At 36.1% G+C, this 144179-nt stretch overlaps 2 protein-coding genes and 1 pseudogene across 4 annotated transcripts in view; 1 reads left to right on the top strand and 2 right to left on the bottom strand.

Moving 5' to 3' along the window:
• Positions 1 to 43539: 43539 nt before the first annotated feature.
• On the bottom strand, positions 43540 to 104188 carry LOC126816390 (nuclear hormone receptor HR96). Of its 3 annotated transcripts, none has more exons than XM_050542864.1 (4): positions 104079 to 104188; positions 66246 to 66473; positions 61928 to 62045; positions 43540 to 55417 (listed from the first exon to the last, which is right to left on the bottom strand). In XM_050542864.1, exons 1-4 carry the CDS (start codon positions 104100 to 104102, stop codon positions 54477 to 54479), a joined length of 1311 nt encoding a protein of 436 aa, XP_050398821.1. In that variant the 5' UTR covers positions 104103 to 104188; the 3' UTR covers positions 43540 to 54476. The 3 variants fall into 3 exon arrangements, with proteins under 3 accessions (XP_050398821.1, XP_050398823.1, XP_050398824.1); XM_050542866.2 differs by lacking the exon at positions 104079 to 104188 and adding an exon at positions 87965 to 88268; XM_050542867.2 differs by lacking the exon at positions 104079 to 104188 and adding an exon at positions 80928 to 81037.
• A 15637-nt stretch (positions 104189 to 119825) lies between these two features.
• Positions 119826 to 139542, bottom strand: LOC126815117 (F-box/LRR-repeat protein 14-like; annotated as a pseudogene).
• Positions 139543 to 144045: 4503 nt separating this feature from the next.
• The window catches only part of LOC126815118 (acetylcholine receptor subunit alpha-like), a 1492-nt gene continuing 1358 nt past the window's right edge, over positions 144046 to 144179 (top strand). Inside the window, exon 1 of the mRNA XM_056099319.1 lies at positions 144046 to 144060. Within this exon, the coding sequence (XP_055955294.1) occupies positions 144046 to 144060 (15 nt within the window). The remainder of the gene's footprint in view (positions 144061 to 144179) is intronic.

Raw genomic sequence — 144179 nt, 5'->3', positions numbered from 1 at the left:
TAAATAAAGATTAAGTCCAGTTGAAACAATTAACCACTCTTGAGAAATCCTAAATATGGTTTGTACTTTTTTTTATTTTAAAAAGCTACCCTCTTTGATGCCTGTTCCCTTCTAGAAACAATATAACAGTTGATGACGAAATCAAACCGTGAACCGAATCTAAGGGCATTATACCAAACCAGGGTGATTTTTGCTCAAAGAGAAGGTATCCCAGTTTTGATGTCAGATTGTAATCTTAATATATTTTTTATGAAATAATCTCTTAATTTTAAAAGTTAGCGTCACGATAGATGATCGAGTATAATCTTATATCCGAAGAATATACTAGACACGAAATGAAATGGGGTTTAACGTCCTACTGTTTTGCTCCTAAACTGGGCTAATGAAGACGGGCATACGCCATACAGTGTGCTATGAGGGAAATTTTGCCCGGGCAGCGGCGCTACGGCCTACTCTTATATCGAATTCCAACTGCCAAGGGATCTTTTACGTGCACGCCAATTTGTACACGGGACCTCGGTTTTTCGTCCCATCCGAACGACTAGATCACTGTCCTTGTCAGGCCCTCCGTCCTGCATCACTGACAAGGGGAAACCACGACGGAAAATCTGGATGAACTTTCTCGGCCAATGCAGGGATCGAACACCCGACCTCCAGGCCAGCGAGCCAGCGTCTTACCCACTTAGCCTCGTGATCCCCTATACTAGACACAAGCGATAGGATACTTCTCAGAGGGAGAAGTATATGTTAACTAAGTAAACAGTCGAGAACTGAAATGAAATGAAATGGGGTTTAATGTTCTATTTTGTTCTTCACGGATTGAACTAATGATACGCCATGCAGTGTGCTATGGGGGAAATTCAGCCCGGACAGCGGCGCTACGGCCTACTTTTATTTATAATTCCAAATCTCAAGGGTTCTTTCACGCGCACGCCAAGGTGTATACGGGGCCTCCGTTTTTCGTCACATCCGAACGACTAGACACTATCCTTACCAGGTCCTCCCTCCACTGGCAAGGAGAAACAGTCCACAATTTGAAAATCTGCGAAAAAACATTCTTGTCAAGTTACCAACTTTTAGTTCACAGTATCCGTCTATGTGTAATTAAGTTGTACGAAATTGTAAATAACAAAATTTATTTGTCGATGTATTAAAGATAGGCGGTCCACCTTTTCCATCACTAAATACACCATGGTTGGGCCTATAATACACACTTGATTTTTTTAAACACATGTTACAAATTTTGTCGGTGTTGAATGAGTTTTAAATTGGCTCTCTCTACCGATTTCTTTTAGAGTATATAGCGTACATTTGATGTAAATATGCTTTGAAATAAAATATTCCAAGTGCTGTAAACTTGAATAACATATTGTAATAATAAAAGGACCCACATCATGATGGGATAAAAACTCAACATGGCGAATTCATAGAAAACATGCAAACATGTGTTCTCACTTTTTTTCAACAATGCGTCGTAGATAATTCTTTTGTGTCTGAAGCTGGGAACTAATTTTTAAAACTATAGAAGATGCAGAAGAAGAAGAAACTGTATTACATCCAAATTTTTCCAAGGTTATGTGCATACATGGATGATAAAAATTACTGGAAACAAACATAGTTATATGGACCGAGTTTGGATGAAGAGGAACCTTAGGCTATTTCACTTATGGGTCCCCTCCCAATCCTCCACCGTCACGATTGGGCAAGATGAAAGTGTATTGTAAACAAGTGAGCAAAGCTCCATATGACGACGGATGGGTGTAGGAAAGGATTATGTCAAAGTATTTTACATCTTGAGGCCCCAGCCTTCAGTCTGCTAATCCTGCATTGCAGGTGAGAGAGAGAGGAATGGGGTTTAACGTCCACTCGACACAAACTAGGTCATTTCGGGCACTAACATATGGTTTAATTTTATTTCAATAATTCGCATGCGCGTAGGGGTCTTTAGCATTGGGAGGAAACCGGAGGACCCGGAGAAAATCCACGAGGTTGGAAAGGCGACCCTACTCCTTGTCACGTACAACCGGGGAATCGAAATCACGCCAGTTGACTCAATGACAGACTTTATGATACAGCGAGCACGTGCTTACCATTCATCCATCCCCCCATCCCCCAAGGAATTGTAGGTACCCAGAGATATAGTTATTATAATATTAAAATGGTGGATATACAAAAGCTCCCAAACAGTTTAATTATTTTACATTTTTGTTCAATATCAATATTTTATATTGTTGGTAAACGTTTAGATCATTGAAAATTAGTACTTCCTACAAAAGTAGTCTATAAAGAGCTTTTTCTGCTTTCTGGTTGTTTTTTGGGGTTTTTTTTTTGCAGGATGTTAGAAAATGAATTTCATACTCTACCTCTTGACATTTATTACATAATCGATTATAACAAACAATAATAATTATATAGCGCCAAATACACAAAACGGTGCTCAAGAAAATGTCCGATTAAAATACTTATATTGACAGCCCTGTTAGCAGATTAACAGGGGATTCAACATCATTAATATATACATGTATTAAGGATCACAAACAGACGGGTTGGATATAGGGCTCAGGGACACAAAACAATTAATTGTTACATCTGCTAACCGAAGAATGTAGTGCACAATTTATAAATAGTCCCCCTCCCCTTTGTATAGTGATTTATGTTGACGTTTTGGTGTAGAATCGAAGATAAGGTTTGAATATTCATGATCTTGAGCCGGAAGGATAAGAGAGAGAGAGAGAGAGAGAGAGAGAGAGAGAGAGAGAGAGATAACGTCCACTTGACAGGTCATTTCGGGACTAACATATGGCTCAATTTTATTTCAATGATTCGCTTGCGCGTGGGAAGAAACCGGAAGACCTGGAGAAAACCCACGCGGTTGGCAAGGCTACCCTACTCCTTGTCAAGGTCAAAGAGACGGATTAACATTAGATACGAAAGAGACGCATGGGGAGTTGTACGCCCACTTGATCTGAGATATTTAATTTGCCGTCTGTATTGTCGTCAGTAATGAACATTTTTCAACATGTTCCAATGGTTGGGTGGAAGGTGACGATTGGTCTCACGCCATCAGTTCGATGTGTGTCCCGAACATCTGCTTTCTGAGTCCGATAGAAATTTCGGCCAAACTGTTGGATTACGAAATGATGTCACCCAAGAAATTAGTACTGGTGGCCAAGGACTCGTCAGATGAAACTGTGCTGGGTCTAAAAGTTGTAGATGCTGCAAGATGGAGGACAAATGTCCCATTCCGTGCCATAGCAGTCTATGTTGTAAATATAAGTAGCTATTATTAATGCAATTTAATAAATAAGTGAAAAAATATGAAGGATCTCTGTTACGTAAAAATCGTTCAGGGGTTTCGCGTAGTAATCGCTGGGTGCCAAATCCGAGAAATCCGTGATATGTCAGAGATTTCGCGACATCCATGGTGGCCACGGGGTTTCACGGATTGCCCCCTTTTACGGTAAACTTATTATACCAGAAAATAATTCTGATAACTCCTTTTTGTAATACTTTTGCAAGTCTCAAAATAATCCCAAAGGAGACCGAGGGGGATATAAAGTATGTAAAAATAGAGCGATAGAAAAAAAAAAAAAAAAATTGGGCTTTTGTTTCTCTTATATCATCGTCTGATATTATTATTATTATTCCAACATACTCATACCACATGTTCAGGGGCACTTTACAAAGTGACAACAATTATTAATGACGTGTTAACATACTGAGTCATATAAAAGCTTGTTAAAATAAATGTGTTTTAAGTTGTTTTTTTTAAAAAGAATATAGAGATGTGCTGCAATATCTTAAACTAAATGGTAGATTATTCTATAAAACTCTCCCAATTTTTATCTGATAAAAAATAAATAGCGTGCCTCAATAAAATCGTCAAAAATCGCAATATATGAGGAATCAAAAACGCACATGGTTTCTGCTTCACTAGCCATAAGCGATAATTTTACAGGAACAATTCTATTTCCGTTTTAAAACTATTTGCCAAATGCACTGATTACTTTGTTTTAACTTTGATGACTTTTTAGATAATTTTCTTTAGTAGATAATAATTTAAGTGTACATGAGATTAATACTAAGATTTGATAATCTTCCATGCTATTAATGTACATGTAAGGCGAGTGTCATTCAAAACGTTTCACGATAACATTTTTTATCATACCATTTTATTGTCTTTATCGTAGACGCGTTTTTTAAAAGACAAACATAAGAAAAAATTTTGTTAAGTGCTGTTCTTTATACCCATAACCTCGCCTCGCCTCCTACAAAGAATCTATGGATATATCTGATTCCGAGATAATTTGACCAAGTCAAACGACCTAAGAGTATATTCCTATTAACTAATCAGATATCCTGCCCTTACTAAACTGAAATAAATCTACGGTATTGGTATGTATAATTTCAAATTATAAAGAATTAGAGTCTGATGATTAGTTATTGTTCCACCGCAAACCCAGTTTCATGGCTTAGGTATCAGGTCTAGGTGTCAGGGGTCAGCAAAATGTTCGTTCCATTTTGCTGGCTGCCTTCTATTAGTGACCCGGAGTTGGTAACTTCAAGTATAATCGATACTGACCCAGGCATTGTAAAAACAATGCCCTTAAATTTAGGATATTCCTTTTTTATGGATGTAGAGGCGGGGTGTGGTGCACGTTTCATTCCACGCGAACTATTGATACAGCACAGTTATATTTTAGACAATTTAGATTAAATTCAACATTATTTAAAAATAAAACCGAACCTACCAGCCATCTGGCATTTTAAAATTTCTATAAAATACCACGCCCACCGAACAAGTTACCGTTTTGACAATAAGCTAAAATTGTGAATATTGGGTATCTTTCCCTTTGAATAGATTCCACGATTTTTAATAACCTTTACCGTATGGGTTATGAGTAAAATTAATTATAATATTTCATTAATAAAGATCATTTGGCGAGGACTTCATAAAAAAAAATATACCAGTATATGAGATGATACTTGGTTTGGTTCATGATCATTTTTTTTAACAATATGATTTTGAAGCCTCCTACGTTTTTGAGGCTTTTTGATGTTTTGAAAATCGGTTCGTGGTTTGGATATTCGGGTTTTAGTTGACATACTCTGACAATATTATTTTACACCCCGTGTTTTTCAGACGAGAGATAAAAGTCAGTTGCATAAATGTAAGCACTATCTACTTCAGTCAGTAACAAAAACTGATCTTTTGTGTTACATCCGAAACATAGAGCTTAAGATGGGTGGTGACGAGCACACAGAGTTTAAGGTAATTGGTGAGCAGCACACAAAGTTTAAGGTGAGTGTTGGGCAGCACACATTAAAGGGAAAATCCCGATTAGAAAAGAGTCTCAGAAATTAAAGTCCGAGTACGTATGAAATTTAAGCACCAAAATATTGACTTTGTCTCAAAATTTCAGCTCAAAATATTGAGTCGTTTGGACGTGAACGTCAAAACTGCTTAGACGGACACGTAACCCTTTTAAGATTTCGGGTCAATTTTTTCGTTGGGTGACCTGATAATCGCTTCCCGTTTCTTGAGAGGTCTATACAGTGAATGACCCACGTGCTGTACTTGATAGCGGATGGTAAATTTCACCTACACATTATTTTTATAAACAGAAGGTATGGTTTTATCCAGACACCGTATAATACAGTTTGGGACACAGGTCTCCATTTCCAGATGACTACTGACGGGTTTAAGTTGTTTGCAAACGTATCACAAATATTGATTTAGTTGCTCGGCCCGTAGGTAGAGGGTTTTAAGGCATTTTAACACAAAATTAAGCGGTTTTATTATCCAAAAAAATATCGGGATTGGCCCTTTTAAGGTAAGTAATGAGCAGCATACAAAGTTTAAGGTAAGTGGTGAGCAGCACACAAAGTTTAAGGTGATTGGTGATACAGCATACAAAGTTTAATTTGAGTGGTGAGCGGTACACAAAGTTTAAGGCGAGTGGGTAGAAGCATACAAAGTTTAAGGAGAGTGGTGAGCAGCACACAAAGTTCAAGGAGACTGGTGAGCAGCACACACAGTTTAAGGTAAGTGGTCAGCAGCACACAAAGCTTAAGGTGAGTAGTGAGCAGCACTCAGAAATATTTGATTTGCCAACCTTCTGGTACAGACTATATACTAATATATTCACATTTTCCATTAAATAAACACATAATGTAAAATTGTTTTAGGGAAGGACAGTAGATTCCTCAGATATCCTCTTTGCACTGAATGGTCAAACCTGAGGTGTACCCACAAGGGCAATTCCTGCAACGACCCATTCCATCAAGCCCAAAGGAAAGAATAGAATCGTGACCGAGTTGGGGCTCAATACATTGTTTCCTATACTATTTAATCTAAATCTATTTTTATTAATAAAACCAATTACATAAAATACCCAAATAGGAAGAAACATATTTCTACATGAAATATTAAAATATTATTAGATTAAAAACAACAAGTAGGTCCGGTAGAGGGACCTTGCTTTGTGTGTACCAGATTTGTGGCCGCAAAGGGACAACGATTTTGTTATACTCCCGTTTCTCTATGAAAAGCAAGGTTCATTTTGATTGGATAGAGCTGCCGCGTTGCCAAGGCTATAATGCTGTAATAACGCATTTATTTAATCATCTTATTAATAAAATGTTTCACCAATTCCATTAACTCAGCAGTGAATTAGACAGAAAAAATTGACAGGAAAATGCATGTAATTATCTTGCCATCCTTCGAACTCATTACATGAAGGTTAACTGTAATAACTTCTATCAAAGAATTTTAAAATATGGCCGTTTTTTGCTCCAAAATTCGCATTACTCGCTTAATTCAGACCGTTAATTTTTTTGTAGACATTAATTTAGTAATTATATATTATTTCATAATAACCATTAATTACATATAGTACATTGTATAATATTTAATTCGTATTAAGATCTAATGTGTCAGAATCTAATGTTTCAGAAGGTTTATATTAAGCAGATTAATGATAGTTATTCTATACCCAGTTGTAATTATATAACCATGTGGCTGATATATATATATATACCCATAAAATACGTAAAAATAAACTTCCTTATTAATAGCACCATATAATTTTTATGAAGTTCTCATTTATTAATTCTATTATATAAAATCATTAAAATATCTAATGTAGGTGAAATTAATAAAAAAATAATTAAAATGGTTGTCTCCCCGTCCAAAATTGTCACAAAAGTATACGATTCCTGTAATTAATATATAACAATATATATATATATATATATGGCAAGGAAGAAAGTTGATTGATAAAATTGACTTTTCTAGACTTATTTTACATACATTTACCTTTATTATCTTCACGAACATTGGATTTGTGTCTTTGTCTTAAACACATTCTATAGTCGTTCGGGTGGGACGAAAAACCGAGGCCCCGTGTACACATTGGTGTGCACATAAAAGAACCCTTGACAGTTGGAATTAAAAATAAGATAGGCCGTAGTGCCGCTGTCCGCGCAAAATTTCCCTCGTAGCACACTGTATGGCATGTCCGTCTTCTTCATTAGCCAAGTCGGTGTAGAACAGTAGGACGTTAAACCCCATTTCATTTCATTTATGCACATTTAGAATTGACTAGGAAAATACTTAAAATAAACTGGTAGAGTTGGACGTGTTCTTTTAAAGAATTATCGCTTAAAGGAGCTAAATCGCTAATATTTGGGACCTAGAAATTGACACAAATGGGTCGCAACGCATATAGTAATGTAATATGAATGTATATAAACTGATTTACATTTAATCGTTTCCGTTTTTAATCTAATTTCAAACCAGTTATGTTTGGCGAAACACGCCAGAAGTGTCAATTGCGTATGCTCTCTCCAGATAAGAATATGGCCTCACCGTTTGACATGACTTGTGGAATATGTCTAGCCTCGTTCTTCGACTACCTGATTACAAATGGCGCTGTACGATTCGTGTACCAATGGTAAAATGTTTATTTTGTCTTAAATATTGGATATTAGAAGTCCATCTTTTCACGATACGATAACATCACCAATGTTGATTTAAATTGACAAATAATTCGTGTTTTCAATATCGAAGAGTTTGGATGATATTGAGTTAGAGACTTAGCTACTTTAAACACTAATTAATGTACACTTTATTTACGTCTTTTTTGTAAAGCATCATTTTTTTTATATTTTGAGTGAAGCATGCATCATTACAGACCGGGACTGTACAGCGCAGTGGACGCTTACGGCTGGCCCACAGACCCATTCACTTGATTTGATATTTGTTTATGTTTTGCAATGTCTATATTCTATCTTGTCCGCAGGTTTATCTTGTAGATTTTTGTTTTGTGTGTGGTGCAGTCCTCCTGCACTTACTATTACTGATTATGTACATTAATGTACCTGCGCATTATCTGCATTTTTCGGAAAATAATACATTTACCATGCTAAAATGCATAAGTTACTCAGATTGATTATTTAACATTTAATTAAGAAATCAAAATAGAAGTATTGCTTTTGAGATTGAATGTTTTGAATATTGAAGTTTGCAAGGGATTCGGCAACAGCTCAAATGATGTTGCTGTTGTTTATTACCGATTTAACATCCAATACATTAAATATGATAGTATGGACAGGTTGATTTAATTAAATTATTTACACTTAAAGAGTTGAAAATGATGCCAAAGGAAAATACAAGAAAAGAATAAACAACCCACATTTAAAGTTGATAATAGTATATAATAACAATAGTTTCTTGAATCAAAATTTTTCTATTCAATTTATGTCTATTTAAGTTTTTTTTTTAATGTCCTTGAGGTATATCGTGTAATAAACAAATCCCATTGTATATATATTTAATACATAGGGAAATATACTTCTAAATTTTTGTTCTAAAACGACAATAGGTAGGTTTTTTTAAATGGAGTTTAAACAATACCATAATAGTAATTAGTCTAAAACCGAGTTAAAGTAGGAGGTTAGGTGAGAATTCATCAACTCCTAAGGTTAAAAAACGCCATAAACTAAAAAAAAATGATGCGTCTTATCATAGCCGTTAATACTACAAGCTCTTATGTTTTACCTAAATGAACTCTTACTTTCATTAAACCATCGCATGTTTTTAACACTTTTACGCTTTGATCAATTATCATTCATTCGCCGCAAATCAACCCTCTTTAAACTTTTAACAAATAAAGTAACAAACCTTTATGAAACTTATAAAAAGGCACACATTAATTCTTCTTGACCCAAAACATTACACGAATAAAGCCGGTGTGGGATAATAGCATCGTGTTGAAACGTGTCTGAAATACGATGAGCTGTTTTGTGTAGTTCGTTTCTTTTCCCGGTCAGTAAGTACAGCAACCCTCTAAAACGAAACGAAATAGCAAAAGCTCAGCGGTGTACATTACACTCGGTTTAATAAAGTCGGGTGAATTGCGTACAGTTATATGAACGTACATATTTATATTATTTAATGTCGAGAATAATAAGATATGCCTGATATGCAAATCGTGTCATTTGCAGCTACGGTTTTATTAGCACCGATGACATAAAACGCTTATCATAGACGAAAATGCAAGGCTAGATTTTGAAGTAATTATTTTTGATGCGATTAATTTGTTTATATGTAAAATAAAGAGTGTGCGGAGTGGAATTGTTAATATGACACTTCCTGTTGGAACAGATGTGATTATTTTCTCCATTTTGAATAAGATTTCAGCTGTTTTGATTTTCTGAAATCAACAAACGATATTGATAGAAGGTAGTATTTTATTGACAGGTTACAATATCATTGATGGGGCACGATTCCTTGGTAAGCTACAGCGCCAATGATACTGATAGGGTACGATTTCTTGATAGACTACAGCGCTATTGATAGGGTATAATTTCTTGATAAGTCACAGTGCCATTGGTAGGGTACGATTTCTTTATAGACTACAGTGCCAATGACAGGGTACGATTTCTTGATAAGCTACAGAACGGTGGGTTACGGTTCCTTTACTAGCAAGTAAATGAAATGGGGTTTAACGTCCTACTATTCTGCTCCTAAACTTGGCTAATGAAGACAGGTTACTGGCAAGTACTGTTCCGACTAGTAATAAAACTCCGGATAATTGCATGAAAAACCCTATTTATAATAGACATAGAACTAGGGATAATAGCCTGGTATTAATAGCATTAACACCAGGGGTACACTAGCCATAGAACTACGGATGGGATTAAGATAGCATAAGTTAACGTTTCTCGAAAATTATGGTCTGCGTAAGCATTATTATGATGTAAACTGAATTTCATCCACCAAACTGAATTTCGTCCACTTTCTCTGGGAAATTGTTTTGAAGAAATACCTTGCCAACCGAAAACTGCAAAAATAAATTTATCGATTCAACCATAATTTTAAAAGTTAAAATAATTTATTTCTTGCAATGCTAAAAAAATTATAAATGAGCTAAAATGTATCGATTTTATCTTTTCCTGTTTCATTATCTTAAAATATAGCTTAATAAGGAAAATGGTGAACTGCTGTTCAACCAACAACTTTACTTTTGACACTTAACTCTGTGTTCTACCGACTGGTCGAACATCCAGTATTTCCTTTGGAAATCAACAATTGTTAGCAGTGAAAAAAAAGCAGTGGAAACGTAACAGTCTATTTCTGACGTTGTTTAGTTCAGTCAGAATGAACAGAATGAATAATTTGTGTTTAACGAATTTTAAATGACTAATTGCGCCATCAATTAATTTTAAGTCTCTTATTTAGTTTCTGATTAAAATAAGGTTTCTGATTAAAACAAAGAGATCTCGTGGAGAAATGTAATTATTTCTAATTCCAACAAAAAAGAAGAAAAATCTCTGATTGAAAAAAGAACTAACCTTTATCATGGACCTTATAACATAGGTTAGTACTTAAGCTAATCACAAACTTATAATGTCTCACGCAAAAATCTGAGTGAACACGGTGTTCCTTATTTCTTATGTATATTAAAATACAATATATATATATATATATATATATATATATATATATATATATATATATATATATATATATATATATATATATAGGCTTATCATTTATCTTCCTGAATTGAAATAATTTTGTAAAACATTTTAAAACATTCGATAAGTTTTCATATACGAATCATTCCATAAAACTACACCCACTCAACTAAAACACAAAACAGATCTTATCAACGCTACAAACCAGCCCAAAACCAAGAAAACCAAAATCAAGCACTTTTGTTATTAAGGAATAGTCTTGGTTGATGGCAGAAAAGTACAACGTTGACACCTGTTTCATTTTCTTGCATGTTTCCGTCTTCGTTAGACAGGTTGGAGCAGAATAGTAGGACGCAAAGCCCGGCCTAGGCGTAGGCCTATGGGGCCCAGGCCCGCGGTTCATGACAAAAAGAGAACAACTTCAAATTCCAGATGAAAATCTCACGGTAATCGATAGACTGAGCTATCCCTTAACCTTCAAAAGGATATGAAATAATTTTTTCGTCGCGTTAGGGGCCTCGCGATTCTAGTCATGTCCAGAGCCCCGCTCCGGTTAAGCTGGGCTTTGGTAGGACGTTAAACCCCATTCCATTCATTCGTTCATTAATTAATTCATTTATTCATTGCTCGCTAGTGATCAAGGCTCTCCAAATTTAAAAGATCATGCAACCGAATTATGAAACAAATTGCTCTGTTGAGTATTTCATCTGTAATACATTACCTAAAAATACTGAATTATTTTGATATTCGTTGATCTACACAATTGCTCTACCATAATTCGCTATTATTTAAACTGCCAAGTATCTTGATCTAGAAACCCCCATGCCTAATTATTATGTAATTATTAAAATATTTTGCCAATTCCATACCAACATAAATGCCATACCCCGGTAAATATATGCCACCATTATAGGATACCACCACGTGAAATTTACATTATGTCAGCAATTAAACAGTTCATAAACATTACTCTACATTAATTTTAAGTACATGTAATTAGATAATGTAATATTTTTAATATGGAGATATTTTAAATATGGAGCTATTGTAATATTTTTAATATGGAGATATTATAATATTTTAAATTTGAAGATAATATAATATTTTAAATTTGGGGATATTGTAATATTTTAAATTTGAAGATAATATAATATTTTAAATTTGGGATATTATAAAATTTTAAATTTGGAGATACTGTAATATTTTAAATTTGAAGATAATATAATATTTTAAATTTGGAAATATTATATTTTTTTTCAGTTTGGAGATATTGTAATGTTTTAAATATGGAGATATTGTAATATTTTAAATATGGAGTTATTGTAATATACTAAATATGGAGATATTGTAATATATTAAATATGGAGATATTGTAATACTATAATATCAAATTTGGAGATTTTAAATATGTAGATAATTAACTATTTTAAATATGGAGATATTCTAATATTTGAAATATAGATAATTGAACTATTTCAAATATGGAGATATTCTAATATTTGAAATATGGAGATATTCTAATATTTCCTAATATTTTTAATAAGAAATGGCGGAGATTTATATTACACCATTAGAATAGAAAAATAACAGATGTTTTTACTGTGTGAAAAGGAAATGGCCATTCTCTTTTTGAGTTGTTATAACCCAGTATTTAGAAATAGCCGGTGTGTGGAAGTAGCAACCAAAAACCCAACAGACACCTATCGTTTCATAGATTTACAAAAGGCGATTCGTTATGAAAAGAGCACTTGAAGATCAGCTCAAATTCGCGGCTTATATGTATCATGCGAGTGAATAAAATTTTAACAGAGCCATAAAATAGACCTGAAGGGTGTGTTATATATATACGTTGGCTTTGCGAAATGTTGGCGGGAAAGATCGAAGTGGAAAACTGTATTCCCCAACCCGGCTACATTACGCCGAATGATAAATATAATGCGAATGATAAATGCAATGCGAATTATAAATATACCGAAGCAAATTAAATTACATCCCATACAGATATAAGTAACTTTACACAATATTAAGTTTATTAAATAAAACGTAAGTCCTATAGTAAAACAACGTACCCCTTTCACCCTAATTTCAGCGATTTATATTATGTAAATATGTCTAAAAATATTTATTCGGGAAATCCTACCTTAAAATTGTATAAATTCTGATAAAAGATAATAATTCTACATCTCGAATGTAGACCGACTACATTATCCTATAGAAATATAAATCCGACATTATGTCACAAAGTTAATAGTTCATTATTAATATTTTAAAACATGGTTTCAACCTAAATTAAAATTTATCATTCATCTAGAGCCAGACAATGTCTGCAACAAAACTGACAAAATTCTAAATTTCTATTAAAGGAATATTTCATCTCTTAAAAAGCAGCGATGGTTTAAATCAACAATGACTGTTTTGTTATAACCCATGGGAGGTATAAAATAAATAACTAAGTTATTTTTTAAGTTAAATATGAAAATTATGGTGGTTTTACCGTTGACTGATCACAGACAATACAGAAGCAATTTTCGCCATTGTCAAATTGGCGTCTGCACAACATGGAGTATTTTCAAAATGGCGACATAACAACGGGAGATACGGGATAATCAGCATTTTCTAACCTAATGTTGTCAAATATCTAAATTAACATATGCTGAAATACATAATTAGGTTTTTTTTGTTTTGTTTATAAGACATGTGAAGTAATAATGGCGCATTTAACAAATATTCAAACTTTTCAAAGCAAAATAAAACAAAAGATTAAATACATAAAAAAGAAAGAACAAATAAGATAGACGGTTAAATATAGAAAGAAAGAACAACAAAATAAAACACAGGGTTAAATACAGAAAGGAAGAACAACAAAATAAAACACAGGGTTAAATACAGAAAGAAAGAACAGCAAAATAAAACAAAGGCTTAAATACCGAATGAAAGAACAAAAAACTAAAATACGGAAAGAAAGAACAACAAAATAAACACAGGGTTAAATACAGAAAAAAGGAGGAACAACAAACTGAACACAGAGTTAAATACAGAAAGAAAGAAAAACAAAATAAAATACAGAAAGAAAGAACAACAAAATAAAACACAGGGTTAAATTCAGAAAGAAAGAACAACAAAATAAAACAAAGGCTTAAATACAGAAAGAAAGAACAATAAAATAAAACACAGGGTTAAATACAGAAAAAAAGAGCAACAAACTTAAAACACACGGCTAAAACAGAACGAAAAAACAACAAAATAAAACGCAGGGTTAAATACAGAAAGAAAGAACAACTTAAAACACACAGCTGAAACAGAACGAAAGAACAACAAATTAAAACACAGAGTTTAACCAGGAAAGAGAAAAAAAATAAAACACAGGGTTAAATACAGAAAGAAAGAACAACAAAATAAAACATAAGCTTAAATACAGAAAGAAAGAACAATACACTACAACACAGCGTTAAATACAGAGAAAAAGAACAACAAAATTAAACACAGGGTTAAATAAGGAAAGAAAGAACAACAAAATAAAACACACGGCTAAAATAGAACAAAATTACAACAAACTAAAACACAGAGTTTAACCAGAAAGAAAGAACAAAATAGAACACACAGAGAGAAAGAAAGAAATACCATAAACCAAGACGGTTAAGTACAGAATATACAATAATCATATAGGAACTTTTTTCTGTAGCATTTTCCAAGAAGTTCAACAATTTATTCATTTATCAGTATGATTTAAATCTGTATAAAGTAATTCCAAGGTCATTTTTAGCCCAGCACACCGGACACTTAGGTCTCTATATAATTAAGAAAAATAGAAAATGTCGGCATCGGGCTAACTACCACTAGCCATGATAAAATATAGAGCCTGCTACCGCAATGTCTGAACAACACGTGAAGTCTGACTCCCCGGCAATTTATTCCAATCTTGGTGCAAAGCTTGGCCCAATTCATCAAGGTCCTAAAAATGTTCAATAAAATTGAGGTTATCTTGGGAAGTGCAGTAATATCCCCTCCACTGCTTCGTTATGTCTTTTGCAGTACATGTAGTGAGAAAGGTTGTGCGTCCATTTGAGGCGTGGACAGCAGAATAACAGAACTCAGACAGAAATAGGGTTTAACGTCGTGCGGTTCTGCTTCGACAGGGCAACTCAGATAAAAGCCATGACACTACTATACTTTAATAATCACGTGACTTAACTGTTGCCACACAGCTGCTGCAGAAAATAATAACGTAACACCCATTCTCCTTTGAGAAAGAAATAGATCTCATATCAAAATACTCTAAATGACGGATTAGAATAAAATAAGCAATGAAACACAGTCCTGTGTGTATAACATAACAAAGTCACTAGACTAAATACCAGCATTATAGAGCAAGCATTATGTCACATAGTCATTCAAATAATGAGGTTTTACAGTTCAATGACCCGATCAAGCGAGGTTGACCAGGTTCTTCTTGGTAAGGGATATAAGCAAAATTAACCAGAATTATCCTAACTTTTATTAGATCTACGAAGAAATTGACAATTACGTCAAAAAATTCCTTCAAGTGTTTGAACATCCAACACAAATTAACCACAAAAACAGATGCACGATGTGGTTAGACACAAAGATTGGCTTTGTCAAAGCCAGAAACAATAGCCCTGCTGAAGATGTCTCTCGGATAATGTTGCCCATTGAGGTTAGCGAGCGCCGTGATGTTAGCTGAAGCTACAGCTGTGTAGGCTATTATGTTCCAGAAGACAGTGCACCCAGATTTGAAACTGAAATATAATTATATACAGTTCGGTGGACACGTGCCCAATTTGAAACAAAAATATAATTATATAATATTTCTGTGCATACGTGTCCAATTTGAAACAAAAATATAGTTATTTAATTTTTTTGTACGATCTTTTAATGCTCTTATAGTATACACACATGTACCCCGGCATTTCTTGCGATTAAGCTTGCTAAACGGTGGATCTGCAAGGAAGATGGAAGGGTCGAAATGAAATGAGAGAGAGAGAGAGAGAGAGGGTGTAACGTCCACTCGACACAAGCTAGGTCATTCCGGGACTAACATATGGTTCAACTTTATTTTAATAATTCGCCTGCGCGTAGGGGTCTTTAGCAGTGGAAGGAAACCGGAGGACTCAGAGAAAACCCACGAGGTTGGACAAGCGACCCTAATCATTGTCAGGGACAACCATGGAATCGAAACTACGCCAGCTGACACAATGACACACCTTATGATACAACTCACACGCGCTTAACCATTCGGCCATCCAACACCCCTCGGAATGAAATGAAATTGGAGTTAACAACCCACTATTATTATGTATGATAGTAATTTATTATATATCATACAATATCATCCTAGGTCGGGGAATTTATTATATATCATACAATATCATCCTAGGTCGGGGAATTTATTATATATCATACAATACCATCCTAGGTCGGGGAATTTATTATATATCATACAATATCATCCTAGCTCGGGGAATTTATTATATATCATACACTATCATCCTAGGTCGGGGATTTATTATATATCATACAATATCATCTTAGGTCGGGGAATTTATTATATATCATACAATATCATCCTAGGTCGGGGATTTATTATATATCATACACTCTCATCCTAGGTCGGGGATTTATTATATATCATCTTAGGTCGGGGAATTTATTATATATCATACAATATCATCCTAGGTCGGGGAATTTATTATATATCATACAATGCCATCCTAGGTCGGGGAATTTTAGGAAGTTGCCTCTCGCGCCTGATATATTCCACTATTTGTAATGCATGTAATGATAGGAATACCAAACACAGCATGACGAATAACGATCAACAGTTGTTAATCCCATGTCGCAAGACGTCTACAGCACCTTCAAAGAAAAAAAACCTTTTTCAATGCCAAAACAGAAACGTTTCCCGTGAATAACCGGGCATTTTTTTTTGGTATAGAAAGTAACTGATGCCAAAAATTGCCCCACTGCTTAGTAAAGAAATAAAGAAGTAGTGGCGCAGTACCGACGATGCAAAGTGAACATTAGGCACTTTTGGTACTTTTTTGAGCGGGAAAGTACCATATTAAGGTAAACATCACACTTGTAGCACAAAACACAAGGTGCTCACATCCCAAAACTCTATGGTATGCCGGATAATAAAACTTTCTCGCACGTGGGGATAGACAACCTCCAATGACCCCTATATCCCAGTGCCTTTAGAAACAACTGATGATTAGGAGAAATGCAAAATATCCTTAAATGTCAGATTTTAATGAAATATGAATAATTATGAATATTATTTTTATGATTTTTTCCAGAGGATCGTTATAACTTTTAACATGTTAGGCATTAACCAATATTTGGTAAAATTATTATCTTTACAATCAGCTAGATTTAGGCATTAATATCATCATCCATTTTTCATCACTTTGTTTTAAAAAACAATTGTTTATTGCTTACGTTTGAATCAAATACAGTGTGCACAGCAAGAGATAACCCAGTTCTGTTCTTTTCACAAAACAGATTTAAGGGAGGTAAGTCGCTAACTCAAACACGGCTTATTGGTCAATTTAAATCAACATTGATGTTGTTATCTTACCTTGAAAAGATGGGCTCATGATATCCAATATTTAAGACAATATGAAAATTTTAAAATTGGCACACGAATCGCGTGCCAGAATGCTTTCGAGCGCCATTTGTAATGAAGCGACTCGATGCGCGAGACTAAACATACCCCACTGGAGAATACTACCGGTATAGATTGGAATAACCAGACGTCATTCAATTTGAACTCTTCACGTATTTCGCCGAAAATAACTGATTATAAATTACAATAAAAACAGAAACGATTGAATGTAAATCGGTTTATATACATTCATATTACATTATTATATGCGTTTCGGCCCATTTGTGTCCATTTCTAGATGCCAAAGAATAGCGATTTACCTCCTTTAATTTTCTAGTACACAGCTAACAAATAAACATGATGAGCCTATACAACAGTTCTGGGCCTTTTTATGCCGATCACTTCAACACTAAATTAGCTTAATAAAATGTAAACAGTTTGCACAAACCTGAAACAAGAAAAAAGGTTTGAAGAAAACGAAAAGTTTGTCATTTAAATTGGCAGTGAAGTACTGGGCGTACAGTTTTGTGTACGTACACCGGTTGAACTGGCCTTCAAATCAAGGTTGGTTATTGCAGTTGATCCGATAGCCAACTCAACAAAGTAAATGTTTTGAATTGCCAATTTAAGAAAATACAGTTGATATCAAACTCGTTAATTTGTGACCAAATTCACCGAATAGACACGAAGCTGATTGACCGATATTTTAATTCTTAAATCCACGATTTTAGTCGAAATCACTAACTTTTGAGGAATTACTCTGCTTCCACTCTGAAAATGTTCATTAAATTTTTGTGGATATGAAAGGTGTAAAACGCATTAAAATCGCCTTGCAAAATAGTTTTACTAATTTTTTAAATATACCGACCGCGAATTTTTTTTCCTAACTGACATTTTTTCCAACCATTGCACTCCCTTTCGACCTCTGATTGGTCAACCGTTTCCATGGAGCTAAGATTACTTGTTGGCAGTTTGAGCGAGTTGACGAGTGGAATTACATAGGTAATGACATTTATTTACACCTCAACTAACAAAGGTTAGCGTTGGATTAGGGTTAGGTTTAACCATTAAAAGTATTTAAATCGATCCGATTTGATGAGAAGGGAATCTGATTAAGATCTGGAATTTGCAAACAGACCCGATGTTTCCAAACAAGATGTATTTTCGTGTATTCATGCTTTACTTGTGCTTTGTCCAAGATGGTTCAGATAGTCAAAAAAAAAAAAAAAAAAAAAAAAAAAAATTCCGAGTAAAATGATAGATCCACATATTATAAAATAACGTACGTATTTGGCCTTAAAATAATCTAAATAAATAACAAATATCACACACCAAATGAAATAAAATGAAATGGGGTTTAACATCCTACTTTTCGTCATTAATCGAGCTAATGAAGACAGCCATACGCTATGATGCAATTTTCTCGGACAGTGTTGTTTTGACCACCCTTCCTCGAACTCTGTCAATATACCAACATACTCGGTCAATTTATATTAAAAATAGACAATTAATAGACAATTGAGAAAGCTCTGACATAATGAGGTAAACCGATTCCCTTCTGTACCATATAAAAACGCATCTTCAAGAGAGAGAGAGAGAGAGAGAGAGAGAGAGAGAGAGAGAGAGAGAAAATGGGGTTTACCGTCCAGTCGACACAAACTACGTCATTTCGGAACAAACATATGGTTCAGTGGGGGGAAACCGGAGGACCCGGAGAAAATCCACGAGGTTGGACAGGCGACCCTACTCCCTGTCATGTACAACCGGGGAATCGAAACCACGCTAGTCAATGACAGACCTTATGATGCAGCGCGCACTAACCATTCGGCCACCCAAACCCCATCTTCAATAGAAGGCTTAATCTCATCTTAACTTTAGATGTTGTAAAACTCGTAGTCGTTGCTTCTGGAAAATGATGAAAACGGGGAACCAAATAGTTACGGAACCGACGCGGTTTCATGCGAGTCTCATGCACAAAGAACTGAGCCAAACTGAGCTGCACCGCTATTGAAAAGTAAGTCACGGGAGTGCCTTTACTCTTGTGTAGATATCTAACAAATATTGATGGACAAGCGAGGGCTATCTTCACCAAAAAGGAGAGCACCAATCTCGACCAAGTTTTTCTTTTAACTAGCTTTTGTGTTAGCATAGTCAACACTAATATCATTAATAACAATAAAATAACACACGTAGAAAATTATTTCTAAGACCAATAGACCCGTAGTTTTGTTATTTTTACTGAAATAATGTAAATATGTATGTATATTCTGGCCCCCATAAAGTGTTTTCATAGAACCATAAGTGTTTGATGTTAAACTTCTTTTTATATATGATTCAGAAAATTTCAAGACGTGTGATTAATTCTTTCTTTCACGAATACGTGAAATGAAATCCACCAAACTGATACATGTGTAGATAATTTAAATTCGTTTTTCGTTTAATTTCTGTTTGGTTGAAATTTTTGTTTGATACTCCCTTGATTTCACCTTTAATTAAAATACTGACCCATACATGTGCAGACCGTTGAGTAGCTATATGAATGAAATGCGTATACGCGACGGGCATCTTGATTTTGCATTTCTTAATGCAGTACATAACAATTTCTTATCACCAATTTAATATTTCTAACAATAGGGTTGTGGTATTTGCACGCAGAATTATTGTGTTTAAAAGGGTGGATTTTATCAAATAAATTGAATTCCTTTAAATCTTCTGCAGAATAGGTTTATTTTTTTCTGTGGCTCTTGCACTTAGAATAAGTCGTCCCCCATTACCGGAAGCTTTAAATTTAAAGGTAGAACGCCGCGAAAATCTAGATTCACCAAAATATATTCAATCCAATTTACCTGACGTTTTTACTTCTGGGCTTCAACCAAACCCCGCGAACTATACTATTCAAAAAAAGTAGGGGATATTTGATTTTTAAGTGTTATTAAAGTCACCTAATGAAACTGACGAAGAAACAAATGACAAAATGAAATGAAGTTCACATTCATCGATTTATTCCAAATGATCGTTAGACTAAGTAAGGCACAGACTGACCATTATAAGGGTAAAATGATACCCGGGGTCAAACAGCAAAGTTACCACAGCATCACAACCAAGTCAGTAACGGGTAAATCCTCCTCTGTTTGCCAAACAAGCATTGATCCGACGTGGCATACTCCTAATGAGACGTCTAAGGTCATTTTGGTCCAGATTGTCCCATTCCTGTTGCAACGCAGCAGCAAGTTCTTGGACATTGGCAGGCCGTTGTTGACGTTGACGTAACCTCTGTCCAAGCATGTCCCAGACATGCTCGATGGGGGAGAGGTCGGGACTCAGTGCTGGCCAAGGTAATGTTGTGATGTTCTGTTGTTGGAGGTAACCTGTAACGATCCTGGCCCTGTGACATCTTGCGTTGTCATCCTGGAAGATGAAACGGCGGCCATGACGTCGTGCGAACGGCACAACATGGACTGCCAAGATGTTGTCCCGGTAGTACTGGCCTGTAACACGCCCTGCAACAACATGTAAAGCCGTTCTTCCAGCAACAGTGATGCCTCCCCACACCATAACAAAACCACCCCCAAATCGATCATGTCTGATGACGTTAACGTCTTGGAAGCGCTCGTTTCGACGACGCCACACCCTCCTACGTCTGTCCAAAAAATCAACAGTGAACCTTGACTCATCTGAAAACATCACATTGCTCCAGCGTCGATTATCCCAGTGTTGACGATCCCTACACCAACGACGTCTTGCCTGAATGTGATGATCTCTCAAACAAGGGATCACGCGAGGACGTCGGGCGCGAAGGTGACCCCTATGCAGTCGATTCCGAATCGTCTGGCCACTCACTCTCACACCAGTGTCTGTTTGAAGACGAGCGCTGATCTGATTTGCTGTGATGACACGATTTCTCAAGGCCAAGGTACGGATAAATCGATCCTGGGCTTGAGTTGTCGCCCTTGGTCGACCTGAGCGTGGTCTGTCCTGTACAGTTTGTGTATCACGGTATCTGGACCATAGCCTGCTTATGACAGACTGAGAAACATTCATCGTCCGCGCCACAACCGCCTGTGTTGTGCCGATCTGTAGCATGCCAAGGGCACGTAACCTTTCATTTTGGGTAAGCCGACGCATATCAAAATTTGTTTTCTGGTCACTAAAACAATTAAACTGATGTTTCCACCCTGGAATTCAATGCCACAATGACTGTAACATTCAAAGTCAGAGTCGTGCAAATCTTGGTGCATTCCATGCGGTAGCTATTGGTGCGTTTGGGCGTCACATGTAACTGGAAATGTTTCTTCTGTTAGGTTCTATAGTGACTTTTTTCGTAGTCATTTGCATATTTTAGTATTATGCCCCCAAAATCAAATATCCCCTACTTTTTTTGAATAGTATATATTCATGGCGGATTAAGATAGGTGATTACAGTCGTCAAGAACCATACAGACATTGTTAATATACTCAAGTAATTGTTTCTGAATATGTATACGGATGAAACTAGTGATATTCCTCAGGCAATTCGAGAAGTTCTAGTTTGGGAAGTATATATTTAGGTATCAGGAGTAACGCAGAGATTAGACGTAAAGTGATATGAAAAAGAAGTCCAAGTATTTACACTTTGGCGTGCACGCGAAAGAACCTTTCACATTTGGAATTCGGTATGCTAGTCTCAAAATGACTTCAGGTGAAAGTTTCAACTAAAAATTAAGTTCCAACCCATTCTTATTTGGTCTTTGTAAGTGTAAATGTTTTTTGCCAAATGACCCAGGTGAAATATATCCCAAGGTTTTTCAGTATATTGTTCAGCTTAGTAGGAGCGACGGTGTTGTCTTGGGGGGGGGGGGGGGCGTAGGTTTCGATTCCCCGGTTGTACATGACAAGGAGTAGGGTCGCCTGTCCAACGTCGTGGGTTTTCTCTGGGTGCTCCGGTTTCCTCCCACTGCTAAAGACCCCTACGAATTATTGAAATAAAATTGAACCATATGTTGGTCCGAAATGACCAAGTTTGTGTCGAGTGGACGTTAAACTCCATTTCCCCCTCTTGCAATTTAAAAACCAATCCCCGATGCTGGTTTCCCGCAAATCGTTCGGATAAGAGTAGGCCGTAGTGGCGATATCTGGGCAAAATTTCCCTCAGAGCACACTACATGGCATGTGTCCGTCCTCTTTAACCCAGTTGGTGCATAAAATTATAACGTTAAACTGTTAAACCCCATTCCATGTCAAGCTAAGGCATAATTTTCTCTCATTGCCTAATCTATGAATAAATGGTCCAATTTCCACGCAGTTTATAATTATGTATTTATTTTGCATAACGTTCCAGGGCTTTTTTTAAGGTTTTATTGGCGATTCACGGTTTCCGGTGTTTTGGGGATCTGTGAAAATTTCCAGAATTTGACTTCCAATAACACGCTTACACTTTTATAACCAACATATAACAGAATTAACATATGTTATTAACAGTCAAAAGAAACATCCAAAGTTGATCCAAAGGCAAACGAACCTTCACTGTCACATGGCGATTTTCTTTAGCAGAAATTGAAAGTGGTCGATGATCATAATGATAGCTAGATTTCCCCATACAATTTTGCCAGATTCACAAAGTTACATAGCATTTTTTCAAAGTACGGATTACAGATTTTCAAAGCTCGCATTTTTTTTTATCCAGAGGCCCAGTAACGTTCAAAAAAAGTACATTCTGCACATAGAAAACTATCTAGAATGGCCGCCATATCGAAAAGTATAGTATTTTGTAATGTCGTTCTACTCCGTTTCACATGTCAGACACACAAAGACTAAATAAATCTGTTCAATTTTATAAAATTAAAACGGAATAAACACTTCACAATATACCCGAAGTATACTCTGTGTTTTCGACTAAAATCATTGATTTAGGAATTAAAATGTGGGTCAACTAGCTTAGTGTCTGTTCTGGTAACTGGACACAGCGCATTTAACAGCACCGAATTTTGCGTTCAAAGGGAGACAACTCTATCCTCTTACAGCTAAATGGAGGCAGACCACCATTAAATTTCGTCTATTTTTTGCAATTCTCTCTTTTTTTCTCTCCCCTTTTGCATGCTCAATTGTGTTGATTTTGTGGTCTAGAATGGACGAAGAGGGTTTGAATTAACATTTTCTGCCAGGTTTTGGTAAATATTCATGATTTTGAGGCGGAAGGATAACGGGGTTTATCAGGTTGGCTACGGGGATATGTACGGCAACTAGTTACATGTTTTCAGTATGCTTCTTCAAGTTTGTGTATCTCAAAATTTTGGTGGTCAACCTCATACAAATTTTAGTGCAAAGACATGACCATTTGTTCCTCTGTCTGTAGTGAAAAGCATTCAGCCCAACGAAAATTTGGGGAAAAGTTGGAGGTGGGCAAAGAGGCCAGAATTAACATTGAAGTCAATGGGAAAATTAATGGTGGTCTGCCTCCAAATGGAGGCACTCCACTAATGTGATACTCAGTTATTTATAGATGTGTCCATTTTCCATTTTCACCCTTTTGGTACGCTGTTTAGGCCAGTCATTTGGGAGCAATCGAAGGTCCTAAGTTTATATTAAGAATATACACATTTCCGGGCATACATTACTATAAATACCGTGTAGATCAATCGAAGGTCCTAAGTTTATATTAAGAATATACACATTTCCGGGCATACATTACTATAAATACCGTGACAATTCTAAAAAGTTAAAGGGGCATCAGGTAAGATTAGATAAAGAGCTGGCAGTTCTCGCTATAATAGTTAAAAAAATAGATAATGAAAAGAGAATATGTTGAAAATTTCATTTTAATTACTTCACTTTAAACCTAAATATTATTGATTAAATTTTAGACTAGCCTCGGTCGTCATTACTACCGTTGTTACGATAATGAACAACGTCCCATTATCCATTTTAACGGTTATTTCATCCACCACAAAACGTATTCAAACCCACTAAATATTGCAGCCATCGAGAGTTGATTAGGGTCTTGGTAAGTTAGTTAATGTCTAATTAATAATTTAGATAACATTTAAGGCCTAAAGAAAACCCTGCAATAGGCGGATTTAGCTCTTGCATAATGCATGTTTAAATGACTTGTGAAGCAGCTTTATAGAAGTAAATGATTTGAATCATTATCATAACAACGATACGTGTTATTCGAGATTTAGCACCGCTTCGCCATTTTCAAATTAAATTATTAATTAATGCCAACCGTGTTTTAATCCGTTTAAATCTCCGCCACCCGCTCGTCTAGGGTGTTGATTAGGATTTGACCATTCAATGTGCGTTTTATAAGGATATATATTGTATTGTGTATGGTATGAAAGTCTATATAATCCGCTCGTCTAGGGTGTTGATTAGGATTTGACCATTCAATGTGCGTTTTATAAGGATATATATTGTATTGTGTATGGTATGAAAGTCTATATCATCCGTTTTTCGCCCCCACCGCCCCACCACCCCACCACCCCACCAAAAATAAACCCTGCAAAAAACCCCAATACTCAACAAAGTAGCTTAGTTTGTGTCGAGTGGACGTTAAACCCCGCATCTCTCTCTCTCTCTCTCTCTCTCTCTCTCTCCGTTTACGATAAAAGAGAGAGAACTCTGTTTTTAAAAATTAAATGTTATCTCCCTTTGTCTATAGTCAAACTGGGCGGACGAAATTTTTTATAAACTTTTACGTGCGTTATAACTTGTACATAAAAAAACCGTTGTCTGTTCGCTATAGAATAAAATTCTGGTAGTCTAAATATTAAACTCTAGCGTGAGACAAACATATCAATATTCCCATCAATACCGTTTAACAATGACGTCTCCAATCGTACCCATAGATACATTTACATGCCCGTATGCTTAATGCTGGTCCCAGTGGAGTCTTTATAAGCAATGTAATTTCGCTTATCTTAAAAATCGTCTAGCTGGAAATAAACTTATTTATCAACGTCTAAAATAGGAGAAGGTATCTTGTTGATGATATTATGGCATATAAAAAATACCCTAAAACTTGCATATTTTCTTTACTTGTAATAAAGTCATTTGTCAACTGGCATTCCTATTAAAGCAGGTTACAGTTTTAATGGATTCCAACAAGTCGGCCAACAACATCACAATTACCGCCACTGATCGAATTCTTAGATAGATTAAGACAATGGGTCCCTTACCAGGGGGTCTCGGGTTCAATTCCGGTGTCTAGTCGTTCGTATGGGGCGAAAACCCGAGGTCCGAGGTATACGTTGGCGTGCATGTAAAAGAGCCACTTTCAGTTGAAATTCGACATTAATGTATGCCGTACCGCGGATGTCCGGGCAATATTTTCCTCATATCACACTGAACGGTGTAGATGGGGTGGTCTGGGGTGGGACCTACGAACTTTAGGACACAAAATAGGGTCCCGGGAAAACCTTTAAACGAATAAACACATATTCTGACGGCCATGACAACATAGTAATAATTTAATACTAAATTATAGGTCCAGACCCTAAGACTGATAACATACATAATAGTTTAATACTAAATTATAGGCTACCGGGAAAAACTTTAAATGGATAAACACATATTCCGATGGCCATGAAAACATACATAATAATTTAATACTAGATTTTTTGTCTAGACTCTAAGACTGATAATGGCAATACGTTTTCATTTCTTTCTTCATGTGAAAGCTTATTGGAATACCATGGAGGTATAATATAATGATACGGGCGTTATTAGTATTTGACGATCAATAATAAACTATAATATACATGTATATTGTTACCGATATCCCTTTAAATTGTACTCCACCTTATTCTGTATTTCCAGTTCAATTACTAAATGTGATTGAAACGATTATTGATATACGTTATTCCTATTAACTTCTTCATTTTTAACAGTATCTTCATTTGTTAGATTTATTTCATAAGGCCAACTTCAAGTTTGGTCAAATTTAATCCAAACCCTAACCCTAACCCTAGACCTAGCACTAACGCTTACCCGAACCCTAACCTACAATCTCGCCAACAGTCACGTGCTAACCTTGACGAAATCTTGAGTTGGCCTTAACAATTAGATCTAACCATCTTAATTTTAGCTATTAACCTTTACTTCTGGAAATGAGAAATGGAATGAAATGGGGTTTAGCTCACTGTTGTTCTGCACAGGCTGGGCTAATGAAGGGAGGCATACGCCATCCAATGTGATAGGAGGGGAATTTTGCCCGGACGGCGACACTACGGCCTATTCTTATTTCGAATTCCAACTTTCAAGGGTTCTTTTACACCCACGCCAATGTTTTACGTCCCATCCGAAAGACTATACTTTGTCCCTTACCAGGGTCTCCGTCCTGCACCACTGACAGGCGGGAAACACGCCGGAAAATCCGAAAAACTTTCTCAGCTAGCACCAAGATCAAACACGGGACATCCAGGCTAACGAGCCAACGTCTTATACTCACTTTATTTCCAACACTGATCTAAGTTTTATAAGTATTTAGCCATTAACGTATTTATGTCCACTACTAATCTAAGATTTATTTTTTAAATCTATATGGACCGACCATATCTCTTTGGATCGCACAATTATATAGACCTATAGAAGTTGCGTGGTGCCACATCTGGATTGTAGGGGGTGGTGGTTAAGTTGCTCAAAGCCACATTGTTGAAGTGCAGCCTGTGCAATACGACTCTTGTACACTGGAGCGTTGTCATGCGTGAAGAAGCATAACCCCAGCAGTCAAAATGCAGCGCCACTTCTTCCTGATCGCCGCTCTCAATTGCTTCAACAAGTCAGCATAGTAGGCTCCTGTTATTGTAGTTTTAGGTGGTTTATAGTCGATCTTGTGCATTTAAGTTTCGTGGCACCCATCTTGCAGACACCTTGAAAAATGCCACACTCTGAAGATATCTCGTCCACCTTTATTCTACGATCGGACATGATTAAGCCCTGACCCGCGCAACCATATCATCTGTAATGGCTTCAACAGGCCTTACTGACCGTCGGTCATCGTCCAAGGAGCTGCGACCCCGCTTAAACTCAGCTGACCATTTTGCAACAGTAAAATATTGAGGGGTTCCTTCCCATACACATTGGTCCTACGTTTATGTATTCGTGAGAAACTTGATAACCGCACGATGCTCAGTTTTAGAACTTTCCATGATTACAGGAGAGTACCTGTGTTCAACAGGCTTTAAATCTCACGTAAATGATCGGGAAGGGTTGTTTATGATGGCCTATCTCAATAATGACATCAATGATGATGTCTTCAGGGGTGTATCAATACTCACTTCTATGAACTTCGTATATATAACTAAATATAGCAAGAAATCGATTTTTAAGTGTTTGAATGGACAGTGTTATTTATAAAGTTGTTTACTGTGGTCTACTTTTATTCTGTTATCATAATGCTTGACTTATGTTTAACATTATCCAGCTATTGATTTGTATTAAAAAGAAAATGTAATGGTTTGTCGACGAAATGGAATAGGGTTTACAGGAGCTATATCGCTATTCTTTGGCATTATAGAAATGGACACAAATGGGTCGCAACGCGTATAATAATGTAATATAAATGTATATAAACTGATTTACATTCAATCATTCCTGTTTTTAGTAATCAACTGATGTTGGCGAAATACACGAACAGTCCAAATTGAATGGCAGTCTTTGGCGTCTGGTTATTCTGTTCTACGCCGGTAGTATTCTCCCACATGGAATATATTTAGCACCGTTCATCGAGTCGCTTCATTACAAATGGCACCCGAATGCATTTTGGCACGCGATTCCTGTGCCAATTTTAAAATTTTCATTTTGTCTTAAATATTGGATATCAAAAGCCTAACTTTTCACGGTAAAATAACAACATCAATGTTGATTTAAACTGATCAATAAGTCTTGTTTGCAATGTCGAAGACTTTGGATGATATTGAGTTAAAGATTTACCCTCTTTAACGTCCCATTGTTCTGCCCCGGCTAGGTTAATGAAGACGGGCATACGCCATACAGTGTGCTACGAGGGAAACTTTACCCGGACAGTGACACTACAGCCTCCTCTTATATCGAATTCTAACTGCCAAGGGTTCTTTAAGACGTACGTTAATGTGTACACAGGACCTCGTAGTAAACTGGTCTCGGCAGAATGTTGCCTTTTACTCATGTTATATACCTATTTACACTGAATAGGAAATATTTTTTATCCAGATATACTTCTAACACCTTTATCTATTTTTCTTATACTTCAAAAAAATGTCCCAGAATTTAATTTGCAGAAGGAGTAAAATGTCAATATTGTCAACCCCCTCAGTCAATAAAGCCGCCTAGCGAACATTCACTGCTGATCAGATTTTAAAAAATAAATCTAACGTAAGACATTCTTAATTGTTCTCGTTGAACGGAGTTTCCGCTCACTTTTCATCGATTTCAAACGCCAAGTGTCTTTCTTTACTTACATACCGATACACGGATGGATCTAGTTTTTTTTGTGCCATCAGAATGACAAGACACACGTCCTTGTCAGTTGCACAGACGTTGCCGGGCTTGCAAAAACTCCAACCCGGGGCGTTCTATTCGATAATGGATATCTTGGATAGGGGTAATAGTAATAAAATGAAATTGGAAATGAAAAGAGATTTAACGTCCTACATTTTCAACCCAGCCGGGCTAATGAGATATAGAGAGAGAATGGGGTTTTACGTCCACTCTACTCAAACTAGGTCATTTCGGGACTAACACATGGTTCAATTTTATTTCAATAATTTGCTTGCGCGTAGGGTTTTTTAGCAGTGGGGGGAAACCGGAAGACCCGGAGAAAACTCACGAGGTTGAGCAGGCGACCCTACTCCTTGTCACGCCCAACCGGGGATTCGAAACCACGCCAGTTGACTCAATGACAGACTTTATGATAAAGCACGCATGTGCTAACCATTCCCCCCCCGCCCCCCCCGGGCTAATGAAGACGGGTTGATAAAATGGTACTTGGACTATCAAAAGTCAGGTGTTTAATAAAATATTTGTCCTTTTACCAGTGTCCAGTTGAAAACGACAGCATGTTTTCAATAATTGATGTAAGATGGAATCCTATAAGGAATTTTTGGATCAATGTACCTCGGTGACTGTGACACACATCAGATGTGAACTCGAATCTTTCGCATTGTAAAGAAATTTATTCTATTCTCCTACACGATGTCTCTTTGATCAAATAAATAAATATATAATTCAAGAGCACACACAACGACGACATAAAAATGATATATCTGAATACAGTCAGTTTGAATATATACATAATACATTACTTACACACATCCACATGGGATTGAATTTATTTATGCTATATACTGTATTGTTATGATTGTTCAAAGATACATTATGTAAGATTTAGATAAAGAGCCGACCGTTCTGGCTATAACGATTCCGAAATAAATAATGAAAAACTAAATATGTTGAAATTTCATTCAAATTACTTTATTCTGGGCAAAGTTGTCAGTGTTTGAAGTTTTGACAAGATGTAGCAATCAAGGCTAAATCTCGATTATCCATTTTAAATCAAATTATTAAATGGCAGTCATGCTTTAATCCATTGCAATCTCGGTCATCCGGTGATCTAGAGAGTTGATTATAGGCTTGTCATGGGAATAAATGTCTAAATAATAATTTATGTAACATTTGAGGCAAAAAGGGGGATAGGCAGATTTAGCTTTTCCATAATGCATATTTAATTGTCGCACGCTGAAAAACATAGCTTCATTGGATGCAGCTATGGCGGGTGTGGCGCCAGGCAGGGTAAGCTTACTCTTCCGGACACCTGTTACCACTGTTTGTCGTGTATTTTGTACACGAGGAGCAGTCCATTTGCTGATTACACTATTTTGCTTTAATACACTACATGTATTTTGCCTATAACGTTTTTTAGGACTTCTGTCTTATGGTTTGGATTGTTCGTACTTGGTTTTATTTTATTTCATAAAGACTAGAGAAGTTTTCTGTAGTGGAAACCTTGCTCAGAACTGTTGTCACATATTACCATTTGTTTTACAGGGTTTTAGAATAGGTGAACATAAGATGATCTAAGGGTGATTGGTCACCACATATAATTCTTAAAGTTCACTTCAATAATATGATGCCATGATGTTATCTTTATTCTTCAGTCGATAATCTTTGTATTGGGTTTCTTTAAATTTGTGACCGTTTAACCTTTAGAATCAACCCCCAGCGAACACGGTTTTCCATCTGAAAAAATCAAAACAAAAAAATTGGTTCACCTTTCACCATGACAATGACCTGGGGCCTGTTTCACGAAATTTTAACTAAGATAAAAACCAAATTTTAGTAATTTGATTGGATAATATTAGATTGATTTTAATGCTTAACCAATCACAATTGAAGTATCTACTAAAATTTGGATTTTATCTTTAGTTAAGATTTCGAGAAACAGGGCCCAGGCAACTAAAATATCGGTGGATTTTTGCACGTGCGGTTCTAACATACCTGGTGTGCATCGGCGCACAGAAGAGGTCACTTGGTATATGTGAAATTCGGAACACCCCAGTCGGTGCCGGATTTAGGTGACGAGAGACACCATACTATTCTACTTGTTGAGCCCCCCCCCCCACCCCACGCCTAATGACTATGGTAAAAATTGAAGAGTGTTTTAAAGCGGGTGGTTAAGACTACGGCGTGTGTAAGAAAAGGATGTGATACCAGGACCGGCGACCCGTAAAGTTTGAGTACCTAGCCCCCAGACTGCCAAACCAATAGGTAAATCCGGTACAGGCCGCGGTTCGGCCAAAATTCACCCCACTCATTGCATATGTTATTCTAACCATGTAAGAACAGTAACGTATGTTAGTCTAAAGTATAACACGCTAGCAGGGCCAGATTAAGCTTTTGTGGGGCATATGAAATTATACTTTGCTCTAATATAAGCAAAATCGGATATAAGCAATTTTAAGCTGTCACCCGACCGGTTGCTTATATCAGGACTCTACTGTACCAGCAGATTATTGAGAAGATTTATTGAACAAAGCGATGGCTCATGGAAACACAAAAACACAGTCGGACTCTGAATTAAAGGACAATATTGGTGCCAGTCATTATCACATATGTGATAGAGCTGGTTAAACACATTCCAAATATAATTTTAACACAGAGATCATTGCTTATACGATAGCTGAGTAATACAGGTTTCCTGTAAGAGGATACCTGACAATTCAATAAAGTAATTGAATTTTGTCCGGTGGCGTTCGTTTCCTTCTACTCATCGTGGACTTACAAATGGCAATGGTTCTTTTACGTGCATGCCAATGTTTACACGGGACCTCCGTTTTTTGTTCCATCCGAACAACTAGTTAGTGCTGTAGGACTTTGTGGCATGTCAAAGCAAAGCCTCTAGTCGTTCGAAGGGGTCGAAAATCTGACGGCACATTAAGATCCCCCGAAAGTTAGAAATAATGCAAAAGTGTCACGTGGTCGTTGCTATTTATACCGGTCTACATCCTCTACAATACATGTTTTGAATTTAGTTTAAAGATGCAGGATGTCAGAGCTAAATCTGCCTATTGCGGGTCTTTTTGCTGGCTTGAAATCGTACATACATTTTAGTTAGACATCTCTGTAGCACGTAGGATAGTCGAGATTTAGATAGATTGACCACACGCTAGACCATCGGATTGCTTAGATATTGGATGGATTAGAGAATACCCGCCATATCTGCGTTAAACTGTAATATCACCGTAGACTGCATATGAAAGGGTCGACAATCGACTGAAATTTTAAATATTTTCGTCTTCCAATATTTATTTTTGCACTATTATATATACAAGCGTGACCAGTCTTTTTTTCTAAATCTTGCATAATGTATCTTTAATTATAATAACGAGGGATTGTCAAGGTTTATTTGCACATTAATGAAGTAACGAATATTTGTCGATGTTTTATTTTTTTCATCTCTGCACTCTATGATGTAGATTTAAACTGCAGCCCTACCAGATCAACACTGTACGGGTAAAAACATAAACTTGTAATAGTATTAAACTTAAGTTTGTTTTTTTTTCCAACCTATATCTGCCGCTTCCCGTCTTCATTAGCCCACTCGGAACAGAACAGTAAGACGTTAAACCCCATTTCATTTCATATCTGTCGCTCAAATAAAATATATAGTCGCAAAAACAATGGCCTACGTAATCCCAAGACAACTATATTACGTAAAACTTACGTTAGATGATCAATAACACGCTTTGACATAGACCGACCTAGAATTTTTATTAGTTTTTCTTTTTTCTTTGATTTTTAAAAAAAGTTGTTTTGATGTATAAATTTGTTTGTCTATTTGGTCCATTGATTATTGTCCATTGATGTGTCTCCTAGTGTGCTTGTTTGTCGCTGCTGATCGCTTATGGTTAATGTATATATATATATATAGGCATAAGAGTCGGGGGGGGGGGGCGGATGTGCAGCCCCCTCTGCCCCCCTGATTCGGCGCACCGTCCATTTTTCGGGCAGTATATTTCCATTTTTCGCGCACAAACACTGGGGAACATATTAAGTTGATTTTTGTTTAACATAAATTGCATATTTATATTGTTGAGTAATTGTGTAATTAGTTAAAAATAAACAACCATCACAGCTTAGTGGAAAATTCAGGTAACAGTGAAAATTTTCCAGCAAATAGCCTTAGCCCCACCAACTGAGATTGGTCCCCTATGCCTATGAATGTATAATATACATTAATTGTAAATTCCACAACAACTATCAATACACGTCCTTTTTTAGAATTGTTTTTTTGATAAAACATGATGTTTCACTTGGCTTTCTACTCTACTCTTATTCATTGCTAACAAATCGGGTTATTTTTTTATAAAGCAGACACGGCACGTTGACTCCTTTGTTTACTGAAGAAAAGCCTTGGGTTAAAACCACTTTAATTTCTGTATGTATCCTATGTTAATGTCACAATATGATTATATGCATGTATGTAATACGATTCCAGATAACTCGGTACATACGCTTCAAAAGTCACACTTGAGTTATTTTACATATTAATGTTGAGAATGAACAATTTTACTTAATCTGATAAATGATATCAAGAGGGTGGATATATGATTGACAGTCTTTTAAAGACATGTTCTAATTATTTTCAAACACCCAAATATGGACGTATACAGTATTGTCATCACCTCGGTACGCCGAACACTATCTAGATCGGAGTTCATAAGTTTCCACAACCAAATTGCACAGATGTCGTCCCCCATTTTGAAGTTCATGCTTATACGATATTTGTGAACGCGATACGGGACAAATTTCTTGATAAATGAGATTCGTCATTAGGGTACAATAATTTTGAATACCACCAGTCATGTTTTGATTTTGGTACAAGACAAAGCTCTCTGTGGAATTACTTAAAACTTGCGCGATTGGTCATTTTGGCAGCATATACTGTGGGGGAATCCTGTCGATACTCAGAATATTTTGAATTAATAAAATAAAACCAAGTACGAACAATCCAAACCATTAGACAAAATTCGAAGTCATAAAAAAACGGTATAGGCAAAATAGTGTAATAAGGCAAAATAGTGTAATCAGCATATGGACTGTTCACCGTGTACAAATTACACGACATACAGTGGTAACAGGTGTCCGGAAGAGTAAGCTTACCCTGCCTGGCGCCACACCCGCCATAGTTATTTTCCATTTTACTTTCCAATTTATGAAACCTTGTAAATACAGAGAGTACGGCGATCTATGATTGCCCGAAAAAGACAAGTCGCAGATTCAAGACAAGTTATCAGATTCGAGAACAAGTACGGCGAATGCTATTCGTCCGAAAAAGGAAATACACTAGCACAGTACGGTGAACGCTATTCACCCGAAAATGGACAGTTGACAGAAATAAACGTATTGGAACTGTAAATACTGATATATACATTTTGAGTTTTTGTTACATAAAGGTTTGAAAACTGAATTAATCTTATTTTATTCCTACGGTGAAACTTATCTTAGTTTAAGTAAAATCACCGTTAATGGCCACGTTTTAGCTGGTCCTTACACACTCTTCTGAAGTTCCGTTTACCGGTGACTCGTGATCAGCCAGGAATTGATCACTGGTGGCAGAGATACCAAGCTCACTTTTCCCAAACCGTGGTTATCCCTTCAAGGAAAGCCTTCTAAAGGGCTTATCACTCTCTCCGTGGGAACCATAAAACAGACGAAAATGGGGCTAAAAGCACATATTAATATAATTTCTAATCAATTAGGTTCGGGGAAATACGTGAACAGTCCAAACCAAACGACAGCCGTTTACATCTGATTAGTCTATTATACATATTTTTAAAATTATTATTTTTTTACGTGTGTCAATTGCTAAATGCCACATGAAATGGACCAATATTGAATTTTGTTTCCTTTCTTTAATTTCGAATATTATGGAAAACATTAGCCGCTTTAACTCTTGACTTTATTTTCCAGTAAGCATCTGATTATCAACTAACTTCATTTCATTTTTTTATTAGATACTCCTTCTAACAGTTCATAATATTTGTTAGAAATGTGACCGATACTCGACGTCATAATGAGATAATAAATCATATTATATTTTACATGACTGATATAAATATTTATCTGAAATAGTACTTGTTTGACCCGTGATATATCAGGATTCAATTTACGTCAATCATACTGATATTACCGATAGAGTAGAGAAAAGAAAAATTAATACACCCGTATACAATTTATTCTGAACCGACTCAATACGAATTGCTAGAAAAAAGAACTCGACTTCAAATAGTGTTGATAGAGAATTTAATATAGACGTACTCTTTTAAACAGCATATTATATTCATAGTAACCTTAGGCCTACATGTATAAACTCGCCTGATAAATCAAACGCACGATGGTGACGCGTGTCTAGAGACGAGAGAGAGGGGGGGGGAAGTGGTACAATTTATTTCGATTGCACGTGTAAGGATCATTAGCAGTAGGGAGAAAACAGAGGACCCGGAGAAAACCTATGGGGTTAGGCAGGTGACCTTATAATGTTATGTGCACGCGTTAGACCACTCGACCACCATTAATTCTCCTCACATGGCTTACCTACGAATGTAGTCCCTATACCTTTCTCCATTATCCAGCTGAGCTTTGCATGGCGGTTTTTGTTGCCTTCTAGAAATCTTAGAACAGGGTTAGAATTTACATTTGCTGCCAGGTTTTGGTCAATTTCCATAGGCGTAGGAGCCCCCATCCCCTCGCCCAAGGTTCGGCGAACCGTCCATTTCATAGGCGTAGGAGCCTGAAAGAAGATTCGGTGAACCGTTCATTTTTCGGGCGATGTATTGCCGTTTTTCGGGCACAAACACCAGAGACCATATATCACAGAAATATAATTGTATAATTCCGGTGACTAAAAAAATTTCGGGCAAATAACCTCGCCCCCCACAACCAACCTCCAGGTTAGCGAGCCAACGTCTTCCTTACCGAGTAACCGTAGCTTTTCTAATTGATATGATTTGTTCCTTGCTTATTGCAGTTTGAATTCGTTTGAATTACCTTCTAATGGACCCCCGTTGTTATAATACCCACCTGCTACTGGAGACACACGTCTTATCTTATATATCATGTCACTGTAAACAACATTAATTTTCTAAATATAAGTTAAACATTATTTAACAAGTTGCGTCATTCCAGTCCACGTGGCTCCTAGTCATTCAATACAGAGTGAATTTTGTCAACTCAAAAGTATTTATCAAATCACACGATTGTATTTGAAGAGTCCAGGGGAAGAACGATCTAAGTCACATTTTTGTCTTTTCGCATAAAAGGCAAACAGACTTTTGGACGCGAACTGAACAACGAGTGGGTAATTACTTCCAACGAATATAACTCATCTTGAATAGCAATATTTTTTGGTCCGTGAATTTTGAAAATTGCGTACGGAATAGACGTCATAACCTATATATTCATTTAACCGGGGTAACAGTAAATCTATGGAAACCTATAACTACCATTCATAATTGCTACTTTTCGCCCCTTCAAAACACGAAAGTCGAAAAGTAGAAGTTACGACAAAATCGACTCGAAAATAGGAAATTAAGAAATAATACACTGCGATAATAGCGCCCTTCGTTTTTTCCTAATTTCTTATTTTCGACTTGCATTTTGGCTTGTATAGCATGCTGTCGCATCACATTTTGTCATAACTTCTACTTTTCGACTTTCGTGTTTTGAAGGGGCGAAAAGTCAGCTCTGAATGGTAAAATACCATTACTGAGCTCAACACATACAGATTCAGATCCGATGAGTCCTTTAATGTTAAGTTATCCGTAAATATCTCAGGCTCATATTCCAGTATATTGTCCTCACCTCACAGCGGAAAGGAAACCCCTCACGGATAAAGTGAGCTCCCTTAACACGACTCTCAGTGTTCCGAACTTACTGTATCCCAGTGTAAGTAAACACGAGATCTATGAGCTAATCTACGAATTCGTGTGTGAGATTGATGTCCTAGATATTATGATGTGACCCCAGAGGGACAAAAAGAGTGTTCTGCTCTTTGTAGACTTGAGATTTTACCCCAAGACCCTACGGACGGGATCCATAAGTGATCATCCCGAGGGATACTGGTAGTCGGACGTCCCTACATGAAGGGATGTCTGGTACCCTGTGAGGGGCATTTTTTGTTTTGGTGGATCGGGCCAAAGGTACGACAACGCCTAGCCCGGAAAATATTGCTTGCATACCCAAACCTAGGTCGGACAGGCGGCGGGCCCTGGGGCCTAACTGACAGTTACACGTAAATCTACCTACCACACCCCCGAACCTAGGTCGGACAGGCGGCGGGCCCTAGGGCCAGGCTGACAGTCAAACCTAAATTTACCTTATCACATCCTTGAACCTAGGTCAGACAGGCGGCGGGCCCTAGGGTCCAGTTGACAGTCAAACCTAACTCTACCTACCACACCTAAGATATCAGTATTATGGCAAAGCGGGCCAGACTGCGCACGCTCGCCATTCTTTCTTTTCTTACACCCGGAGCCTCTCCCTTCGATGAAACATACCTTTGGTGCTACAAAGACACTGTGTCTTACCCAAATATGCTGGATCAAGCCTATTTTATGGCTTCTTTTGGCAAGTTTCTTAGGAACACTTGTCTACTTGGTGGAAGTGGACGTTAAACGCCAGGACCGACCGACCGATGAAATTTCATTCTGCTCTCGATGGCCAGTCAAACTTGTTTCGTCTGTAACAATGTCGGACACTGGTATAGAGCTGCTCGTTCCCAACAACGGAAACCACAACAGAAACAAGACAGACCAGCTTATGGCTCCTATGGAAGTTGTTACCTCTGTCGAAAAACGAGAAACTGGGAACGCCAGTGTGGAAGAAAACGAATCGAACGCAAAAAAGCGAAGAGCGATGAAGAAAGAAAAGAAACTGTCAAAAGAAAATGTTACGGAGTCAAGAGACCCACCGACGAAAATCACAAGTGCCTCAACCGTGGACAGCTCGGCGGCCTGCTCTAGTACCAAGAAGAAATCCAAACCGAAGACAGTTTTGAAGCCAGTGCCAGTCGCATGTTCGACAACAACATCGATATGCCTAGAGACAACACCTGTAGTCAGCGATACTGGTTCGAACTCTAAAGACGGTACAAGGAGAAAAAGATAACAGCCGACGAGGCTTTTCATCTCACCAACTTCTACTATTCTCCCGACCAACAGTGAAACCCCAAACAGCGAAACCCCGAAGCCGACTGTCGTCTGGTTTGCGGAGAAGGAAGCGGAAAGTTTATCCCGAGCACTCTTCTAAAATGCGGGTCCGAGAGATATGACCGAAGTCTTGTCGTATCCCCCATCTTTCGATACGAATGAATGCATACCCGTCGTCGTAACATTTGCGTACTTGGAAGACTGGAACCCACAGGATACGATGCAGAAGCCTTTGGGACAAGTGTATTGGATTCCTCGCGCCCTAAGAAATGTACCCTGGTTGAGACAAGAGATCCCGAAGAGAGACCGAGATAACTAACATTCTTGTTTTTTTCTTTTCTTTGGTATTATATGCCATGTTTTTTTTGTATTGTATGCTATGTTTGTTTTGTATTGAATGCCATGCTATTTTTGTATTTTTTGTCAAATAAATTCATTCTGTTCTTATTTACTCCATGTCTGTTTTTATGTGGTGGGCTCGAAAGTATAAAAGGCAGGGGGAAAAAGAGGGTATTGTATAATGTGGGGAGACAGTACGAGATGAATTTGGCGTTCAATCACTCCTTTACCATGTTAGTCAGCGTTGGAAAGACGGTCTTTGTACAGACTTTTCTCCAAGCGTTCCTGTTCGATGTCCCTCACCAGCGCACCGTGTGGGAATGGCAAGAGAATTACGATAGCTTGACAGACATTGACGACGAGATGGATCAAGACAAAGGTCCACTTACCTTGGGCGTGAACGATTTGATGAGAGATATTGAAAAGGTGGTTCACGAAAAAAGTCATCTCTACGACACGAGTGTCATTTACATTGTGCAAAACTTGTTCGACAAGTCACGGCATACCATCAGCCTGAATGCCCATTACTTGGTCTTGTTTAAAAATCCCCGAGACGCCTCACAAATTGGTGTATTTTCCCGTCGGATGTACCCCTCCCGCTCCAAGTATATACAGGAAGATTATGCCGATGCGACGAGTACCTCTCGCAGTTACTTTACTCAATGATTTCCACGCGTGGCTGCCCAAATTCTATCGACCAACGCCAAGTATCCCCTGAAGCGCGTGGTGGTCCGATACATAGTCATTCCCGACAATCGCACCAGTCACATCCTAGACAATCTGTTCGTCAACGAAAGCCTGTCGAAGAGATTGGTCGTGGGCATGGTACTCAACACGGCCTACGACGGAAGAAAAAACAAAAAACAAACCAGAAATCCATTCCAATTCGAACACAATCAATTGAAAAATATCAAACTGACCAAGAACGGGGAAATGGTAGACGAATACGATGTGAACTTTCCCAGCGACAAGCCATCGAACCACACCTGGACCTCCCTTTCAACGACTATATTAATGGGTTTACTGTGTATTGTTTCGATTTGACCAACGACCAAGCGGGGGTAACCTGTCTTTGGAACTCAAGTTCGGTGCGGCCCCGACGAATCACCTCAATCTTGTTCTGTTTGCCGAACACGACAATGTCTTGGAAATCGACGCCAGCCAACAAGTCATCACGAGATTTAGAAAAACATCTCCCCTCTAGCGTTGTCGGAGGCGTGTGGGCACGTAATCACCAGGATATACTGCGCCAACAAGTCATCACGAGATTTAGAAAAACATCTCCCCTCTAGCGTTGTCGGAGGCGTGTGGGCACGTAATCACCAGGATATACTGCGCCCGACCCCGTACCTATGCAGAGGCGTAGCCGTGAAATATATATTGGGTGGGGGGGGGGTGTCCGCAAATGAAATTATATAAAATGTTACCAATCTGTGACGCCGGAGGCACGAGGGTGTGCTGCAGCCGATGTAGCGCGATAGGGAGAGAGAGAGAGAGAGAGAGAGAGAGAGTAGAGACTTTTGGCAAGAGTAAATTCCTGGTCCGTGTCGCGTGATTTTAACCATGGCAAAAACTGGAATTTAATCATTACTTTTGATGCGCTTTTCGCGGAATTTTCATATTTTTCCTGTCTGTCTGCACGCTGGTTGATCTACGTGCTAAATTTAGGGAGGTGGGACCTTGCAAATCTGTAAAAGGGGTATATTTTTAATAAGATTCGACATTAATTTTTTTTTTTAAATAACTCAGCGACTGTCGAACGACTTCACTCCCTTTAGGAATTTGTAGGCTACGTTAACTAGTACGGATGTTGATCTTGGTAGATAACTGCCATCATGCTGTAATAGAACTACCCTCACATCAGCTACCCATACGTAGACGGCGCGAAAATCTACCAAAACGATACGGATACGTTATACGGATAGGGAAAATTCCACTTGCCAAAAGTCTCTAATGTGTGTGTGTGTGTGTCTTCTGTAAACACTTTTTTGGCATATTTTACGGGCTTAAACTAAAATATCACACCAATACAATGTTTATCATGTTTAAGTCAGGGGGTGCCGTATTCATATTTTTTTCATGACTTTTACATATTGAATGTTACGCTTGAGTTATGAACAACACGACAAAGAGAGTTTAGTAGGAGAATTTTTATAAGAAGGATCCAAATGAAACAAACCTTGATTGTTAACTACAATACTATATACATATACACATTGACATTTACAAGAAAATTGTATAGATATTTAAAGTATTTTGTACATTTTGTGTATTATAAATGGATTTCAAAAAGTAAACATAAATATTTGTGTTTTAATTTGTACATTGTTTTATACATATAGAATCTTAACTAATCCTAATAATTGTTGTAAATAAATAGGAGTTAGGGCCTTATATGTAAATTTGTGGGGGGGGGGTCCAAGTATATTCAGACCCCCCCCCCCCCCCCCAGAAAAACATAGTTACATGTGACGCCCATGTACCTATGTCATCAACACGGACGACGAAGACAAACCGGGTAGACACTGGACCGTGTTTGTGTGCGAAGGATCAGATCACGTTGTCTTTTTCGATTCCTACGGCTATCCCCCTGATGTTTACGGAAAAGCCTTTCGACGTTTCGTCCGAGATCTACAGCTCCACTACCAATCCTGATGGATTCAAGGACTCGACAGTGTCGTCTGCGTACATTATTGTTTATATTATCTGTGTCACCGATTTCATGTCACCTGTCCGCACGCCCTTTCTGTTTCGGTCACATGTATGGAGTTAACGATATACGCGTCGAACAATGAGCTAGGGATCATTTTCCCGACTTCCACAAGAAGGACAAACAGGTCGATGCTTTTTCGCTCTGTAAATTCGTTTTGTACCGTCCCAACAGAAGTATCAAAGCAAAGATGTCACAAAAAAAAAAAAAAAAAATAGATCAACCACAAAAAGATTATAGGTTTTTCAAGACTTGTGGGGTAATCGACCGGATGCCGGATGCCGACCACTAGTGCGAAGTCGATGTTTCAAACACCTACCATAGAGGAAGCAAACATCTGCTCAAAATGCCAGAAGCGACAACGGTATTAGGAGCATTCGAAGTGTTCCTGTTAGGAACCCTCTCATTGGGAGGACAACGCCCCTTTTCAGGGCCATCATGTTCAATGCAAAAAGAGTTGTTTCCCTCCTGTCCGGATCATGTGGCTAAGTGGGTAAGAAGCTGGCTCGCTAGCCTGGGGGTCGAGTGTTCGATCCCTGCATTTATCCGAGAAAGTTCATCCCGATTTTCCGGCGTGATACAGGACGGAGGGCCTGACAAGGACAGCTGTCTAGTCGTTCGGATGGGACGAAAAACCGGGGTCCCGTGTACACATTGGCGTGCACGTAAAAGGTCCCTTGGAAGTTGGAATTCGATATAAGAGTAGGCCGTACTCTAGTGCAAGATCAGGTCACCACGAACTTGGTCACAGGATAGGCCAGGTCACGACGAACTAGGTTACTAGGTCAGCGCAAGGTCACTCAATGCAAGATCACGGGGTCAAAGGTCAAGGTCAGTGGGACATACAAGCGCCCTACACTACTACCAGGTAGTGAACACTAAGTTTCATCACTCTCCATGAGTTAGAATTCAAGTTATCTTGTCCCAAAGCATCGACCAATGAAAGGCGGAAGACAAGAAGATATTAAATACCAAGGAATGGCATGGAATTTACAATAAAGTCAATAAAATCGCTAGAGGATGACAAGGCTATCATAATGATGTTATTGTCGTATTACGATACCTGATAAAATGACTCCTTTGAGACTAAACTTTACAATCTGTGATTTTTTTGTTCGATTTATACATGAATATCTTCGCGTTATGTGTGATTTCACCATCAATTTAATGTTCTCGGTATAGTCTGGAGTCCAATTACGTAAAACATAAAATTTGCAACTACAGACACGGTTTAATTAAATCCGAGCGTACAATATCATTCACCACGCAGGTCTTAATTGTTATCCAGCATTCGTTTGACCCGGGGGTACAGAGTGTGTGTGCGTGTGTAATAGCTTTATTTAACGCCCGCTTCCACCGAGCTGATATCGCAGACAATGGGGGTACATAGATCATAATGATTAACTAAATGATAAACATGGCGATACACAAATAAACAAGTATTTGCAAATTATTTGCTGAGTGTGTGTGTGGCTGTGTGTGTGTGTGTGGATGTGTGTGTGTGTTGGGGGGGGGGGGGGAGGGGCACATAAATATTTTGTTATTTTCAGGTTGTTTATTTAATCCCTTTAGGTCGTTCGATGTAAGTTTCCTACTTTTCACAGATATAATTTTTTAGCTTGTTCCGGACTGTGACCGAGGGTGTCACCCACATTGCTCTTTTCCCTTGCACGCCACCGCATGACAATTAACTATTTATTTGATGATGACCCTGCTATATGCAATACGCTAACCAACTACTTGGGGTGGCCGTGAACTAAGGAATCGCCTGATCCTTGGCTAAGGACTATCACATATTTAGGCGCCATGGTCTGTTCGATGGATTACATTTTTTATTAGCCCTTCAAGCCATGGTTCCAAATTGTTTATATCACAGACCGGTTCAGTCATCCACCAGTTAACGTTTTCAGCTTGGATGGAGAATTTTCAAAAAGAGTACACTGAGGAAGGAAAATTACGGACATACTTAATTTCTTCTTCTTCGAAGACTCTTGAATAATTTCAACGAAATATGGTAGGGTGCCCCGAACATCCCCAAATGATTCTGATCAACAGCCTTCATATCTATATAATCTTGTTTTAACACAATTCTTTGTTCAGATTGGTATTTACCCGAAAGTTAACCCCATACGTCACAACAAAGTCCCAGGATAAATTCAACCTCCAGAATTAATCAAGGAATGATTTGACCACCCAAGGTGAGACAATAAATAGGAAAGGGAAAATATCATAAAGAATTTTATTTCTACATCATATGTTTTTGTAAATCACAAACAGTAAACCAACAAACATTTGAATTATACACATTGTTTTCCCCATTATTTCTCATCATCAGAAACAATACATCGCAAAAAAAAATTGTTTCATTTGCTAAAAACAAAACAAAGGACATTACTATAAGGAGAAAAACAAAGGACATTAATATAAGGACAAAAACCAAAATGTGTTAATTTCTTCCGAAGGTTCATAGCATTTAAATTCCAGACACATCAACAATTTAAACGGTATTTAAAATAAATATAAACATTATACAAGTAACATCAGTTAATTAAATATATTCCGTTACTCTCTGGGTGGGTGATATGATATCTATATATACTCATAAACTATTTATCAGTACAGTAACAGGCAATAACCATTATTATTACATAAGATAATTCAACATTTTCCCAACATCAAGAGAAAATATCCCTTAAATCTGTGAACAACTATGTACAGATGTTAATAATAAGATAAACAATTAAAATCACAAGAGAGCAGTATATTCATATGCACCAAAGGCATTTATAATAATAATGAGGTTTTGATAACCGGAATCATACGGTATTAAAAATTACCGGGATAAATCGATATAAGAACAATTATTCTTGTTCATTTTCCATAACCGGGTTTAAATCATATTGTAAGTCAGAGAGCTAAAATCACGAATCGTTTACAGTTCTTAACAATACATTATATCTATTTAAACGGTATGAAAGACTGCAGCAGAATTTTAACATTCTGGTTTACTCGAATCTTGTTTTTCAGGAAATAATATACGCCCTCGAAATTCGACATATTAATGGAACGATGACTAGGGAGCTGGGTCCGTGGTTCAATCACAGTTTCAAGCTTTTTGGGCAAAATTCCCATCATAGCACACTGTATGGCGTACGTTCGTCTTCATTAACCCAGTCGATGAGAAAATATAGGTCGTTAAAGCTTTTTGGTTTATACAATATGTGCGTGACAACTAACAATGCAACATACATGTAGTAAAATCCAAATTAAAACAGCTGGATATAATGAATATGTAATGTCAGATATGATGATATATCTATACTATTATTTGTGACTATCAATGTTATCTTGCCGTAAAAACATAGGATCCTTATTTCCAATCTTGATGATACAAAGAACATTTTATAATCACTTTTATACACCGTATACTCCAACCCAAAAGACAATGCGGAAGTAATTAGTAATGGCTGATTAAAAAACTACAAAATAATAATAAAACAAACCAACAGTGAGGCTGATGTCCCCCGCCGAAATCCCAAAATAAATAGATGACACATATTAATTAATCGAACATTTATTTTTTTCAAAAGTTTCGAGCAATCAAACTACACACTAAAGTTCATCACTCTCTATCAGATAGAATCAAGATTATCTTGTCCCAAAGCATCGACCAATGAAATTGATTAGCTCTGCTTAGCTTTAGCTTGAAATGTTAATCATTGAAATCAGTCAAGACATTCACCTAATGAACATCTACATCAGGTTTAAACATTCTACCTCAATTAAAAGCAGAGTTTTTATGTTCCAAAGTCTTGACCAATCAAAATGCTTCTCGCTCCCTGCTTTGTTCGAAAGGCGGGGGACAAAAACCGTGTAGAATGGACTGTGCAGGCGAAAACAACTTCTGTTCAATTTAGACTGTTCAAGTATTTCACCAAACATAAATGATTAGAAATTACAATTGTTTTTTTTTTAAATGGAACATAAATCACTTTATATACATTCATATTACATGTGCTTTCAGACCCATTTCGTCTATTTTAAGATTATAAAGAATAGAGCTATACGCCATTTAATTACTTTAACATTCATCTAATATTACTTAGATAAATCTATTCCGTTTCTTCCTGAAAAGATAACCACTGACATCTAAATAGAGTTTATAATGGTATTAATGCCAGTCAGCTGTATTCAGATTACACGAGCTTAAATTAAAGTGCAGTATTCTACCATTGGACATAATGAATGACTTATAAAATATGGTTAGGTTTAACTAACATTAGCTATGTATGTCTGTAGAGCTCAAGATAAATCTGTCCATTGAAAATATGAGACATATAACTTTTCATCTATATAGGTAGCTCAGCAGCAAATGTCTACGCAACGGATCAATTTACAATGATCCGATGAGTAATTATTTGCAAACAATGCTTTATACTGATTGTAAATATTAGTCTCCATCACGCAGACTACAACTGACACGCTTCTCTTTCGACGCATATAAATTGCTGACATTTGGAAGCGTGTCTCTCAATTATAGGAGCACCGCCCATCACTATTTTATTAGTAATAGTTAATTATAAAAAAAATTGTCGCATATCTGAACAAATATACAAAATTCTTAAAAAACAATATAGATCAAGGTTGTATTTAATAATTATTCACCAACCCCCACCCCTGAAAACATATGATACAAAATTTGATTCAGACCAATGAAATGCCACTCTGGTTGACGCACGAGCTCCCAAACTCTTATTTCAAATAATCAACCGGTATCTTGTAAAGGAGCGGAGTCCATTAGTTTGATCGGGGAGTCGAGTTTATGTAAATTTAAGATGTTGGTTTTGAAAGTATTCAAATTTCGAATAACAGTGTAATCAACAAGCAATAGGGCATGTTGGAAAATGTCACCAGTAAAAATTAAAAACAAAACGGGAGGATGAGGATTCCAGCACCCGCCCACTGCTCTAAGTAACAGACAAAAACGGGAGGATGAACATCCCAGCATCTACCCATGCTTCTACCTCTTGGTAACCCAGTAGTTACAGACAAAACAGGAGGATGTGCATCCCAGCACCCGCTCATTGATCTACCTCTTGATAACACGGTAAAAGTAACAGACAAAACGGGAGGATGAACATCCCAGCATCTACCCATGCTTCTACCTCTTGATAACCCAGTAGTTACAGACAAAACAGGAGGATGAACATCTCTCCTCCCGCCCATGGATCCAGCTCTTAGTGACCCAACAGCACTTAAAATCGATTTAAATAGATGGAGTTTTTACAGATTTGGTTATGTAATATAAACTACAGGAGTCTTGACATAGCATATGGAATCGATAAACATGCAGGAGGTAAGTTCTGTTTCTATTTATCAGATGTAAAAAATCAGATGAACAAACATCAAATGTAATATTAAAGAACCACCGTAGGTAAGAAATATAATTCTATTTGGCAACAATCCTGTGTCAAGCCATTTTATTTTGTCAGTCTATATCTTTTGTATTATTTTTTCTATGAAGGGCAGGATGTTAGAAAGCCTATTATAGCCTAATCTTCAACCCTTCTTAAATAAAGTCATTATTATTCCCCAATCAGTGAAAGTGGCGTTAAGAAATACCAAAGAAGAAATCCCATGTCATCGAGATTTGATTATGGTCTTGTTTATAAATGTCTAATTAATAATTTATATAACATCTAAGGCCCAAAGAAAAACCTGCAATAGGCAGATTTAGCTCTTACAAAATGCCTGTTTAAATATGTAGTCAGTTTTTGTTTATTCTGACATACAATTCTAGCTCAGACACGAGCTTCCGGAAGAAACATAGACCAGGCAAGTTAACTGTTTCTATACAAAACATTATTAGCGCTGACCAGAAATAATACTACCGTATTGCCGTTTCACGGACCACAGTAAATTCTTGACTGATTGAGAAGCGGTTTCAGACGAGTTATTTGCCCTTGCCCCTGAATTTGAATCTTTAGCTTATATGATCATGAACCTAATAAATTAGCCCCAGATTAATGGTATATTTGAAAAGGATTTTTCATGTTACAAGCGTCAGTGTAATATGGACCACATCTGACAGACCAACGTTGATAGCAAGATTTCACATGGCGTGACTGGCAGTGACAAGGAGTATGTTAACTCGGATGATGATATCGTCAGCAACACCACCCTTTTCCAAATTGTTTTTCACGGCTGTGTTTTATCAATAGAATCTTAACGAAAATACAAACGTTCGATAATAAACTGACAATATTGTCTCCATCCATATGTAATGATCAAGGTTCTGGGTGCATATGTAGTGAATAAAGCGTTGGGTGCACAATTAAACAAAGTACACAAGAATCTATCTTCACCTACTGCTATTTTAAAATTAGAGATGATAAAGTGAATCCAAAAGTAATTTTTTAATTTAAAGACATTAAGACTTTATCTGTTTGCGTTTTGCAAATATTTCAATGGCCTACTCTTTTAATGTTCCAATTTTAGCAACTCACAACCTTATCTGAACTCTAGTGCATGCAATTTTAAAATGGAAAACCTGTGTAAATTCTATTATTATTGAATAATTGATGTATTATCCATTCTGATAAACACTACCACAGTTTATCCCAATTAAACATTTATTTCTATAATGGCAGTGAAAATTCAACTATTATGTATCATACATTCTTGGTAATTTCAATCAATTTACCGATAGACACTATCAGACAGATTGATTTTTTTTCTAGTGCAACACTGATAAATCCATACATGCATACTAAAAAGCGTTGCCATGCAACAAAACATGCCCACAGTAGCTCAGACAATCGAGCAGCGCTTAAAGGATGTTTCATTGTGAAGTTTTAGGTATCATCATAATCAAGCTAAGGTAATAACTTTAGAAGATATAATGAAAACTTTATGTAATTGTTATCCATAGCAGAAATTGACAGAAAGAACATACATTTAAATCAAATCAATTGATCACTTCTGCCTTCACTAGGTCCATAATTAACAGAATCATTGAAATATGATAAGTTTATTCATTTCATTAAACTAATTTTTGTTGCTAGAACATTAATAAAATGAGCAAAGGCAATGAAGTCTGAAATAATTAACAAAACTTTGGTAGGCTTCTTTCCATCATAATCTGAACAATGCATATAAATTTCGGACATATAAATTTTTGTGGATAGAGTATTTAGAAGATTCTCTAACTCCAGAAGTTAAAATCAGAAATAGCTGAAATTCAATAGGTTGTATCGTCATATTAATGTGTGCAAAATATATCGGGTAAAAAATGTAGTCTATAGAGTGTTCAGAAGAAATTATGCATGATATACGGACAGACAGACAGTGATCACAGCAATATATTATAACACATTTAAACTAATGAAATTGTTAATAAAACCAATAAATTTCACCAGAGGAAAAACACATTAATTTTTGTAAACAAACGCTGCCATGGAAGACTATTAATAAACTTTTAATTGTAGATATCGTTCCACAGAATAGTTCGTGTTTTTTTTTTTAAAAATGGGTTCAGATTGCTAAATGTCACATATATCTTAATAGGTAGAAAATAGATTTTTATCATAAAATCAGCGACAAAGTAAACTCCTTTTATACATATCATGTTTGTATTTCTCCATATATGGTCAATTTTTAAAGCTGTACTTGTTATTTAAAACTGCAAGTACATACATTGTTGTTGATGTTTATAAAAACCAATCCAAGAATAGTTTTAGAATATATAACTTTGTGAACAATTTGGGTTTTGTTTATTGTCATAAATTCAAGTTTTGATTAGTAGGGATGGTTTTACGAAGAAATGAAATTATTTGAAAACAATTGTGTGGACAAAACACATACACCATATAGATTTATTTTCTAATTTAGATTTGAAAAATTTACGGGTTTAATATCCTTGAAAGAATATATTTTTAAAACATCCATACGTTCATTGATTGAAAATAAGTGGAATAGTGGAGAACAACTAAAAAAATAGATTAACTAGGTATTCAAGTAGAAATATTGATATCAAGACGTGTCATTGCAAACATCCTGATTCAAAATCCAATAACTCTCTTCATTAGCCTAGTTGGTGCAGAAAAATAGGATGTTAAACCCCACTTCATTTCATTTCAAAATCCAATAACCATATTTACATACCCAGTTGGTGCAGAAAGGTATGACGTTAAATCAAATTTCAACTCAAAATCCAGTAACTGTCAGACATGCGTTGTCTCTTCAGTCAAGTAATGCGTTCACTGGGTCATGTAAAGTAAATAGAGTTGGCCGTTGTGTAATCCCACGTGTACTTTCTCAATTCAATTTAGCAACAGGTTAGCTCACATTTACAGATAGAACATGAAAAAATATTGAACATGTCTTCAAGTTTATAAAGCTGTCCTTTAAATTGCTTGTGGATATATCTAGCTAAGGCCTAATTTGAAGCATACTCATCTCAATTCTAAAAACTATCAAACAAATACTGAACATCTGAAGTCATGATCAACTTGGTTGGCAAGGGCGGTATCCATGGTAAGATCAAAGATGCTCTAGGAAAACAGTGGTTCAGTCACAAAATCATTAAACTTTCTCAGACTTAACTTTACCGAGACACAATGAAAATACACCATTGATTTGACTTAAGTGTTGGCGAGATATCCTGCAGCTGAAATGTGATTTTTGGCATGATTGTTGGCTGGACATTATTCTTAATGTAACAACATCCGATCCGACTGTAACTTGTGAGAAGGATGTTTTCACGATTAAAATAAACGCACCAAAGATCAATTCTCCCAAACACAAAAAAATGAATTTTGACAGAATGGGAATGTTGAAAATTACGATTTTATGATGCAAAGCTGGGGTATAAAGTGTGGATTTTAAAGAATTACAACTTCTACAGTTCTGTGGAAGACACAACGATAAAACCAAGATGGACACCTGACAAGAAGGCGTGAATACCAGTCACTGGAAGTCGTATTGCTATGATGCCACAAGCAGTCGTTGTGTGGCTAATAGAGACTTTTGGCAAGCATAATTTCCTGGTCCGTATCGCGTATCCGTATGGATTTTGCGTGTGACGTCATCAATGTCTGTGTATTTCTCATACGTGATACGGCACACGGATACGGCAGCACGTATGGAACGGCTTTCATACGGAAATGGTCCGTATAACACTGTCGTCTTTTTACCGTCTTTTTTGCTACTTTTAGACGCTGAAATGTTGCATCATAGCGTTTTTATGAATCTATGTGTATCCTGGAACACGAAGGTGTATATTTGATGTGATTTTAACAGTGATAACGACTGCAATTTAATCATTATTTTTGATGGGTTTTTCTCGGAATTTTCATATTTTTCCCGCCTGTCTGCATACTGGTTGATCTATGGGCTAAACTTTCTGAAATGATACATTAGTGAAACCAAAAATTGCTAAAATCTGCCAAAACTCTAAAACTACATTGACGCAACGTATCACGTATACGATACGGATACGGGATACGGATGGGAAAAATCCGCTTGCCAAAAGTCTCTATTATGGCAACATTATATGGCGTGAGGAAGACAGACACGTTACTGGCGTTTGTAAACTATAAAATTAATTAAAATTTGATCTCATATCTTAATTAATGGACCACAAACACAGATTCAAATAATTCAAAGTTACATGTATTTGAAATAACTTAAGTTTCCATCCTTTAGGAAGGTGAATTAGGTGTATTATATCACTAATTATATTTAACCACATCTGCACATGTATTTCAAATAATTTAATTTTCTATTCCTTAGAAAGGGGTATTATATCACTAATTTAATGATACATTATGGGAGATTAGATAAAGAGCTGGCAGTTCTCACTATAATAGTTACAAAACTAGATAATGTAAAGGTTATTTGCTGAAAATTTCAGACAAATTTATCCACTCTGAACCAAGAATTTAGCGATCAAATTTTCGGCCTAGACTCGATCATCATTACTAAAGTCGGTACGATAAGAAACATAGTCTCGATTATCCATTTCATGATTTAATGATGAATGAAAGTTGAGAAGCAAATCGGATACAAATCCAGTAAATATAGCAGGCTAGCGATGACATCTCAAGTTGATTATGGTCTGGACAAGTTAATTAATGTCTAATTAATAATTTAGATAACATTTCAGGCCTAAAAAAAGACCTGCAATAGTCAGATTTAGCTCTTGCATAATGTATGTTTAATTTAACCACAGGTGCAGAGTATAAAGGGTAGAAATACAACATTACATAGTAATGGTTCTTTAAAATAGAGACAAAATAGATAACCTCTATCATATGCAGTGCCGGATTAACCATGAGGCAAATAAGGCAAGCACCTATGGGCTAACCAAAAATCCAGGCCACAAAAAATTAAAGTAAAAGCAAACGGTTGTAATCTAGCTACTGAAATCTTATAAATTTTCTGTTGTTAAATTTAACTTTCTTCATTTTATCAGTGAACTGAAAATATCTGTATTGGCACTATCAGATGTATTATGGGTGAAGGCCTGAAGTGAAGGCTTCATGCATCATTTTGTTACTAATTTCTGAGATTGAAATTCTCCTAAAGAAATACAGTGTTTTTGTCCGGTATAATAAACTACTTAAGTATGGTTATTTTAAAACTTTAAAAACTCTGTGATTCTGGAAGATATTTTCAAACACATGTAAATCAACAAAAGATTCTGTAAAATACTTTATGTGGGTACTTTAAATTTTGTTAATTATGTGAATCTAAGATTATTTCTAATATTATATAAAAACAATTAAAATATACATCAACTTTTAGGGTAATTGGTCCTGTCTCTTTTGGCACTCCCTTTTGATGTTATATTAATTCAATTGTGATTTTTGTTTGGTCAGAAACTAAGCAGATAACTTCTTATTACCTAAGTTGCCAGGTAATAAAAAATATGCCCACCAACAGCCAAGTAGCCCAGACATAAGCTGAACTACTCATAAATTTTTTAAAAAGATCAGATAATGAAGCCCCTAAGGTGCTCATAAGATTTGCAACAAACGGGAATAACTCTGGTAGTTAACATACAAAATCATGGAAAATTTTTCATTACTATATGACAAACAACCCATATCAATTTCAAAAAGATATATGGATTGTTGTAACCTTTTAGTAGGGGTAACAAGATATGTAAACAGCAGGCAAGTGGATGAATGGACAGACAGGGTAACAACAATATAACACACCCTTAAAATGTGGACATATGATAATAATTTAATTACTGGTTTATTAATAGTCTAATATTACTGATTGGCACATATATTAACATTTTTAGCCATTTTACCTTCAACAAAACAAGGAAACATTGTGTCGTGAAATAATTAACATTAAACTATAAACGCTTCCTTTAGCTACCACTAAAAATCTTAAAACAAAAATCCTGTACAGCAAATTTATAATTTTGCTACAAGACGTCAATATTTGATTATTTAAAAAAACTCAATTTATTAACATGATCACTGGGTATTAAATCATTATATAACAAACGAACTTGTTTAATAAAACAAGGCATTCAGGCTGAAAAACAAATTAAGTCTCTGTGGGTACACATGGATCAGGCCACAACAATAATCCAATAATATTAAGTAAGCAGCATCGATCACCGGGTTAAGTTTTATTATTTCAGGTTTTTTTCACCTTTTGTCCATAGCTTTTCACAGTTTTTTTGTTGATAGTGGTTAAACAAATTGAAGAGTAAATGTACATGTCTATCATTTTTTTTTGTTTTTTAAAAAAAAAAATAACTCCAATATGGCACGGGTATCAACAAATCTTGATGTTTCTAAACATTCATACACTGTAACACAAATAATGACACTGATAAAACATTTACAGTGTTACTCTAAACCGGAATAAAATAAATTGTTACCAGGAAGAGACCTATTTTCATTGACACAGTTTAATTATATGCTTTCACCTCCGGATACACAATTATACAATCTAGATCTCCGGATACATTGAAATGCAACAATCTAGACATTTAACTTAGAAACTGGGCTGTGTAACATGTGGCTATTTTTACATTTAACCGTGAACAATCCGAACGTTTAATTTTTAGTAATCCTGGCATGTATCGTTCACAGTACGAACATTTAACTTTTGGAAATGCGTATGTATTTCTTTTAACAATCCAGACACTTAAATTTCAGTAATCCAAATATGTAAATTTCTTAAGGATCAAGACACTGCAACCTGAACATGTACCTTTAACAATTCAATGCCTAACTATCAGTCATCTGGACATATCACTTAACAATATGATGCTTAAATTTCAGTAATCCAAACATTACCAATTCGACACTTAACTTTTGTTAACAATCTATAATTAAATCCCACGGCTTAAAAACAGGGTTTTTGTACTGATTTTTTTTTATTTTTATTTTTTTTTAAAACATCTATTTATAATCAACATATTTATAATTTATGTGCCGATATCAGTTTTCTTTTTTTTTTTTTTAAAAACATCTATTCATAATCAACATATTTATAATTTATATGCCGATATCAGTTTTCTTTATATTCACATACATGTATATATAACAAAAAAATTTAAACTTAACAAAGCACTAACAGGGATGTAGATGAAAGTTCAAGGACACCACAAATTATTGCAGCACATGATGATTTCATTAACAATTCAAGCACTTGATAACATCTTTGCACCAAATATAGTCAATAAGACACACCAATAAAATCTCTTCTAAAATCCAATTCCCGACCCTTTTTATATATATATCCGAAAACCGTACATATAGTGCATTAAGAATTTTATAGCACATGGTCCATACACAACTAACATGTGATATGTATAAGGCATTTCCTTATGTATTCTAAGTATCTATGTATAATATATGATAGTTATCTGTCCCTATATACAATATATAGACTTTTGTATTTATCATAGTTTATGATTGTGGTTTCAATGTTTTTAGCGGCCATTTCTAGTCACATTTAGTATTGTCACAATAAGTACTCCCTGATGATTAAAGTTAACAAAAATAATGGATAAAATATAACCCTGTGAATCTATTGGTTCAAGTTCTTGTTAATTTACATATCAATTATCCTGATTGGTTCATAAAGGATGTTGTGGTTTTTTTGTAACAGTTATCACGATTAGCCGAGTTCACTTTAGATTAAGTATCTCCAACATTATTGGTTCAATTTCTGCAGGATCAACTTGTAGAAGTACTTTGGCATGGTTATCGCTGATTTTCTTAATTTCGTATATTTTTGCTAATATGGCTACAAAGTAATTCTTTGCAAATTCAAACGAGTATTCATGCTCCAGATAATGTTTAAGCAATATAAGGTATTTATCTTGTACATTGGACATCTCGTCTCGTGCCCGTATATTTTGGGCATCTGGGTTGAAGATTATTAGAGTTTGTATCAAGGCAAATAGTTTTGTATTGTTATTGACAATCGATTTCAAACTACGGCAGTATTTTATGTGGCTGTCATATAGGTCGCCGTGTCGAGTTGTGGTTTTGAGTACTTTTGTTGATATCTCACCATTTGGCGTCATCCATGAGTCTCTTTCAACAATATAGAATGCCACAGATCGAAGCAACAAAGTATTTACAACAGATGATTTCAGCGAAGCAATCTGATCTTCTTGATTTATTCTACAAAAATCAGCCATTTTCTTCACAAATTTAATCAGACGTCGAACAGCAAATTCTGAATTGTTGACCCAACTGCTCACCGTATTAAAATGACTTTCATCTTGCTTGGGATCATTTTTGGGTAAAGAACTACCAACTGTTTCACGATATGCAATTGTAATTTCTTCCAGTAATTCATGTTCTTCTGGAGTTAGTTGGCGATATGATGTTGGATCTGTGGGCATCATGGACTCTGGAATGTGTTCAAAAAGATCAGCTGGACTGGGGGCATTACTGGATTGTGAATCCATGACAGATGATGAACAGGCATTTGAAGAGTCGGCCATTGGTTGCATATCATAGTCCAATGGTTCTTCTTTTATCATCACTTTTCCCCTTTCTTCTCGTTTCATTCTGTTTTCAGTTACTTTTGCCATTCGGAGACGTTTTTCATGTTCACCTACAAGTAGAAAATATAGTATTATATTTCTTGAAACTCAGATTTGTTCTTACCAGATATTTGAATTTGAACATAAATTTACTTTATATACATGCTTTGCACTCTAATTCTTTAAAACCAGAATAGGTCAGATTGCTGATTGTTGTGACTATTTACGAAGGCTATTTCACAAATTTCCTGCTAATTTAGTGTTAGTCAGTTTCTAACAGGAGCAGAATTATTCTATTAAAGATTCATTATATACATTTAAGAGCTAAATCTGCCCATCGCAGGTTGTTATTTTTGTTAGAAATGGGGTTTAATATCAACTCGACACAAACTAAGTCATTTTGGGACTAACACATGGTTCAATTTCATTTCAATAATTCGCTTGCACATAGGGGTCTTTAGCAGTGGGGGGAAACCAGAGGACCTGGAGAAAACCGATGAGGTTGGACAGGCGACCCTACTCCTTATCACATACAACCGGGGATTCGAAAACTACACCAGTGACGGACCCTATGCTAAACATTCGGCCATCAAACCCCCCTTCAAATGTTACATAAACTATTATTGAGACATTCCTATAATTAACTCTTTCTAGACCATCAGATGGCCGTGATTAACATAGATAAGAAAACCTGTTAGATTAATACATTTAACGATAAAATTCTTAATCAATTGTCAAGTACCGTTTCTATGATAATAAACAATCTACGTCTTCAAACAATCATAATTCCCTTCAGAATAAAGTAATTAGAATGAAATTTTCAATATATTCCCTATCTATATTTAAATTATTATATCAAGAACTGCCAGCTCTTTATCTCAATCTTACATAATGCATCTTTAAATCAGTGAACATTTCCAATTTATGTAAAATTTGGTAAAATAACGATAAACAATTAAAGTTGTGTTATTACGTAGAAGAATATTAGAAATTCTTTAAAAATTACAATTATTCTAAGATCTATGACATTATGCAATATTTCTCTTCTCTAAAAGAACATACAACTTTCATATATAGGTGAAATAAATGTTGTTTTCATATACAGTACAGGTGATCCTGTCACTTTATTAGACAAGTTAATGTCACATCCCCAGACAACTGAAGTTAACCATAAAAAGTATGGACATTTACTATGACTATAATTACTATAGCTACTATAAAATTAACCAAAAGATCACTTAATACACAGAAAACAAATTTAAAGGAGTCCATTGTATGGCCTTTACTTTACAATTTTCAGGGAATATACCTCCCACAGATTAGCAAGATATTTCTTTCAAAGAATACAACAATGTTTGGCATTATCCCAAAATTTAAAAAAAAAAAAAAACTTTTTGGAGTGTTTTACCTCATAAAAACTACATGAAATAAAATGAAATGGGGTTTAACTGCCTACTGTTCTGCTCCGAACTGGGCTAATGAAGACGGCATACGCCATACAGTGTGCTATGAGGGAAATTTTGCCCGGACAGCGGCACTACGGCCTACTCTTATACTGAATTCCAACTGTCAAGGGATCTTTTATGTGCACGCCAATGTGTACACGGGACCTTATTTTTTTTTGTCCCATCCGAGCGACTAGACAGCTGTCCTTGTCAGGCTCTCAATCCTGCATCACTGACAAGTGGGACAACACTGGAAAATCTGGATGAACTTTTTTGCCTATGCAGGGATCGAAAACCTGAGCTCCTGGCTAGCGAGCCAGCATCTTATCCACTTAGCCACCGTGACCCCATAAAAACTACAAATTTAACTGTAATTATTGTGGTTTCAGGTTAAATTCATTGAAATTCTAATTTCATGACATGTAGAGTTCTTCAGTCAGACAATTTCCCTACAAGTCAGCCAAGACAAGCAAATATGACAAACTAGAGCCCTGGCCCATCACTTCAAATTGAGATAAATTATAGAATTCCAAAGAAATGGATTTGAAAATATTACTGGATTTGAATTTGAACCGGATATGGATTTAATTTGAATTACAAAAGAAAATATCAAATCTGTGTTTGACATTTTTTTTATGGTCCATTAGTAGGACCTACATGTACATAACCGACAATAGATTATTTTTAGTTAAAAATGGTACACAATAATTTTCCAAGTCTTACATGAATTGAGAAGATTACAAGGTCTTTCTCAACATGAGCCCATTACAATTACAGGAATTTGTGTATGTGTAAGGAATGAAAACATTATGGCATAACCAAATGTGGAAGTAAATAACGTTAATAATTATGGCATAAGATTTAATTTTTTTTTATAAAAGATGTACCATGATAGAAGGCCTATTACTGTAGACCAATGATAGTAGGTCTATCATTTAATCAAGTCAAACAGAAATATCTACCCAAGATATAAATATAAAAAAAATATGTAGGTTAGACTTTGATATGGTATCTGACACAAATCATATATTTTGTTCTGAAGAGTTCAATACAAACAAAACTAGTCAATGACACTCGAGATAACCAGGTCTTCATTGCCACTCTTATCTCTTATATTATCTCACTCTCTGCTTACGATCTCGTTATGGCTAATTTTGTCGATCAAATCAGTCGGTCGTGATCCCCCTTTTGCCTCGGAATCAACCACTATTTTGACGGAAGATAATCTCTCGGCTAAAAAATCATTATTCTCTCAGCTACAAGAGATAATTAAGTAGAATCAAAGCGGTCCATAGCCGATCAGGATGATAAGAAGTCGCTCGGTCAACAATGATACATAACCAAAGGTGAACAGGCCTACCTGTCCAGTTAATGCAATGGACAATCTCACTTCAGTCCACAAAAGAGAGACACATACTAGTCGCCTCCCACTTCCAATTTCCAAGACATAGCCCAAACATTGACTCTTATATAAATAAACCTTTTGGTATTAATTTGTACCTACATCATATTAAACTCCTAGGGTGCCATGTTGAATTACACGGTATTTAACGTTTTAAAATCTAACTACTTTATGGAATCAACGACAAATCTAAACTTGGGCACCCAAACCATTTTTATTTTTGTTTTACATATATATTGTTCACAGTGGCAGAGCATACAGATGATGAGACAATTTGAATATAAACTAATGCAAACATTAAATGGTCATAACTTTAGAATTACAAATACTGTATCTGATTTGAAGAATATGGTTTTGGTAGGAATGTATGCTTTTACACGACTCTATAATTAATCTTATCACTTTGTAACTTTTAACCTATTTAAGTCAAGCTCTCTTCAGGTCATTGTTCCCTTAAATATAAGTTATTTTCAATTCTTTGTTTCTTCTACATAAATGTCTAGTTGGCCAAATACAGAGAAGAATTATTCACAAACGACATGTATATATAAATAATATATATATAACATCAATAAAGATTACAGAGAAATGGGTCATATGTCACATGCTATATATAGCACAGAAGACATGTTTCATCATGTTGAAATTCTCTTGGATTGTCATGAACAGCAATTGGCTGCCACCCTGGCAATACAATTTATAATCTCAAAGCATAGTTCACTGGAGGATCAGTTTAATTGTTTGTAGAATAAGCATGTATTTTATTTATTTTTCTAATTTCAACTACATTCTAAGACACTCGGAATAATTTCCACAATTAGATAAGTTATCTGAATGTAAACTTCAATCAGAATATGTGAGAAAGCGAATTAACATCTGTTGGGTGGCCCACCTCTTCATTCAGTGCATGTGATCACCTAGAGAGCTAAAGAACGCTGCACAAATTTCTTTCCTTGCATAGCAAAGACCTATTAATCCAACCACTAATAGTAATTGTCCCCACATGACCTTGCACGAGGAGGAGTTATATTTTACAAAATTCTTCAGTGTAAAGTATGTCTTATCCTTTCCATCTTTAGCATTTTTTGAATGGGTCATGATCAATAGCTTACTAACGAGTTGCCCAAAATCGTGTTTGTGAAATTGAAAAACTATTCATTCCTAAAACTTGTCTTCTGTCTAATTTACTGATGAGTTACATATGAGTAGACTGACCTAGTCTTGAAACGCCAGAGAATAAAGGCCATAATAATAATAATCATATCTCTAGTTGTATCAAATAGTATTTAATATGGACTTATCATTGCAGCTTAGTTTCCTAAATTCTCATTAAAATCTGTTTTAAATTTAAGCATGGACTGACTGGCTAGCAACAGATTTTGATCTGATTGAAAATACAATACAAAATAATCCTGATATAAATTTTGACTCCAGCTTATCATTTTTGCTAATTAAATCAACCAAAAATTACTTAAAATAAATAAGGTAAGGACAGGTTATTGTGTATCTATTTGAAACATTCATGGAGTATAGCATGAATATGAGGTGACATTTTTCTCAGAAAAGATACAGTGACTTGTAGGATTTATATAGGATTTATATATAGGCTTTAGTGTAAGTTATCTTGTATTATATCTTGAAGCAAAATGTCTTAATATGTCTTATATTTTCGAGAGATATTAAACCAAATGTGGTTGACTATAAAAGTCAAATCTAATAAACCACCTGCAGGGAAAAACACAATTTCAATCAGATATTTCTACCTATTTTTCTTTCATATTTAGAACATTTTGATAGCTTGTCATCTAGTGTGTGAGCACTTATGAGACATTGGCCAATCAATACCAGCATAGTTTCAACTTGTCACCATTTGACAATAACATTACCAGTGTTTTCAGTGGAGGTAAAATACTTTGCTCTATAGGCCTATATTGGAAAGAGATTTAAGGGCGTTGCCATGTCTAAACTATGGTAACTTCGCACTTAATTTTATATTTTTTTTCAAACTCTGCTCCACATGAATTTGGTGTGATCTTTAAATAGACATTTGAAGTTACGATTCAAGTCATAGTTTGGGCACATATCTCTTGTGGTTTTAAAGACATTAAATTTTGAAATCAGCTGAAAAATGATCTGATCTGAATTAAATAATTTTTGGCATGCAAATACCTAAGCTAGTGGTTAATAAAATTACAGGAGTGTTTTTTCATGGTGCCAATAGTAATGCCATAATTCCAGAAAATCCAAAAATTTCATAGGTCATTATGTAAACTGGTCTGAAATAAAATCTATTTCAGATAATCACAAGCCATCCCATTAAAATGTTCCGCCAGATGTAAGCTTTATTTGACGCCAAGTTTGTTAAAATCGATTGAGTAGAACTTAGAATTTCTTCATCGTTTTCCTTGGTTTACACAAAAGGTCCTTTCGATTCGTGACGTATTCGTGTAATAAGTAATGCGATTTGTAAAAATATGGACAAAATATTATGAATTAGCAATGAGTAGACTTTGCTGCTCCTGTCAGTGTATTTTATGAAAAAATAATGAGAGATCTTAGTCCCACAAAACAAAGAAAACGAATAGAGCCATTTTTTCATTATCGGCAGCTGTAAAAAAGACTGGTTATTCGAGATCGAAGGAATTCCCCCTAGCACAGTTGCTGTGTACCCGAAATGACCAAAACGAGGCTACGGAAGCATATTTCTATACAGAAACAAAGAAAGACAAGCTAAAATACCGAGATGTTCAACACAAAATCATATACTATTTTTAGATCAAACAAGGTCAGTGATTCCCTCCCTTTGACCAAGGGGAATCACGTGGCTAAGTGGGTAAGACGCTAGCTCGCTAGCCTGGAGGTCGGATGTTCGATCCCTGCATTGGCCGAGAAAGTTCATCCAGATTTTCCGGCATCGTTCTCCCTTGTCAGTGATGCAGGACGGAGGGGTTGACAAGGAAAGCTGTCTAGTCGTTCGGATGGGACGAAAAACCGAGGTCCCTTGGCAGTTGGAATTCGATATAAGAGTAGGCCGTAGTGCCGCTGTCTGGGCAAAATTTCCCTCATAGCACACTGTATGGCGTATGCCCGTCTTCATTAGACCAGGTTAGGAGCAGAAAAGTAGGACGTTAAACTCCATTTCATTTCATTTCCTTTTGACCAACTATCCTGACATATCCGGCGAAGTCAACATTTCGTTCTGTTAATGATTTATGTTTTTAGGGGAAAAAGAGACAGGTACTAAAGTAAGAACCTACAGTTTTTAATCTCACTATTGGTACTTACTTTTCTGGCATGGACTACCAGGGGCCTGTTTCACGAAATTTTAACTAAGATAAAATCCAAATTTTAGTAATTTGATTGGATAATATTAGATTGATTTTAGTGCCTAGCCAATAAAAATTGAAGTATCTACTAAAATTTGGATTTTATCTTTAGTTATGATTTCGAGAAACAGGTCCCAGGCTTTTACAACAAGATACAGACAATAAGGAAAAGTCATATTTGAGCAAAATCTATTGGAACAATTATCTTTGTATCTGTCAGAATTCAATATGGGGCAACCACTTTTGGTGTTTGCAAACATAATTACCGGTAGGCCTCCTCAAAATTCTTGTCAGCGCTCAATAAAACAGCCACAATTTTGGCAAGTTATCTCATCATTCCAGAGAAACGAGCTTGTTCTATGTATGCTAAAAATTCTTTCCGTCAATAAACGGTTGTGTAATATTTACCCAATATCATGTTCTCCTTCATTCCAATATCAAGGCACTTTTGCAGACGACAGCAAGGACAGAATCGTCTGGTCCTGACATCTATTATGCAGTTTCCTCGGAAAAGGCACTTCATTTTCTGGAATTAAATTACGAATAGTATTTTATTTATAAATAAGCATAAAGTTAAGTATAAATTCCACCCAAAACGCTGAATATTTAAATTTTTTAATATAATTTGTTTAAGGGCATACACATGAGCAAGTTTCATAAATTCTATAAAATGATTGACATTATGCCAACCAGGCATTTTCACACATCTTACTATCTCTGAATTTAAAGGGGTGTTAGATCATAAGGTCTGTTATTAGTGATGGTCCGATATGGCACCTATTGGTTTTACCGATATCACATATTGACAGTGAAATATATCTGCCGATATAGATACAATTACCGATAGGGGTGGATATAAAACTATTACACATTAAAATGCCTCAAATGGCATGGAAATCTATATAGATATATGTCATTGTTAGTCGGGAAACGCATGTTACTAAAGTCGAGATTATCATATTTTAAGTGTTGATTATGATATACGATATAATTCCCTTGAGTGATCGGCACCTGTATGTCAATAATAGATGTCGGAATGGTTCATGCGGTAATGAATGAAACATCAAAGCGATAGCTTCCTGACCTGTCAACAGTGGCAATCACGTGACATTCTACCCCCATTTCTAGAACTATAGTTAAAAATAAAACCATCTAATGGAAACTCATTTGTTGGTAGTATGATCTATATTAAAAGTTATTATTTAATGATACAAATTATGTCAAAATTTGACCATCATGCAATTGGCTTATTCCCTATTCCAATCAAAAGGTTTATCGGTTAGACTGTTGTACATTAATGTCTGTCTGTACATGTGCAAAAATGGTATTCTCAAAAATTGGACTGATAGAACCGAACTCTCAAACAGTGTGAATAAGGATTTAAAAAATAATGGAGACCAGTAAGGATTTTGTACTGTTTATTCTGTCCTTTTTACAACCCCTATGGGAGTCTTGTATTACTGGTACGTCTAAATAGCAACTCACACGGCAACCAAAATAAAACTTTTATTTTGGTTGCCGTGCGTGTGTGGGGGGGGATCACATGGCTAAGTGTGTAAGATGCTGGCTCGCTAGCCTGGAGGTCGGATTTTTGAACCCTGCATTGGCCGAGAAAGTTTATCCAGATTTTCCGGCGTGGTTTCCCCTTAATGTCAGTGATACCTTACAGAGGGCCTGACAAGAACAGCTGTCTAGTCCTTCGGATGTAACGAGAAAAAAACGTGGCCCCGTGTATACATTGGATTCACGTAAAAGAACTCTTGGCAGTTGGAATTTCCCTCATAGCACACTGTATAGGAGCAGAACAGAAGGACGTTAAACACCATTTCATTTCATTTCATTTCTGCCGTGCGCGTGGCTATTTATATAATGGAGACCAGTAAGGATTTTTCATTGTTTAAAATGTTTATTCTTTCCTTTTTACGTCCCCTATGAGAGTCTTGTATTACTGGTACATCTAAATAGCAACGTGTGCGTGGCTATAAAGATGCACCGTGTGTCAAGCAAAATAATGATTTGTTCACAACTCGGTTAATATTTCAAAGGTAATTACAGAGTCTTTTATATAACAGCTATCGGCAACTCAAGTATCGGCAAAATGGCCGTGTATCGGTCCGATTTCTCCCGATAGGCCACCTATCGGCCAATTACCAATGTTCAAACCGATTATCGGACCATCACTATCTGTTATTGAGTCAAGTGGCATGGCTAGATTCACTGCCTGTACAAGACAAGGAGTAGGATCGCCTGTCAAAACTCGTTTTTCTCCAGGTCCTCTGGTTTCCTCCCACTGCTAAAAAAGCCCTCCCCACGTAAGCCAATTATTGAAATAAAATTGAACCATATGTTAGTCCCGAAATGAACTAGTTTGTGTTGAGTGGACGATAAACCCCATTTCTTTCTCTCTATCTCTGAATTTACCAGTCCGAAAAATATTTTCAGAAAATACATCTACGTCAACTTTTTAGTGTTTTACACAAGAAAGACTACAATTTTAAGACTGTGTTTCTGGTGTTTTAACCCTTAACCGGTCGCCGTCATTTTGAAGTTATGACATCAAGTGGTCAGGCTAAATAAAGGCTGACGTGAAATATTTTGTATGCCTATTTCAATCGACTACTGCCGAATAATTATAAGTGATAGACTCTTGACACCAATAAAAAAGTTGCTGGGGATAAGTTGATCTATAATTTGCAAATCATTCTAAAACCTTTTCATCAGAAATATCGTCTTCAGAATCGGTGTCATCGATATAATCCAATTCTGAATAATTCATAAGTATTTCAACCACTTCGAGCATCTTTAACGTTCCCAACACCGTTAAATTACGTTTTTCGTCAAAAAATGTTGAACAAAGACATGATTTTCTCAATGCCCTTGACAAGACAAGTTCCTGTCTGACACGCATGCGTGGCCATATCAATTAAATACAAAACTAAATACTCAAATGCGGCTTATAAAAAATAACGTTGTGGTGACTATAGTCGACAATGACCGGTTAAGGGTTAAGCTGTGTAATGCTCACAAATAAGCTTAATTTGTGTCATGTAAATTGTCTGACATAGTTCAATTTGTCAGTTGGTCAATTTCAATACATATAGACGTCCATCACAAACCAAATCATCTAGACAACTATGGGTTTCAACAACTGGATATTCCCAGGAACAACAATGGTCCTTTCCAGCCAATAGGTAATGGTTCTACTACCTTTTAGGCCACCAATTAGATGCCTTTCCGAATATCTTTAAACCTTGCGGATTTTTAATAAATCATAAGATAATTACTCATAGCAGTAGTATAATATTAAATATAATTAGATCTTCTGTTAATGAATCCTTTTTCAATGCCACTATTTGTAAATAATCAATGAGACATCTGCGGTGGTGAAATGAAATGAGGATTAATGTCCTACTGTTCTGCTCTGAACTGGGCTAATGAAGACGGGCATAAGCCATACAGTGTGCTATGAGGAAAATTTTGTATGGACAGCGGCACTAGGGGCCTACTCTTATATCGAATTCCAACTGTCAAGGGATCTTTTATGTGCATGCCAATGTGTACAGGGGACCTCGGTTTTTCGTCCCATCCAAACGACTAGACAGCTGTCCTTGTCAGGCCCTCCGTCCTGCGTCACTGACAAGAGAGACCCATGTCGGAAAATCTGAATGCACTTTCTCGGACAATGCAGGGATCGAATATCCAACCTCCAGGCCAACGAGCCAGTGTCTTACCCGCTTAGCCACCGTGATCCCCCCATCTACGGTAGATGTCTTATTGACTCTTTACAAATAGTGGCATCTTCATTAACAGAAGATAAAATAATTGGCAATAGTTTTTCCAATCAAAAAGTCAAACTGATGGATAATCAAATACCAAGATATAATTTGATTGATGTCAATATCAGCTTTGTGATTTGATAATACCAATAGATACATTAAGCAACTGGGACCATGTAAAATTAGGAAACTGGAATACTTATTGCCTTGAGAATATTGCCTGCCATAAAACAAAATCTAAATATAACTTATCAAACAATGAAATTGATGTTATATCAAACGCATACTGAGTTACATGTAGGCTAAATCTGGATGTATTTATAGGCTATACACACTTACAAACTTGTATTATATCTATTTACATATATATTTGTTAATCGACATAAACAGGAATGGAACAGGGGTTTATTATTTCATTAACTCATTAGTTCTAATCTAAGGAATTTTACAGTCTCCAGATTCAATTTGGAAAATACAAATATTGATACAATTATATCATTTACAGTGCTGTTTATGTAGTGAAATGGAGGTCTATATGTGTATACAAAATGATCATGTGATCAATCACCTCAGACATGTAACAGATCTTTGGAGATTTTACCACTTTAAACAAACCACCCCCCTCCATGCATTTTCAGAAAATGTTATCCACATTAGGGGCATGTTCAGGAGTTAAGAGGTTTGGGGGATTTGCCAAAAAATTCATAAATTCAGAAGTTATGGGACAATTTTTCATGTACGAAAAAAACAATATGGTCTGCAGTAGAGGTGGATGGTCAGGATATTTCGCCCCCCTCATCTGGGCACATGCTTTACTCAAGAGCCTCAAATATTCTTAGGCAGCCTTGATTTTGAGACTAACATAAAAGATAAAATTAGTTCTATGGTTCTGTGATATAGTCTATAATTCCTATATAACCATTTCAATACTACGTGAAATAATGACCAACCTTTTTCTTCAAAGCATTTCTTCGAAAGAAGGCCTTACAGGATTCACAGGTAATGGCGTTAAAATTATAACCTAAGGCTCGATCTCCACATACACCACACAATTTGTCATCCTTGCTTTTTAACCGTTTCCGCGGATGCTCATGTTCATCCATGGACATATCATGACAATCATCACTCTCCCCTAAATCCTGAAATGTGTCCAGGCTTTCACTACCAGATTCTGACATCTGAAAAAACAAAAAAACAAAATTTAGTTCAATCGGATATTAAATTCATACAACCACATTTCAATGTAATTTAGTAATCATTAATGTGGCTGTAAATTAAGATGTTTTTTGTGAGAAACAGTTTTACCATGGACCTTATGTATTATAAGGTCCATGATTTTACTAAAAACTTTCTCCATTTTTTATTTGTCATTAAGGCAGCTTTTCTTTCTAGCAGCAGATATATAATCTAATGAATTAAAGGACTATTGGGTTTTATGAATGAAAAATATAATTTCAAGCAGAAAAAAAGTAAAATTTTCATTCATATTATAGTTCTTCTTCAACACACACTTAAATTTGATATAAAATCTAATTGGAATTTCTGAATAAATTTTTTTTTTCAAATGGCCAAAGAAGTAAAATCAAGCATTAGGGAAATTATAATATTTTGTAAAGGAAGATCCTGTAACACTATGACTAATACAATACTCTTATTGATGTAAATAAAGTACAGCAAGATTTGATCTCTTACAGCAAGTGCAGTCATGTTTAAAGTACATTTAACATAATTTTGTTCAAAGTAAAGTGGAACTATAGTAGCTTGCAAATTCTTTTTGAGTAGAGCAGAATCCTATACCTTAACGGTACAGTAATAATTAACTTAAAATTTGTTCAAAGTAAAAAGCAGAATCATAGACACTTTTATTTTGTAATTTTATTGATGACAAATGGAGTACTCTTTAAAATGTGGTCATGTTAAATGGTTAGCAATAATACAGGAGTTGGTTACCATTGATTGACCATATAAAGCAACATTCTTGAGTTGTCAGTAAGCATATTTATTTTATGATAACCTATTACAAATACAGAGTGGACCAAGTTATTTTATCACCCAATAATACATTCTACAGTAGATATCGCTTGTGCGATATATTTCATAATCTACTGCGATATCTCCTTAGGAGATATCGTTTTACAAGCATTTGATTGGTCAGTTGAAAAGGAACTACTTTTTTTTATTTTCAAAGAACAGTTCATTTCTTATTAAAAGTAACTTTTTTTTTTATTAAAAATGAACTATTGTTATTCAATTGACCTTGATGGAAACACTGGGTCAGTATAAAGGACTTTGCAATGGTTGAATTGCTGTCAAAAAATGATGTATCACTGCGCTGTAATGTTCAGTAAAAGTGAAATCTACAGCAAAGAATTATATTTATCTATTTGTGCATGTAACAAGGGATTGAATGATAAATAAAATCTCCTACTCGTCTTTTTTGATATACAAAAATATCAACACTCGTTAATAAAGTAAAAAAAAACTCGGCAGAGCCTCGTTTTTTCTTACTTTTTTAACTTGTGTAGATATTTTTTGATATCAAAAAAGACTGGTAGGAGATTCTCTATATATACCTTTCCATCTCGATTAATAACAAATTCTATTTTCATTTGATTTATGTCCCCCCCCCACCCCTACCCTACCCCCAAGTTAAATAACCAAACATCAAATAAAACAAAACAAATTGTATAATAATACAGCACAGATGATTCAAAATGTCAAAGCACATACTGCAAATTGGCAAAATAACTTGAATGTAAGGCCGCGGTTAATTAATTAATTGTTTGTTTCTCATGACCCATCCGCATGTCCATTTTCATCCGTAATAATTACGCACTACAATAATTAATTGGTCAAATTTAGGGAGGTCACAAATTCGTCCTGTAAAATTTGTAAAACTATATTTGTTTACCTTCAAATATTAACAATGAATTGATTGACGCATTAAAATCCACTATTCATCGATAAACATGACACTGTAGAACGTGAAAAAATATAGGAAGTCCATACGTGAAACAGGAAGTTAAAAAAAGGGTATCATATCTGTCATTCTGCAGCATTTTCTTTCACCAAAGATAACATACATACTTCATAAGGCACTTGACAACTTGTCAATTGTAATAAAAGCTAAAATATTTTATTTATGTGACTAGCACTCTGTGACCCGTTCCAAAAATGCTGCCATGAGGCCTACCGACTGATTGACACTACTTCACGTTTTTTTTATGAACACTCTATAAACACAGTCTAAAAAGGACACAAAGATATTTATAAATGTGAATATTTTAATGAAGATAGACAGAATCATAAAAGTATTTATATTATCACCATGCCATGTGCCGATGGGGTCAAAGTTAAAGACAATTAACATATACAGGGTTATTGGCACTATCTTCCTTCACGGTTAGAGAACCGAACACATGTGTAATAAATTCTTTGGACTGACATGTTAAATAATCTAACTTATGTTGTATTCAAAAATCCAAAGGTATGCTTTTAAATATTTATGTCAGAACAAATCATCAACCTGATTGGAACAGTTAATTTCATAACCTATCAAAGTTGGGGAAGATAAAGAAATGAAATGCCAAGAATGAATGAATTAACGAATGGTTAACTTAGAAGCGTATCACTAATAATTTAGACCTATTATTCTTCCGATGACCGGCTACTTTGCAACATATATTTTAATCTATAAAATTTTTATTAAATGTGAATAAATCGTGAACGCCAGTTACCGTTGAGTTTTCAATGACCAAATAACCAACATTAGTTATTGCGGAAATAGAAACAGCATTAAACTCAAAAATGTTCAATTCAATCTCAATAATTAATAATTACCTCATGTAGCATGTATATTTCACAAACACAGGTCATGAGAAACAAATAATTAATTAAATGCGGCCTAATATATACCCAACCCTTTCTTATATGGTATTTATGGCCATTTAAACACTTGAAGTAATTTTATAGCTGGATCCCAATAGTACTTTTAGCCAATGTGGGTCAAGCTAACCTTGAGGCAGATCACTTACATGTAGGGTAATGTATTTTGTGACATACATTATCAATTGTGCCAGTGTTGACGGATCTATAAAAATCTATAACAATACCACAATACCACTTTATGGTGACACATCTAAGACTTCTTCTATCTCTGATAATAACAGCAGATTTGATTAAATAAATACTTTGTAACTAAAAATGTAATAAAAATTACTATAAATTTTAACAAAACAATTAATGTTTCTTTTAATAGTGGGGAAAAAATACTTAAAGGAAGTAAATTTAAATTTAAAGGAAAATCTGTCAAAAAAATGGAACCCAACGCGAGCACTGATAAAATGTCATAAAGATAGGTTGTCCGGGGGGTGTTCACAAGGGTTGTCGCAAATTTCAGTCAAATTACTTTATTCTAAGCAAAGTTATGAATGTTGGAAATTTTGGTATGAAGAGCATAGTCTTGATTTTTGATTGCTACCTCTTGTTTTCATTAGTCCAGCCGGAGCAAACATTAGGACATTAAACCTCATTTCATTTTATTTCTACCCGTGTTAAGATAATAAACAGTCTTGATTATCCATTTTAAAATTAAATCATTAAATGGCGATTGTTTCAATCCATAAAAAATCTTGACCATCCAATGGCCTAAAGAGTTGATTATAGGCTTGTCATGTGAATAAAAGTCTAAATCTACATATTTCTCATTAAACCTTTGACTTCATTGCACAAGTTCCATTTTAACACCATTATTCCCAAATGCACTGACTCTCCCCCCCCCCCTTTATACTACTGCTTCCAAATTTATTGTAATATTCTTCAGCCAAATAAATGAGACAAATGAGTATATTGCCTTTTGTTCAACCTTGATCTGGTTTACATAATTAAAAATTGCAAATGTAAAAGTTCCAGTAGATAAAGTATCTAATTATCTCCCAGTGCCAACATTTTTCAAAATGAATAACATTTCAAAATTCCCTTGGTGATATCACATTTTCTTACCGTGTATTCTTAGCAAAAACACATCAAACGACCTAGACTTCCCTGTATCCATTTTCAATAAAACAGATACTTGATAAAAGTCTATTAAAATCAGAAGCATTATTTCGGAATCGAAACTAGGTTATTTTGACAAAATGACAGACCATATGGTTTAAAGCACATACGTTAGACAACTAGACTACTCCCCCCCCACCATGCATTAGACAACTAGACTACTCCCCCCCCCAAGAAAAAAAAGTAACAATAACTTGTCTCATGCACATTTTTTACTTCTTATAACAAAACAGTTGTAAACAAGTTTTCATTAATAATGACCCTGATATATAAACAAGAAGACCACATGTTTTTTTTTACCTATAAAGTTATCATCAATAACGACCCAGATATATGAACAAAACCACATGTTTTTTTACCTATAAATCAAAGGAAAACTGTTCTTCATTTTTCCTGTTAATCAGCTATTATGGTAGCAGTCTACCAAAACATGGTAGATACCATAATAAAAGGTTTAATGAGAATTCCAGTTTATAGCTTTCTTCTGATCTTGGAAATCAGATGGAATTACTTTCATCTTTTACAGTCAAACCAGATCTACTTTTTAATTAAAATTTCATTTAAATGACTAGATCATTCTTAATCTATGCTAGACATGAAAGTTGATTTTGTTGAATTTTGAATTCAAGTGGAGTATATACATATATATTGTCCAGCATCATTGTATGTATATCCTCTAACAATTCGGTTTGTGATCTACTTCTTGCAGACACATGACAGTAGAGTTTTATCTTGTTAACTACCAGATCATTTCTGTGTAACCTTAAATATACATTATGGGAGATTAGATAAAGAGCTGGCAGTTCTCACTATAATAGTTAAAAACTAGATAATGCAAAGGGAATTTGCTGAAAATTTCAGTCAAATTGATCCACTCTGAACCAAGATTTTAGCGATTGGATTTTCGGCCTAGCCTCGATCATCATTACTAAAGTCGGTACGATAAAAAAACATAGTCTCAATTATCCATTTCATGATTAAATCAAGAATGAAAGTGGAGCAGAAAATGGTATCGTAATCCAGTAAACATCACAGGCTAGCGTTGACATCGAGAGTTGATTATGGTCGGGATAAGTTAATTAATGTCTAAATAATAATTTAGATAACATTTCAGGCCTAAAGAAAGACCTGCAATAGACAGATTTAGCTCTTGCATAATGTATGTTTAACTATACTATTATACTATATGTAAGCCTAATGCAATCATGTCTAAAAACATTGTAAGTAATAAAATATGGCCACCAGCAGCATTGAGAAAGATGGCTTTCATTTCATTGGTGTCAGGGACAATAATCAGGGACAATAATCATGCATAAAAATTGACGGACAACTCTAAGAGTTCTATCAGGGTTCCCTCTACGACTAGTCTGACAATTCCAATGAGGGAGCAGCTCCAGTTGGTAAGGTATTGGCTTGTAAACTGGGAGATCCCGGTTTCGATCCCGGTCTTACCAGTCGGGCAGTCATTCAGATCTGAATTTGTACACATTGAATCGGAAATAATGTTCAGCAGCCATAGCAGTGTTGTCTGGGCAAAAAAAGTCCCTTATAGCACACTGTGTGGGGCATGCATGATTTAATAAGCTCAGATAGAGCGGAAAAGTAGGACGACTAGTTTTACACCTACTGAACAGTATTGTCTATTGCTTCCACACCTAATAATGCTTGGTTTTCATACTATAAACTGGGTCATAATTTGTTTTAATAAGAACAGTGACAAAGATAAAATGTCCAGTTAGGGTTATAGTATTTTCTAAACAGATAAAAGGGTATGTTTTCCTTATAGACCTACTTCAAATGAATAAATAGAATAAATAGGTCAGTTTCTTAACATCACTTAGTTTACAATCAAACAATAAGAGTAAAGAAGTAGCAATCAATGAACCAATTGTGAAATAACTGCTAATATCTTATACAGAATGGAATAACAATGGTCACTTATAATATTGATATAACGATTAAGCAAATTTATATATTACTTATATTAAGCATTATTTGTCATCAACCTTTAAGGAATATATTCTACTATTTTTATAATGTATACTCTAGATATGGGTTATAGTACATGCACTTTAAATATAGTGATCATGACACATATGCATGCATTCTGATATGAGGACAATGTATTAGCATATTGAATAAATTTTGTTCTATATACACATATAGAACCATACAGAGTTCATTTGGTATGGTTATATTATGGTTATATTATCAAACTTATCCACATCATTAGAACTGCACTCTTAAAAATAACTGTGTGCGATTCACATTTTTCAGAAAATATCAAATTTCTTACGGCTTATTCTATGCTAACATACTCAGATTGATTACTTAACATTTAATGCAGAAAACAAAATCAAAGTGTAAACCCTAAATGATCTCCTTGATCAGATCAAAACAAGCCTATCAATAAGACTTCATGAAACATATTTTGGAGTTGGGCTTGTTATATATCGCATCATCTGACAATAAAATTGCTTTTAACTTTTAACTACTGGCGGAAACTTCAACTTTGAAGAAATGTACACCGGTATTTAATAATGATTCTGTTGTGAAAAAGAAGTGAGAAAAGAGAAAAATAGAAAAGATACATGTACCACGTTAAGCTATATTTTATTGTCTTTTACATTCATAGGCAGCTTAAAATCTTGTACAGCGATAAATAAATATATCTATATTTAGAATATGCCATTGGGGGCAAGGTTTTCGAAAAATGCCTAAGGCTGTTCCAATTCAAGTACGATCTCCATATAAAAAGCTTGGCAGGCTTGATCATTGTACAATTGCACATCGAGTAACTAATTTAGACTTTTGACATGACCTCACAATTCTAAGAAGGCAGCAATGATGTCATGCTCGGTTCCTCGGCAGTATAGTACTATAATAACTTGTTTTCAGAACACGATTTAATTTTTAAGCTTACATTATGAAAGACCATGTATATCATTCAACGACACAATTAATAAGTTTCCTATAACAATAAGTCTGGACACAATCTGTGACAGGATCCTTAATTATGTCCAGACTTGTATAATAAGTAGAAGATCTATGAAACTTTAAATACATTGTTCAATTGATTCAAACTGTAAATGGCCAAATGTTAAAGCTGGAACACTGAAGATTAAACCATTCTAGATGAAACCTAAATAACATTTACCGTTAACGAAAAATATTGTTGTGAGGAATTAAAAACGTCAAGTGTGCTTCACAAATTTGAGTCCGATCAAAACATATCGTTAATCAAAGTTTATCCAACTGGAACCGTACTATCAACAACAGAGATTAAACAAATACATTTCAAATACATTAGAGCATTGAATAGTTGAGTGCAAAATCATCCACGCCTTTATCAACATACCAAAAATATCTTTTGCTATGCATAATCACATATTTACATTACTTTATTAAAAAATATAACAATTGGTAACAATACCCTCAGTAGAAAATCAATCTCCAGTCATGTCATATAGGGGTCTTTAGCAGTGGAAGGAAACTGGAGGACCCAGAGAAAACCCACGGGTTAGGCAGGTGACCCTACTCCTTGTCACATAGAAGTAGGGAATCGTAACCATGCCATTTGACAGATCTTATGATGCAACGTGCAGGCATTAACCACTCCTATAGGGAATGAAAGTATCCATGAGATATCACATAAGTATAAGGTGACCTAATTCTACTACTAGTACTGTGGTAATTATAGAAATGTTCATCAGATAGGCTAATGAAGAGGGGTTTACTACGGCATATGAGGGAAATTTTGTCTTGACAGTGATGCTACAGCCTAATCTTATTTCGAATTCCAACTGTTTACATTTTTTTTTAGACACTGCCTTTAAATGCTCTTTGTCCCACACCACTGACAAGGGGAACCGTGCCGGAAAAACTCAAAGGAACTTTTTTTCTGTTGCATTTACCCAGAGGTACTAGCACCATAAAGACTCTAATCGCTGCTAGCTTTATCGTTTTTTCTTGTAGACAGTTTGTTTGTGACTAGAATCAGCCCTTCATGACTGCCTCTAGACGAAGCTACGAAGCTAGGTTGTTCTAGACAATAGTCGAACCTGTTTAAATCTGTAATATTGAAATAATTTAGCCTTAAGACTATATTCTTACTACTCTTCAGTATGTGTTATAGCAATATATATTTATCTTGTGCACACACTAGCTTCCTGATACACACACTGGCTCTATTAAACTCAACCCAATTACTCACATAATTATCTGACCCAGATTCAGGTCTCCTAGCCTTGAGAGTTTAAAAGGGGCTGTTCTAGATTATACAGAGTAAAAATGGGTTTTGGATACAAATTGAAGAAACAGTCCATATAATTTTAAACTTTAAAATAAAAACTGTTTTCAGCGGTTTAATGGAATTTACCAATAGGAATTTGTGGTTGACTTATAGCCAAGAATTTCTACTAATAAATAGTATTTTGAAGAATTTATAAGATCTTCTGGTCAGAGGCACTTCTAAGGCCACACATTAAAATATTGTAAATGATTTTGTTATTTTTCAGGTTAATGTTCAACATTTTGTTTATTGAATATGTGGCACTTACAGATCAATAAAATGTTAAATTTCTGCCTTCTCTGGCCTACTTTATCTTATGTATACTACTTCCAGTTGGTGCATTTCAAGATTTATACATGGGGGGGGGGGGGGAGAGAGAAAATGGGTCTTTAGCAGTGGGGGGGGGGGACTGAAGGAAACCCACAAGATTGGACAGACGACCCTACTTCTTGCCACGTACAACCGGGGAATCGAAACCACGCCAGTTGACTCAATGATAGACCTTATGATACAGCGCGCACATGCTAACCATTTGGCCATCCCGCCCCCCACCCCACCATTTATACAAAGTACAAGAGCTTCAGAATTGTACCTGACTAGAAAAAGGTCAACTGTACAGAATTAACCTGTTTGATATATCCAAGATAGCTTTGTAACCTTCTAACCTACTCACAGTAACTTTGAACTTAAAACCTATTAGTTTAAGCGTCTTAGTGGTTCGGATGGGATGAAAATCATACGCCCATCTGTGTACACATTTGCTGTGAATGAAAAAGAAACCTTGACATTTAAAATTTGATGAAGAGCAGGTTTTTGAGGGTTGTTCAAAACCTCTATTGCTTGGTCGTATCGTAAATTTCCAAATCAGGATTCATGACAAAAAGAGTGAATTTGTAAATAATTAAAATCGATAATTACAACCAATATTTACAACAATGATAAGCTGTGAACTCTTTGGGAATGAGTGTTATGCTGTAGCTGCAGTATAACTTTATTGACAATTCTGACCATGCAAAATAAACTTTCGTAATGTATGCATGAATTGACCCAAATCCTGCATTAATTAGTATCTTGTCAAACTTTTTAGTTAGTCAACAAATAACCATCATTTTAGTTTATCAAAATTTGTATAACATTATTTACATATGAATTATCTATAACTATTTCACACCCATGTATTTCCAAGTATCATAAGTACATGTATATTTATGGTTTACTTCAGTTTATTCTAAACAGCAGGACAGGAGAACAATACATGATATATTATGGATCTTATTTTAATTCCTTAAAGTAGTGTAATAACTGGTATACTGATAAAGTAAGAATATCGTATATCATGAGACATTATAGCAAATTCTAAATAGAAATTAATCTAATATAATCTAAAATAAAAACTGCCCTTTTAATAATAAGCAAATTCTAAATAGAAATTAATGTAATTTAATCTAAAATAAAACCTGCCCTTTTACTAAGCTGTTTTTACAATGTATTTTCGTCACACCTTCTTCATTTACAATATGTTTACTGTATGGGACAAGCACTGTGATATTTTATGCTTGCTGATTAACAACCAGTCAGACCTTAACGAGTTCACATTATTGGTTAGTTTCTATAATGACATATCATATTCGTAATAGAAATTAATCTAATATAATAGAAGATAAAACTGCCCGTAAAATAAATATATATTTCTACAATATATTTTTGTCACACAATCTTTATTTACGACAAATTTTACTATAGCTTATGCCAGGTTCCCATTGTTGTGCAAAACGTTACGAGTGGATTGTCCCAATTGAATCCACAATCTGCTACGTGCAGATACTGTCAGATGCGTTTCGACATTTTGTCGAGGGTTCTCTCAACATTATCAATCAACCAGCCAGACCTTGACGAGTACACACTATATATTACTGGTTTGGTTTGTATAATGGCATAAAAGGCCTTTAAGCACATATCATTTTTATCCATCTACTTTATATTCCCTTTAAGGCTCATTTAACCTTTAATATGGTGATTCAATAATCTATTATGCTTTAATAATGAAGAACTGTGTAATCACAGACAATATTACTAGTGGGCTGATTCCAGACTAACCACAAACTTCAATATATAGGTTTTATCAATACACAGACATAGCCATGACATCCAGATTATTGAATGGGGAGCCAAGTTACATGGTTGGGTTCTGAATGTCAACAATATACAATAGTTTATTGATGTATAAAATGATTGCAATGATAATGGACATCCTTCAGTCAATGACTACTGAGTTGCGCCTTTTGAGGTCGTTCAGGAGCATCGTCTGCTGTGGCTGTACAGGCGGATCCTGGATTTGCATTTCCGGCTGCAGCCGTCGTATGTAAAGGTTGGTGCACTGTCGGATTGGTTGTGAGGCTGATGCTGGCTGGCTTTACTCTTGTCAAGTCTTAAGTCTTTTTTGTTTTGCTTGATCTTTGTGTTTGTTTTCACCCGAAGAGAGAGAAATGGGGCTTAACGTCCACTCGACACAAACTAGGTCAATTTGGGACTGACATATGGTTTAATTTTATTTCAATAATTCGCTTGCACATAGGGGTCTTTAGCAGTGGGAGGAAACCGGAGGACCCGGAGAAAACCCACGAGGTTGGACAGGCAACCCTACTCCTCGTCACGTACAACCGGGGAATCGAAACCACGCTAGTTGACTCAATGACAGATTTTATGATACAGCGCGCACACACTAACCATTTAGCCATTCAACCCCCTGTTTTCACCAAAGGTCAGTTCATTTGATACAAGGGTTTTCCAGGCTATTCTGTCTGCAACATGGGCTTCCCAGCTAGTTGTGTCACTACATGAGGTCTTTGGGAAGGCGGAAATCATCCACTCTGTGGACATGGCCTATCCAGCGCAGGCGTCTCTGACAGAGGTTGGTGTACATAGAGGGTAAGCCTGCTTTGTTAGCAAGTTATATACCAAGTGATACCCAGGAACATGCGCAGACATCTCATGTGGAAGCCTTGAAGTTTCCTTTCTTGATGTGCATAAGCTGCCCAGGATTCGGTGTCGTAAAGCAGAGTGCTGATGACGCAAGCTTGGTAGACCTTGACCTTGGAAAAAGTCAGAAGTTTGTTTTCCCAGACACGCTTGGATAGTTTAGCCAGGATTGTTGATCTCAGTCTCTAGATAGAGTGTGTCTGTTGCTGTTGAGCCCAGGTACTGGAATTGGTTGACGACTTCCAGGTTTTCCCAATTGATGGTGATAGTGGGTGGCACTGGTGTTGCTTGGCTCATGACCTGTGCCTGTCAGTGATATACAAGAGACTTTTTTATCACATCTGAACGACAAGATGGTTTTGACTACAAAACATGTGGCTGGAAAACCCTGAGGAAGCTTGGACCCTCCTGGTTAGGGAGTCAGTGGCATATTCACCAAGCCAACACGGCTCCCGCAAACAAGGAATATCATCATACTTTTTGGACTGTAGTGTAGAAATGACAAGTCATGTATAGGTACTACCCCATTAACCCAGTTAATCTTTTACCAACATTGCATTGATCCACTGTACCGTGTCCCACTCACTTGGCTTAATAGAAGCTTGGAGCGTTGATTCAGGAAATCTGTGAACATCATAGGATATATGGATTTTTATTTGATGTCTGAACATATTTGAATACACATAATCAGACACTATTGTATCTGGCGTTGTTTGAAGTGCAGTGAAGATATTGAAATGCACTCCTTCCGTCTTCCGGAGCATAACTCGTAAACCGTGTGAGATATCCTTATTAAACTTTATACAAACATCAACATATTATTAAATTCTATTTTTCCCTGATTAGAAATTTCACAATTTAATAATTTAAGGGTTTCCATGCAAACAGATTTGGGTATACAATGACACAGGATGTTAAAAACTCTGTCATCTTGTTGTTTTTTTTAAAAAAAAGTATGGTACCCTTTAGAACAATTCAGATAATTGTCTTAATAGATGATTGCTCCTTTTGATGTTTACATTTTTCTAACTGATCAGTCTGACCCAGACAACTCTGCCAATTCGAATCTGGGCATATAAATATTTACTTATGGCATAAACAACAATAACTAGTTTCAAACTGACCGAGTTACATAACCTGACTTGTTTTATAAGGACAACATGAACCTCTGCTATTTATATTTACCGTGGAAAAAAGTAAACAATCAATAGTCAGTATGACCTCAAAATACTTGTGTGGATAGCAATAAAATCGTTTCAAAAACTTACACTCGGAAATATTTGAATAGAAAACATATGGCATACACTACAGAGTGTGTTTACAAAAAGAAAGGGACCGAGTACACACCCCAAGGTGAAGAGAAAGTCGATTGCATTTGATGTAGACATTGACATAACATACTTTAAATTCTTCAAACAGTCACCTTTGGTTAAAACATTTTAAAAAGCATTAAACCCAAAGGTTCCATTCTAGATATCTGGGTTTACTGGATCTACGACCAATTCATCATCAAGCTCCTATTCCAAGTAATAATTATTAAAGCTTTCTTCCAATAAGAAATTGAAACACAAAAGTTGTTCTTAACAACCTTAATGCAGACATTGTTTATTGGAGATAAAAGCTTGTATAAACTTTCAACATGTCATGTCTTTTTGTGATGCACAAATTGATGCAAATTTAGTCTTTTTTTTTTTCCAATGTGCTTCATGTTGACTCACTTGTTGGAAGCTGTTCAGATGACTTGCATAACATAATGACAAATTGATTGAAATTAGAATGTCTTGTCAACAGAATAACGGTACTTGGTAATTTTCATCTTTATAGTTATGTGTGCAATGTGAGGTGGATAATTTTGCCTGGACGACTGCCAAGCCCAACAGGTGCCAACCCCTGATAAGTGAGAAACGGACCTGCCCTACCTCTCAACTACCATGACCTTATTGCTGATAACTGATAAATTGTAATACATGTCATATTTATTACACTGTAAAATTGGTATTGTTTACTTATGAACACATGAATTTTATTAATGAATTTATCTGCCGCAGACAGATCTAAATGTTCATGTTGTATATGCAAAATGTTTGTAGTCAGTGAAAATGATTAGAAATCAGACAGTTGTCATTAAGTAGGTATTATTGTCACTTAACATGTTAAGAGGTTAACTATTAATAAGTGATATATATATACAACTGGCGGTAGTTTTTACTTTGATGTCCATAGCAGTTATATCTCATAACAACCTGTCATGACATCATCATAGGTTGATATATTCGTTCATATCAACCGCTGATGACGTCATGACAGGTTGATATTTCATATCAACCGCTAATGACGTCATCTCAGGTCAATATATTCGGCTCATATCAACCGCTGATGACGTAGATGATCGAAATAATACAAAAAAAACACAGAAATAAATTTTTATTCTTTTGACAATTAAAATTTGTTATGGTACAGTTTCTAACATTTAGGACCGAAATAGACGGCGTACTTATCGACATACATGTATTTAGATCGGTTATCCATGTCTAAGACCTCTTTCAGAATTTTCCTTTCGTCCACATTGCGTTTATTTCTCCACACACTACAAGACTTGAAAGTATTTATCGCCCAAGAGTTCCTTTGTAAAGTATTTTTGGGTACAGTCCACTTAAAACAGTCGGTCAAATCCTTCTCTGAACATACCGAAAACCTTCAATCATGGTTCACTGTCAGAATTCTTGGAAAAGAATGCCTTTTGATCCAAATTTTCTGCAGGCTTTGGATAGATCCTCGTCGATTGATTATTCGTCTGACTTCGTATTACTATCCATTTTGTTTTTGCTTTCAATTCAATAGTCCAAAATGGCGACGTATAAACAAAAACATGCACGTAATTACTTTGGTAATTTTCGCTATTTGGCGGAAACTATCGAGCAATTATCCAATCGTTGTTGCCTTTTAATGGAAGAGCCCGCGCGTTCTGTACCATATCAACCTCGGGTAGGTTAATATCCTATACATACATCATCCATGGCTGGTTGGATTTATGTCAGTGTTGCCATTTCAGAATTTTTCTTTTCAGGCATTTTTACCGAAATAAAGGGGCATATAACTCTTATCATCATTTAAGCAGATGGATTCAGACCACAGTTAAAAATGATGCGTCAAAAAAAATATTAAATTCGTACATAATAAAAATAGATGCACCTTGTTATTTTTCATATTTAATTCTCGTACAGTATTCAAATTTATGTCAGTAATATTCCTACAAAATTACATATTTTCGTAATACAATAGAATGAAAACGTATACCAACCCGTACCTGCTTTAAATTTACGCCAGTAATATTCCTCCAAAATTACATGTCTTCGATTAATCACCCGTAAAAAGACATAGCCAAACATATGTGTATTATCATAGTGGTGTATGGGTTAATGTACTCCCAGTACAGCTAATGAATGACTACTGTATATAATTTCAGCCACTTTCGTACTCAACCAATGACAAGAATCGTGGCTAAATATGGAGTAGATGCACATTTATTTGCTGATGACATGCAACTATACATCAACTTTGATTCAAAGTCTCAGTGATCATAAATGGAAGCTGAGTGTTTAACAGAAAGGTATGGGGCATTTAATGTTTAGTCAAAACAACAATTCAATTTTTTTTTAAGGTTACCAATGGATGGAAGGTGGCTACAAAAATTGTTTCCAATCAATATGTCACATAGGTGATAGGTGAGACGAGGTGGCTAGAGAAATTGTGTCCAATCAATAGGTCACAAAAAGGGGATATGAGGTGTATAAGACAAATTGTGTCTTTGTCAATATGACTAAAGAAGTAAAGAAAAAAGAAATAATACACTAGTTTAAATGTAATATATTTACATTATTGTTATATGTTAACAATGAAATAAATAAAATTGTTGACAGGTGTGTTATGCTAAATGAATGATGACAGTGCTGATTCACATTGTAAAATTTTTAATTATATTACAAATTAGTAAAACATGCTGAAATGACATTGACTTAGAGGCAGTCAGTACATTAATCTATTTTGGAAGTTTGTATAATCTGGCCTGGCAATAACAAATTTAGTTATATAAGAGAAAATGTCAGGCACTACAGTGAACAAGTACATGTACCTCTGAGACTTTGACTTTGTGTCAGACATGTATTAAAAACATCAATCAAAATGGTGAAAAAAAACCAACAACAAAAGGCACTAGAGGGACACATGCTTTTTTTTAGTTGCTTGGTGGTTTTCGTACAGCATCTACCAAATGTGAAACTATTTTAAAGCTAGATAAGTGTCTTGATGTTAAAACATGGATATCTTCCAATATCATACTAAAATTGCATGACGAAAAAAAAAGAAGAACTCTTTGGTCAAACAGAATAAAAAAATATGTAATTTCCAATATTTAGAGATGTGATCATTCCAGTGTCAACTGTTGTGAAGAATTTGGATGTTTATATTGACTCAGGATGAACTTTTGAGAACCACATCAATCACATAAATTGCTAAATCAGTAACTATCATCTACATATTGAGTCCATCAGACCACTGCTAACATATAATGAATGCTACTGCCATTATCAAGGTTGGTTATTCTATCACGTATAGATTATTGTAATAGTTTAATGTCTGGTCTACCTCAAGTGCACCTCTCACCATATTACAGAGAATTCAGAATCATGCCACTTGCATCATTTAAAGGAAGAAACGAATAGACTACATCAATCCTGCATTAAATACAATTCATTGGCTTCAGGGGAATGAAAGGATACCTTCTTTAATAAATCAGACTATTCATAAAATTACACCTGTTTACCTAGAAGACTTAGTGGTTCCATATCAACCAACTAGAACTCTTTGCTCGGGTAGTAAACACTTGTTGAATGTGACGAAAACCAATTTTAAAACATTTGGATCAAAAACCTGACAATCGATAACAACATCAACTTTATGGAATTCTCTTCCTGAGCATCTTAGACTTTCTCCAACTTTTCAAGTGTCGCTTAAAAACTTGGCTGTTTAAATGCTATACAACTGATTGACTCATAATTATTGATTAGTTTTTTTTATTAAATACATGAAGAATGCACTATATGAATATAATCATTATTTATAGGCTTGTACGTAGTTAATGTTGAACCCTAGTTAATGGTGAACTCGTGCATTGGTTTGAATACCTTCTCAATTTTGAACAGAATTCATATAACTGCTCACCATACATGGTAAATAATTCAATTATTGCAGCACACACTACTACATGTATCTATGATCCACTGCAATTTTGTACAGAAAAACCCATGTCATATACTCACTTATTATTATTGATTATTCATATATTCCATAATGATCTCCTTTTTATGACTGTTCCTGCCGACCTTTGCTATTATTGATGCATGCTTGTTTAACTTGATTCTGAATCTATTGCATAGTTTTCTTTTTTATGATACAGCACAATTTCTATCATTTGACAGAATTGCAATAATATAAAGGTGCATTATCTAAGAGCTAAATCTGTCTATTGCAGGTCTTTCTCTGCCTTCAAATCTTATATAAATTACCATTTAGACATTTATTCACATGACAAGCTTATAATCAACTATCTACACAATCGGATGGCTAAGATTTAAATGGATTGGAATACCAGTGACATTTACAAATTTAACGATAAAATGGTTAATCAAGACTTAATCTCAGTTGTCAAGCACTGTTACTACGATAATAAACGATCTACATTTCATCTTCAGATAGTCATAACTTTGCCCAGAATAAAATAATTGTTCATTATCTTTTTATGTATCTTTAAAGATGGGTTCTCAGAAAAGTATTTATCAGGTGGTTATTTCCAATAAAAGTATGGTAATTTTGGTATATATGGAAAGTAGAGATATCTAATCTTACTAGAAAAATACTGGATTCCCCTAAAAACACTAATGGAGTGTATACAGGACAAAAACGTAAGGGTTCACCTTATCAACAGTCCGACGATTAGGAATTTCAGCACGCATGATGTCAAAGGTCACACGCGAACATTGAGCGCTTGATGTACAAGTTGATAAACTTTATGAAGAGTTAGACGTACAACACTTTCTGAGATAAAAATGATGGAAAAAGACGCGGGTAGTGGATAATCCGAGAATTTAATTAGGATTCGATATTTGAAATAAATAGTAAGCGATTAAAGACAACATCGTCTTATGTATGCAATGAATTCTCCTCTGACTTCCAAGAGAGGTAAGTCACGTGAAGTAAACATGACCTAGTTTGATTGAATTTTTATAGCAGGACATTCCTTTGGAATTACAATGTTTGAGAAGGATTTGAAGCAAAATTATGACAAATTAATTAGTTTAAATATCTTTTTAGTCCATATATACCATTAAATCACCTAGTTTGTACGCGGGAACCCATCTTTAATGTGATAAAACGAAGTATAGTCTAATTAATTTGTTATGGTTGTTAAGGGGTCTATCAATATTAAAAACAACCTACATGTACCCAAAAAACCTAAGAGAATATATCTATACCATCTGCTCAAGCTGGTATTGTATTTAGTAATCTGAAGGGGCAGATCTAGATAGTTGCTATTTCCCATGGACAACTATATGTACAATAGACTGAAAGCAAGCAGTCATCCTGAAATTGATGTGAATGTGTTTATGTAATTTCTTTCAGAGCTGAATGATTTTTGTGAACTGACCTAGATGTAAATATATGACGGGAATAGCATAATGTTTGATGGCTTGGAGCCATGTCAATATCCTGTAACAAATACAGATACCATAGTACACAACATTTAATCCTAGAGCAAAAAGTGCAATTTGCAGAAATCCAAAGATAACTTACTAAAACAACCAAGAGAAGAGAAGATAAAAAATTAAGAAAAAAAAAAAAAAAAAAAAATTGGTGTCCTGAATCCCTTCCAAAGTTTGTGGGTTTGTTTAAATCTTGTGGTTGTTTTGGTAAAGATTAAAAAAGCTTTGTTGGAGTATATATTCTCTCTGCTAAAATAAAATGTCATTGCAAAGTTTCTCAGAAGAGGGCAGTAAGCAGTCTCATCAATGGGATGTTTTAGTTGTTTTTCTTATGTCGGTGTAGATCTAATAGATGTTAAAAAAAAACCCTGAAATTTTTTAATTTTAGGCAGCTCTTTATCTAAATCTTATATAATGTATCTTTAATAACAAAAAGGTACATCTATTTTCAATAATTGGCACATTTGAGATTAGCTCATATGACTGATAATAGCATTCTAATATCATTACAATGTAATCATGTTTTAACCATTATCATATCATTTTTTGCTATACTGTAGCAAGTATGAAGAAATACGCCAAGCCCATTTATACCCAGCCTTCTCGGCAAATCCTAAGATTTCCTACAATTTTATTAATCTCTTTACACCACCAAAATTGATTGCCAAGGCAGTGGCTTTATATGTGTTTTTGGCTTTTGATAAGAGAGCTAAATCAAATATGGTGGCAACTACATGTAACTGAAACCCCTTCCATTCACTTGATTTGTGATATTTGTTTATTTGGTGCAATGTCTATTTTCTGTCTTGTCCGCAGGTTTATCTTGCAGATTTTTGTTTTGCATGTAGTGCGGTCCTCCTGCACTTACTATTTGATATACATGTACAGTTGTACATGTAGTATACTGTTTGTATGAATGTATTGAGTTGTCTATGTAATATGTATTATTGAATGTATATGACTATGTCTAAGTGTATATGTATGCATGCTGTCCTTCATGGACGTTTTGATGCAATAAACATCTATCTATCTATCATCTTTGGACAACCTTGTAAAGTGTGTGTGCTTAAATCAGCCAAATCATTAATACAAAAATTTCTCACATGCAAACAGAAATGTTTTGTTTTATTAGGTGTTAGGAGGACCTTTTCAAAAATAAACAAAACTCTTACCAGATCTGTAAAATCAGAGAATAGTGAAGGGTTATTTTCTAAATTATGAAGGATTGAATGAATGTGAAATATAGAAATGGGAAATGCACCAAATGGGAAAATGAAGACAGGCATACACCATTTCTATGTGCTATGAGACACATTTTGCACAGATGGCAGCGCTACGGTCTACTCTTATTTTTAATTCCATCTGTCAAGGGTTCTTATACGGGCATGTCAATGTGTACCCCCAGATCTCAATTTTTTGTCTCATCCAACCGACTATGCGTGCCCAGGCCTTTGGTTCTACAACACTGACAAATGGGGAGACACACTGGAAAATCCTGATGAACTGTCATGGCCCAGGCAGGGACCGAACATGGGACCAGCAGGTTAGCGCGAGCGACCCAAAATTTCTACCTACTGAGACGCTACATCTTCCTGTAAAACTTGGTGACTAACTGAGATGAATAAGAGTGAATACTGTGAACTACGGGTCCCAGCGCATGCCTTGTTACAAAAATGTATGCCAAAGTGATGTAAATTCATCATGCAGTAAATCAAAATGTCTTTATATATTCAGTATATCCTGAAATAAATCTTTTTGTAGGCTGTCATACAAGACAATAAACCATGGTAAACTTAGTCTATAATTACATAATAATCTTCTAATTGATAAATACATTTCTCTAAACTATTCTTGTAAAGGTTTTAAATTTCTATTTTCAACTGTAACCATTATGTATTACAGATTTAGTCAGAGATATCCATGCATATAGGGACCCTTGAGTAAGGTTAAAGATTATTCACAGCAGAATTTTAAACAGTCACATTTGTTTTTATCAAAAGATCTGAGACTAAGGATAAATCTGTAATTATAATTCCAAAATTGTCATTTACATCTTGTCAGCAGTGTTCTAAAAGTTATTAAAATATATGCTGGTAAAACTTACATTTTAGTCCTTAACAGTAGCAATCATACCCACCCACAAGCCAGACTTGTTAAATAACCTCACCAGAGAGAGAGAAATAGGGTTTAACGTTCACTCGACATAAACTAGGTGATTTCGGAACTAACATATTGTTAAATTTTAATTCAATAAGTCGCTTATGCGTAGGGGTCTTTAGCAGTGGGGGAAACCAGAGGACCTGGATAAAACCCACGAGGTTGGGTGGGCGACTGACCAGATACAGATATCGGTTGGTCAAAATCTACTTTGTCAATTCCTATATAGTTACATACACATAATGTTTTACAAATAATTACTTTACTTCATTCCAATATTTCAACAAAATCATAGCAGACTCAGTATATTAAAAACACAGAAATTATTAATAAGCTAAAGGCACAACTACTATAATGGGCTGAGGTCTGTAGAAAGTTTCATAATATATTTTGTAAACAAAATTGCATGGGATTGAAGGACAGGCAGGCAGAGCACATTTCCAAAACACTTCCTTGTTTGGGAATAATAATTAAACGGGTATGAGGTGGGTGGATAATTTTATAAAAATGATATAATTTTCCTACTCTTATATTAAGATACTTAAAAACTGCATAAGTTCTTCGTTTTAATTTCCACCAATACCATTCTTGAATTGCATTGTGTTAGGGTTGTTATTACAGCTTAAATTATATTAGTTTTTTTACAAGAAAGGAATATTTATGAATAGAAAATAATACAAAGAATATAATAAGGAATCATCTTAGACCATTCACAATCCACTCCCTTTGAAAAGCAAACAAGAGTTAAGCATACCGATTTCGTGTTATTTTCAGATAGCAATATCTCAACAACTAATACTTTTAAAAGTTCATATTTTCAAAAATTGTCTTTTGAAAGGTGAGAATGGGACCAGATACAACAGATTGTGACAGATTAAGATTTTACAATTTATGTCCATTAATACTAAATAAGAATCAAAAGCTGTTGGATGTATGCTATCAATCGTCAATATATCAGGGATCACAAATGACACATTGGATCATTATATTTCAAGTGGCACAATGTACCTAATGATAATAATGATCTACAATAAAAAATAACTAATTATAACTAATCTGACTTGGCGATGCCAAAACAGAATCAAAAGTCTCACTAAGATAAATCATCTTGACATTACTAGCTTTAAAATTTAATCATTTGTACAGACAGTACATGTATATTGTACCCGGAGGTTACAAGGCTGACCACTCCTGGTCTACATGCTCATGGCCCTTTAAACAGAAGTACCTGTATAGATAGACCTAAACATCAAGGTTAATATTACTATTTTTATACACACCGTACTTTAGCTTAGAGTACTTGCATATGTAGTATTCTCAGTGCTATTTAGGTTAGACACATACTATGTGATTTATTTTAGTTATAACTGGCAATAAAATATTGAAACATGTCTTATCTATAAAATATGGTAAAGACTGAAGAACTTACATGATACATTTGAACGGTAATCCTCTAACACACGGTCACACTTCTACCTGTGGTAAAGTCCAAACTTGCAATAATCAAAAACTTGTATCATAATCTGGTTGAATAGATCACATACGACACAGATAGCTATATATGTTGTGAATAGATTTTTATTAAACCACTGACTGACTGACTGATCGACGGAGTGAATGACGTATATTGTATAGATGAGAGTAGAAGAGAGGAGAAAGTAAAGCGTTATAACTCAATGAATCAATAAGTTCACAGATCTAAAAAGGTTTTTCTTCGACACACTGATTCGTGGTTACACATCTCTGTAATAAAGTGGGCGTATTATTCAATGCAGTGTCAAGGTCTTTTGCTTAAATTGATCAAGTTTTTTTAACGAGACATTACTACTGGCTTCTTAGTTTGATAGTCTGTTTTTTTCTCACATGGCAGATAACAAACAAAACAACTATTTTATCTAGAACGGAGCCCTGTTTCACATCTTAAATCTCCTTAAAATTGTCCTAAACTAAAATTTCATTCTAACTTGAGATAGATGTATTTCACAAAACGATTTAGAACATTTCAGATAAAATCCACTAAACTAATATTCAAAGTTAAAATTTTATCTTAACATAAAAAGTGACGTTTCACAAAACTATTTTAGGGACAACTTTAACTTAGGATAGTCGTCACCATCTCCTAACTTAAAATCATGATATTAACAAACATAGATTAGGGCTACATTGTTCGATCTATCGCAACATATACATGTAGATAGATTTGGAATAATGATAATATTGCTAATGGCTTGGGTCCCATAATTTTAAAATACCATCATTTTCAAAAACAATTCTCACTGAATTTCTTTTCATAGCATGGGAAATACAGCTACAGTCCACCCGTTTATCTTTATTGTAAGGTAATTTAAGCAATTAGATGATGCTCCAAATTAGGACCCCAAAAACAAAAAAAAACCACTCAAAACCCAAGTAAACAAGACTCTTTGTAACTGTTTTATATATTATCATATGATTCAAGTATAAATGATACTATTTTCAAATAATTAATAGACAAAAAAAAAAACCAACAAAAAAACCCCCCCAAAAAACCAACAAAAACAAACCTACATGTACAAGTTAAAATCAATTTTAGCGATCTTAGCTTAGGTTTTTGTGAAAAGGGACCCTGTTTCACAATTATTTCAATACTAGTTTAAATGTATTCAGTCTGGACCTAATTAAAGTGGACAGATGACCTGGCATGGAACAGTGTCTAGTCTTTCGGAGGGGATGACCCCCATCCCACCCCCCAACACCCAGATCCTGTGTTTATATTGGCTCAAATGTAAAAGAACCTTTGACAGTCTTCCGTAGGGCTGTTGTCCAAGTCAAATTTCCCTCATAGCACACCGCAGCCTGTTTTCATTATCCTAATTGCTGGAAAACTGTAGGACATTAAACACCATTTCATTTGATTGGTGTTTTGTTGGTGTTTTGAAAAACGTTACGCCATAACCTATGTAAAAAGAAGTGTCTAGCTGGCAAACTCTTTCTGGAAGAGCTCTGTGTACTAATCATATTTTAACACTTAAAATGAATGTGGTAATGATTTAAAATGAGTGATTAATTACATATTGTGTTACCAAATTGATTAACGTAATCTAATAGTAAGCTTCCATGTTTATTTATACTTGTACTTACAGAAAGTACAGACATTGTCTACATCTTAGCCTTTGACTGTCACAGTAAATGAAACAATGAGTTTGTTTAAGACTTTTAAAAAAATAAAGATTCTGCAAACTTGTGTATCATACACCTGGACAATAATGATTACCCATAAATTACAATTGACAGACATGCAGAAGTTGTTTTTATTAATATCATATCAATCAGACAGGTGTGGAAAGTTTTATTGACAAATATAATTTATAAGTTACTGAAAAAACAACAGATAACACCACAGACTTGTACAAAAGTTATTTAAGTTAATGACAACTGATCATATTGACATAAATGTACTATTAACTATAATCTAAAAATATGAAAGATGTACTATACATGAGGTCATCAAGGAAAAAAGCATTGTTTTTTTTAACGTGAGCAAACCTATGAAGGGAGGGAGAGAGAGGCTTGAGACTTGCACAAACTAGATCACATTAGGAATAACATGTAATTTATCAATACTCTAATCACATGCAGTCGGGGTCTTTAAAAGTGGGGAAAAAAATGGAGAATCCAGTGAAAACCCACATCTATAAGGTAGGTGGCTCAACTGCTTGTCAAATACAAGTCTTGAATTAAAACAATGCCACTTGACTCAAGGACAGTCCTTATGATCTAAAGCAGCCACATTACACCCGCCCCCACCCCCAATCCAGCTATCCCCACAAGCTACCCATGGTATTTATTTTCAATTCCTGTGGGTGTGACTGCGATATTATCCAAGGTAGAAGTGGACATACATGTACTACGACCGATTGAACAGGTGTTTACAAAAAGTGTGTGAGGGGGACATCTTTTTAATTTATATTGTTAGATTTGTTTTTTTAAAGCATGGTTATGTCATTGATGGTCATTACTCTAGGAGTGTTTGAGTGGTTTATAAACGCAAAAAACCTACCCATGCATGGTAAAAAAAAACATATAGGAAGCCATTTGACTCACAGAAATACTGTACAAGATGGCCTCTATATTTTGTATGGTTTGACAATATATCATGTTTCATTGAAATAGAATGTCTAGGTTCGCTATCCACAATGTGAAGAAATAAAGTAAAGGAACTTATCTGTCATATAGAAAGATATATTTGTCATTAGAAAAGCCTATTGATTGATATCAAGGCGGAGAGAAAGTAAGAGAGAAATGGGGTTTCATGTCCATGACACAAACTAGGTTATTTTGGGAATAACATGGTTCAATTTTATTTTAATAATTGACTTATGCGAATGGATCTTTAGCAGTCGGAGGAAACCAGAGAACCTGGAGAAAACCCACGTGGTTGGACAGGCAATCCTACTCCTTGTCACGTACAACCGGGGAATCGAAACCACGCCAGTTGACTCAATGATAAACGTTATGATACGACATGCACACATTAACCTTTCACAGCCATCCAACCTCCCCAAATGATTGAAAGACATGATAGCAAGAACTCCTACCAAGTTCAAATAATAGCTGAAATGAAATATTTGGATGTGTAATGCCGACAAGATTTCAATCAGAGGTTCAAATTAAACTACTTGTGGGATCACTTATTTTATCAAGGATTGATTATTGTAATAGTTTACTCTATGGAATCCCACAAGCACTTCTAGCCAAGATCCAAAAGGTTCTTAATACTGCAGCCCGAATAGTAACAAGGACACATAAGTTTGATCACATCCAGAATGTGCTGGCTTCTTTACATTGGTTACCTGCTGAGGTGCGAGTCAAATATAAAATACTAACATTAGTGTATAAATGTCGCAATAATGCAGCTCCTCAATACTTATCTGAACTCTTATATGACTACAACCCTATTAGATCACTTCGCTCTCAAAATAAACAGTCACTAGTTGTTCCAAGATATAATTTGAAGTCATATGGGTATAGGTCTTTCAGTTCAGCTGGTCCTAGATTATGGAACGAACTTCCACAACAGATCAAGAATCAACAAACTTTTAATCAATTTAAATTCGCACTAAAGACTTTCCTGTTTCAACAGTTTTACCAGTAGAGCCATTACAAAAAGCGTTTTGAGCATGTGTCAACATGGAGAAGACGCTATATAAAACTTCATTATTATTATTATTATTATTTCATTTTTCTTTTTAAACTGAAAAATCCTAGCAAATGAAATTAAAATGAAACTTGTGAAGACACATGGACATTTAAAGTAATAACCATTAAAAGTACCATCAAATCAAGTGCATGGATCTGTGGAGTGGCCATCAAAGTTGTAGCTACAGTCCCTGGACTGTCGTGATACATCTTCAATAGAAGGCTTGATCTCGCTTTAACTCCATACATCTTATCAAGCAATTCACGTAATACCCCACATATTTCGGCACTAATTTCGATTGGGTACTGACCCAGCTTAAGAGCCTTGCAGATTCCTCGATCATCACGAATACCAAGTATCGTGGTTTCCGGCTAAAATGTCTACATGTAACTGTGGTAATCGAGTTGAAAGTTCAAGGTTCATTCAATGTCAAGGTTTCCGTCTGATTTGAGTGTGTTTGTGATACAACCTCTGATTGGACGCTACTGTTCACATGTCTGCAGTAAAGGCAGATAACGTACGTATAAGTTTGGGAATTGCAAAGTAGTGTAGCAACATCTAGATGTTGTATAACTCGCGGTCGTTGCTTCAGGAACATGATACTGATACAGACAGACCTTACTCAAAATGAAAGAAATCCCACTACAAAGTGTGATGATCATCTCACTTTTGAGGGGTTGGGATGCTCTAGAGCGCTGCGCTTCAACCTCTAGCTGGCCGGTCACCTCTGACTTGTGGTTGTGCTTTTGATCCCTGGTGTGAGCATATGTGGCTTGGAGATAGGGGCGCCTTCTCAACCTCGTGGGTTTACTTCGGGTACTCCGGTTTCCTCCCACAGGAAAGACCCCTGCACGTGTGCTGAGATAATGAAAATGAAAAATAAGACTTGTCTGCGATATCACCTTCGGTGGAAGCGGACGTTAAACACTAAGAACAACAACATTCATATAAAACTGGGCTACCAACTCAATATATCTATTCTTCTAAATGACAAGCTATAAAACCTCCACTTCAATCATTGATTATTGTATAAAATCTCAGACAATGATCAAATAGAAGGTGAATTGTATCAATCAATTATAATCAATAACTGTTTGAATACCCAACAACAACATGTACAGTATACATGTACATGGGTGTTCTAAAATATCCTTTATGTGGAGAGGTCTCTAATTCAAATCTATGTTTGAATTTGCCAATTGTAATTGCTAGACATACTGCTATGTACAATATATCCAAACCTTTGATATTTAGCAATAAATTAATGATTTTTGTCTGTCAGAGTTTGGGATTATTTAGCAAAATGGATGTCAACAGCCTCTGGGGTGTTAAATTTTCAAAAACAAACTGACAAAACATTTACTTCTTTGCAAAAACCTCTGGTGCTAAGACTATACTGCTAAGCATTTTCAACATCAATAAAGATCAATAGAAAAAGCCAAAAAAATACATACATTATGCACAAGCTAAATCTGCCTATTGCAGGTCTTTCTTTAGGCCGGAAATGTTATATAACCCATTAATTAGACATTTATTAACAAAACAAGACCATAATCAAATCTCGCTGGCATCAGATACTCAAGATTTTAACTATATTAAAACAGGTCGCTATTTAAAAATTTAATTAAAAAATAGGAAAGAGAGGTAAGTCTCGAATATACCAGTGCCCCGGTTATGACTATGCACACTTCTTGTCAAAACTACAAACAATGATAACTTGGCTCAGAATGAAGAAATTTAAATGAAATTTTCAATATTTTCTGTTTTTATCATCTATTTTTGAATTATTATAGCAAGAATGACTAACTCTTTATGAAATTCTTAACTAAAGTATCTTTAAGTTATACCTTAATGAACACTCTCAATGAATTTTAAGGAATTTGAATTTCAATAGGGTTAATTTCATTCTGAAGTGTCAAGAACTCAGACCTGTAGTGTGTACATGAAAAATTATTGACAATGACAATGCATGCACGATAGCAGGTGATGACAATATATACATCCCGTGTCCTATAACTTGCTAGATCAATGAACAATATATTTTTAATAAGAAGACTTATGTTAAAATATATACACGACTGAGGCTTTTGTATGCACGTAAATGTTTACATTAGTGGACCTGGCAAAGTTTTTCGTCCTGTCAGAATGACTAAACACAATTGGTGTTGCTCAGAAACTTCTGTAACTTTATTTCCTCTCTTTTTTGGAACGCATTACCCATACAGACTTTTTGATGAACCTTAAAGGGGCTAAATCGCTAATATTTGGAACCTAGAAATTGACACAAATTGGTCGCAACGCATATAATAATGTAATATGAATGTATATAAACTGATTTACATTCAATCTTTTCTGTTTTCACTGTAATTTCTAATCATTTATGTTCGGCGAAATACGCCAGAAGTCTCAATTGGATGGCCCTCTCTAGTGCCTGGTTATTTCAGTCTACACCGATAGTAGTTATTGCACATGCTCTCCAGATAAGAATATGGCGTCACCGTTTGACTTGACATGTGGAATATGCCTAGCCTTGTTTTTCAAGTCCCTTATTACAAATGACGCTGAAACGCATTATGGTGCACGATTCGTGTACCAATGAAAAATGTTTATTTTGTCTTAAATATTGGATATCAGAAGCCCATCTCTTCCCGGTAAGATCACAACATCAATGTTGATTTAAATTGACAAATAATTCGTGTTTTCAATGTTGATGATTTTGGATGATATTGAGTTCGAGACTTGGCTACTTTAATTAGTTTATGTACATCCATACCACATTATTATATCCATTTTTGTCAATTTCTAGGTCCCAAATATTAGCGATTTAGCCCCGTTATTGTAAGCTGTAAAAACCAAGCAGCCCCTCCCCCCTCTTTGCCTATTTCATATAGTATAGTTCAGGACACAAGATAATAACTTGCTTGGTTAGCTTTTCACAAACATTCAAATTTAATCAATCCATTTGTGCGAACAGGTGAACAAAGTTTACTTAACAGTGAGCGATTTTGTTTTTAACAGTTTCCCTATATTTATCATTTGTCTTCTGTATGGAGACAATACCAGAAATAGATTTTACTCTCTAATTGGTATTTAATACAACTGGCTATTCTGATCATGTAGTCATGTCGTACTGTTTGAGACAAGAAGTATTACAATCTATTTTTGGAATATATTGACCTTTTTTTCGACCTGAAAACGTGCAATGATTTAATAGAAGTGAATTATATTTCTAACTTCATGTGTGCACACTGTTTGGGTTTGTATATAACTGTCTAAAATAACTGACTTAAGCCCGTTGAAAATTGATAGTGGGGGTTAGAGGAGCTGTCAGGATAGTGAGTCAAAATGGGGTTTCGGGTAGGAAAATGTTTAAACTAAGGAAGCACATATTAAACCAGGACAAAAAAATTAACCTGATGCAGAAAACAGCCCTTTTTACCAACTACATCATAGAAGTTCCATATGGTAATTCAGATAAGATTGGTCAGAGAGTTATTTGATACCACCGATCATGTATCAATGTACATATAATTGACTACATTTGGTGAATGGGGGATTTAATTCACAGATTAAACCAGAATACAGATTTTAGATACAAATTAAACCTTCCTGATCCTACCAGCAAGCGTGGACATAAGGCAACTCTCACAGTCTTTGTAAAGTACAAACTTTCAAATAACATACAAGAAGTCTGGGAATACCAAACCTGTCACAGACTTTGTCAAGTACACATACATACATGTACATGTATACAAGCCTGGGCATAACAAACCTGTCACAGACTTTGTCAAGTATACATCATATAAAATAATACAAGCCTGGGCATAACAAACCTGTCACAGACTTTGTCAAGTACACATCACATAAAATAATGTATACACTGTATACAAGCCATGTAAGACACACTTTATCACATATACTGGCATAGCAAAATTATCACACACTTAATTACAAGTGTGATAATTATGTTTGACAAAGTCTCTGACATGTGTCATATCCAGGCTTTTCTACCGGGCGGTAACCCATCTTCTTCTGGGTTCCCCAAATAGAAAAAAATCTAGTACTGTAGCTTTACCACAACATTACTATAATCTTGGATCATAATGTCTATCATTGAATCAAGTAGTGTGGTTTTGAATCCCTGCTTGTATGTGATGAGGAGTAGGGTTGTCTGTCTAACTCCATGGGTTTTTCCAGGTCCTTCGGTTTCCTCGAACTGCTAAAGAACCCGATGTACAAGCAAATTATTGAAATAATAATTTAACTATGTGTTAGTCCAGAAATGACCTACTTTGTGTCAAGCGGATGTTAAACCTAACCTCATTTCTCTCTCTTTCTCTCCTTTGAAGTACTCATAGTATATTTCCTAAAACTTATTATGAACAAATGTGAAAAAGCAATACTACACATTAGCCCACAGATGAAACAATGGATGATGACTATACTGGGTCTGATCCAGTTTCGGTAGTTTTCCAAAGTCCCCGGTCCTGACCGGCATATACGGCCGACATGGAACTCATGCTATCTATACTCTATACCGATAATCGTGAGGTTTATTGCAAATGTTTGTGTTGTTAGTTGAACTGTGAGCATGACTATGTGGAATTACTGCAATATAAATGGACTTATTATTAACTGTCAGAATGCTAATTTCAACCTGTTCATCACAAATTTGTTTACTAAACTGATTTTTATTAATTAAGACAAACTGTCTTAAATTTTTAAAACATCAAACATGGATATATAAGTCGATCAAACTGTCAAAGTTTTAATTTTATGCACCACAATAAAACATATCTACTGTACCCTATTTTTCATGGTGAAAATCAATAATCTAGTCTGTGTGGTGGTAGTCATGACCTAATCTTAAAATGCACTTCGATGACTTCTACAATGTATATGGATGAAGGAAGGTAAAGTAATTAAAATTGCTTAACACTGCTCTGTTGGGGAACATTGTCTGGTTAATAGCATTCCCTTGCCAAAGTGAAGAGTAAAATTCAGTGTTCATTTTATCAAGTGAAATGAAAAAAATTAGGGTTTAACGTCCTACTGTTCTGTTCAGACGAATGACCATACAGTGTCCCTTGCAAGATCATCTGTCCAACACCACTGACAAGGGGGGAACCATGCCAGAAAATCCAGATGAACTTTCACGGTCAACACTGGGATTGAACACAGGATATCAAGGTTAGCGAGCTGTCTTACTTACTGAGCCAACGCGACACCCATTTTAACTAGTAGGTCCTGATATGTTTTCCATGCTGTCAAAAGACAGTTTTATTATTTCACGGTTTAGTGTATGTCAATAACGCCGAATATCCTGACAGATTACTGATGATATATTGGCCCATTATTAACCCTCAATCAACTTCAGAAACATTTTATTTCATACTTACGTTTATAAATTTGCATAGTTATTTGAAAGACGTAATCTTATATAAAAACAAACATGCATACATGTAAGAGATCTTTGTCATATGTACTGTTTATTTTGTTGTCACATCTTGATGATTTTTACCCCTGGGTGCTAGTATTTGTTCAGTTTAAATTTATCTTGTTGCATCAATATTACATTGTACCATACACATACACATGGATTAAGCAAGGGTTATAAAAATGGTGGGCGTGTTATAATATCACGACCATGACGTCATCCAACAATAAAGAGACTTGAATAGTGATCAGTCTATTCTCAATCTGATTAAAATACAGATCTCTATTTCGCTTTTTTTTATTTTTTATACTTTCCATTGCCTCTACTACATGTACATGAAGATATGACCAGTTTTAGTGGTAGATCACTTTTGACATCAGACATTTGATTGACCAGTTCCGTGCATCGCACACCAAGAACTTGCTGCAACAGACCGTTTCATCAGCTAATCCCTCACATTAATTCAAACTCAGGTTATTGTAACATTTCTTCCAGATCCTAGTGTTGTGAAGACAAGTAAAATGTAATTTTGAACTGTAAAAAAACAAAACGAATAGGATCTGTGTTTTAATCAGATAAACAGATTTTTAAAAAAAAAAAGAAGAAAATTTAAAGGTAATAAAAGGGTATCATTTACATAAGGGACAGCATAGATTGTTGGAATTTCACTTCATCATATCATTCTTAATACTTGACAGAATGTACACGTAACCATTTTTGGAATGATATTCCTACTACACATTAAACCTTTCCAACATTGTAGTTTTCCAGGGATTTCCATATGGTTTAAATCACGCTTAGGGACTTTTAAATAGGTAAATAGACTGTTTTGTCACATTTTGGTGGGGTTTTTTAAGAGACATTATGCAACATTTAGCGCTGGACTTTCTTGCTATAAATGGTCAAAACTGGATGATGAAAAATGAAAAGATGTCAGTCAATTTACATTATTCTTAGTGAAGATTGAACGGCTGGACAGATGCAATTAAACAGACCCCCCGTTTTATTTTGGCACAAATTAGGCCCCAAATTTTATACACCCGGCCCCAAATATTTACATGTATTACTTTTAATTGTAATAAGACTCTTAACGTATTGTCAGGCCTTTTATTGGGAGTCTGTGAGTGCATTTTTAGAATATTTTCTATTGGCTTGTCATATTAAAAGTGTTATATAACGCGCATATGACACAGACATTGTCTAATTTACTCAAAATCCTAGCCATTCAATAGTTGATTGTGGACTTTTTATCTGAATAAATGTCTAAATAAAAATTTATGTAACATTTGAAGCCAGAAAAAGCCTTGCAATAGACAAATTTAGCTCTCACATAAACCCACTCACATAATGATTCAATTTAATTTGATTAGGTCATTAAGGCAGTGTACATGTACTTTCATTTGTCTAAATAGGTACTTGGGATGAAATACATATTTCTTTGATGTTATATATTTTCTTTGATTTTGAGCTCATATTTAAAATACATGATACCCACATTACAATTTGTGTATGCAATTTAAAACAGCTGTAAATGAAACTACCGGCATGATATTTATCGCTAATAATAAATCAAAGATTGTGCAGAATGTTTGCAAGAATGGCATACATAAATCTAAAACAGGGTGACAGGGTATTGTCACAATCTAATATAGTTGTAACTCCCATTACATATTTGGTAACTCACATTACAAAGTACACATTATGTCATTCATTCCCTGCAGCTAAATGATGGTGAATTATATTTAAACATTATGGCATTAATTTGAAAAGTACTTTAACAATGTTATATCAACGAGTTTTGGGGCCATTTTTCATTTAAATAAGCACTGATCCGGTGATACATATGGACGAGCTATGAGTGGGGGTTGGGTGTAGCCAATTCCAAATCTGTTTTAATATTACTTTATATACAAATCAAATAGAAGGGTTAATAAATGTCTTAACCCTATCTCCTATATCTTATATTTCCTATCCTTTATAATCTCATCTCTCAACTAATTCTTTTTTTTTATCTGATCTCTTCTCCCATCTGATTTAACTTTTAAAAGTTTTTTTTTGAAAATAAACTAATTTACATACAGATGAAAGGGCAATTATTTTGCCAAATCAGATTAAAGATAAAATTAGGGATAATAAATATTGATGTAACAAATGAAATCAAAGAAGTTAAATTAATATATAAATTTCATTGGTTCAAGTTTCACAGCAAAATATAATTAATAGAATCAGTTAATTATAAGCTTTTAACCATAAATAAAGTAATCAAGTAAAAGTGTTTGACACTTGATTGGCACTGATCTGACTGTATTGTTAATTTTATAACTCTTGCTCAAGATGTCTCTTTATAAAATAAGCCTATTTGCATCCAGTCATTATAAGGTAGTCAAGAACATCCTTGCTTAGGGAATCACTTTATAAACTTCAGATCAAAATATTAACATATATATCAAAGTAATGATAGACAGGGCGATAATATTAATTTCAGCCATAGAGGTAAGAAATAAATTATGCATTCTTTAAATAAAATTTGAAAAAGAAAGTAATATTAATATCACTATTTGGTGGTACTAAACCAGTGATGAAATCAGTTTCTGTTTGTGTTTTTTTTCTATCTTTTTACTGTTTACCGTGCACAACAAAGTAGTACAGCTTTACGGTTGTGCCAATACTTTTGGATATATATAACAGTAATCATTTACACTAGGTACACACTGAAAACAATTCTTGCCCACTGGCATTTAAAAGTACAGGTAATCCATCTTAACCAAAACAGTTTTGGAATTTAAAGGTTCCCATGTATCTTTGTTGGCTGGGATTGGAATGGTTAATAAAGCCAGATTCCTACAAGTACCAGTATGTTTATTTGGGCACCAGAAATTTGCAGGAATGGAATCAAGATTTGGGAATTTTTGGCACTGGAAATGGTTGTAATCATCCTCTTCCAACAACCTGGTCAAACCATTATTATGGCTGTCTGGATATGTTGAATATATATGAACAAATGAACATAAGGAAGAATCATTTATCATTGGGAAGAAGTTATTGAAGAATTTTGATCTCAAATTAAAAAAACGTGTAAAAAAAAAATTGTTTCAGACGAAATTCAACGAAAAACAGATTCATAAAGAAATTTAAAAATCAGTAACCAAATCTTTGAACGTGATTACAATACAAAGCTAAATATGTTCGATGTCAAATAAGACAGCTGAACAATTTTCAATGCCTACGTCTGCAGTTACATGTACGTACCAATCAATACTCAACAAAAAATGTTATTAACATAGAGTTCTAGTCGGACAACTTTCCAAAACTATGATACAAGATTGGTGCCTGAGAAATTTGAGTTCTATATACATGTACATGCATAATACCCATGAATCATGACTTGAATGCAAATTTGCATGTGTAGCACAGTTGAACAAACAAATTGAATAATATCGACCTTTGTGGGACGCAACTCGGCTTTGCATCTTCATAATCGGAAGACATACAGACATTTACCTGACACACTGATTGCATTACCTAATGAAGCCAGATTATATACAGACAGGTGTAATAATACACTGACATTGTAATATGATATTATTATCATTTATTCTAAATTTCGTTTGGCATATCATTGCTAAATTTGTAGTAGCTTTAAAGGAGCTAAATCGCTAATATTTCGGACCAAGAAATTGACCCAAATGAGTTGCAACACATACATGTATAATAATGTAATCTGATTGTATATAAAGTGATTTACATTTAATTGTTTCCGTTTTGACTCTAATTTCAAATCAGTTATGTCCAGCGAAATATGGCATGAGTCTCAACCAAATAGCAATTTCTAGCGTCTGGTTATTTCAGTCTATTGCACATGCTTTCCAGATAAGATATGGTGTCACCGTTTGACATGAGTTGTGGAATATGTCTAGCCTCGTTCTTTTTGGTCACTTGTTGCAAATGACGCTGAAACGCACCATGGAACACGATTCGTGTACCAATGGTAAAATGTTTATTTTGTTTTAAATATTGGGTATCAAAAGCCTACCTTTTCCTGGTAAGATCACAAAACAATGTTGATTTAAATTGACAAAAAATTCGTATTTTCAACGTGTAAGTCTTTGGATGATATTGATTTTAATTTTATACAGTGCAAAGTTTTGATTGAAACTGGCCAATCCAATATTGAATTCTACTTTGGGTTTTTACTTTCAAATAATATCTATAACATTAAGTTACACCCTTTAATATTCATATAATTATTCTTCCTGCTGTTCGTACTGTACTCACAATCCGAGCAGAGGTAAACATCTAAGCTACATAATTACATGGGTAGTAATACAATCAGTGCACTGAACATTCATTTTGTTTTACTCCAAGCACTGAATTCTCAACAGATATCATCATTACACTGAATTCTCAAATATATTAAGCAAAGTGAAAATCATTAAAACTTTGACATACATGCTTATGAAATATAAAGAGGCCATCACTTCTGGGGGCCATACTAACCAGAAGGTCCCGGGTTCAATCCCAGTGTTGGACAAGATAGTTCCTTTCAGTGTTTCAGTATGGTTACCCCTTGTGAGTTGTGCAGGACAGAGGGACTGGCATGGTGCAGTTTCTACATGGTCGGATGGCATATAAAACCAAGCAATCGTGTTGTCTGACCAAATTCCTCAAGGTACCACATGCATGAAGTAAAGTAATAACGTATAGGCCTACCCATGTTAAACCCAATCCTATTTTTGATATTACACTTACCATGGCATTACCAGAATATAAGTTAAGGTTTGCTCCTTGATTTCCATTATATACGGACGTGTTTATTAAAATGTCATTACCTGTAATGTTTACACTCAGAACCAATAGGGTATCGGATTTACTTGATAACGAAAAATTTTCTCTCCTAAAGAAGATGGGGTGCCCAGCTATATAACCTTATATCTACTGTTTGGATCGTAAGTAATTTTATACATCACAGTTCAGTCATATTTCACTTTTATATTATACATTAAGAATCATTCATATTGAACATAATGTAAACATTTAAGTGATATTGTTGATTTTTTTATCTCACTTTTGATTCCAAGCTACATTTGTACTTTGATATGATTTGTAGTATATTTGTGTATATTTACCTGTTATGTGTATACTTACATCTTACATATTTAAATTATATACTGTACATGTATAAATTGATTCGCTACCTTGTTTAAAATTGTAAAGATTATAACAATATGTATAATGTATGGAAAAGGCTTCTCTAAGTTTTTGAAACTTGTGCCTAATCCTTTCATATGTGTCAATAAAATATGTTTAAATTAATAAAACATGTATGGGTTTAAACTTTTTTCAATATGATATGATTTACTGAACAATTGGGGAATAAAATAAAACGGTCAATATCTATGATCAATGCGTTTTGTTTCGTTGAATATGTTATGTCTATAGAAAAAGTCACTGTGGTGATGTAGGCTGACTTGTGTTCCACTGTCAAAACTGTACACCAAAATGTAAACTCGTACCAGCAAGTATGTTGATTTCCATTTAATCTTTGCAAACAAATAATTTAAGATTAGAGAGAGAGAGAGAGAAATGGGGTTTAACGTCCACTCGACACAAACTAGGTCATTTCGGGACTAACATATGGTTCAATTTTATTTTCATAATTTGCTTGCACGTAGGGGTCTTTAGCAGTGGGAGGAAACCGGAGGACCCGGAGAAAACCCACGAGGTTGGACAGGCGTCCCTACTCCTTGTCACATACAACCGGGGGATCGAAACCACACCAGTTGACTCAATGACAGACTTTAGGATACAGCGCGCACATGCTAACCATTCTGCCATCCAACCCCACAAATTTAAGATTAAGATTTGCAATTAAAATACATGATGTCTTATGACCTTATGTATTTTTTTTGCTTTCTGACTGGTAATTAAACTGAAGGAGATACAGGTCAAGCAATATCTGTCTGTAACCCTGAACACAGCCCTTATTATATATGTTCCAATACTACAGTAGGTAGAGTATGCTGCACGTTGACCATATTCCTTTAGCAATGGCCCAAGAAATCCCTCTCTGGCCATTGCTGGATTGGCTTCTGATACATGTAGGCCTACTTGAGCTTTTGAGGTACAATGTAGTGTGTCTATTCTTCCCGTCAATCATATCTATCCGAAGTACAGCAACATGACAGCCATTCGTTTAATCTGGGGTCTTCCCTAAAACTTTGGAGAGTGATTTAAGGTATCAAAAATGGTGAAAGTATTGTACGTCTCCAAACAGTAAATATTGTTTATATTGTATTCGTTTTGATAGCGTTGTTTGTCACGCAATTAGTTTTTCTGCTATATTTTGCTATGCACTGGTTAATTGGGCGTAATAAAATCGTGAATCATGACGTAATGTTATGTAAATAATAAAATATATTTGTCTAATTTGGAACTCTGTTTAAAGCGTAATGCTGTTGTTACGCAGTTAGCTATTGGTTGTTAATCGGACTATTGACCAGTCATAATTTGGAACAGAAATTTGCATCCATTACAGCAGTGTTAAGTGGGATTAGGTATAATCAAACCAAACACTGAATGGGAGGAGTATGCACTTTGACTGTCACCTACATATTATGTTAGTAATAGTATAGTAGTTTACTACTGCTGACAACTAGCCTATAGCTACCTACCCCTACTCAACAACTTTTAGGTTTAATCAATGAGACAGTTATTCGAGATATTACAATACATTATACAACAATGTTGACGTGTGAATTTACACTTTATACACTTACAGCCTATTATTTACAAAAAAGAAAATCGAATAATTGGCCAAGATAAGATAAATTCGGCAAGTATTATCATTTCTCTGCGGTCGCTACTTATTTTAAGACATTGACTCCATGCTATTGCTCAAATTAACAGCTATGGTCTTAAATAACTTACCATTAACTGTAAATCGTCTGACATTTTCCTCTACGCTTTATTCTTGTACACGAATTCAAGCATACTTAACTTATCCAAGGGACATTGACATACGGGGTGAAGGTTACAAAAGGGAAACAACTCTCAAATATTGGAAGAGAACTCGTGTCCAAGTGAGTGGGACCACTCAGTCTTAATCTTTTTTCCGCTGGAATGTATGGAGAGTCTTCTACTCGTCTTTTTTTGATAAATCAAAAAATATCAACGCATGTCGATAAAGTAGAAAGAACGAGGCAAACGAGGCTTGGTCGAGTTTTTTTTACGTTATCGACGAATGTTGATATTTTTTGACATCAAAAAAGACGAGTAGGAGATTTTATTTATCACCCAATCCTTTCTTACATGCACAAATAAATAAATATAATTCTTTACTATAGATACATCATTTTTTGACAGAAATTCAACCATTGCAAAGTCCTTTATATTGAAACAGTGTTTCCATCAAAGTCAATTAAAGGAGCTAAGTCTCTAACTCAATATTATCCAAAATCTTCAACATTGAAAACACGATTTATTTGTCAAATTAAATCAAAATTCATGTTGTGATCTTACCGGAAAAAGATGGGCTTTTGATATCCAATATTTAAGACAAAATAAACATTTTACCATTGGTACACGAATCGTGTACCATAATGCGCTTCAGCCCCAGATGTATCAAGAGACTCGAGGGACGAGGCTAGACACATTGCGCCAAATCAAACAGCGTATGTAGACTGGAATAACCAGATGCTAGAAATTTACACTCGCTTGAGACTGCTGGCTTATTTCGCCAAACATAACTGATTTGAAATTGGAGTATAAACGGAAACCATTGAATGTAAATCAGTTAATATACATTCATATTACAGTATTATAAGCGTTGCGACCCACTTTTGTCAATTTCTAGGTACCAAATGTTAGCGATTTAGCTCCTTTAAGTAGAAATAGTTCCTTCTTACTAAAAAGAAAGTTACTTTTAATAAATAATGAATTGTTTTCTGAAAATAAAAAAGTAGTTCCTTTTTAATTGACCAATCAAATTCATAAATCTTTTAAGGAGATATCGCAGCCTAGATTATGAAATTTGTCACACAAGCGAATCTACTGTAGAATGTGTTATTGGGTGATAAAATATAATCTCCATCTATTTCAAAATCTCGGAAAATATAAAACACTTTTCAAACCGATAACCGCGTTCTTTCTGAGAGCAACTGATCGAGAAAAATTGTGGGTTTTAAATTTTGCATTTTACACCCCACGGTGCGGCAGCCTAGTTAAAAGTAAAGTACTGAAATAAGGAAAAAAAATACTTTATTCAATGTGTTGAATTTAAATCCGCCAACGCTTTAAAAAGATAAGTTTATTTGAGATTAGATCATTATTGAGTAATGGAGCAGACTTCCAGTGAAAAACATACTGATCAGTAAATATTATTACTAATTATATATAGGCCTATTATGTCAACTTTATTCTACGAATAAGATATTCTCTTTGTGGTTTGGCAAACAGTTTTGCTTCATCCTCTGATATACAATGTTACATACAAATTTAGATGAAATCAATAGGAAAAAACAGCTATTATTCAGTTTATAAACAATCATGTGGACGATACCAAACGCGACATGAAGTTCATTAAGCCCGAAACACACTACGTCGTTTTACGTTTTATTGGCAAACCGTCAAATATAATAGTAATAAAACAGAATATCGACAATTTATTTGTGTTCGCGACGTCTAGCTTATATTAAAAGACACGATAACGGGAGGTGACAGGTCACTTTCGGTAAAGACCCCAAAGAGGAAAACGGAAAACCGCTAGTGTGCAGCAGGCTTTATTTTAAATAGCACCAGTACACTTGCACTGGCGTATAGGATTAAAAAAATAATATAGGTCGTAGCATGTAGCTATCAGTTAATGAATCAGATCATGTTGTATTGACAAAAGCCTCTGGGCGATGTACACACATAAATATTTTTTTCAGTAGAAATTTACCATTTTGATCGAGTAAGATAAGGTAAGATTTAATTGTATCACAACGCCCATTTCAGGTCGTATATACAATTCATATACATTGTACATGGCATATTATATAACATAAAACAAATAGTAATATTTTTTTCAGTAGAAATTTACCATTTTGATCGAGTAAGATAAGGTAAGATTTAATTGTATCACAACGCCCATTTCAGGTCGTATATACAATTCATATACATTGTACATGGCATATTATAGAACATAAAACAAATAGTAATATATATACACACACACACGCGCCTGTACTTTAGCTAATGCTTTTCAGGCAAATATACAATGGTAAAAAGATAACAAGATAGTGATAACACAATAATGATTATGACGTCATAGCGTATAACTCAGACTACAATGATACATACAATATAACACTTTACAATGTTGCATTTAACTCTGGCCGATATTTTTCAATAAAATATGATTCTTTGGCCTCTAGTAAATCGTTGTTATTGCTATTGAATTTATCTAACGGGAAAACTCTCGTCCACCACAAATAGACCGGAGGCTCAGCGCGGGGGGGGGGGGGGGGGTCCATCAAATGGGCACAAAACCAGACCCAACTTTTCTAGAGTAAAATTTTGCGTAGAATACGATGCCGAGTGGTAATCAGTCCGCCGTTGGGGCGTTTTCGAGATATTCGGGGTCAAAGGTCAAATGGGTTCATTTGCACTGAAAGTGAATGCGCGGTCATTCTTGTATTATGGAATGAAGCTGAAAATGATCGAAAGTAATCACACTTTCAATAAAAATGTAAACTTGCTAAATTCACCTTTAGTCTTAGTGACCCTGGAGGTCAAAAGGTGGAATTTACCGTTTTTGCACTAGGAAGATTTAAAGTAATAAAATGTTAGCGTAAAATATAAAAACTAAAGCGAAACCTGTTGTAATTAATAATAGGAACATTTCAAATTTATCTTTAGGTGGTCTTAGTACCGAACTTTTACTTTGGAAGGTCGAAAATGATCTTGCATAACAGAACCAAAACACTTTGAAACCGGTTTCAAAAATACGTAAAAACGGTCAAATAGAAATCTCTCCGATTTATTTTCACAACGATTGTTATACATAATGAGTCTAGTTATCTGAAAAACAATTGAATAGTTTCAGTGTTGGACCCCAGCCTGCAGGCCGCGGGGATTTCCGAGAATCCCAGTCCAGGAAAACCGACGTTAATCTGTGACGGGAAAACACGTATCTGACGACGAGATTAAAAGTTTGCAAATTTTTTATAAGTTTTTATGAATTTCGCCGGAACATGGACGCAGATAAAACCGACGAATGCATTGTACATATAGTAGTTCACAGGATATATGTCGTATTGGTAAATGTTAGCGGGGGAAATTTTGGCAGGTTTTGTGACGCGGCCTGCAGGCTGGAATCCAGCCATGGAACTATTCAATTGTTTTTTTCAGACAACTAGTATCATTATGTATAGCATTCGTTGAAAATTCGGAGAGATTTTGATTTAACAGTTTTTACATATTTTTGAAACAGGCCCCGAAGCGTTTTGGTTCTGTTATGCAAGATCATTTTCGACGTTCCAAAGTAAAAGTTCGATGCTAAGACCACCTAAAGATAAAGTTCAAATGTTCCTATTATTAATTAGAACAGGTTTCACTTTAGTTTTTATATTTTACGCTGACATTTATTACTTTAAATTTTTCTAGTGTTAAAACGGAAAATGTGACCTTTTGACCTCTGGGGTCACAAAGAACAAAGGTGAATTTAGCAAGTTTACATTTTTATTGAAAGTGTGATTACTTTCGATCGTTTTCAGCTTATTTTCATGATACAAGAATGACCGCGCATTCACTTTCAGTGCAAATGAACCCATTTGACCTTTGACCCCAAATATCTCGAAAACGCCCCAACGGCGGACTGATTACCACTCGGCATCGTATTCTACGCAAAATTTTACTCTAGAAAAGTTGGGTCTGGTTTTGTGCCCATTTGATGGACACCCCCCGCGCTGAGCCTCCAGACTAAAACATCTAAATGGCCTCTTGGTGGGATTATCCTATATTGTGGATTCAGGATATATTGACGATGGAGTTTTATCCTTGTTCTGAGCATAATAATAGGTTATCCCAATATAACGTCCATTAAAACCAGGGCAACCAATCATATAAATTACATAACTGGTTTTGCAATTCATAGATTGTCGGGTGTGGAAAAGTTTGTCATCTGCAATCCGGAGGGAGGATGGATTAATTAATATTTTGCAAGTTTTGCATCTTTTCTCCCCAGATTCCGTTACCACTGGTGTCTTTTGAATGCTATCAAATTTTGGGGATGTTAATAATCTAGCCCGATTCCTTGGTTGTTTCAGACAATTAATAATCTTAGTCTTTGATAAGATATTCGTCATAACTTCACTGTTCTTTAAAATGTGAATATTTTGGTATATCAAGGACTTCCCATCTTCTTGTGAAGCAGTGATTCTCAACATGTGTGCCGCGAAATTTTGAACGGCAAACTAAGGAAATGCGAAAACCACGTGATTCCAATTCAGTATTCACTAGTGTCTACTGATAAGTTCATAGATGTGTTTTTCTTTATTCAGTTTGAGTCATTCTATGTGTCTCTGACTAGTCAGTGTCTACATTTGTATGCCGTCTATAAGTTGCCATGTTTTTATTTTGCAAAATTCAAATATTTTTCATATATGTTTTTTACAATTTGATGGTACTTTTGGTAACCTTAGTTTTCTGCTAGCCATACTATTGCTCCCCCTTTGTCAGCTTTTTAAATAATTATTTCCGAATTATCCTCCAAACTTTTCAGAGCTTCAAATTGGCGCCGATTAGGGTTTGATTTTACAGGATTAGTTTTGACTCGATTGGATGATATAATGGTTATGAATTTATCGAGGAAAACATCTTTACCGGAATGTGGGGTAATTATCCTTCAAACTTTTCAGAGCTTCAAATTGGCCTCTAATTAAGGTTTGATTTTACAGAATTAGTTTTGACCCGATGCGATCATGATTGTTATGAATTTATCGAGGAAAACATCTTTACCGGAATGTGGGGTAAAAATAGACTTGTTCCGCACAAAGTATTCCGGTTCCGTTTGATTTGTTTCGCCTAGATTTGTACTATCGCTGTGAAAATGATGCTGTAACTTTAATTTTCTACAAAATCGAGAAAGCTCAGACCTTAAGTGCATGTGTCACTAGGAGGTGTAGGGGCAAATTTTAGTCCTTTCTGGAATAATCAGATTACTTCATTAGATAGTATGACACTGCTAAGGTTAATGACAATCGGGTCTGTTTTTTCTAGTGTTTGTACCTGCTTTTCATTTGATGCCCTGCATCTACCTGTCTCGCCTTTGGGTGACTGTTTTTCCTGCCTTCCATTTGGTTTTGGAACTGAGTTTGTTTACCATATCGGCGTGGTCTGACCTCAGTCCATTACACATCTATCAACTATTACAGCCGTAAAAAAATCTATTCTTGACGATTCTGAATAGCAGTAATATTTAGCCTTTTGGTTATTTAGAAATTACGCTCGTTTTAATTTTTAAATTGCTTTATCATTAACTATACCGTTAGGGGTGGCATCTTTTGGTTTAGTACAAATAATATCTCTGAAACGGTAGTTTCGAAATGAAATGAAATGAAATGGGGTTTAAAGTCCTGCTGTTCTCTACTAAACTGGGCTAATGAAGACGGGCATATACAGTGTGCTATGTGGTAAATTTTGCCCGGTCAGCGGCGGTACGGCCTACTCTTATATCGAATTCCAAATGCCAAGGGATCTTTTACGTTCACAATATGTACACGGGACCTCAGTTTTCGTCCCATCCGAACAACTAGACAGCTGTCCTTGTCAGGCCCTCCGTCCTGCATCACTGACAAGGGGAAACCACGCCGGAAAATCTGGATGAACTTTCTCGACCAATGCAGGAATCGAACATCCGACCTCCAGGCTAGCGAGCCAGCGTCTTACCCACTTAGCGGTAGTTTCATTTTACTTTTACAAGATTCTTAAAACAATTGTTGAGTTGTCTAACGTGCGTGTTTCTAAATTCAATTTCTTGTTCCAGCTTTCGTAAAAAAATAGTCTTGATTATCCCGAGCTCTCAGTCAGACGGAGAATGGTCGGTAGATTGGTTAAGCGAGGCTATGTACCCACTCATTCAGCTGCTTGCGCCGATTGAATAGGCCGAATGATTCGGCTAGTGTGGCTTGGTATACTGAGCTCCATGGAAAACGCATCACTTTTTTTTCCCAAATATTTTATTACTAGGTGGTTTTGTATGTATAATATTATGCAATACTATGAACTATTGTTTCACACAATGCTCCCAAACGCAAAAAATATCGGCCCGTGTGCACAAAAAAAAAATTGCACGAGATGCACATGAAAAACCCAATATCCACGTGCAGCATTGTGTGTGAGCCCTTTAAAAGCATGTTTTCAACTTAATGTGCAGTACATGAACTGTGAAACGTCAATCTGTCGTAATTTGTTGTTGGACGTGTGAAGGAATCGAGCTAGAGATGCCGAGACTTACTGAAAATCAACGGAATGAAGCCATTGGAATGTCCCGGGCTGGCATGTCTACACGTGCTATTGCCAGACACTTCAATTGGAACACGTTCCACCAACCTTACAATAGTGGTATTGTAAGGTTGGTGGAACGTGTTCGAGTTACTGGATCAACACGTGACCGTCAACGTCCTGGTCCACAACGCGTTACAACCCAGGCTCAAGACCGCTACATCCGGGTCACTGATCTGCGTGACAGATTTCACCCAGCGACTCGAACAGGTGCAGCAGTCGTCGGAAGACAAGGACCAGTAAGTGCCAACACAGTAAGACGTCGTCTAAGAGAAGTAGGACTCCGTGCACGACGACCTTATGTTGGAGCTTTCCTCAGGGATCATCACCGTCAGCGGCGTTTAATATGGGCTGAAGGACACCAGACATGGAGAAGAGTAGGCTGGCAAAGTGTGCTCTTCAGTGATGAGAGTCGCTTTCATCTTTATCAAGTCAACGTGTGTGGAGACGTCTTGGGGAACGTCTTGCAGACTGCTGCGTCTTCGAGACGAATCGATTGGGTGGGGGAAGTGTAATGGTGTGGGGAGGCTTCACATTTCATCACCGGACCACCCTACACATTTGCAGGGGTCGCGTTAATGCTGTAGCCTACCGTGATGATGGCCCGTGGAGGACATACGCGCTACTGAGATCTGTGTCGTACTTTTGGTTTTGACCCCTCTGACTTTGTACCCTTGATTACAGATTAAACATCCATAAGTGTACAGATGTGTTGTTATTGATGTGTTCCCATTTGAATATTGTTCACAATAAGAAGCAAAATAAATAAGATATGTTTACAGGATCATTTTGTTATACGAAAAACTAAGTGATGCGTTTTCCATGGCGCTCAGTATATATAAATATTGTGTTGTAATTGTCGAGATATTTGGAGATATTTCTTTAAAGTGGGACACCCTACATATATCTCAGTAAATTACAGGTCTGAATAAACCCCCTACCCAAGGTATTAATTTTCAGGTCTTGGTTGTTCTTAACTTTTCAAAAAATCAATATCAGGTATGTCGTTAACATAACCAACTGTGGAAATGACCTATTTAAAACATGAGTTCTGGAATTAAAATCATCACCTTAAATAATTTTACCTTGGCTTTTGAAACGTAATTAAAGCGTATTGAGACATCTTAAAGTCTGTTATTGTTAGTCACATGCAAACTACAATTTTGGGAATATTTAATCTCTAAAGGTGATTCTGTCTGCTACGTATTTACATAGGTATGATGAATTGAAAGCTTGTATACGCCCGGAATCTACTTCAGACAAACAAGTGCCACATATGATTTTGGTTGAAATATTTTGACAGGACTATGGTCCAGATACCGTGATACACAATCTGTACAGGACAGACCACGCTCAGGTCGACCAAGGGCGACAACTCAAGCCCAGGATCGATTTATCCGTACCTTGGCCTTGAGAAATCGTGTCATCACAGCAAATCAGATCAGCGCTCGTCTTCAAACAGACACTGGTGTGAGAGTGAGTGGTCAGACGATTCGGAATCGACTGCATAGGGGTCACCTTCGCGCCCGACGTCCTCGCGTGATCCCTTGTTTGAGAGATCATCACATTCAGGCAAGACGTCGTTGGTGTAGGGATCGTCAACACTGGGATAATCGACGCTGGAGCAATGTGATGTTTTCAGATGAGTCAAGGTTCACTGTTGATTTTTTGGACAGACGTAGGAGGGTGTGGCGTCGTCGAAACGAGCGCTTCCAAGACGTTAACGTCATCAGACATGATCGATTTGGGGGTGGTTCTGTTATGGTGTGGGGAGGCATCACTGTTGCTGGAAGAACGGCTTTACATGTTGTTGCAGGGCGTGTTACAGGCCAGTACTACCGGGACAACATCTTGGCAGTCCATGTTGTGCCGTTCGCACGACGTCATGGCCGCCGTTTCATCTTCCAGGATGACAACGCAAGATGTCACAGGGCCAGGATCGTTACAGGTTACCTCCAACAACAGAACATCACCACATTACCTTGGCCAGCACTGAGTCACGACCTCTCCCCCATCGAGCATGTCTGGGACATGCTTGGACAGAGGTTACGTCAACGTCAACAACGTCCTGCCAATGTCCAAGAACTTGCTGCTGCGTTGCAACAGGAATGGGACAATCTGGACCAAAATGACCTTAGACGTCTCATTAGGAGTATGCCACGTCGGATCAATGCTTGTTTGGCAAACAGAGGAGGATTTACCCGTTACTGACTTGGTTGTGATGCTGTGGTAACTTTGCTGTTTGACCCCGGGTATCATTTTACCCTTATAATGGTCAGTCTGTGCCTTACTTAGTCTAACGATCATTTGGAATAAATCGATGAATGTGAACTTCATTTCATTTTGTCATTTGTTTCTTCGTCAGTTTCATTAGGTGACTTTAATAACACTTAAAAATCAAATATCCCCTACTTTTTTTGAATAGTATACTTTAAAAAAAATAAAAAATAAAAAAATAAATTCAAATTGCAGAAAGAAAAAAAAGTTATTATTGTTAACTAGTGAACCAGTATCGGTGTCACCCCTCTCAGTCTAGCGGTGGACGCACTAGCCGAATCATTAAATTTGGCCGAATCAGTCGCCGCCTGTTGTGTCCAGTGTTATTTCATTAGCCTAGTTGATTCATTAGCCAATCAACACACTGTTGTCGAGAAATCACATGTTTAATCAAGTTACGTAAAAGCTGATGCAATCAACTGGTGAACTGAATTGAGAATTCGCACAGTGTACCTACTCATTCAGCTGCAACTTTGCGCCGATTGAATAGGCCGAATTATTCGACTTGTGTGCCCACGGCTTAATTGTACATAATTAAGACATATTGCATCCGACATCACCACACCACGACATTTTAACCCGACAATACGACATTTTCACACTACACCACGACATTATGTCGTGATGTCGTAGTGTTGGGTTAAAATGTCGTGATGTCGGGTTGTCGGCTTATGAAGGACGACACCACTACATCACGACATGATACTAATCAGCCATCATAGTTAGAAGAGACTGATTACACGAGATATGCAAATAATTATAAACCCCTGGACAGGCCCGCAGCCAGCGGGGGGCAAAGTGTTTTGCCCCCCCCCCCCGAAAAAAAATTGCCGACCATATCTCTAAAATACCTACTGTAGACTGTGCCGGGTGTGCCCCCTCCCTAAAAACTTCACTGCCCCTCCTCAGCCAGCAAGATGGCTACTGGACTGCCCCTGGATGAACAATAAGTATCGTCAGTCGTTAGGCTAAACTGGAAAGTGGGCGGTGTTTGTAGCGCATTACATGACTTTCCGATTCGGGAAAACGTATTTGACGTAATTCCGGAGTAGCTAACTATTTATGAATGTACCAATTCTCATGGGACATTGAACATTTTGTATTGGGCGTGGTCCAGTAGTTAAGATGTCCAGTAATATGATAATATTTTTGTGTCGATTTTTGGGATACCATTAATGCACTCTGTCTAAGTTGCATGTTTGGTTGTCAAAATTGCTATTACAAAGGCCCTATGGGTGTAGGTCTAAATACTAAGGCCAACTGCAGATTTGGTCAAAGGTCACTGGACGTAAACAGGGACAGCGTTATCCCACTGCAGATTGAAGAATGTGATAATATCCCGTTTTCCTGAACATGTTATATTTATGAGTTAACAGGTTTAACCAGAGGCCGAAGGCCGAGGGGTTAAACCTGTTAACGAATGAAGCGTGCTATAAATGACTTGTAACATTGAGAACTGCTCAACATGCTTATTGTTATTGCACATAAAACCCACCCCACTTCTCTATATGATTTCTACAAAAACTAGTGTCAACCAGCAAAAGTGTGCAATAGCATTGCACACGTCTAGTTATTGCACGGTTAAGCTCCACCCAATCTACATATTAGGGAAATCAATCTGCTTATTTAACGAAAAGAACAAAGGAAGATTTCCCATCCATGTTACAAGTTAATTTAACGCCACTATTAAATCGATGACTGCAAACTGGTTCAGTTTGAAAGGTTGCTGTTGTACAATATATGGTAGTAAAAATTATGTAATGACACACTATTCATTATTTGTAATATAGACATCTTATAAGATAGTTAATGTTTTATTTTTTATCTCCAATTGTTCAGATTGATTCATTATCTTCCTCGCGCAAGGCTTCTTTTGTATAATATATAGAGAATCTCCTACGAGTCTTTTTTGATATCAAAAAAGACGAGTAGGAGATTTTATTTATCACCCAATCCTTTCTTACATGCACAAATAAATAAATATAATTCTTTGCTATAGATTTCACTTTTAAAGAATCTGATTACATTACGGCGTAGTGATACATAACTTTTTTGACAGCAATGTCCTCTATACTGACCCAGTGTTTCCATCAAGGTCAATTAAATAAAGATAGTTCATTTTTAATAAAAAAAAAAGAAGTTACTTTTAATAAAAAATAAACTTTTCTTTGAAAATAAAAAAAGTAGTTCCTTTTCAACTGACCAATCAAATTCATGTAAAGCGATATCTCCTAAGGAGATATCGCAGTAGATTATGAAATTTATCACACAGGCGATATCTACTGTTTAATTTATTATTGGGTGATAAATGATAATACAAATTATGTAATGACACACTATTCTTCATTTATACATCTGATAAGATAGTTATTGTTTTATTTTTTTTATCTCCTATTGCTTAGATTGATTCATTATCTTCCTCGCTCAAGGCCGCACTTAACAAACAGTCCTTCTATTTAGCGCGACCCGGAGGTCCCGTGTTCGATCCTGGTTTTGACCGCGAAAGTTGGTTCCCCCATTTCCCCTTTGTCATTGATGCAGGACAGAGAACTTGACAAAGTACGGCGCCTAGTCTTTCGAATAGTATGAAAACCACGGTCCCGTGCGCAATTTGGGGTGCACGCGCACCAAAATGTAGGGTGTATATGCACCTAATCGAACCCTTGACAGTTTGAAGTCGATTTCTTTCCGGGAGGTTAAAGAAAAATAGTACGTTTAACTCTTATTTCATTTTTTCATTCTTTAGGCCATTAATCAACACCAAGAAATATTACTGGGTTCATGTTCGAATAGAACAGGTCTAGTCAATGATAGACCTTATGATACACATGCTAACCATTCGGTCATCCATCCCCCTCCACCCGTCCCATATGAAAGAATAGATGACGTTCCTTGTCATTGATATGGGGAATTGTCCTGTAGACAGTACGTATGTGCAGGCCCTCTGTCCTACATCACTGATATGGGGAACTTTCCTGTAGACAATACATATGTGCATAATAAATATGTACATTTACGTTAACATGAATATAATAAATATCGGTCAAATTTCCTTTTTAAGGTAGAAAAAAAAAAAGTTGAGACCTGAAGATACATGTATGAACGGTTAAGCTTGGTGAAATCAAGCTCTTGAATGGCAAATATCAACTTAATCCTTATAAGACATATAGAAATAGATTTCACTAAAAATAAACACAGTTATATGGATATACTACTTCTGAATTTTATCAAATGCTTGATAACGATACCTGTATGTGTATTGAAATGTAGCATGTTAATAAAATTCAGAAGTAGTATCCATATAAGTTTGTTTATTTTAAAATATCAACTTTGATTTTATGCAGAAAAAAATGCCTTAGAAAACCATGAGTAAAACAAGCAAGCATTAAAACAACCAAACCTGGAAATAAGGCACCTGTCAAAGACAAATTATCACTCAAAGTAAATATTATAATATAAATGTTGTGTGGTAATTTGTGTCTGACATAATCTGTGACAGGTGGTTTACAAATGTATGTCGGGCTTCAATCTGATTAAAGCACAGATCCTATTTCATTTTGTTTTTTATAGTTCAAAATTCCATTTTATTTGTCTGTACAGCACTAGGATCTGGAAGGTTTGTTATATAACCCCGTTTTGAATGGCGTGAAGGATTAACCAATGAAAGTGTCTTTTACTGTGACTTCTTGGTGTGCCATGCACGGAACTGTGCTGATTGATTAATCAATGTCTGACATCATAGGGTCAAAAGCCGCTCATACGACCCCTGACGCGATATTCCAGTACAACTGGTCAGATCTTCATGTAGTGTAGGCCATCAAAAATATAAAAAAATGAAACGAAATATTATAGATCCATATTTTAATCAGATTGTCCAGGCTTGAAAATAAGGATACATATTCTGGTAATGTAGACTTTCAGTTGGTCCCAAAAAATTATATCTAATTCATTTATTGCTCCATGTGAGTTATTGCGAGACATTCAAGCCAATAATAGTCATATTTGCATTTTGTACTATATCTGATTTTCACAACTTAATCCACGCTTAATGTACTAAAATTGGTTATTTAATAACATCTGTTATTAAATATTACTTTCCCTAAATTCCCTTTAAAGATAGTACATTTATTGTATATTAACAAATATGACGTTTCATTGTTTATGTGATACAATGGTCAACATTTTGTTGTAGGATCATTATATAAATAACCGTATTTAAAAAATATCTGACTGGTGAACATATTTAAAATAAAATAAACAATTTTAAAAGATGAATGTAAAACACAACAAAGTAAATAAATATTAATTGAAAGCCTCTAAAAATAAATGTTTGTTTTTTTCTCTTAAAAATGGCTATAGATTGGTGCAAATTAAAAGGACGGTTATTGGGAGATGCTAATTGTAGGTCGGTTGGGGAAGTTCGGGAATTTCCAGAGTCCACAATGGCCGCTTTATAGAAATGAGTATTTAGGGGAATACTAACCCTAACCATTTTAGGAGACTGAAATTGGATCAAATTTCCCTTTCACTCCCCTTAAAAGGGTTTGGGTTAGTATTCCCCAAAATACTCATTTACATAAAGTGGCCATTGTGATCTCTGGAAATCACAAATCTCCCCAACTGGTATATATTTAGCATTCCCCAAGGCTATTCCATAGTTTTGAAGGTTGTGAAGTATGCAGAGAACAGAGACACCCCCCCCCCCCCCCAGATGCTGCAGCACTGATATATATTCACAATGACAACCATATAATCGTGCTGTTTCCAGTTTTATAGAGGAGGATCTTCCGTTTAATTACTAAATGCCACTGAAACAATTGATGTGAAAGACGTTAGTATTTTTAGTTGAATATCACTGGTATAAAGAACTACATAAAATATATATCATACAAATTTATACATTTACAAATGTCATAGTTTCAATACTTTAACCCTTAGCGTGATTTTGATTCCCTGCTTATACGTGACAAGGAATAGGGGTGCCTGTCCATCCTCGTGGGTTTTCTGCGGGTCATCCGGTTTCCTCCCACTGCTAAAGACCCCCTACCTACGAGCAAGCGAATTATTGAAATAAAATTGAACCATATGTTGTGTTGAATGGATGTTAACACCATTTCTCTCTTTTTCTCCCTTTAGCACCTGTTGCATGTAAATACTAACTAACCTGATACCGTGAAACAAATTGAGAAAAGTGATACAATTCATACAGGTGTACGTACCCATTCTAGGACTAGTTGTTGGAGGCACAACGACCATTCGCGCGTGACGCAGGCAGTGGTGTTATATTGGGCGCAGTAGTTTTAGGAGAGAGGGGGATATCGGGTTTAACTAACAAATGGTTCAATTTTATTTCAATAATTCGCTGGTGCGTAGGGGTCTTTAGCAGTGGTAGGAAACCGGAGGACCAGGAGAAAATCCACAAGGTTGGACAGGCAACCCTATTATTCCTTTTCACATACAACCGGGCAATCAAAACCATGCCAGCTGACTCAATGACAGAGAGAGAGAGAAATGGGGTTTAACGTCCACGGTCCACTCGACACAAACTAGGTCATTTCGGGACTAACATATGGTTTAATTTTATTTCAATAATTCGCTTGCGCGTAGGGGTCTTTAGCAGTGGGAGGAAACCGGAGGACCCGGAGAAAACTCACGAGGTTGGACAGGCGACCCTACTCCTTGCCACGTACAACCGGGGATTCGAAACCACGCCAGTCGACTCAATGACAGACTTTATGATACAGCGCGCGCACGCTAACCATTCAGCCATCCAACCCCCCCCCCCCCCGACTCAATGACAGACCTTACGATACAACATGCATGCATGCGCTAACAATTTGGCCATCCAATGCCCCCGTAGTTTCAGGCGTTAACCGTTCGGCCATCCAATGCCCCCATAGTTTCAGGTGTTACTAGTGCTAAATAGTTAACAGGGCATTAAATGAACTCTTTGGAGCAGTAATAGTCCATCATGACAATACATGTATTTTAATTAGTCCACAACACAGAAATAATTAGCCACATTTGTAGACTATTTCCAGGTATTGAATATAATATATAATATATTTGAATTAAATAACACGTACGTGGAGGCTGTCAAAATAATCATCCTCAATTTTTAGCACTACGATATACTTACTATTGTATGTGTATGCATCAAATTTACCAATCAACACAAAAATAAAAATATTTAATTTATACCTAATAATCACAATAATATTACCTGGGAACTCACTCAACAAACCTCGAGAGATTCTGTTACTCTACATCTAGCCTTGGCTGTATGACGGTAAGTGATATGTACCTACGCCTACACAAATGCAATACGGCACCGGTTTACTTATTAGGAAAACGTACCGCTATTAAAAAGAAGTTATCAAAATTGCGTCATTTGAAGAGTGTGTAGAATTTTCGCTGCAAAGTTGTACTAGTTTGAAGAAAATCGGATAAACTTGAAAGAAAAAACAGCTTCAGACTTTGAAATATTTGTATGATAAAACATTCTTCAAAGGCGTTGCCAGGATCAACGCTGTTGGTAATCCGGGAACTTGAAATTAGTTCCAATGGCAGACTTCGTCATACAGCCGAGGCTAGATGTAAGGTACTGGAATCTCCGGAGGTTTGCCGAGTGCTAGGAACTGAGCATGTCGCATTGCAGCCATCTTGGAATTATGACAACATTATCCAAAATCGATGTCCGTCATTCTATGAGCAATTGTCCAAAGAACAAGTCTGTCCAATTTTTTATTGATTATATTTAAATTGGCAGAGCATCGTGCCAAGAAGATGACGAAGTCTATGCAAGCAGTTCCTGGTTCAAAAATATATCGAACAATTCCTATATCTACATCCTTGTTAAAAAGCTCCAACCAATCTCCTTTGTATGTTAGTCAAACATTTGATACTCGCTTCCACTTTATCAACGCCTTCGGGTGTCATATTTTTACAGAAAGATACGTCAAGATGGCGTTCGATCATAACCTCCATGGCGGAATCTGTAATTTTTGGACACTGCTGAATCTGGTTTTCCTCCAACCTTGGATTACCTTTAGCGATTGCGATGACGCTGGCGTTGGTAAGGCCGTGAACAGACGACAAGTTGAGACTTCATAACCCGCTGAATCTTATGACTTCCTTGACACTGACGTCTGTCAACTTCTCGCACGATGATAAATCCAAAGATTGAAGACCAGCGATGTTATTCAGGCGGCATCTTTGCTCTTCCGTTTTTACTCGGGCTTCCAACTGAGTTAATGCCAACTTTTTCTTCTGAAGTTCTCCCGTGGGTTTACGGAATATGGTGGATTCGTGCTTTCTACGTGTACAGCGACATTGCCCATGGTCTCCGTGGTCGGCATGTGTGTCCATGTTCAAATCGACATTTTCAAATCCGATCAGACCCAGATCGGTTATTTCCTTGCACCAGGTCAGGCAGAGATGCTTCAAATTCTTTAGGTTCTTCGAGATACTTTGAACGCTCAAATCTGTCAAGGGAAAACAGGAACCTAAGTCCAGATATTGTAGTCCGGGAACGTATTTACATAATTCAACAACTAAGCCGTCTGTTAAGGAACTGCAGCATCGCAGATTCAGGTGGGTCAGGTGGCTTTGGGTTCCGCTACACAAACCCTGAATCAATCCGTCGCTCGTCAAATTATAACACTCAGACAAATCCAGGACATCCACACAGGGGAGATTTTTAAGCGTTTTCGCAGAAACATCCGAAATACGCAGGCATTTCTTCGTCATCAATGTCTTTAAATTGTTTAAATTCGACGTAATGGCCAGGAGGCCACGATCTCCAACATCAATACAATAGCTGACATCTATTTTCTCGATATTTTTCTGGTTTGAATACATCTCGATTATTCCCTCACTGGTTAAGTCTTGACAATTAATTAGAATCAATTCTTTCAAGTTTAATCCCTCCACGCGGGATATTTTAGCAAGAAACGGATCCGTTATGGAAATGCGACTCAAATTCAGTGACTTTATTTTTTCTTTCTGCTTTTACAAGAAAAATAAAATGTTCCGGAATGAAAAAATGGCCGGGCTATCACAGTCCTTTGTGTCCTCTGGATAATAAGCGTGGCTGTTGAAAGTAATCTGAGCAGACGCTATGGAAAGATTTTGTACATTCTGACAAACAGAAACAATTCTGTTAAACGTGGAATCGGATAAAAATCGAATGGAAGAGAGTGTCAAGGTCTTAACGTTCTTTAAGGAATGTTTCAAGAGTTCGACATCCGAAGGCTTTTCAAGAATTTTTTCAGACATGAACAAGGAGTTACAACAAGTGAGATCTAAATTTTCTAAATTTGTAAAATGCGACACAAGCGATATAAATGTCTTCTCCGTGATATTCGCTCCTTTCAGCGATAAACTTTTTAAACCTTGGCTGAGGTTTTGACAAGACTGGATCAAATTTTCATTCGAGCTCAGTGTGTTCTCGATTTGATTGAGAACGAGGTGGGTGAGCTTTCTCTTAATCAAACCCTCCGAAACATCCTGAGATGAGATATTTCCGAGAAAACTGACAACAATGTCTTTGTCATTGTTTTTGTTTATTTTTTACGTCCCCTCATGTTCAAATTTGATTGTTCAAATTAAAACTTTAAGGTGTTATCTTAGTTATTGCCACCGCGGCTTAATAAAGTCATGCTTTACTTTTTCCCCCATCCCCATATGCCCCCATCTTTTAAGTGCACGCCAATGTGTACACGGGACCTCGGTTTGTCGTACCATCCGAACGACTAGACATCTGTCCGTGTCCACCTTCAAAAGAATAGAGTCCCTTTATATGATATGTTGGGTTAGGGGGGCGTATGGGGATGAGGTATTTGACATTATCATGTGGCCTCGTCCAGTCGATAAAATCAGTCAGCTAGTTCAGTCGATAACATCAGTCAGTTAGTTCATGCTCGTCCCATCCGAACGACTAGACCAGCTATCCTTGTCCGCCTCGAAAAGAATAGAGTCAATATATATGATATGAACGTGGAAAGAAATGCGATGGGGCGGGGGAGGGGGGGCGTGTCGGGATGAGGTATTTGACATTTTCATGTGGCCTCGTCCAGTCGATAAAATCAGTCAGTTAGTTCAGTCGAATAATCCAGTCGAATAAACCAGTCGAAAAGTTCAGTCGAATACTTCAGTCGAATAATTCAGTCGAATAAACAAGTCGCTCAATATTAAGCAGCGGTGGCAGCGGGCTAAGATAATTAGTAGCAAATCATGCTAGTAGCCATAGCTGAAGGAGCCGGGGGCATGGGGTAGGGACCGGGGGGCTTCCCAACTAGTTTCAAGGATCTTTTACGTCCACGCGAATGTGTACACGCGACTTCGGTTTTTCGTCCCATCCGAACGACTAGACAGCTGTCCTTGTCCGCCTCGAAAAGAATAGAGTCCCTATATATGATATGAACGAAGAAAGGGGATGGGGTGGGGCGGGGGGGGGGGTGAGGTATTTGACATTTTCATGTGGCCGCGTCCAGTCGATAAAATCAGTCAGTTAGTTCAGTCGAATAATCCAGTCGAATAAACCAGTCGAAAAGTTCAGTCGAATACTTCAGTCGAATAATTCAGTCGAATAAACAAGTCGCTCAATATTAAGCAGCGGTGGCAGCGGGCTAAGATAATATAATAGCAAATCATGCTCGTAGACATAGGTGAAGGAGCCGGGGCATGGGGTAGGGGCCGGGGGGCTTCCCAACTAGTTTCAAGAAATGAAAAGAAATGAAATGGGGTTTTAACGTCCTACTGTTCTGCTTGGAACTGGGCTAATGAAGACGGGCATACGCCATACAATGTGCGATGAGGGAAATTTTGCCCGGACAGCGGCACTACGGCATACTCTTATATCGAATTCCATCTGTCAACTGTGTATATTAGTACGCAAAACCGAAAGTGGCTTTTATGTGTGCATATATTATAACGCGTGAATAAATAAATAATACCTTTCATCGTGTTGTACAAGTGAATCACCGTCATTGAATAAAGACCCATTGTGTAAGATTTAGATAAAGAGCTGACCGTTCAAAAATAGATAATGAAAAATTAAACATATCTTTATTCGGAGCGAAGTTATGAGTGTTTAAAGATGTAGCACCGAATGTTTATTATCGTAGCAACGGTACTTGATCCATTTCATTGTTAAATTTTAAAACATCGCTGGTTCTCTAATCCATTTAAATCTCGATCATCCGATATTCTAGGGAGTTGACTACAGGCTTGTCATGTGAATAAATTAAATTTAATGTCTAAATAATAGTTCAAATAGCATTGAAGCCCGAATAGGAATATTTAGCGGCCCAGTGAGAAGGACGCTGGTTCGTTAACCAGAAGGTCTTGGATTCGCTCTCTGTGTTGGCTGAGGTGGTTCCTTGGTGATGCAGGACGAAAAACTGAGGCCCTGTGTATACACACTGGCGTGCACGTAAAAGAACCCTTGGCAGTTGGAATTCGAAATAGGAGTAGGTCGTAGTGGCGTTGTCCGACCAATTCCTGTAAGGCGTATGCCCGTATTCATTAGACCAGTAGGACATTAAACCCTTTGTATTTCATTTCATTTTCTTTAATCATGATAGTCGGGATGTAATATGTCATGCCTTTTACAGCGCTAATTCTGTTTACTGAAAATACATATGATGACTGTAAGTAATAATCTAATTATTTTTGTTGTCTTATTGTTATCTATGAAAAGGCTATAAATTAACTACTTCTGCACTAACTTTATTGGTGACAAAAAGCAGAGGTTATCTGTAAATTGATGTCTGCCCCATAGACATAATAATAATATTTTTTATTATTAGTATGTTTATGATCTTCCCCCTCCAGGCGCATGGGCCATTATTATTTAATATGTGTATTAACGATTTATCTTTATGTTTGAAATCAACGATGAAGTCATAGGATTTAAACATTTCATGCACTCTTTTTAACTATTAATTATAGCCTACAAAGCCCTACATTATGATATAACTATCACACTAAACACATTATTGTCGACAATCATATGAAAAGCATATATATAAATTCATTTAGCGCAATAAATTAAAACAAAAACAGATTAATTGATTCTAAGTATTATGGAAATATTAATCCGGTTGTGAAATCTAGTCTTAAAGTCATCAGTATAAATTGGGGCTGGATAACGCTTGCATGGTACTCGTAGCTGAAAATGCAATTTGTGTGTGAGTATGATTGATAGATAGATTTATTTGGCACAGCATAATAAATCAAAACTAATTGGGGAGCCCCATTAATATTTGGTTCGCTGGCTGCAGCTCGACCGACACCCGCTTACTCCGGGCCACATGGAATTGGACTGGGTGATGGATCCCGAAATGAAACAAAAAATCTCTCAAGATGTAACCAGCGTCGCTTTCTCCAGATATTAGTGCCAAACTACAATACTTGTTGGTAGAGGGCAGGCTGTTCTAATGATAACAAATACAGTTACTATATAATAATAAACTCATCTATTTTTCGGGGCGGACTGGGATTTAGACCACCATACTTTGTCTGATGCCCTAGAAAGTATAGGGGCTCATTGGCTCCGATAGGAAAACATGATTTGGCATATATTTGTTTTTCAAAATAACTAAACTTCAAATATAATGGCCTAAATCCGAGGAGAACAATGATTTATTTGAGTGAGGTGCAGGAATAAATCAGGCTGATTTTTTCCGCGATTAGGTTCCAACGAAATCAATCCGCCTAAGGGTACAGAGCTACCCAGTCCGCCCTGATAATTTTATTACAGAGCTAAATGTGGAATTATGATTACAAATGGTTTCAAACTGAGAATGTTTTATTTTTAAATCGAAAACGAAATCAGTTGATAACCATGGCAGCAGCGCTAACTGATTTCCTCTAAGACTGAGAGCCAACAAAGAAGGAGAGTTGATCGATGTTGCATGTACGGACAATGAGCGCGGCTGGTTTTTAGTATCGCAATGTGTGTTTGGAACAAGGGGGGGGGGGGGCAGCAGAAAAAGAGGACACAATGTTGTCATTAGATCAATACGAATATGACGACATTGGCGCGGGCTTTTCCATGCGTATTTGAGAGAACTCTTTCGAAATTCGTGGGCACGTTTTCAGAAGAGATGACACTTTTTCGGAAGAGAGACCGAATCACCATACACCTCTATACCCTGGTAGGAAATGTGATTGGATTTGAGCGGTATCGACCACTTCTGGTTTTGTTTGTTCTTGCATTTATGAGGGCGGTTGCCTATCTAGCCTACCCCATCAGTGCAGAAAAGTAGAACGTTAAACACCGGCCATTCCATTTCATTCACAAATGTAAAATAATGTTTTATTAACCACGCGAACAAGTCATGTTGAACAAAGGTATATATTTTAAGATAAAAATATTAAGTCACCTATATTTCGCTATTTTATCTATATAAAGATAAGGTAAACCTTTGAATGAATGAAATACTAATACTAACTCTTCAAGGCCGGCAAAAAAAAACCAACCAAAAAAAAAAAAAAAAAAAAAAAAACCCAACAAAAAGGCTTCACGAAACCCACAGAGTTCTGATGTAAATCAAGATCAAGAAACGCAAAGCAAAATCACGAAATGTCCATTGAGATTACCAACAATGCCATTTTTATTGACATTTCAAGATTTTTTTATTTCGACAGTTTTGATTAATTAGATGCAGGTTATAAAAATAGGCGAATACCAACAACACTAACTAAGCATTGTTCCATAATACTAGGACAAAGGAATGGAAATGGAATTTAGTGTTTCGTCAACATTATTTCGGTCATTTCGAAAACACATGGACTAATGCGTTCTAAGTTCACGACTAAAAGTGCTTGTGAGGAGAATTTCTCCGTCAAATTGCAGTTCATACGATATCATCGCCTGTCGTGAGGCGAGACGTTGAGGGGCGAAAAGTCGAGAAAGCAAAGATATTCAAACGCAAGAAAGCAAAAAGTCGAAAGTTGAGGATGAAGGGCGTGAAATTAAGATTGCAAAAAGGCCAGAACAGGTTTCCATAGTTTACATTACAGTAAGCAGCTTAACTGAGAGATAGACAGTGGACATTATTCAAGAAGTATGCAAATACCAGAGCTTAAACTGTTAGAATTTCTAAATTAATATGCATATAAGTATGGTTAGAAGCTAATTATACTGGCTTACATAGACGTATTACCACTTTAATTTTGTCAGCGTTTTTGGAATTTTGACAGATTAATAGCTACTTTTGCAAGGGATTTATGTGGGTTGTCAACATCCTTGACACAAACTACAGCACACACATGAGCACCAGATAGAGAGAGAGAGAGAGGGGGAGAGAGAGAGGGAGGGAGAGAGAGATGGGGTTTAACGTCCACTCGACACAAACTAGGTCATTTCGGGACTAACATATGGTTTAATTTTATTTCAATAATTCGCTTGCGCGTAGGGGTCTTTAGCAGTGGGATGAAACCGGAGGACCCGGAGAAAACCCACGAGGTTGGACAGGCGACCCTACTCCTTGTCACGTACAACCGGGGATTCGAAACCACGCCAGTTGACTCAATGACAGGATGATACAGCACGCACGTGCTAACCAGGTAGCTTTGTAGTCAACCTTATCTTGTTAATTTGACTGTTAGCCTGTTTTAATATGAACTTCTTAGCACGTAAATGTACCATTTGTGTTGTAGAAGAGATTATGTTGTTAGGGATTTTATGGAATAAAGACCCCCCCCCCCCCCCTATGCTATAGATTTTAGTGTTATGCTCTAAGTAGATTGCAAGTAGGTATTAGTGACATAAACCGTCAAAAATTAATTATCCCTGGCAATTCATAGAATGGTCGTGGTTTGACCAAATTTCAATGACGTTCAACTTTTATTCAAAAGTACAATCCTTTTAGCTATTGGAACTTTTTTGGGGGTCTTCCAATTTACTGCAGTCGATTTTAGGGATTTTGGTGCAGTCAGATTTCTGGTTGCCGAAACAAAGAAAGAAAAAGGGAAAACATCAATTACCAATTAACACATAAAGAAGAGAAAAAAGGGTCAAAACTTTGAAAGTTAATCTTTAAAGCACTGGTCATAATTTTAGAGAATTTTAGTTATTCGATCTTTCTTTATCGTCCGTAACGGAATTTGTGGTAATGTATTTGCATGATTTTGTAATTGTAATTGACTAAATTTGATGATAGTCTCTGAATTCAATTTGGAAATGAAATGAAATGAATTGGGGTTTAACGTCCTACTGTTCTGCTCCTATGCTGGGCTAATGAAGACGGGCATACGCATACAGTGTACTATGAGGGGAATTTTGCCCGGGCAGCGGCACGATCGCCTACTCTTATATCGAATTCCAACTGCCAAGGGATCTTTTACGTGCATTCCAATGTATACACCCAACTAGTGCAGAACATTACACCAATTCAGGTGTAAACTAGTTGCCACTTCCAGTAGTGTAACCTGCCTGATGCACTCAGACAGTGTAATGTTACATATAAATAGTTTACACCCGTGGGTGTAGATTAAGCATTATCCCCTCAAGGATGGTTTGTAAATTACACTTCCATTTTAATCATTACACCAACACGGGTGTAATTTGTTTTGTTGGATATTTATTTCAAGCCAACGACTTCTAAGTTCAGAAAACTTGAAATTGGCTGTTGGTCTCCATGATAATTAGCATAGGGCGTTTAGCCCGACCTAGATTACATATAGACCGTCGGCCACTGTGTTTCATTTTACAATGACATTAAATTGACAAATACCCATCAGACTGATTCAAATTCAACTGCTGTTGGGCAATTAGACAATCTGCATCAAATTACAATGAATATAAATCATGAGGAAAAATCAATGCACATATCCTTACATCTTGGCTGAATAATGTGGTTTATTTATTTATGCACATCACCTGAATCAAGAATTATTAATTAAGATTTTGTACTTAGTAATATTTTGGAACATTTACACGTCTTCAGGTGTTCAGTAGTCATGAATATCGGTTACACTTGTTAGGTGTAGTTCTTTTAGTCGGTTACCCTTGAAAAGGTATTACATTTAAACAAAGCTAGCTGTGGTGTAAAGTTTACACTTAATTAACACTGCTTATAGTTTTTAATTACACCCATTTTTAACAGTGTACACGGGACCTCGGTTTTTCGTCTCATCCGAAGGACTAGACAGCTGTCCTTGTCAGGCCCTCGGTCTTGCATCACTGACAAGGGGGAACCACGCCGGAAAATCTCGGCCAATGCAGGGATTGAACACCCGACCTCCAGGCTAGGGAGCCAGCGTCTTACCCACTTAGCCATGTGATCCCAAAAATTCAATTTGGAGGCAGACCACAATTTGTAGTTCGTCTATTCAAATCAATTTTCTACCTGCCCCTCTCCGTCTTTCTCCCCCTTTGCATGGCCATTTTGTTGATTTTTTGGTCTAGAATCGAAAAAGATGGCTTGAATTAACCTTTTATGCCACGTTTTGGCTAATATTCATGGTCTAGATGCGGAAGGATAACAGAGTTAAGAGGTTGGTTACGGGGATAATTACACATTGCGATGTCAAAATGTGGAGCAAAGACATGACCAGACGTTGCTCTGTCTGTAGAGAAAAGCGTTCAGCTAACCGAATGTTTGAGGAAAAGTCTGAGCAGCGCAAAGAGACCAGAGTTAACATGAATGGGAATGGGAAATTTATTGTAGTCTGCGCTTATTTAATTAACAAGAGTTATCTCCCTTAACACGAAACCCGTATTATTGTAATAATCCACCTGTCATCTATCATCCGGAAGGTGGCTAAGTGGGTAAGACGCCGGCTCGCTAGCATGGAGGTCGCGTGTTCATCTGGATTTTCCGACGTGGTTTTCCCTTGTTAGTGGTGCGGGAGGGAGGGGCTGACAAGGACACTCAGTTGCCTAGTCATTCGGAAAGTGCCAATGCAGCAAGTGCGTCCAAAATCATCAGAAAACACTATCCTGACCTTCAGGATAATCAACTGAAAATCTTCACACAAAAACTTATTGCATATTCTAAAAATAGAAATCTGAACGACATCTTAGTGCACAGTAAATTAGATTAAATAAGGCTAGTCCTCACCCTAACCCAAAACAAACCATACATCAAACCCTAGGCCAAACCGTTAGTAAATAAAAACAACTAGATATAAGAATCCCTAGCCCTAACCCGGTGATAGTGGAACAAACACATTTTTAGAAATTCCAAGTCTTAGAAAGAAACACACTGATGAGGCTCTTACTCGAGAGCCCCAAATTTATTCTTTTTTCTTCAGAAACAAAAATACCAGAATATCACAAGCACCATCCAAGGAAGCCCATCAGCGCCACCAACACCAAAAAAACAGTATATAAATCTAATGTATTGAATGTATTTTTATAAAATTAGGAAATATTACGAACTAAATTTTCATCATCCTAGGTCAGTGCTCATGTGGAGACTTAACCTCTCCCCCAAATTCTTAAACCTAACCCTGGACCTAGCCCTAACGTTTATCCTAACCCTAACCTACAATTTCGGCAACAATGACGTGCCCTAACCTTAATTACATCTCCGCGACCTTGACGAAATCTTGAGTTGGCTTTATGAAATAGATCAGACCAAATAAGGGTGGTCGCTTTTTGGTTATAAAGATTAAGATCATCAAAATGTTCCAAGAAATGTTAGAGCCCAAGAAATGTCATGGATTTAATATGTGTGTGTGTGGGGGGGTGGGGGGTGGGGGGGTGGGGGGAGTTACTAGTCTGAGAAATGATTCAAACTTTGCGTTATCTTCCTTGTATGTAGTTTTAACAGTTTATGTTGCATTATCACCTAGCAAGTAAAAACATTGCAGCCAAGATGTTAAAAACCAAAGAGACAGTATTTGAGTGAGGCGAATCAGAGAAAAACCGAATGGTAATTTATTTTAAATTTCTATTTTTTGATGGAAACGGACGTTAAATAAAGCTATTTCACACATACTGACTGCACTTTTATAGTTCTTATACTACGTTAATGCAAGCATATACATTTAAAGATGCATTCTGTAAGATTTAGATAAAAAGATGGCAGTTTATGCTTTACTAGTTTAAAAATAGATAATAACAAATAAACATATTTTGAAGTTTTGACAAGATTTAAGTAATATGCGATCTGAATGAAAATTGTTATACTTATTATCCTGACTTACAATATGACCCAAGAAAGCGTAAAACGTTCAAGTAGTGTCTTGTATAATAATTTAATTATAGATATTTTATAATCTGAATGTACACTTTCTTTTAGGACGATGTAGCCATTGGTATGGAGTCTGTAGAGAATAATAATTACCTTTTCCTAAAATCTTTATAAAATGTACCAATACATTAAAGACGCCACATTGTTATTATATATATATATAAAAAAAAACTTCCTCCAACATTTTCACGGAACTAAAATAAGCTTTATTACGGTCTGTATGCAAATACGAGGAGTATATTAAATCTTTCAAACCTCCACATGTGCCGAGTATTACGTTTGAAAATTATAATTTTAAATGGGTAGGCTACCAAAATAAGGTTTGTTTACTGTGGTACCATGGAAGCCTGTTGAGGCCATTTTTTAATCTCGAATGGAGACTCGGGAAGTAGAGAAGGTAAGGATTCCAAACGTAACAAAGCAAAAAGTCGAGGATCAAAGAGCGAAAAGTTACGATCGGAAAAGAGACCGCTACAGGTTTCCACAGTTTATAGTAATCTACATTATAGAGAGATAACCAATGGACATTATCATAGGCGTACGAGTCAGCTAGTCCAGCTGCTGCCGAACTTTTCGGGCAGACGACTAAAGGGAAAACAAAAATTATTATTTAATCTAGTTGCCAAAGAAAAGTGCCCACAATCTAATACAACACTAATTTTACTTTTCTTGTAATTGAATACCACGAATTTTTACTGAATTGACAGTTAAATTTTCAAAATTTCTTCCCGACGACCCAGTCTCCGTGATCTGTAAATTAATTGATTGGTTGATTGGAATACGAGTCGGCCACCTAATTAGTATGATTTAAACTTGATTAATGACAACAAATTATTCCTGATTGCGCAGACTTATACCGCTTTAAGGTCAACCATTTTCACTGCTAATACAGAAATAAACATCCAAATAGTGATCTATAAAAGAACCCAGTAAATCAATCAATTTAGGGTATCGTCATACATGGCTCTTCATTGCATTTCCTTGTTTAATTCAGGTATTGAATTGTTGGCACACAAAACAAATAATAGGCCGTGTGTATATTTATGTAATGGTATATCAAAGTGGAAAGAGAAAGTGATAGATAGACATCAAATAGTACAGGCATTTGGAACCCATTAGCGTTTGAATATTTGTCCTTCTTTTGTGTAGACCTTATTTAATGCAAAAAATAAGTAGTGCTACCAGTACGTTAACCCTTCGTTTGTATTTATTGCTTTTGAATATTTTGAGGAATTAATTGGGTGTGGGGATTTGCGGGGGCGGGGGGGGGGGGGGCGCTTTAATATTGGGGACTTGGACAACAGCCAAGCTAGTGCCAAACTAATGGTTGGATTTGTAAAGGACAAACTGATTGGTGTGTGTTGGTTTTCTATAATCTGAAGTTTGGAGCCATTTGATGTTTCTTCGGACAATGGCATTTAGAAAGGGGAGTAGGGCCGGCGGAAGCAATTCTTGACCTGGGGGCTACCATCCTAGGTCGTTAGGCGAGCGTCCAGGGGCCGCCTCGGCCCCGGAGGCCCTTGGGGTCTAGATCGTCGGAGACGCTTTCTGAGCGATTTCTGGCTAATAAAATTACTCAGCAATGGAGTGAATTTTTATTTCTTTTCTAATTCCCCTTTACCATGAAAACACAATCGATGGTGGTTTTATCCTATGATGCTGAACTTGACAAATATATGCATAATACCAAGGTTGTGGACACTCTTAGAGCTCCGATTTTGAAGAAACTTACAATGTATGTCTATAACCGAATGATCTTGGTTCCTTTCGATATTGGCGCATATAGGACCTTCACTTCCTGGACTATGGCCCCTGATGGTACAAACAATCACATTTTAGCTTGTGGACCCTGTAGAAGTCACATTTGTATTTGATTGTAAAAATCGTTCAGTTACACCATAATTACGGTTGAGTTCAAATTTCGTAAAAATCGGACAGGAACTTCCCGACAGAATGGCCGCGCCCCTTAAAAGCATGTAATACCTAGGTTAGATCTAAATATTAAGGCCACCTGCAGATTCCGTCAAGGTCACGAGATGTAAGCAGGGCTAGTGCCAACCCTAACCCAAGATCTAGCCCTTACCCTAACCCACAATCCTCGGCAAAAATCACGTGCCCTAACCCTTTTTACACCTCCTGACCTTGGCGAAATATGCTGGTGGCCTTAATATTTAGATCTGACCGTAATATCGAGGTTGTGAACCACCCAAAGGTTCGAATGTTTTATCCAATTTTGATGAAACTTAAAATATATATTTATATCCGAAAGATCTGGGCTGTTTCAAATATTGGGGCGTATTGGGCCGTGATCTTGTGCTTGTATGAAATATCACGTTTTTAGCCTATGGGCCCTCTAGAGGTCACATTTTGTTTTATCTTATTTTCAGAATTGTTAAAATATATCACCGTTACACCATAATTATGGTTGTGTCCGAATTTCCTGAAAATTGGACCGAAACTTCCCGTCAAATAGCCGCTCCCCTTTACACAGACAGTATAATGGAATCATGTAATACCCAGGTTGTGGACCATCTAAAGGTCACAATGTTATCCGATTTAGATGAAACTTAAAACGAGTATCTTTAGTTCTTGGGTGAGTTCAATATCCGTGCGTATCGGCCCCTGACCTTTACACAAAATGTTTGTGGACCTTTCACGATTGAACTTAAACTATGTGTTCAGGATCAAAAACTCTTGGATGACTTCGACTTTGGTACGCATCAGACCTTGCATTCTAGAGCTATAGCCCCTGATTTTCACGCAAATTTGAAATATGTGTGGATTTTGAAGGCCCTCCTGAGAGGCGGGCATACCACTGTTGTCCCATTCATATGAAACTTAACATATATGTTAAAGATCAAAAGATCTTGAATGAGAGGATGAGCACTTGATTTTACCTCTTGCCCATCCATTTCTTACAACATGTGGGCGTATTTTGCATGGCAATCGCTTGTTTTTACAGGTCATAACTGTAAGCCGTGAATTAATTGATGGATAAGGGACACAAGGAAAGAGTATAAAGAACACTCTATCCCATCGTTTTTCTAGTTACCTAATCTGCCATAGATACAAGGGACGTGAGATGGACTTGAAATAAAGATCGATTGTTCAGTTATCTAAACGCGACCGTGGGTCTCTTAACACAGGAATCAGTATAAGCATAACACGGTTTCCTTCTTCTGAAAGTCTACGTTCTAGAAGTCTCACTTTTATGTTAAAATCGGGCCTCTTTGTTTTCTGTAACACTATTTTAGTGATAACAGATATCAGTTTCGTAAATATATGGTTTATTTACATTGGAACACAATATAACACAACTATATCAATACTACAGAAACTAGACTACACAGGAACTAAACTACATCGGGAACTAGACTACGACAGGAACACATCGGGACGGTACATGAGTATATTAAGGCAACGACTGAACTCGAGTGAGTCCATACGCCGGTCTCTGCGCCTTGCCCCTTGTCTCCAGTCGTCTTTAGTCTTCTTGTTTTTGCGTCTCTCCTTGTCTCCAGTTATATCCCCTTCGATCATAGATAAGACTCATGGTCATACATGCAATTGTCTCTTTATCACGTCATGATATGCTTACTGACCAGTGCATATTCCTTTGAAGTCATGTGGAGCTTGTACACAGATCATATGTAGTCTGTAAATGACATACGGGATTAATTACATGTTTAATTAGAGCATAGCCAGTTCGTCCCTTGACAGAAGTTTATACAGAATTGAAACGTCAATATCATATATTATCAAAAAACAGCAGAGGTCATAAAGTTCTAAGCACCTAAATGATCGTTCAATTTGATGAAAGTTATAGAATAATTTGTCAAATTTTAGTCGAATAGTTACTTTCGTGCAACGACCTTTACAAAAGAGTTCTTGCGGCCAAAATATTGGGTGGGGGTGAGGAGACTGTTTTCGCTCTCTGTTTCCATGGTGAATTTAATTCCATTATGCTGTGTGTTGAAGTGCGCTAGTATAAAGTGAATGGCGTGACCAAGTCGGCAACATTGTAGGAGACGAGCTTACATTGATGTTATAATAAAAGTCTTTGGTGTCGAGGATGACTGGGTCAGCAGATTTAGTGGTGTAATTTCGAAAAGTACAGGGCTGTTTTGTAATAAAAACATCCTCAGGAGCACACATGTAACCTAGTATTGAGTGGGGTTGGATTTTGATCTTGCTTAATGCAGACTAATTAAGGGATTTAGGTTGTTTTAGGTGTTTGGATTGGTGAGCAGAAATGGGTTCTTTCTTTACTTGTGTGTAACTTGATTGTCTTGAAGAGTGCTGACGTAATCAGGTCTATCCATTATTACAACTGCCTCCTATTTGTCCGCAGGTACTATGGTGATGTTAATGTCTTCCATAAGTTCTTTGAGGTAATTGGTAGTTGAAATATATAGCTAGCCGGATGTGGACACTCGAACTTGACAAGGCTGGATGTGGGCGTGGCCTGCCTCTTTTCTTATTCGCCCTAATCAGTCGCCATGTTTGTTTCACAAATTGAAAACAAGTATGGCGACTGTTTAGGCCGTTAACGTTTTTAAAAATTTAATTATTTCTGTAGGTTTGTAATCGGTGTCCCGGTTTAACCAAAGGAAAGGCACGTACTACTACTATAATATATTTGCAAATCATTATAACAGTAGAATTGTGTGTTACTATAACACAAACTGTGTACATAATACAAAATGTACCTGAGATTAATGGTTTACTTATTCCCAGGTATAAATTAATAGCAAACACATCAGTATACAACCTATTCGCGCCATAAAAAATAGTGATTAGTTAAATACAAACACATATACTGGGATTTCTATATATTCATAGAATTATAGGTCTCCAGACACAGAAAAGTAAAACGTTAAAACCCTTTTTATTATACGTCCACATTTTCATGTGAATGTATATTGTCGTCGCCACTGTTCGCCTGTCCACAGTCTACACGTCACAATTTCTATCCGATTTCGACGAAACTTTCGATATTGGCAAATATCGGACCGGAACTTCATGGACTATGGCCCCTGCTTGTACGAAAAATCACGTTTTAGTTTGTGGACACTCCAGAGGTCACAAGTTTTTGTCCGAATTTGACGAAACTTGAAATGCATGTTTATAACCCGTAGATCTCGATTCCTTCTTGTCGATATTCGAGCATATCGGACCGCAACTTCCTGGATTATGGTTGATATCGAATTTCGTAAAATTCGGACAGAAACTGGCGGACTGGCCGCTCCTTGAAAGCAAATAGTGTAAAAGTATGCAATACCAAGGTTTATATCCCCAAGATCGTGGTTCTGTTCGATATTCGTGCATATCAAACCATAGCCTCCGGGATTATGGCTCTTGCAGGGGCGGATCCAGGAAATTTTGCAGGAGGGGGTTTGCCAGGTTCCTGAGACAATGTATCCCCCCCCCCCTCCCGCATGGTCTCTATCGTCATTTTGGCGTTTATACATAGACATTGAGCTTTTTAAACAGAGAAATTCAAAACCTCGTTTGACTTCAATTTTTATTATGAATTAATACAATGACATTGTGGTTCAATTTCATGGATGCAAAGCATTAATTATGATATCACATAATGTCTATATCATTATCTCGTGCTTTGAGTGCCCATCCTGTCCCACATCTGACGATAAAGGATAAAGCACACGGCCGAGAAACGTTTCTCATTAAAAGTGTTGATTTACAAAAACATTTTAAATTTATGTAGCTGAGCGGGGGGGGGGGGGGGGTCCCCCCCCCCCTCTGGATCCGCCCCTGTCTTGATTGTACGAGAAATCACATCTTTAGCTTGTGGACCCTCTGGAGGTCACAATTTTTATCTGATTTTAAAAATTGTTTAAATTATTATCACCGTTACACCACAATGCAGGTTGAATACGAACTTTGGAAAAATGGAAACGAAACTGCCCGACAAAATCGCCGCACCTTGTATGCAAATAGTTTAAATGTGTGTAATGCGAAGGTTGTGGACCCTCTAGCCACTAGATAAGTCACACTGTTTGTAAGATTTTGATGAAACTTTATATCGCAAAGATCACAGTTCCATCGATATTTCAGACCATAACTTACTGGATTATGGCCCCTGATTGTACTAAAAATCGCATTTTTTTTAGCTTGTTCTCTACCCATTTCTCGCAAAATGCGGGCGTATCTTGCATGGCAACCGCTGGATTATTTATCCAAATCATTTGACAGTTATTAGAGAAATATTTACATGATGATTCTGAACACATAATCATGATATTGAACTGTTTATTTTGTGAAAGATAATGCGGCCGCCAATAAGTGGATTTGTTACTGTTTATAAATAGCCTAGTATAAATTGTAATCGTGCTATACAACCCTCGTATTATGCATGGAACATATCCATGAACGTGAAAATGAAGATGTGGGTAACCCTTTTCAGCATTGTATTTTTGTTTGAATGGTCTTTTACGGGTAAGAAATGCTTTTATATACTTTCTTCTTATTTTATTATTTCACAATGTGTAGTAGCTAGCTAGTGTCAAGCACTATTGTTTTTCTTCGGGTTATATAAATTTTTATATGAAATGAAATGAAGTATTATTTAATGGCACGACAGCACCAACAAAGGCTATATTGCGCCAGACTAAATGGAATCATAAGATCTATATGTATATTTAAAAATAAAAAAATCCCAGATCAGTGAATACAAATATCAGAGTAAATTAAATACGAATTATGCAAGAGTTAAATCTGCCTATTGCAGGCCTTCCTTTAGGCCTGAAATGTTATATAAACTATTAATTAGACATTTATTAACATGGAAAGACCATAATCAACTCTCGATACCATCTTATATGTCCTATTTTCATTACTTGATGATTAAACTCCAAAGGATAATCGAGATTTTGTTAATTGCCGCGACAACGGCAACAATGACAATCGAGGCTACAGTGATTATAAAATAAGGTTTTCTTGGCTTAGAGTGAAGCAATTTAACTGAAAATTTCAGAATATCATCTTTACATTATCTAGGTTTTAACTATTATAGTGAAACCTGCCAGTTATGTATTTGATCTTCCATAATGTATCTTTAATAATGATTAAATTAAAATAAATATGGTTAAAATATAATTATTTAAAGGAGCTAAATCGCCAATATTTGGGACCTAGTAAATGACACAAATGGTATAATAATGTAATATGAATGTATATAAATTGATTTAAATTCAATCGTTTTTGTTTTTACTCTAATGTCAAATCAGTTATGTTAGACGAAATACGTCAGAAGTCTCAATCGAAATGACAATCTCTAGCGTCTGGTTATTCCAGTCTACACCGATAGCAATCCAGATAAGAATATGGCGTCACCATCTGACATGACTTGTGGAATATGTCTAGCCTTGTTCTTCGAGTCCCTTGTTACAAATCCATTATGGTACACGACCCGTGTTCCAATGGTGAACTGTTTATTTTGTTCTAAATATCAGAAGCCCCATCTTTTCCTGGTAGAATCATAACATCAATGCTGATTTAAATTGACAAATAATTCGTGTTTTCAATGTCGAAAACTTTGGATGATACAAAGTTAGAGACTTGGCTTCTTTAAAATTAAAATTTATTATAAAAATCTATCTCTTTTAAAAAGTCTAGCAGTTGTCCGTATAAACCCGTTTTGGCAAATAAATTGTGCAAAGACTGGCAGCGATAGTATATTTTTCGTATATCTTTGAGATACACCCACTCCTTCAAGGGAACTTGACAGCTGGTGCTCAAATTCTAGTTGGGGCTCTCGTTTTAAAATGAAAACACGAGATTTAAAAGGTACGACCAACGCGAGTGCGACACAACACAACTTCATTTCTCATATCGGTTCTATATAAAGCCAGTCTAGGCTTAATGTGATGAAGTTTGTGCCAGCAAGATCCCAAGACCGTTGTCAGCGGTTATATTTAAAACAGTTGGTGGAAGATTTAATATCGATAGAAGGTAAAAGGAAATTGTGATATCGGAAGATCTAAAGCAGACTGCTTGATCATTCCCTTAAATACCAACATATATTTCAACGGTTTTAAAATCGTATAAAAATTGTGACCTCCAGATCTAGAAGTTTTTCGTACAGACAGGGACCATCTATCTTCTATACTAATATTTGTGACTGTCGTTTGTCTGTCTGTCTGTTTGTTTGTCTGTTCGGGGTTGGTGGCTACACTAGGTCTGCCCCGAGTCGGAAATTTGGGGTATAGGGGTAGCTCGGACCGGGGAGTAACATAGGCCAGGTGGCGTTAGTCTACCACTTCCGGTTTCGGGGTTATGACCAGGGGCGGATTGGGGCCAGAAACCGGCCCGGGCTCCCGTGTCGGAGCGGCCCCCTTTACTGGCCGCGGAGCCCGGAAGGGGGGGGGGGGACATTTTGAAAAATGAACCCCCAAATATGCGATTTGGTGGCATATCTGATTATAATCTCTGTCAACTTCAGCCAGCAGACCAGCTATCACCAAATTTTGCTGAGGTCTTAAAATTGAATTTTTTGGGGATATACGAACCATTGGCAGACGTTTCTGGCGTATCCCCACAAACAGGGTGCAGGTGACTTAATAATTAGTAAATTTGCGGGCGACAGTGTCGGGTGAATCCGATGAAATTTTCGGGTGAAATTCGGAATCCCCATTGCAAGATTCCGAATTCCGGCCCACACCCAGCACACCCGGCCCAGACAGTTTATTATACCAGCCCATTCCAGACTCCAGTGATGGCGTGGCGGCCCGTTAAAGCCACCGGCCATATACAACATGATCATCATCGCTCCATGGCCGGTCCAATACCCCCGCCCCCCATATAATGTTCAGCAGAAAAAAGGTTTTTTAGACGAATTGGACAAAATTATTTTTTTCATCGCCCGATGGCCCAATCCGCCCCTGGTTATGACCCCCGGGCTGTTCGGGGTTGGCGGCTACACTAGGTCTGCCTCGAGTCTGAAATTTGGGGTATAGGGGTAGCTCGGACAGGGGAGTAACATTGGCCAGGTGGCGTTAGTCTACCACTTCCGGTTTCGGAGTTATGACCCCCCGAGCGAAGCCGGGTATCCTGCTAGTAATCCATAAAGTTACGGTTCGATAATACCAATATCGAAAGGAAACGTGCTATTCGGTATATAAACCTACAGCATTTCGTACAGGAACTGTTATCAATATCAAGGGAATTTATGGAAGTATAAGAGATTCGGTCAAACAGCCGCCATATTGGATTTCATTATGACCACCACGTTTTAGATATTCATTTGTATCTCAAAAACTCTATATGCTAGACACACAATTCTAACACTTACAACACCTACTGAGTATATCCGACGGTTAAATTCCACTTACAACCGCCATATTGGATTTCAAGCTATCCAATCACCAAAAATAGGGAGCCACGGTGGCTAGGTGGGTAAGGCGCTGGCTCGCTAGCCTGGAGGTCGGGTGTTCGATCCCTGCATTGGCCGAGAAAGTTCATCCCGATTTTCCGACGTGGTTTCCCCTTGTCAGTGATTAACATATTCTGATGATAACGTTTATATTTCAGCTATTTCTTGTCATACATTTGATGATGCCTACAGATTACGGGAAGATCTGTTTAGAAAGTCAAATTACTCAACCATGGTTCGTCCAAAAATAAATCAATCTGAACAAACAGCGATTAACATTCAAATGTTTCTAAGACAATTAATTGAATTGGTAAGAAATTAATTATATATCAGATATCACAACCCATGGGCTAGTGGAAAAAATAGAGAACCCCCGCCCCCCAAAGGGTATTCCCCGTTATGTTGATCATCCACTCATGTTCCTGACATTTGTTGCGATCAGCTAGGTGTGGGGCTTCTCTCCAATTGATAGAGTACAGAAATAACCCCATTGTCAATTAATAGAGAGTTCAGAAATAACCCCATTGTCAATTGTGTAATGAAAGCGAATCCCACACGGCTTTTATTATGTTTATCATTGATTCCCGTGCGTGGCATTTGCTACGATCAGCTAACAAGTTGGTGTTTCTCTATTTACCCCTCTGATAAAGAGTTCAAATTACAGAAATAATCCCACAAAACTACACCATTTTGATTTTTTATGCAACAATTATAGAATATTTCTTTTTTATTTCAGAATTCACGTGAACAAGTTATGAAACTCCTGGGATGGTTTATTATTGTAAGTAATGTTCTCCAAATTGAATACATCATACTAACAAATGCCCACGTTATTTACTTTTGCTAAAACATTAAATCATAGTAATAATTACTTGGTGGTACAGATCAATTTAACAGCAATGGCAGGCAAGCCTACAACTACTTTTTTATTGGCTATTTGTTTTAAAAATACAATAAAAACGTTTCTCGTAATTAACACTGTTTACGTTATTATTCTCATCAATTTATTTGTCAGTTTTCTATAAACTTACAATGGCATATTCTTCACTTATTGTCCCCCGCCTTTCGAAGAAAGCAGGGGACTATTAAAATGGGTTCGTCCGTCTGTCTGTCTGTCTGTCCGTCACACTTTTTGGGACACAATAACTCTCCTTCTAATTGACCTAGAATGTTCAAACTTGGTGTAGGTGTTTATTAGGTCAATGCCTTGATGGAGTCCGAAGATGAGCATTTTCGGATTAGGGTAAGCAGAGATAAGCAATTTGATTGGTCGATGCTTTGGGACACGATAACTTACGTTCTTATTAAGTGAGAGTGATGAAACTTGGTGTATAGTTTCATTACATCAATACCTTGACTAAGTTCGATAATGAGCATTTTCTGCTCAGGGTAAGCAGAGCGATAAGCAATTTGATTGACCGAGACTTTGGAACACAATAACTCTCCTTCTAGATGAGCTAATTTGTTTAAACTTGGTGTAGGTTTTTATTGGGTAAATTGCTTGATGGAGTGTGAAGATGAGCATTTTCTGCTTAGGGTAAGTAGATGCTTTAGGACACGATATCTTTAGTTCCAATTAAGTGAGAGTGATGAAACTTAGTGTATAGTTTCATTACATCAATACCTTGACTAAGTTCAATAATGAGCATTTTCGGCTCTGGGTAAGCAGAGCGATAAGCAATTTGATTGGCCAAACTTTGGAACACAATAACTCTCCTTCTAATTGAGCTAAAATGTTCACGCTTGGTGTAGGTGTTTATTAGATCAATGCCTTGATGGAGTGTGAAGATGAGCATTTTCTGCTTAGGGTAAGTAGAGATAAGCAATTTGATTGGTTGATGCTTTGGGACACGAAAACTTTAGTTCCAATTAAGTGAGAGTGATGAAACTTGGTGTATAGTTTCATTACATCAATACCTTGACTAAGTTCGATATTGAGCATTTTCTGCTCAGGGTAAGCAGAGCGATAAGCAATTTCATTGGCCGAGATTTTGGAACACAATAACTCTTCTTCTAATTGAGGTAGAATGTTTAAACTTGATGTAGATGTTCGTCTTGACTGAGTTCAATGATTAACATATCGAGCTAAAACTAAGCAGAGATAAGCAATTTCCTTGGTCGATGCTTTGGGGCAAGATAACTTTGATTCTATCTGATAGAGAGTGATGAAACTTAGTGTGTAGTTGATAATCAGTTTGATATTTCGATTAATTAATATGTGTCATATATTTATTTGGGGATTTCGGCGGGGGACATCAGCCTCACTGTTGGCTTGTTTATTCTTATTTACGGTTCTTGCAATACTAGACTTACCCAACTCAGAACAGCGCTGGACCGATCATTTGGATAATTAACCCTTTAACTACAGTTTTAAGAAAATTGTTTCTCATAGCTCAGCCGGAATGGTCGTTTATACATTATAAACATACAATGTGTTTTTTTTTAAATTCTAACTTGCTTGAGCAGTTGGGACAGATAAAATATATGCAATTAACTTACTGCTGTTAATATATTATATTATATTTATTGTTATAAAATCCCTTAAGACACTATCAAAGACACAATATCCTATATTATATAGATACTTCGAGGTATATTTGTATTAATATATCAAAATTCAAAGAGCTAGAAAAAATGTATTTTGTTGGGTCCGCTCGACGTTCTTTCTTTTCTTATATCTCTTTGCCGCGAACTGCGCTAAGCACAATCAACATAAAAAAGTATAATTATTTTACTTTTGTTATTTTTGGGATAACACTTCCTTGAAAAAGCAGACATTCTTCTGCTGAAATAGGTTCTATTACCATCTGGGAACGACCCGAAATTCCGAAGAAGAATATATGCTTTTTCAAGGAAGTGTTATCCCAAAAATACTAAAAGTAAAATAAAAAGTATATTTGAATATATCAAGCCTCGGAGAGCCAGAATAATTGTATATGACTGGGCCCGCTCGGGGTTCGTTCTTCTCTTATATCTCTGTGCCGGGACTGTCGGAAATAAGAATGTCACAAACTGTTTAAATGTAACAACTTATTTTAGTTTAAAGGTAAGTAAAAGCATAGAAACTTAATTAGGTGTTGAAATAAGAAGCAGGACATCCGACAAACAAAACGTTTTTTTCCTGATCTTTTGCCCGTAAATATGAATACCAAGTTTGTAGTACTACAGACTTCTTTATTTGTTGTGTTCCTTGTGATCGTAAATAATACTACAGCAACAATGATTTCACAGCTTTATTGGTAATCTGGAAATAACTTTACAGGTTCCTCGTTCTCAAATATATAAAGGCTTCTTGGAATAATCTGGCTAGAGTCTAGTTAAAACTCACTTCAACCCTTCAATTTATACCTATCTCATTTCGGCAGGTCCTTGGTACTTTTCCATTGAATATACGTAATAATCTTGTTTATTTCCCACAACTAACAGAGATAGATATTACCTTATTTGGTCTAACAACCATAGGTCAATAAACAGCCTGAATTTGATGACTATTTTGACAATGATTATAATTTAACTAAAACATCACTGTTTTTTACGAACAACTATATCCACGTTCATTTAGTACTGTGTGATTTGACTTTATAGACAAAATTAAAGGGACAATTTTATAAAAACCCAAAATTGTCTCAAGGGCCAAAGTGCTACAAGTTTCATAAAGATCCATCAATAACTAGCTGTCTGGAAATGAAATGAAATGGGGCTTATGGTCCGACTGTTCCGCTCCGACTGTACTAATGAAGAGGGCTAAATGTACCAAATAACACATTTTAGTTCACTTGCCCTGGATTTATTCTCGGATAAAACCGGTTAAAACATCTGGGTTTTCACCCCCATTTTAAAAATTCCTGTTTCCACCTCCGAAAAAGATGCTGAGAAAATCATTAAATCAAGAAGACACGACTGGGGCGGTGCTGGTCATTTCATAATTCAATAATCTGTGGATCTGATTGCGTTTGATGTTTTATTGTCCTCCGCCTTTCGAAAAAAGCAGGAGATTATTAAAATAGGTCTGTCCGTCCGTCTATCGGTCTGTCCGTCACACTTGTTGGGACACAATGGATCTCTTTCGAATTGAGCTAGAATGTTCAAACTTGGTGTAGGTGTTGATTAGATGAATCCCTTGGCAGAGTACGAAGATGAGAATTCTCTGCTTAGGCTAAGCAATTTGATTGATTGATGCTTTGGGACACGATAAGTTTGTTCTAATTAGTGAGAGTGATGAATAGTTTCAAAACCTTGATTAAGTTCCATAATGAGCATCTTCTGTTCAGGGTAAGCAGAGCAATAAGCAATACGGTTGGTCGAGACCTTAAAGCCCGATAACTTTGATTCTAATTGTGTGAGAGTGGTGGAACTTCGTATTACTACCTTGACTAAGTTTGATGATGAGCATTTTCTGCTTAGGCAAAGTAGAGACTTCAATCTGATTGGCTGAGACTTTGAAACACAATAATTCTCCTTCTGAGGTAGAATGTTCAAACTTGTTGTAGGTGTTGAGAAGGTGAATGTCTTGACAGTGTTCGATCATGAGCATTTCCACTAAGTAACGCAGAGATAAGCAATGTGATTGGCTGAGCTTTTGGAGCACAATAACTTTGGTTCTAA

This window comes from Patella vulgata, chromosome 3 (assembly GCF_932274485.2).
Source record: "Patella vulgata chromosome 3, xgPatVulg1.2, whole genome shotgun sequence".
In the NCBI taxonomy this organism is placed as follows: domain Eukaryota; kingdom Metazoa; phylum Mollusca; class Gastropoda; family Patellidae; genus Patella; species Patella vulgata.
This window is presented reverse-complemented; position numbering and strand designations above follow the sequence as displayed.

Bases quoted from the DNA above. Each gene is read 5' to 3' on its own strand.
- LOC126816390 (XM_050542864.1), bottom strand. From the start codon at position 104,102: ATGTCAGACGATTTACAGTTAATG. The intron at 62,046-66,245 runs GTTGGTCATTAT...ATTTAATTCCAG, and splicing joins GAAATGCTTTGAAGAAAAAG to AAAATGAAGTGCCTTTTCCG. The intron at 55,418-61,927 runs GTAAATATTACA...TTCTACTTGTAG, and splicing joins GAAGGAGAACATGATATTGG to GTGAACATGAAAAACGTCTC.